This window comes from Cherax quadricarinatus, chromosome 31 (assembly GCF_038502225.1).
Source record: "Cherax quadricarinatus isolate ZL_2023a chromosome 31, ASM3850222v1, whole genome shotgun sequence".
Lineage (NCBI taxonomy): Eukaryota > Metazoa > Arthropoda > Malacostraca > Decapoda > Parastacidae > Cherax > Cherax quadricarinatus.
The window spans coordinates 21,302,654-21,446,832 of record NC_091322.1 but is presented as its reverse complement, the minus strand read 5'-3'; the positions used below and the strand labels follow the sequence as shown (position 1 = coordinate 21,446,832).

Here is a 144,179-nt window from a genome sequence, read left to right as displayed (position 1 = left end):
ACATTTCCTAACATACTCAGAAATATCAGTTGCCATACGAGGCCAAAAGTATTTCAATCTGGCTTGTTTTACTGAACGATCCATACCAGGGTGTGCAACACCTGGTACATCGTGAACTAGCTGTAAGGCTACATTCACTAGTGACTGTGGAATTACTAACTGGTATACTCTTCTGCTAGGAGTACCCAACTCGGCTGTTCGATACAGTAATTCTTGGTTCATGAGAAAGTCACTGATGGGTGCTGGTGGCTTCACAGTCAGAATAAGATCTTCCTGGAGCAGGAATCGAATCACACCAGACCACATGGGATCTGTTCGTTGAGCATTCTTTACATCTTCAGCACTAAATGGAGGGTCTGCAGTTACTACACTAACATGTCGCGATAAGGCATCTGCGACTACATTTGACTTGCCAGGTAAATGCTCAAAGGTGGGATTGAACTCTTGGATAGTCAAGGTCCATCTAGCTAACCTTCCAGTAGGTTGTTTGTTCTGGAATAAGGGTATCAGTGGAGCATGATCTGTCAAGACATGAACAGAGTACTGATAAATAATGTCTCGGAAGTGCTTTAAGGACCATACTATTGCTAAAGCTTCTTGCTCAGTTACTGTATAATTACGTTCAGCCTTTGTAAGGACTCGGCTAGCAAATGCAACTGCGTTGTACTTGCCATCGGTCTTCTGAGCTAGTACGGCACCTATGCCAATTGAACTAGCATCAGTTGTCAGATAGAAAGGCTTAGAAAAATCTGGAAATTTCAAAATTGGAGCAGAAGTTAGCTTTTCTTTTAGAGTTTGGAATGCTCTTTCTTGACGGAAGGTCCAAACAAAAGGAGCATCTTTCTTAAGCAACTCAGTTAGAGGAGCAGCTATGGAAGAAAAATTGGCAATGAAAGCTCTATAAAAACCTGCTAAGCCCACAAAGGATCTTACGGCATCAGCAGTTTTGGGAGTTGGAAAATTTAGTACTGCAGTTACTTTACTTTGGTCAGTCGTAACCCCTCTAGGAGTGACTACGTGACCAAGAAACTTAATTTCTGATCTGAAAAACTGACATTTTGACAGTTTGATCTTTAAATTGGCTTCTTCAAGCTTACCAAGTACTACATCAAGTCTTTTCAAGTGTGTATCCACGTCTTTAGACATGACGATTACGTCATCTAAGTACACCATAAGTGCATTACCTATGAGACCTCTAAAGATATTAGTCATGAGCCTTGAGAACGTGATAGGGGAAGATCGTAATCCAAATGCCATTCGGAGGTAGTGATAATGACCTGTAGGAGTGGAGAATGCAGTTAGTTCTTGGCTGTCCTCGTGAAGAGGGACTTGCCAAAACCCTTGTAACAAATCTAGGGTTGAAAAGACTTTGTTATCTCCAATATTACGTAAAAGATCACCCAGTACAGGGAGTGGAAAGCGATCTGGAATGGTTTTTGCGTTTAACTTCCTAAAGTCAATTACTGGACGCCAAGTACCATCCTTCTTAGGTACTAGTATCAATGGTGCATTCCAAGGGGAATTGCTAGGTGCAATAACTCCATCATCAAGCATTTGATTGATCAATTCTTCTGCGACAGCAACTTGTGAATGAGGCATTCTGTACGCAGGTATGTAGATAGGTCTAGTACCAGGTTCAAGTGGAATACGATGGGACAATAAGTTCGTTATACCCATCTTCTCACCTGGTAAAGCAATGGCTTTACGACGTTTGTTCAACAGAGTCAACAAACGCTTGACTTCATCTGGGAAGTCAGTGGGAGCTAAGTCTTTCTCTTCAACTGGTGGAATAGATTGATCCAGTGAAGTGGATGTGGTCTCCCCGGCAGAAATAGCACCGACCCACTGGTCAGGTGACAACTCATCCTCTACCTGAACAGGGTAAGGATAGTGAACAAGGTCAACAAGATTGGTATTTGCTCTAAGGCGAACACTGTGACCAGAAGTGTTGGCCAGGTAGAAATGGATCTTACTATCTCTTACAACATGTAAGGATGGTTCAACAAATAGACCTTTTACTTTGCAGGAATCACTGTCAACTAGGACGTTATCACCATCAGGAACACTAGGAACAACTACAGACACTCTAGTGAGAGCACTAGCCGCAACAGAAACGTCTTTCTGCAGACGGCATGTGACGTCAACAAGAGATGGCATTACTAGTTGCAAGTAATTGTTTTCCGACAAGGCGTCCCCTGTGGAGAAACTACTACTCGAACTAGCAGGCATTGCAAGGATAGGTTGAGCACTCAAGGCAATCTGAGCGTCCTCGGACACTTGAGGCATTGGACTATCCTGCAATTCTGAAGGTATAGGTGGAACACTGATGGGAGTGACAGAATTACCAGTGCTTGACCGCTTGGGTACGCTACTGGAGAATGCATTAGCTTGTAAGGACTTAATCCGTACATCATACTCTGCAGCAGTATAACAGATTTCGGATCCAAGCTGGTAACCCCAGAATGGAACGATCAAGTCGTCAATTTGTGCATGCCATCGATAAGGGTCGAGCACAATGCGTAAGTCTCGCATGGAAGCAAATCCCAGTAGAAGGTCACCAGGGAAAGTAATCTGGTCGACAACAAGGAAGGAAACAGTGAAGTCTCTACCTTGGATAGAAAAGGTTAGGGCAGTCGTACCTCGGACACGCAGGTGAGAACCAGATACTCCACTAAGGGAGGACACAGGAGTCGGTTCTACGAGAAGGACATGTCGTAACTTCTTATCCTTAAACAAACTAGACCTAATAATATTGATTTGCGCACCAGAGTCCATGAACAATTGAACGGGCGCATTATAAACAGATGCTTGCACTATAGGGCCTATGGTTGCATTGGAAGTTATGTGCAAACAAAAAGGTGGATTGTCATCAGAAAAGACTTGTTCTACTCCATCCCCAAAATCATCTGTGTCAGAGACATGTGAGCAAACCGCTGCCACCATTTATCATGTGAGAGTTCGATGCGTGGATTAGGGTAGAAATACTCACGTAGGCTGTTATACGTATATTGGCGATATGTGAAGAGAGACCTGCCAGCCGTTACCTATCTCCTTGCTACCACTCGATATACTGACTAGCCGGGCTGCCCAGTACCCCGTAGTGGGTCTTTGAATACTGCTGAGGTCAGCACAATATGAAGTCCGTGACTCAAGACGGTTGGTCGTGATTCAACGGACGGTTACTGGTAACTGGTTACTACTGAGACTGGTAACTGGTTACTACTACTGAGACACTGTTAATTCTACACTTTATCACTGGCTGGCACTATAGCCCTTATCGATACCTGCTGCTTTAGTATCGTACATATCGTAGAATCACTGAATCACTGCAGAAGGCACATTCTCCCCTCACTCTTCCTCCTCCACTTTGCTACTTTGCTACAAGTTTTTTCTTGAATTTTGTGTTTTTTTCCTTCTTTATCACAGGGCTGGCACTAGAAACTTTCTTTGGGCCCATGGTGGCTTGTTCAGTGGTTACAAGCACTAAAGACACTGGAATAATACAAAATATATCGCAGGTACATTTGGAACCAACCGAAACAGCTTGTAAACACTGGCACACTGGCTGTACATGGAGTCTTGGAGTGGCTGGGCCCACTCAGGCCATGCTCCAGCCCCTTGGACAAGTTCGGGACGAACATCGTTAGACGAGTTTTTCGCCATTGGTAGAGCCATTTTTTTATGCCAAAGAACGCCGTTAAACAAATTTGCCATTACTTGATGCCGCCATTATTTGAGGGTCCACTGTATATTTTATAAATGTATAACCTATTGTAGAATTAGTGCAACCTGATCAAACTATGTTTTGTATGTCTAGGGTTAGGTAATCAGTAATCTTTTAAGTTTAGATTTCTTGTAATGCCAAACCATGAGAGTGGATAATGCATAGCTTGAATTGTATGCAAGGTTTATTGAAAATTCTATATTCCGTGTATTATTACATATAATTTTATATTGCAGATGTCTCCAGTATTAGCTAAACTGAAAATACAGTGGTCCCTCAATAATCATCCATCCTAAAAGTTGTCCATTTCGGAAATAGTCCCGTTATTTCGTCTAAACATTGGCTCGCAAATGGTCCGTTAACTCACTAATCGTCTTTTGTCCTGAATGCGTACTCACACTCTGAGCCACCTCAGCCTCCCTTCCCAGCCAGTGTGCCACTGTTTACCAGTGAGCGACGGTCCCCTCACGTGTTCATACGAAATATTTCATAATACAGTGGACCCCCGGTTCGCGAAGTCATCGGTATCCGATAAATCAGGAATCCGAAGCATTATATCGCCAAAAATTTGCCTCGGTTCCCGTTACAAAACCCGGTATGCGATACGATTCGTACGAGACGTGTCCATGTGTGGCATGAATTGCCCCATGTGCACCAGTGTTTACAAGCCAGCCAGTGTGCGTGCATCTAAGAATACATTTGGTACATTCCATATTATCCATATTATCACTGTTTTTGGTGCTTTTTTCTGCAAAATAAGTCACCATGGGCCCCAAAAAAGCTTCTAGTGCCAACCCTGTGGTAAAAAGGGTGAGAATTAGTTTGGAAATTAAGAAGGATTTTGAAGGGTTAGGGGCTAACCCTGAGAAGCCTATGCCAGTTGTGGACCCCATTGTGCCTTCTTCAAAAATTAAGGAAATGTGTGCAAAGTGGGTTGAACTGCAAACCTTTATGGATGAAAATCACCCTAACACAGCTATTGCAAGCCGTGCTGGTGACTATTACAATGACAATGTTATGCCCCATTTTAGGAAAGTCATAAAGGAACGAGAGGTACAGGCCTCTATGGACAGATATGTTGTGCGACAGAAGTCCAGTGACTCCCAAGCTGGTCCTAGTGGCATTAAAAAAAGATGGGAAGTAACCCCGGAAAAGGACTTGCTACAGGTCCGCCATCACAAATCCGGCAATCAGTTATTCGGTTCCTTCAGTTATTTGGCACTAATTTTGGCTAGCATAATTTCAAAGTTCCAGGGTCGCCACACAAACCTGCTGGTACTGTTTGGTGGCGCTACTTGCTGAATAAGTCATTCCAATTTCTTTTCCTCCATTTATTGTTTTAACCTGCTTACTTTTAGCCCTAGCCATGGTTCCAATGAATAAAAGAAATGCTTCTCATTATGTAAAGCACCTACACAGTACATTATCCATAAAAGATAAGGTGGCTTTGAAGCCACTGTCAGATGCCATGAGCTCAGTCTCATGAAGCAGGAGAATATGCTTATTATTACACTAATATCAACACTACAGCTTATTTGCCTATCACAATTGATCTAATATGACATAAGAAACAATATAAATAACATAAAACATGTTAAATACTCCAGAATGAATAATATTTGGCATAACACCGAGCAGTTCGACAGAGTTATGAAGAGGATATGGTAAACAAATACCATTCTCCTATCCTTGTCTTGGTGGCTTATATTAGAGAAAACGGAGTATAGCACAGGGCTAAATATGATATACACTCGTACTCCACCATAAACATGAAACAAAAAAGTTATTTTCTCTCTATAGATTATCACACATAGCGGCATATGTGTAGAGAACCTAGGATAACCCCAAAAAAGTCAACGTGGCTTATTTTTAGTACCTGGCTTGGGTTAGCCATATATGATTTTTGGTAAATATTCGATTCCCAGCCAGGGTAGAAACATTAGGTGTGTTTCTTTACACCTGTTGTCTATGTTTACCCATCAGTAAATGGGTATCTGGGTGTTAGCCGACTAGTGTGGGTGTTATCCTGGGACACTGACCTAATTTTCTTGAAATACTCAGCATAACAAGTGCCTTTCTTTACAGTAGTATGTCACTGATGTCAGCTAGGCCTGTATACCTTGTACATGTACATGTAGTAAATAAAGATATTATTATTATTATTATTATTATTATTATTATATTATTATTATTTTCTCAGTTGTTTGTTGGGTTATCTTATTTAAACTTGGGCAATGTATGATGGAAAGATACTTCTTCACGTACAACAAAAATGAAAGAAATCAGACCATAAATAGCGGAGTTCACTTCTCAGCCATTAGCGGCCGCTTAGCGGTATATTTTTGTATGGTTATGATTATATTCTCATTTTTTCGGTCTCATTTGATAAAATGAAAGATATATTATAAAAATAGATATGATTTTGATTGCTTTCATGATGAAAGGTACCTTGAATTTGCGCTCACAGTAGCGAAAATGCTCTATTCTTTAGCGAAGCTCAAGAGTAAACAAATGACATCACCGTCCAATACCTGTCCGCCTGCCAGTCCAAATTCCAGTACGGAGTCAAGAATGGATTGACATTATTTATACAATTATTACAATAATGCAGTAGTCTGCATAACAGTAAATCTTCTATTTTTTTGTGAATAAAAATTCCAAATGGTAAGCAAGAGTAACATAAGAGGGGCCTGGAGACGTGACTAATGAACAGAGAAAATGTTATTTTAGTGCCAGGAATGTCTGCATTGTTTATTCTGGATCCTATTTTGAAATTGGCATCTGTTGAAATTTGTGTGAAATCGGCCAAATTGCCAATTTCTGACCACTTTATTGGGTAGTTGAAATAAGTGAATGGGCAGTTTCTTGTACTCAGCTGACAGACTAGAAGTAAGTAAGTTTATTCAGGTATACACAAATACAGTTACATAGATTATCATACATAGCAGTGTATGTATAGAGAACCTAGGATAACCCAGAAAAGTCAAACAAAGGTGACTTATTTCCAGTACCTGGCTTGGGCTTGCCATATATGATTTTTGGTAAATATTTTTTTTTTCTCAGTTGTTTGTTGGGCTATCTCATTGAAACTTGGGCAATGTATGATGGAAAGATGCTTCTTAACATACAACAAAAATAAAAAAGACGGACGATAAATAAGGGAGTTCAATTCTCAGCCATTTGCTGCCTCTTTGCAGTATATTTTCGTAAGGTTTTTATGGTTGTATTCTCATTTTTTGGACTCGTTTGATAGAATGGAAGATATATTACAGAGAGAGACATGATTTTGATTGCTTTCATAACGAAAAGTACCTTGAAATTGAGCTCGAAGTAGTGGAAATGTTCGATTTTTGCCGATGTTCAATGAACTGTGTAAGTCAAGTTGGTTAATTTTATCAAGTGTATTCTAACCTAACCACTCTATAATTTGGCAAACTCAGTAATCTGGCACACTACAGGTCCCAATGATGCCGGATTTGTGATGGAGGACCTGTACCTCAAGTCCTAATGGAAGGGGATTCCCCTTCTAAACATTAAAAACTTCCACACTCTCCCCTCCTCCCATCCCATCAATCATCACCAGATCTTCATTAAAGGTAAGTGTCAATTATTCTTTTGTGATTATTCTATTGTTATTACTGTTACTCTAATTATTCTATTGCATTAAACTTAATATTTCATGTGGTAAAAGTTTTTTTTTTCATACTTTTGGGTGTCTTGCATGGATTAATTTGATTTCCATTATTTCTTATGGGGAAAATTGATTCGCTTTCCGATAATTTTACTTTACAATGAGCTCTCAGGAACGGATTAATAACGTGAACCGGGGGTCCACTGTATTCCATTGATTTTAGTGCTTGCAAGTGCTAAATAAGCTACCATGGCTCCAAAGAAAGCTCCCAGTGCCAAGCCTTTGGTAAAGAAAGTGAGAAATATGATTGAATTTAAGAAAAACATCATTGAACAATATGAAAGTGGCGTACGTGTAGGCGAACTGGCCAGGATGTATAACAAATCCCGTATAACCATATCTTCCATCATAGCAAAGAAAAAGGAAATCAAGGAAGCTGTTGTTGCAAAGGGGGTAAATATGCTGACAAAAATGAGATCACCAGTACTTGAAGATGTTGAGAAGTTATTATTGGTGTGGATAAACGAGAAACAATTAGCAGGAGATAGTCTTATGACTTCGATTATTTGTGAAAAGGCTAGGCAGTTGCATGACGATTTGGTAAAGAAATTGCCTGGAACTAGTGGTGATGTGAGTGAATTTAAGGCCAGCAAAGGTTTGAGAGATTTAAGAAGTGTACTGGCATATACAGTGTGATAAGGCATGGTGAGGCTGCCAGTTCTGACAAAAAAGCAACTGAAAAATATGTGCAGGAATTCAAGGAGTACATAGAGGCTGAAGGACTGAAACCTGAACAAGTGTTCAATTGTGACGAAACAGACCTCTTTTGGAAGAAAATGGCAAAGAGGACCTGCATTACTCAGGAAGAAAAGGCACTGCCAGGGCACAAGCCTATGAAAGACAGGCTGACGCTCATGTTCTGTGCTAATGCTAGTGGGGATTTCAAAGTGAAGCCGTTACTAGTGTACCATTCTGAAAATCCCAGAGTGTTCAAGAAAAACATTGTTATGAAGAGTAAATTGTGTGTGTTTTGGAGATCTAATAGTAAGGCATGGGTCACAAGGGACATTTTTGTCGAGTGGTTCAATGAAGTGTTTGGCCCTAGTGTGAAGAATTACCTCCTGGAAAAGAAATTGGATCTCAAGTGCCTCCTAGTAATGGACAATGCACCTGCTCATCCTCCAAACTTGGATGACCTAATTCTGAAGGAGTTTGGGTTCATCACTGTAAAGTTCTTGCCCCCAAATACCACTCCTCTCCTCCAGCCCATGGACCAGCAAGTCATTTCAAACTTTAAAAAACTCTACACCAAAGCAATGTTTGAAAGGTGCTTTAATGTGACCTCAGACACTCACTTGACCCTAAGAGATTTTTGGAAAGAACACTTCAGTATTCTCCATTGCATAAGCCTTATAGGTAAGGCTTGGGAGGGAGTGACTACCAGGACTTTGAACTTTGCTTGGAGAAAATTGTGGCCAGATTGTGTCCACAAGAGGGAATTTGAAGGGTTTGTGGCTGACCCTGATGAGCCTATGTGGGTTGTGAACTCTATTGTGGCATTGGGGAGTTCCATGGGGTTTGATGTGGGTTTAGAGGATGTGGAAGAGTTGGTGGAGGACCACAATGAAGAGCTAACCGCTGAGGAGCTGCAAGAGCTTCAGCAGGAACAGCAACAGATTGCAGCTCAGAATCTTGCTGCACAGGAGGAGGAAGAGAGATGGAAGAAGGTGCCTTCTTCAGAAATTAAGGAGATTTTTGAAATGTGGGGTAGGATGGAAAGATTTATGGAGAAACATCACCCTGAGAAGGATGTTGCAAGCCATATCGGCAACTTGTAGAGTGACAGAGTCTTGGCCCATTTTAGGGAAGTTTTAAAGAGATGCCAGAAACAGAGCTCTCTGGACAGTTTTTTGCAAGACAGGACTCCAGTGACTCTCAAGCTGGTCCTAGTGGCATTAAGAAACAGAGAAGAGAAGTAACCCCAGAAAAGGACTTGGTACCTGAGGTGTTGATGGAAGGGGATTCCCCTTCCAAACAGTAAATAATCATATCTCTCTCCTTCTCCAGTCTTCCATACACTAAGAAGAATCGCCAATAAAGGTAAGTGTTATTCTGTTAATGTTTCAGTCATCATGTGCCATTGTATTGTTTATGTACTACATCTATATTTCATGTAAAAAAAATTTTTGTTTTAATACTTCTGGGTGTCAGGAACGGATTAATTGTATTTACATTATTTCTTATGTGGAAAATTGATTCGAAAATTGTCTATTTCGATAATAGTCCCACTTCCAGGAACGGATTATGGATGATAATTGAGGGGCCACTGTACAGTGGAACCTTGAAAATCGAACGTACCAAATATTGAACGTTTGGAAAATAAGACCATTTTTTCGGACAAACTGTGTACCAAAAATCGAACGCGCTTCAAATTTTGGACCGCTGGGTACGGGACCTGTCCTCTGGCCCACTCTGTCCACGTCCCTGCGCAGGCACCGTGAGCAGTCTAGCTTTGTTTATGCTTGAGTGAACACAAACCTGCGCTCTAATTCTCACATTTTACGATTATTTCGTTGTGTTTAGTGCTTGTCGGACTGTGAAATAAGCTGCCATGGGCCCAAAGAAACTTGCTAGTGGTACCCCTGTGGTAAAGAAAGTGAGAAACACCATAGATGTAAAGAAGGAAATAATACAGAAGTATGAGAGTGGTGTGAGACTTGTTGAGCTTGCCAGGATGTATGGGAAAAACAAGTCGACCATCGGTTCTATCCTGGCAAAGAAAGAACAAATCAAGGAAGCTGATGTTGCGAAAGGTGTTAATATGCTAACCAAAAAAAGACCACAAATAGTTGAAGAGGTTGAGAAGTTGTTGCTGGTGTGGATCAAGGATAAAGAGATTGCAGGTGATAGTGTTTCAGAGACAATTATTTGCGAAAAGGCAAGGAAGTTGCATGCCGATCTGGTACAGAAAACTCCTGGAACCAGTGCTGATAGTGAATTTAAAGCCAGCAGAGGCTGGTTTGAGAGATTTAAGAAGCGTAGTGGCATACACAATGTTGTAAAACATGGTGAGGCAGCCAGTTCAGACAAACGGGCAGCTGAGAAGTTTGTACAGGAGTTTAAGGGGTACATAGACAGTGAAGAATTCAAACCTGAACAAGTGTTTAATTGTGACGAAACAGGCTTGTTTTGGAAGAAAATGCCAAAAAGGACCTTCATCACACAGGAGGAAAAGGCACTGCCAGGACACAAGCCTATGAAAGACAGGCTTACTCTTTTGTTCTGTGCAAATGCTAGTGGTGATTTTAAAGTGAAGTCTTTACTTGTGTATCATTCAGAAAATCCCAAAGTGTTTAAGAAAAACAATGTCTTTAAGAACAAGTTATGTGTTTTGTGGAAAGCTAATCATAAGGCATGGGTCACAAGACAAATTTTCAAGGAATGGGTCCATGAAGTGTTTGGCCCCAGTGTGAAAAAATACCTCCAGGAAAAAAAATTGCCACTCAAGTGCCTCCTGTTAATGGACAATGCTCCTGCTTATCTTCCAAACTTATTAGACCCCTTGTCTAAGGACTTCAGTTTTATAAAAGTGAAGTCCTTCCCTCCTAATACCACTCCTCTCCTCCAGCCCATGGACCAGCAGGTCATTTCTAACTTCAAAAAACTCTACACAAAAGAAGTGTTTGAAAAGTGCTTTGAAGTGACCACAGACACTAAGTTGACCCTAAGAGAGTTCTGGAGGAATCACTTCAACATCTACAGCTCCATAAACCTTATAGGTAAGGCTTGGGAGGGAGTGACTTCCAGGACTTTGAACTCTGCTTAGAGACAATTGTGGCCAGATTGTGTCCAAAAGAGGGATTTTGAAGGGTTTGAGGTTGACCCTGACCCTGACCTAGCTCACCCTCTGCCTGTTGTGGACTCTATTGTGGCATTGGGGAACAACCTGGGGTTGGAGGTGAGTGGTGAGGATGTGGAAGAGTTGGTGAAGGACCACAGGGAAGAGCTAACCACTGAAGAGCTGCAAGAGCTTCATCTGGAGCAGTATCAGACCACAGCTGAGGAACTTGCTTCAGAGGAGGAGGAAGAGGGAGTGGATGAGGTGCCTTCTTCAAAGATTAAGGAGATTTGTGCCAAGTGGAATGATGTCCAAATGTTTGTGCAGAAGTACCACCCTGAGCAAGCTGAAACAAGCCATCTTTGCAACAAGTTCAGTGACAGAACCATGTCCCATTTTAGGGAAATGTTAAAGAGGAGCCAGAAACAGAGGATTGCGGACAGTTATTTTGTGAGACAGGGGTCCAGTGACTCTCAAGCTGGTCCTAGTGGCATTAAAAGACAGAGAAGGGAAGTAACCCCAGAGAGGGCTTTACCTGAAGTCCTCATGGAGGGGGATTCTCCTTCCAAACACTAACCCCAACTCCCTCTCTCCTCCTCCCTATCTTCCAGATGCCATCACCAATCTTCAATAAAGGTAAGTAAAAATTTTATTTTATATGTATTACTATACATAATTAAAAACTATAGTATTTGTTGTATGTAAAACTGTAATTAATCTCTATAAAATGTATTTTCTGTGTGAATATTTTTGGGTTTATGGAACGGATTAATTGTATTTCCATTATTTCTTATAGGAAATATTGCTTCGAATTTCAGGCTTTTCGAATTTAGAACTAGCTCCTGGAATGGATTAAGTTCAATATTTGAGGTTCCACTGTATATCATAGTGCCTATCTGTCCATTTAACTTTGTTTACCATTACTTAATTTAGTCCCTTATATATTTTCTCCTTTATTTTAGCTTTATATAACTACCTTAATTCATATATTCACAATTGTTAAAATAATCAAGGTGCTATTCTCAGGTGCTAAAGTGTAATAAGTTCACAATTTTGCCATTATATTCCCAAGTTCCTTTATTTGATTACCACTTTATTTGTTCACCACAACTTATATTAGTCCCCTTTATAATGTCTCCTTTATTTTAACTTTAAAGAACTACCTTTAAATAACTACTTACTATTATACTCCCAAGCTCCTTTATTTGATCATCACTTTATTTGTTCACCACAAATTATTTTAGTCCCTTTTATATTGTCTCCCTTATTTTAGCTTTAAAGAACAACCTTAGTTCATATACAGTGGATCCCCGCTTTACGATCAGCTCCCAATGCGACCAATTATGTAAGTGTATTTATGTAAGTGCGTTTGTACGTGTATGTTTGGGGGTCTGAAATGGACTAATCTAATTCACAATATTCCTTATGGGAACAAATTCGTTCAGTAATGGCACCTGAACATACTTCTGGAACATACTTCTGGAAGACCCACATGTTACTGAATTTACAAACACAATGAGTAACTGCATGTTGCTACCAACAGTTACAAACCTACAAGAGTTACAGAGACTGGTGTTTCCCTACTAGACCACATCTGGACCAACACCATATCTCACTTAAGATCAGGCATAATCACAGATAATACCACAGATCATTACCCTACCTTCCTCATAACAAACCTTGGCAAATTACCCCTAGACACTACTAAAGTCACTTTCAGACTTCACAATGAGGCAGCTATCAATAACTTCACAGCAGCAGTGACAAACACTGACTGGCACACTGAGCTAGAAATCTATACAGATATTGACGAATGTATTAATAATTTTCTAAAAAAGACCAATAACCTCTATAACAAGCACTGCCCTAAAAAAACTAAACAGATGACTGCCAAGAGACTGAACAGTTCCTGGCTAACACCCAGTATCCTCAAATCCATAAATACAAAGCACCTATATGAAAAACAGAACAGAACGGGCCACATAACCAGAGACCAAACAAAAAATTACTCGTCAATCCTAACCAGCCTAATAAGAAGGGCTAAAAAATTGTATTATGAGAACAGATTATCCAACTTACGAGGTGACATAAAAAAGACCTGGAAAACCCAATCAGAAATACTAAGAACAAAAAAGATAACACAAAATAGCGAAATTGAATTAAAAAACCAGATGAACCCCAATTCCCACCTACTGAAACAGCAAACAGACTCAATGATTTATTCTCCACTATAGGAAAAAATCTTTGCCAATAAAATCCCAAGCTCAGATACCCCACCCAATGAATATCTCACTGGCAACTACCCGAACACACTGTTCCTAGCTCCGACTAACCCATCTGAAGTCTCCCTTATTATCAACAAACTAATTATATACAAAAAAGTGTCACAGGTGCTATCACCAATCTTTGCAACACTCTTTAACAAATCCATTGAATTCTCTACCTTTCCTACAGTTCTCAAAATAGCAAGGGTCATCCCGATCCATAAAGGAGGAGACTACACAGACTTGAATAACTATAGGCCAATATCCAACCTACACCCTCTCTCTAAAATCTTTGAAAAATTAATCCACAAGCATATCTATTCCTACCTCATCTCCCACAACATACTCAACCCCTGTCAATGTGGGTTCAGGCCTAATAAAAATACTAATGATGCTATTATCCACATGCTAGAACATATTTATACAGCAATAGAGAAAAAAGAAGTCCCACTGGGGATCTTCATTGACTTATGTAAAGCTTTCGATACAGTTGACCACGACTTGCTCCACATAAAATTGTCGCACTATGCTATAAGAGGGCACTCCCTCAACTACCTAAAGTCATACCTCAGCAACAGAAGCCAATATGTGTACACAAATGGGGCAAACTCTTCAGCACAGCCAATTACAGTTGGTGTCCCACAGGGAAGTGTCCTAGGCCCTCTTCTCTTTCTCATATATATAAATGACCTACCAAATGCATCGCAACTACTCAAACCCACACTATTTGCAGATGACACCACATACGTCTACTCTCACCCGAGCCCAGTCATGCTAGCCAATACTGTAAATACCGAATTACAGAAAATATCAACCTGGATGAGGACCAACAAACTTACCCTAAACATTGACAAAACCTACTACATTCAGTTTGGTAACAGAGCTGCAGATGTGTCTCTTAACTTAATGATAAATGGATCACCTATCACAAAACTCACAGAGGGAAAATTCCTAGGAATCCAACTTGATAATAGACTCAAATTTCAAACACATATATAACAAATTTCCCAAAAACATTCCAAGACCGTAGGCATACTATAGAAGATACAGTACTATGTTCCACAGTCAGCCCTCCTGGCCCTATATCACTCACTTATTTACCCCTATCGCACCTATGGAATTTGTGCATGGGGATCAACAACAATAAACCATCTCAGACCACTAATCACCCAAAAAAAGGCTGCAGTCAGAATGATAACAAATTCCCACTACAGACAGCACACTCCACCAATATTCAAAACTCTAAACCTACCCCAAGGCCAGACTCATGGAACTCTGTGTTCATCAAGAACTGCAAGAAGCCTCTATCACGAGCCTTTTCCATCCTATGGAGAGGGAGCATGGACACGGGGGTCGTCCCACAGTTACTAAAAAGAACAGACATAGCCCCACTCCACAAAGGGGGCAGTAAAGCAACAGCAAAGAACTACAGACCATTAGCACTAACATCCCATATCATAAAAATCTTTGAAAGGGTCCTAAGAAGCAAGATCACCACCTATCTAGAAATCCATCAGTTACACAACCCAGGGCAATATGGGTTTAGAACAGGTTGCTCCTGTCTGTCTCAACTATTGGATCACTATGACAAGGTCCTAAATGCACTAGAAGACAAAAAGAATGCAGATGTAATATATACAGACTTTGCAAAAGCCTTCGACAAGTGTGACCATGGTGTAATAGCGCACAAAATGCGTGCTAAAGGAATAACAGGAAAAGTCGGTCGATGAATCTATAATTTCCTCACTAACAGAACACAGAGAGTAGTCATCAACAGAGTAAAGTCCGAGGCAGCTACGGTGAAAAGCTCTGTTCCACAAGGCACAGTACTCGCTCCCATCTTGTTCCTCATCCTCATATCCGACATAGACAAGGATGTCAGCCACAGCACCATGTCTTCCTCTGCAGATGACACCCGAATCTGCATGACAGTGTCTTCCATTGCAGACACTGCAAGGCTCCAGGCGGACATCAACCAAATCTTTTAGTGGGCTGCAGAAAACAAAATGAAGTTCAATGACGAGAAATTTCAATTACTCAGATATGGTAAACATGAGGAAATTAAATCTTCATCAGAGTACAAAACAAATTCTGGCCACAAAATAGAGCGAAACATCAACGTCAAAGACCTGGGAGTGATCATGTCGGAGGATCTCACCTTCAAGGACCATAACATTGTATCAATCGCATCTGCTAGAAAAATGACAGGATGGATAATGAGAACCTTCAAAACTAGGGAGGCCAAGCCCATGATGACACTCTTCAGGTCACTTGTTCTATCTAGGCTGCAATATTGCTGCACACTAACAGCACCTTTCAATGCAGGTGAAATTGCCGACCTAGAAAATGTACAGAGAACTTTCACGGCGCGCATAACGGAGATAAAACACCTCAATTACTGGGAGCGCTTGAGGTTCCTAAACCTGTATCCCCTGGAATGCAGGAGGGAGAGATACATGATTATATACACCTGGAAAATCCTAGAGGGACTAGTACCGAACTTGCACACGAAAATCACTCACTACGAAAGCAAAAGACTTGGCAGACGATGCACCATCCCCCCAATGAAAAGCAGGGGTGTCACTAGCACGTTAAGAGATCATACAGTAAGTGTCAGGGGCCCGAGACTGTTCAACTGCCTCCCAGCACACATAAGGGGGATTACCAACAGACCCCTGGCAGTCTTCAAGTTGGCACTGGACAAGCACCTAAAGTCAGTTCCTGATCAGTCGGGCTGTGGCTCGTACGTTGGTTTGCGTGCAGCCAGCAGCAACAGCCTGGTTGATCAGGCTCTGATCCACCAGGAGGCCTGGTCACAGACCGGGCCGCGGGGGCGTTGACCCCCAGAACTCTCTCCAGGTAAACTCCAGGTACTCACAATACAAAACATCCATACTTATTTCTGCACCTACTACATACATAGAACACTTAACTCTGACATAAACCCTCCCCTCAAACATCTCCTTACCAACCTCAACAGAACACATGACCATAACACAAGACACAGATCACTCTTTGATGTTCCTCGTGTCCATCGCACGCTATGCAAAAACTCAATGCACATAAAAGGCCCTAAAATCTGGTATTCATTACCTGTGAATATAAAAGAAACACTGTCTGTTTATAAATTCAAGTCTCTTCTCAAAAATCACTTACTCACCCACAACTAAATAAATACTGAACAATTGTATCTCATAAATTGTATCTCATATATGTATCTCATTATTGTATCTCATAAATGTCAATCTGTGACCCAATCAAACTTTGTTACTATTTAACTTCATTACCTAACAGAATACTCCATTCTACTGATTACACAGCAACACAGTAATGACCATATGACCTGTCTTTGTAATACTCATTTGTACTAAATTGTTATCTGTTTTACAATAATTTTTGTACCACTGAATATATCATTGCTTAGTTAATCTTAAGTTAATTTTAAGCCTGCCTGTAATGCTATGCATTCAAGTGGCTTTGGCATGCTGCATTTTACTGTATTCTTTTGCACTTCACTGTATCATGTTCAAATTAATAAATAAATAAATAAATAAATAAATGAAATATTATCATAAGCCGGGGGTCAACTGTATTTTCATTTGTTAAAATAATTCAAGTGCTATGTTTTAACTTTAGAATATTTACTTTATCTTATACTCAATTCTAACTATAGATTCACTATAAATCTTATGATTACAAGCATTGATCCTGATACCAACCTCTTATTGAAAGACTTAAATGAATCAAACAGTAACTGTAATTACTATACAGCAGAACAATCAAAGGCACTTCTCAGAGCCAACAACAACATAACTGTCTTTAACTACAATATCAGATCTTTAAGCAAACTTTACGATGACCTCATAGCATTACTAAATTCCCTGCGTGCCAGTAAGGCCAACCATTACTCTCACTGAAACCTGGCTAAAGCCTGATACTACAGATGTCTATGCCATTCCTGGTTACACAGCCATACACAACTGTAGGCCAGATCAACAAGGGGGTGGCACAGCTGTATACAGTGGAACCTCAAAAATCGAACATATCACATATCAAACCTTTCGAAAACTGGACCATTTTTTCGGACAAACTGTGTCCCTATTATCGAACGCGCCCCTATTTTCGGACCGCTGGGTACGAGGCCTGTCTGCCGCCCGTACTGTCTGCATCCCCGCGCAGGCGCCGTGAGCAGTCTAGCTTTGTTTATGCTTGAGTGAACACTAACCTGCGCTCTCAGTCATGCATTTTACGATTATTTCGTAGTGTTTAGTGCTTGTGGGACTGTGAAATAAGCTGCCATGGGCCCAAAGAAACTTGCTAGTGGCACCCCTGTGCTAAGAAAGTGAGAAACACCATAGATGTGAAGAAGGAAATAATACAGAAGTATGAGAATGGTGTGAGACTTGGTGAGCTTGCCAGGATGTAAGAGAAAAACAAGTCGACAATCGGTTCTATCCTGTCAAAGAAAGAACAAATCAAGGAAGATGATGTTGCAAAAGGTGTTAATATACAAAAAAGACCACAAATAGTTGAAGAGGTTGAGAAGTTGTTGCTGGTGTGGATCAAGGATAAAGAGATTGTAGGTGATAGTGTTTCAGAGACGATTATTTGCGAAAAGGCAAGGAAGTTGCATGCCGATCTGGTACAGAAAACTCCTGGAACCAGTGCTGATAGTGAATTTAAGGCCAGCAGAGGCTGGTTTGACAGATTTAAGAAGCGTAGTGGCATACACAATGTTGTAAGACATGGTGAGGCAGCTAGTTCAGACAAACGGGCGGCTTCATCTGGAGCAGTATCAGACCACAGCTGAGGAAATTGCTTCAGAGGAGGAAGAAGAGAGAGTGGATGAGGTGCCTTCTTCAAAGATTAAGGAGATTTGTGCCAAGTGGAATGATGTCCAAATGTTTGTGCAGAAGTACCACCCTGAGCAAGCTGAAACAAGCCATCTTTGCAACAAGTTCAGTGACAGAACCATGTCCCATTTTAGGGAAATGTTAAAGAGGCGCCAGAAACAGAGAACTGTGGAGAAGTTATTTTGCGAGACAGGGGTCCATTGACTCTCAAGCTGGTCCTAGTGGCATTAAAAGACAGAGAAGGGAGGTAACCCCAGAGAGGGCTTTACCTGAAGTCCTCATGGAGGGGGATTCTCCTTCCAAACACTAACCCCAACTCCCTCTCTCCTCCTCCCTATCTTCCAGATGCCATCACCAATCTTCAATAAAGGTAAGTAAAAATGTTATTTTATATGTATTACTATACATAATTAAAAACTATAGTATTTGTTGTATGAAAAACTGTAATTAATCTCTATAAAATGTATTTTTTGTGTGAATATTTTTGGGTTTCTGGAACGGATTAATTGTATTTTCATTATTTCTTATGGGAAATATTGCTTCGAATTTCAGACTTTTCGAATTTAGAACTAGCTCCTAGAATGGATTAAGTTCGATTTTTGAGGTTCCACTGTACTACTCAGACCAACAAGAATGTATCACTAATACTTGCACAAGGGATGAACATGGGGAATATATAATAGCTAAATTCAAATCCAAATACCTGCAAAAACCTCTCGCAGTGATAAACATATACAGAGTACCACAGTCAAACATTAGCCATTTTAGTGAAAACCTAGGAAGTATGATAACTGATGCATGCATGAATAAAGATCACTTACTACTCTCAGGTGACTTCAATATAAATCTCCTGCAAGATCACTGAATATATCATTGCTTAGTTAATCTTAAGTTAATTTTAAGCTTGCCCATAATGCTTTGCATACAAGGGGCTTTGGCATGCTGCACTTAACCACTGTATTTCTCTGTACTTCTATGTATCATGTTCAAATTAACAACTAAATAAATAAATATTATCATGTTTGGCTCTTGGCTGCCTTTTTATTTATTTATTTATTAATTTGAACATGATACATAAAAGTACAGAAAAATACAGTGGTTAAGTGTAACATGCCAAAGTCCCTCAAATGCAGAGCATTATGGGCAGGCTTAAAATTAACTTAAGATTAACTAAGCAATAATATATTCAGTGGTAAACATTATTGTAAACAAATAACAATTAAGCACAAATGAGTATTACAAAGACAGGTCATATGGTCATTTACTGTGTTGCTGTGCATTCAGTAGAATGGAGTATTCTGTTAGGTAATGTAATTAAAAATAACAAAGTTTGATTTGGTCACAGGTTACACATTTATGAGATACATCAAAGAGTGATCTGTGCCTTGTGTTATGGTCATGTGTTCTGGTGAGGTTGGTAAGGAGATGTTTGAGGGGGGGGTTTATGTCAGAGTTAAGTGTTCTATGTATGTAGTAGGTACAATAATAAGTATGGATATTTTGTATGGTAAGTAGGTTTAGAGTTTTGAATATTGGTGGAGTGTGCTGCATGTAGTGGGAATTTGTTATCATTCTGACTGCAGCCTTTTGTTGGGTAATTAACCCTTTCAGGGTCGACAGGACCTCTCAGAGACTTGTTCTCAGGATCGGCCAAATTTAAAAAAAAAAAAAAAAAAATTCTTATGAAAAGATAGAGAATCTCTTCCCGATCATAATGACACCAAAAGTATGAAATTTGATAGAAAACTTACGGAATTATGCTCTCACGAAGTTAGCGGTCTCGACGATGTTTACTCATCGGCGATTTTGCCCAATTTGAGCCCTATTTTCGGTCAATTCCAGTGTACTTGTCCACAAAAATCATAACTATTTTGCTAGAACTCTATTTTTCTATCGAATGAGTACAAAAAACCACCCATTTACCGATTTCAACTATCCAATACAGTGGTCAGAATTTAGCAATTTTGCCAATTTCACACAAATTTCAAAAGATGCCAATTTCCGAATAGGGTCCAGAATAAACAAGAAAGACATTCCTGGCACTAAAATAACATTTCCTCTGTTCATTAGCCACGTCCCCATGCCCCTCTTACATTCTTTTGCTTTCCACTTTGAATTTTTATTCTCACAAAAAAAATAGAAGATTTACTGTTATGCAGACTACTCCATTGGTGTAGAAATGGTATAAATAATATCAGCGCACTTGTGAAAGAATATTAGACTCACCAGTTGACGTGTACTGGATGCATAGCATGATTTGTTTACTTTCGAACTTTGGTAAAAATCGAACATTTCTGCTACTTTGAGCTCAATTTCAAGGTACTTTTCTTTGCAAAACCAGTCAAAATCATCTCAATTTCTGTAATATGTCTTCCATTCTATAAAATGAGACCAGGGAAACTAGCATACAACAATAAATACCATACAAAAATACAGTGCAAAGTCAATGTTTTAATCCAAAAACATGGTCAAAGTTTTTTTTTTTCTCATTACACACTGTGTGCTGCAGGATTTTTTTTATACCACACACACTGACCACATAGACCCATTCTTTCATATGTAGGCCTACCAGCTTTCTCTCGCTAGATATGAGGGCGCTAGAATTTAGGCGTACTAGTACGTCAAAAACCCTGGTGCGTAAGCCGTATTAGTACAGCTGAAACCCTGAAAGGGTTAATGGTCTGAAATGGTTCATTGTTGTTGAGCCCCTTGCACCAATTCCATAGGCGAGATAGGGGTAAATAAGTGAGTGATATAGGGCCAGGAGGGCTGACTGTGGAATATAGTACCGTACCATCGATATTATGCCTACGGTCTTGGAAATTTGTTGTACATGTGTTTGAAATTTGAGTCTATTATCAAGGTGGATTCCTAAGAATTTTCCCTTTGTGAGCTTTGTGATAGGTGATCCGTTTATCATTATGTTAAGAGGGACATCTGTAGCTCTGTTACCAAACTGAATGAAGTAGGTTTTGTCAGTGATGAGAGTAAGTTTGTTAGTCATCATCCAGGTAGATATTTTCCGTAATTCAGTATTCAGAGTATTGGCTAGCATGACTGGGCTCGGGTGAGAGAAGACGTATGTAGTGTCATCTGCAAATAGTGTGGGTTTGAGTAATTGCAATGCATTTGGTAGGTCATTTATGTAAACGAGAAAGAGAAGAGGGCCAAGAACACTTTCCTGTGGGACACCAACTGTAATTGGCTGTGCAGAAGAGTTTCCTTCATTTGTGTACACATATTGGCTTCTGTTGCTGAGGTATGACTTTAGGTAGTTGAGGGAGTGTCCACTTATACCACAGTGCGACAATTTTATGTGGAGCAAATCATGGTCAACTGTATCAAAAGCTTTATGTAAATCAATGAAGATCCCAGTGGGACTTCTTTTTTCTCTAGTGCAGGGATTGAGTATGTTGTGGGATATGAGGTAGGAATAGATTCTCTCATGAATTAATTTTTTGAAGATTTTAGAGAGAGGGTGTAAGTTGGATATTGGCCTATAGTTGTTCAAGTCTGTTTGGTCTCCTCCTTTATGGATCGGGCTGACCCTCGCTATTTTGAGAACTGAAGGGAAGGTAGAGGATTTGATGGATTTGTTAAAGAGTGTTGAAGTGATTGCTGACAGCACTTGCGAGGCTTTTTTGTATATAAAGGGTGGTAAGGTATTTAAATCTCCTGTCTTGTTTTTTAGTGTGTTGATAATATGAGAGACTTCTCTTGGGTTAGTCGGAGCTAGGAACAGTGTGTTCGGGTAGTTGCCAGTGAGGTAGTCATTGGGTGGGGTATCTGAGCTTGGGATTTTATAGGCAAGGTTTTTTCCTATGGTGGAGAAGAAATCATTGAGTCTGTTTGCTGTTTCAGTTGGTGGGAGATGGGATTCATCTGGTTTTGTTAGTTCAATTGCGCTATTTCGTGATATCTTTTTTGTTCCTAGAATTTCTAATAGGGTTTTCCAGGTCTTTTTTATATCACCATTTAAGTTGAATAATCTGTTCTTATAATACAATTTCTTAGCCCTTCTTAGCAGGCTGGTTAGGACTGACGAGTAACGTTTTGTTTGGTCTCTGGTTATGTGACCCATTCTGTACTGTTTTTCGTATAGGTGCTTAGTATTTATGGATTTGAGGATGCTGGGTGTTAGCCAGGGACTGTTCAGTCTCTTAGCTGTCGTCTGTTTAGTTTTTTTAGGGCAGGGCTTGTTATAGAGGTATTGGGTCTTTTTTAGAAAATTACTAATATATTCGTCAATACCTGTATAGATTTCTGTTGTGAAGTTATTAATGGCTGCCTCATTGTGAAGTCTGAAAGTGACTTTAGTAGTGTCTTCGGGTAATTTGCCGAGATTAGTTATGAGGAAGGTAGGGTAGTGGTCTGTGGTATTATCTGTGATTATGCCTGATTTTAAAGGGGATATGGTGTTGGTCCAGATGTGGTCTAGTAGGGAAACACTAGTCTCTGTAATTCTTGTAGGCTTTGTTACTGTTGGTAGCAACATGTAGTTACTCGTTGTGTTTGTGAATTCAGTAACATGTGGGTCCTGGTCATGCAGGAGATTTATATTGAAGTCACCTGAGAGTAGTAAGTGATCTTTATTCATGCGTGCATCAGTTATCATACTTCCTAGGTTTTCACTAAAACGGCTAATGTTTGACTGTGGTACTCTGTAAATGTTCATCACTGTGAGAGGTTTTTGTAGGTATTTGGATTTGAATTTAGCTATTATATATTGCCCATATAAAGGCAAAGGGGATAAAAGAGAGTGCAAAAATTATAGGGGGATAAGTCTGTTGAGTGTACCTGGTAAAGTGTATGGTAGAGTTATAATTGAAAGAATTAAGAGTAAGATGGAGAATAGGATAGCAGATGAACAAGGAGGCTTTAGGAAAGGTAGGGGGTGTGTGGACCAGGTGTTTACAGTGAAACATATAAGTGAACAGTATTTAGATAAGGCTAAAAAGGTCTTTGTGGCATTTATGGATTTGGAAAAGGCATATGACAGGGTGGATAGGGGGGCAATGTGGCAGATGTTGCAAGTGTATGGTGTAGGAGGTAGGCTACTGAAAGCAGTGAAGAGTTTTTACGAGGATAGTGAGGCTCAAGTTAGAGTATGTAGGAAAGAGGGAAATTTTTTCCCAGTAAAAGTAGGCCTTAGACAAGGATGTGTGATGTCACCGTGGTTGTTTAATATATTTATAGATGGGGTTGTAAGAGAAGTAAATGCGAGGGTCTTGACAAGAGGTGTGGAGTTAAAAGATAAAGAATCACACACAAAGTGGGAGTTGTCACAGCTGCTCTTTGCTGATGACACTGTGCTCTTGGGAGATTCTGAAGAGAAGTTGCAGAGATTGGTGGATGAATTTGGTAGGGTGTGCAAAAGAAGAAAATTAAAGGTGAATACAGGAAAGAGTAAGGTTATGAGGATAACAAAAAGATTAGATGATGAAAGATTGAATATCAGATTGGAGGGAGAGAGTATGGAGGAGGTGAACGTATTCAGATATTTGGGAGTGGACGTGTCAGCGGATGGGTCTATGAAAGATGAGGTGAATCATAGAATTGATGAGGGAAAAAGAGTGAGTGGTGCACTTAGGAGTCTGTGGAGACAAAGAACTTTGTCCTTGGAGGCAAAGAGGGGAATGTATGAGAGTATAGTTTTACCAACGCTCTTATATGGGTGTGAAGCGTGGGTGATGAATGTTGCAGCGAGGAGAAGGCTGGAGGCAGTGGAGATGTCATGTCTGAGGGCAATGTGTGGTGTGAATATAATGCAGAGAATTCGTAGTTTGGAAGTTAGGAGGAGGTGCGGGATTACCAAAACTGTTGTCCAGAGGGCTGAGGAAGGGTTGTTGAGGTGGTTCAGACATGTAGAGAGAATGGAGCGAAACAGAATGACTTCAAGAGTGTATCAGTCTGTAGTGGAAGGAAGGCGGGGTAGGGGTCGGCCTAGGAAAGGTTGGAGGGAGGGGACAAAGGAGGTTTTGTGTGCGAGGGGCTTGGACTTCCAGCAGGCATGCATGAGCGTGTTTGATAGGAGTGAATGGAGACAAATGGTTTTTAATACTTGACGTGCTGTTGGAGTGTGAGCAAAGTAACATTTATGAAGGGATTCAGGGAAACCGGCAGGCCGGACTTGAGTCCTGGAGATGGGAAGTACAGTGCCTGCACTCTGAAGGAGGGGTGTTAATGTTGCAGTTTAAAAACTGTAGTGTAAAGCACCCTTCTGGCAAGACAGTGATGGAGTGAATGATGGTGAAAGTTTTTCTTTTTCGGGCCACCCTGCCTTGGTGGGAATCGGCCAGTGTGATAATAAAAAAAAACATATTGCCCATGTTTATCCCTTGTGCAAGTATTAGTGATACATTCTAGTTGGTCTGAGTAGTATATGGCTGTGCCACCCCCTTGTTGATCTGGCCTACAGTTGTGTATGGCTGTGTAACCAGGAATGGCATAGACATCTGTAGTATCAGGCTTTAACCAGGTTTTGGTGAGAGTAATAATGGACATACTGGCATGCAGGGAATTTAGTAATGCTATGAGGTATCATAATGTTTGCTTAAAGATCTGATATTGTAGTTAAAGACAGTTATGTTGTTGTTGGCTCTGAGAAGTGTCTTTGATTGTTCTGCAGTGTAGTAATTACAGTTACTGTTTGATTCATTTAAGCCATTAGATAAGAGGTTGGTATCAGGATCAATGCTTGTTATCATAAGATTTATAGTGAACTATAGTTAGAATTAAGTATAAGACAAAGTAAATATTCTAAAGCTAAAAAATAGCACCTGAATTATTTTAACAAATGTGAATATATGAACTAAGGTAGTCTTTTAAAGCTAAAATAAAGGAGACAATATAAAAGGGACTAAAATAATTTGCGGTGAACAAATAAAGTGATGATCAAATAAAGGAACTTGGGAATATAATGGCAAAATAGTGAACTTATTACACTTTAGTACCTGAGAATAGCACCTTGATTATTTTAACAATTGTGAATATATGAACTAAGGTTGTTATATAAAGCTAAAATAAAGGAGAAAATATATAAGGGACTAAATTAAGTAATGGTGAACAAAGTTCAATGGACAGATAGTCACTATGATATAATATTGATTTGGGAGTAAGATCTAATTTGTAATGTATAATAAGTTGAGCAATTAATTGCACTATAAAAAGTAGAGAAATATGAGGTAGTTGGTACTAGCTAGCAAAAGATAGTTTTGGGACTTACACAATAATGTAATTGGAATATACACTAATTGCTCACACAATATAAAAGGGACTAAAAAAAGTAGTGGTAAACAGAATTAAATGGACAGGTAGCAACCATGAATAACATTAAGTTGGAGTAAGATTTGACTTGCAACACAAAATTATGAGCAATTAATAGCAATTAAAAAGAAGTAAAACGTATTTGAGGTAGCTGGTATTAGCGAGCAAAAAAAAATAATAATACACAATAATATAATAGTAACGTACACTATATGCACCACACATATATATATGTGTTAAGGGCACTTATCTAATCTGTTACAGAAATGTCAGCTTTTCTAAGGAAGGTAGAGAAATCACGTTCATTTGAGATGGTATATTGTTGTCCTGTTGATGTTTCCTTACTAGTATTTTCCCATCTCGCGTGAAACACTGATGTATTTTGTTTTCCTGTTTAAGTTTTCTCAACCTGAACAGAAGGTTTTGATGTTTTCTCGTTAAACACTCGTTGATGTACACTCCATTTTTCATTGTAATTGCTGATTTAATTAAGTCCTTTCTTTTATCTTATGAATGAAGTCTTGATCATAATACAGTGTTCACTACCTTGTTCCCTAACAAAGGTGTCTCTTTGATTTCATTGTTTTGCAGGATAACGATAACACTATATTTGATGGGTCAAAACACTGTGTATATACCATGTATCAGTTGAATGTTGTAATAAAGGTGTGACTCACCTGTGTTAGAGAAACAACAAGTGGTTACCAGAGTCAACTTCTTGTTTGTTGTTGTTAAGGTCAGTCACAGATGGAGCCGTATGTTGTTGTTGCTGTTGTTGTTAAGGTCAGTGAGAGGAAGAGCCGTATGTTGTTGTTGTGGGGTTTATAGGGTAAGTAAGTAAGTAAGTTTATTCAGGTATACACAAATACAGTTACATAGAATTATCATACATAGCAGCATATGTGTAGAGAACCTGGGATAACCCAAAAAAGTCAGACAGAGTGACTTATTTCCATTGTGGTCCTTTTACCTTATTATTATAATATAAAGGTTATAATATTTTCTTATTATTCTATAATGAAGATAACATCTTATTATCATACTAAAAAGACTATCTACTACACGAGGGTCATTAAGACTATCTACAATACGAGGGTCATTACTAGGAATAAGGTAAAATTTACACGTATGTTAGATAAAAAATAGAAAATCATTCCCCTCCCTTTCTGTAGCTACATTCATCAGACACCTTTTGGCACTCTTCTTGAACTGGTTCATGCTATGACTGGCTTTGACATGTGCGGGTAGTCTGTTCCATTCCTTTATTGCTGTACAATAAAAGGTGTTTGAAGCCTGGCCAATGACTGTGGGTACTACAAAGTTGTGCTCTCTCCCCCTAGTACTATGATTGCTTTGGTTCCCAACCTTGACAAAATTGACAGCAAGATATTCTGGACACTGTTTGTGAGCAATTTTATAAACATGATTTAGCTTCAGTTGTTTTACTCTGTCTTCAACATTCAGCATATCCAACTGCTGTAATTCATCTTGGCCTACGTGTTCTCTTGGTCCCAGCCCCAGGATGAATCTTACGATTTTGTTCTGGGTGATTTGCAGTCTATCTTTCAGTTTTTTTTGTCAAGGCAGAGTACCAAGAAGAGCAAGCGTAATCCATATGGCATTGTATAAGGGCTAGATGTAGGGTCCTGCGAGCCTCAGTAGGTAGACACTGTGCTTGTCTATACAGGAACTTCAGTCTGGCATTCGCTTTCTTTACTACACTGTTCCCTATCAATTCTCCTGACATGCATGGGTCAAAGGGGATTCCCAAATATTTTACTGATGAAACCAAAGTGATGGGCTCCCCATTACATTGAACATTAAAGTTATTTACCCTTCTCAGTTTATGTTTCGTGCCAAAGAGAATGGCTTCAGTTTTCCCTAGGTGTAATGATAGTTTGTTGTCTACTAACCATTTGCTGCAGGACTCCAGTTCCAGTGTTAAAACATTAGCAATATCTTGTGGGTCTTTACCTGACACTAACAGAGCACTGTCATCTGCATACAGTAGGAGTTTGCACTTGACACTGATAGGCATATCATTGACATAACATAAGAATAATAAGGGACCCAGAATACTACCTTGGGGAACTCCACATGTTATCGGCAGGGGTTCTGATTCTGTTTTGTTGATTTTGACTATTTGTCTCCTGTTGCTAAGGTAGGACTTAAACCAGTCTACAGAACCTATACCGATAGCTTGAAGTTTATTACATAATATATTGTGGTTGACAGTATCGAAGGCCTTTTGCAGGTCTAAGGTTACTGTGGAAAATTTTTTGATTTTCCGAAACTATAGTGCCTAATAGGTGTTTAATGTGTCTATATGGGTCAAAAATGTATTTGAAAATAAGAGTAGAACCAAGAGTTCCCTTTGCGCATGCGCGGATGTGCGGGGAGGAGGGCGCGTATTGTTTTGAATGGTGGTGAGGAAGCTGAGAAAACATGGAACCACGAAATTGACGTTCACGGTGGCCTAAGGATTAATATAGGCCTCATTTCATAATAAGAAGTGTCGTAATTGTTCCTGGTGGAGAGTGAGGGAACGGGATTTACGGGACCACAGTAATAGAGTGGTAAAAGTGTGATAAGAGAAGGAGCGGGTGACTGACGCGCCACAATGGACTGTGTCCTGGGGAAAATTACCCTTGGATTAATCATCACTCATCGGTCTCAGATCTTAATGGAGTGACCTCTAGTTTGTATAATAGTTATGAGACGTTAAATCGGCTTGTGAATTGTAATGTAATTAATGATAATAACGCTAAGTTAAGAGAATATGTGAAGTGAAATAAGTCGTTTGCTCCGAGTGAACACGCTAGACCTCGTTGTTAACGAGACGAGGAAAGGGAAACTCCTCGAGTCACGACGTCTAAAGCAGGACAAACCAGCGGATACCTCGTCCTGCTGGAATGAGAATCGTGTCGGTGTAGCAGGACATCGAAAATGAGATGGTGAATCAAGAAATGAGGAATATCAATCACCCACAGTTAAGTAACCCTTCTAGTTATAGCAACCTTAGACTGGCCAGTAGTGGTATGTTATAATTAGATAGGTTACGAGTGATCCAGCTACATCAAGTGACCACCAGAGAACATCTGGTAAGTAGTGGGATTATGTACAAATGTTTTCCTTGACGGATGTATCCATGTGTGTCCTACCCCCCCCCCTTCATTCAGTTAAACTAATATAATCTATACAGTCCACAATTAATTAGTAGCACCGTACTTGTGGGTGCTACCCAATCCATACTGGTCTCGGATAGATATGGATAAGATTGTGAGGTCGAGGGGACCACTTGGTGCGACCAGGGGTGGTTAAGTTTTCTCACATGTCTACACGGGGTGACTACGGTAAACAATATGATTGTCTCCCAATGAGATTACTGGTATGTATATAATGTTGAGGTACATACAGGTAAGCACCCTAGAAAATTTTCCATATCTGCCCGTTGGTCCTTCGAGAACCGGGTGCAATCAGTGAAAAAATTAATTGAATTAATTACTTAATAATTAAGTGACTGATTGAAGGAAGTGGGTGTAGGGTGCACAAGTTTAATCGATCGTGTGATGGATGACAATTAGCCCAATTAATTGCTAGCACATGTGTGGCTAGGATTTATACAAGAGTAAAGTGCAAGAATTACTCTTATAAGGCGCCTACTTAAGTTGTATAATCAGTGATTAATAATTCTCTAACCATGACTGGATCTAATGGAGTTAATGTGGCTGACAAGTCCGTGAATTTTAGAGTAATGAAAGCATCATTACAGGCTATTAAAAGCCATGTGACGAAGGCATTTGATTTAGTGAATCAAAGAACCGTGAACCCTAATGAATTAAAGTTATATTTAGATGCTTTAGAGAGTAGATTTGATTGGTACAAATTGTGGTTTAAAGACTGTGAAAGAGATCTGCTGGAGAATTGTGCAGATAGAATGGAAATGAATGTTTTAATTAATCAACATTACGAATTGGAAGAAAAACTGTCTTGTAAAAGTAAGGCTTTGAATAAATTAAAGGGTGTAAGCCAGGCAGTTGATCAACCTATTAATGCAAAGGGTGGGTTTGCCAAAACCTCCATAGTACGGTCTGGAGGAAATCAGACTAGGTCGGCAGGAATTAATTGTTCAATTGCAGACCAGCCAGCCAAACAGTTCTAAGGATATAACACATAATGACGCTGAAGTATCTGTCAAGTCTCAAAAGGGAAAATTAATCCCAGTGGTAATAATCATAGTTAAGAGTTAAATAGGCACATATCAAGTCAGGAATCAGTAATAGTGGTTCCTCACATCAAGGTAAGAGGAATAAGTACCTCGGTAAGTGTAACCCGGTTAATAAGAGGTCAGGCAAGGAAAAGAGAGACTGCCTCTTCTGCCAGGGTACTCATTTCACTAAAAATTGTAATGCCTGTAATTCATGGGACATTAAAGTGGAAAGAATGAAAGAACTTGACAGATTTATCAGATGTCTAGACAATCATAATGTAAAGGATTGTCATACCAAATTGAACAGTTGCTATCAATGCAACAAGGGAAAGCACCATACAGTTATGTGCAGGGTTGTATGTGATTCTTATAATAATGGTGACAATAATGATAATGTTAATAACCCTGACACTACAGTGACTGATGTAAAGGTTGCAGCTAATGGCAATAATGATGGCCTAGCTGAGGTAGCCTTGCCGGTGTTGGATGTAAAAATTCAGGATAAAGGGCATAAACCCAAAACCATACGGTGTCACTCTCCTCAACACTGGTACGGGCCATGTAATATATGGCAGACTACCGCCTAGTAATAATGACTAGAGGAAGTAGTGAATACGGTCACGGTGTCTTACTCATGAAAGGTCAACCCAGTACAAGTATTCTTCTATCGAGAATGATGTTGAACCAGTCTAATTTGTGGGAGCTGGACAGCATAGGGATTAATGTAAATGAGGAAAGTCCAAATGATTCCTTTACTCAGGAACAATACCTGAAGGATGTTAAATGTGAATCTGGAAATTACTGGGTGCGACTTCCGTGGAAGCTTGACCGTCCAGAATTACCTACTAATTATAGGATGGCGTATGGACAGTTAAAGGGCCCAGCTCTGCGAACTGAGCAAGACACCAAAATTGTTGACTGCTTATAATGATATAATTAATAAGCAGTTAAATAATAAATTGTTCTTACTTCAGGCGACGATAAATGCACACCTTAAATGCACAGGCGGTCCACTGAGCGAAGTAATTGGGTAAATAATCTTATGTGGACAATTTCCGGGTGTGACGTCAACTGAAGAGGAACTAATGAGGATATGTGAAGGGGTTAATGAAATAATGAAGAAATGTGCTGGGACTGACTTGGGATACTGAGAGACTTGTTATTGTTAAAGTCTCAAAATTCCAGTATGCCCAATAAATTAATCCAGGGAGCATAGGCTTATGCCCCTGAGAGAATGGAACACTAATTAGTCCATTTTGAGGGTTCAATAAATATGGATGGCCATGGAGTTGGTGCCTATATGCAGTAATGTGCTGGGGCTGACTTGGGATACTGAGAGACTTGTTATTGTTAAAGTCTCAAAATTCCAGTATGCCCAATAAATTAATCCAGGGAGCATAGGCTTATGCCCCTGAGAGAATGGAACACTAATTAGTCCATTTTGAGGGTTCAATAAATATGGGTGGCCAGTGAAGATGGGAAAATTGTACTCCACATTATGTAAGTCGTCTAGCAACGACCTCCGCCCGGCCGCAGTGTGGAAATTTTTTTGATTTTCCGAAACTATAGTGCCTAATAGGTGTTTAATGTGTCTATATGGGTCAAAAATGTATTTGAAAATAAGAGTAGAACCAAGAGTTCCCTTTGCGCATGCGCGGATGTGCGGGGAGGAGGGCGCGTATTGTTTTGAATGGTGGTGAGGAAGCTGAGAAAACATGGAACCACGAAATTGACGTTCACGGTGGCCTAAGGATTAATATAGGCCTCATTTCATAATAAGAAGTGTCGTAATTGTTCCTGGTGGAGAGTGAGGGAACGGGATTTACGGGACCACAGTAATAGAGTGGTAAAAGTGTGATAAGAGAAGGAGCGGGTGACTGACGCGCCACAATGGACTGTGTCCTGGGGAAAATTACCCTTGGATTAATCATCACTCATCGGTCTCAGATCTTAATGGAGTGACCTCTAGTTTGTATAATAGTTATGAGACGTTAAATCGGCTTGTGAATTGTAATGTAATTAATGATAATAACGCTAAGTTAAGAGAATATGTGAAGTGAAATAAGTCGTTTGCTCCGAGTGAACACGCTAGACCTCGTTGTTAACGAGACGAGGAAAGGGAAACTCCTCGAGTCACGACGTCTAAAGCAGGACAAACCAGCGGATACCTCGTCCTGCTGGAATGAGAATCGTGTCGGTGTAGCAGGACATCGAAAATGAGATGGTGAATCAAGAAATGAGGAATATCAATCACCCACAGTTAAGTAACCCTTCTAGTTATAGCAACCTTAGACTGGCCAGTAGTGGTATGTTATAATTAGATAGGTTACGAGTGATCCAGCTACATCAAGTGACCACCAGAGAACATCTGGTAAGTAGTGGGATTATGTACAAATGTTTTCCTTGACGGATGTATCCATGTGTGTCCTACCCCCCCCCCTTCATTCAGTTAAACTAATATAATCTATACAGTCCACAATTAATTAGTAGCACCGTACTTGTGGGTGCTACCCAATCCATACTGGTCTCGGATAGATATGGATAAGATTGTGAGGTCGAGGGGACCACTTGGTGCAACCAGGGGTGGTTAAGTTTTCTCACATGTCTACACGGGGTGACTACGGTAAACAATATGATTGTCTCCCAATGAGATTACTGGTATGTATATAATGTTGAGGTACATACAGGTAAGCACCCTAGAAAATTTTCCATAGTTACCATACCTATGAGGTTCCCCTTTGACATTTCAGTTCTCAGGTAATCCATCAGATTAATAAGGGAGGTGTCGGTTGAGTAAGATCTTCTAAAGCCCGATTGATAGCTATGGAGAATGTTGTTGTCATTAAGGTACTTAACTACTTGAGAATACACCGCCCTCTCTAGAATTTTAGATATTATACTGAGTATACTAACAGGCCTATAGTTGCTTACATCAGACCTACTATTTTTCTTGAAGATAGGAGTAACTCTGGCCTCCTTGAACCCCTCCGGTACGGTATTAGTGGTGATTGATAGATTTATTATGTGAGCAATAGGGATTGACAGTTCAGAAGCACCATCTTTTAGGAACTTAGACGGGATGTTATCAGGGCCTGTGCTCTTAGATGGGTTTAACCTGCTTAGTTCTTTTTGAATAAAGTCATGAGATACACTTACTAGTTGACAACTGTTTGGGGTTACCCCTTTATTGGTATAGTATGTTTGAAACTTATCAGAGTCTGTGTTAAAGGTATTTGATGCAGCTGGTAGTTTACTTACCAGTGTTGATGCAACAAATGTGTAGTATGAATTAAAGCAATTTGCCACCTTAGATGTTTCATGGCATACCTCATTATCGATAGTGAGTACTATGTTAGACCTATCTACTGGCTTATGGCTATACCCCAAATGTTTTAGTTGTTGCCAGAGCTTTCTGGGGTTATGCTTATACTCTTCAATTTTTGAGCAGTAGTGCTTTGCCTTTGCTCCTTTTATAAGTCTCTGTACTCTGTTCCTCACCCTTTGGAATTCATTTAGTGCTGCAATATCCTGTCTGTTTGCTTTAAATCTTTTTAGCAGCTGGTCTCTGAATTTCATATTATCTAATATCTCAGTATTCATCCAGGGTTCAGTTCTTCGTTTAATCCTAACCTCTTTAACTGGTGCAACATTATCAAGGATGGTAGTGAACATTGTTTTGAATTTTTCCCAGGCATCGTTTACGTCCGTGCAACTTGTTATCTCTGTCCAGTCACAATTGTGTAGCCTATTTACCAGTGTTTCTTTACTGTAGTTTCTAGTTGACCTCATTTTTATTGTCCTGTGTAGGCCTATCCTATCCCTAGTGATTTTCCTGGTGCAGTAAATGATGAAATGATCACTAAGACCTGTGGTAATGACGCCTGACTGACTAATGTTCTCAGAGCGGTTACAAAGTATGTGGTCAATTAGGGTGGCTGAGAACTGTGTGATCCGGGTTGGAGTATTAATTAGTTGAGTGTAACTATTTAATCCTAGAATTTGCTTATACCTTTTGCATAGCCCGTTATTTTGCTGCTGAAAACAGATATTGAAGTCTCCCAGTATTATTGTATCGCAGTTGTTTTCATGTCCGGACAAGACTCTGGAAAAGTCTTCTAAGAACTGGTCCAGGGTAGGAGGGCGGTAACTAGTTCCTACTAAGATGGGTTTAGTCTTGGGAAGCAGCACTTCAAACCATGGAATCTCCAGTTTATTGTTATTCAAATCAGGTCTTGGTCAATTTTGTCCCAGGATGCGACCCACACCAGTCGACTAACACCCAGGTACCCATTTTATTGATGGATGAACATAGATAAGCGGTGTAAGGAAACCACGTCCGATGTTTCCACCCCTTCACCGGGAATCGAACCCGGACTCCTCACTGTGTGAAGCGAAAGCTTTTTCCACCAGGCCACGGGGCGGCCACGGTGTAAGCATTAGTATTAGTCTGGCTGAACTGCCTCGGCATTTCTTTGTACTTAACAACACGATAAAATGTAAATCACACACTGTAACCTTTGCAGCGCTTTTTATTCTCAGTGATTTCTTTAAGGCCTAATGAAAGCCTGTTGCTATCAGTTGAGTGTGGTAGTCTGGCTCTGCAAGTGTTTATTAAGAGTGTGTCCACCTGACTGCACTGAAGATTTTTTTCTGTTCTCGAGGGGACCTTCTGTGCCCGGTGGCACCGGTGGCTAAAACTCCCGCTTCACACACGGAGGGCCCGGGTTCGATTCCCGGCGGGTGGAAACATTTCGACACGTTTCCTTACACCTGTTGTCCTGTTCACCTAGCAGCAAATAGGTACCTGGGTGTTAGTCGACTGGTGTGGGTCGCATCCTGGGGGACAAGATTAAGGACCCCAATGGAAATAAGTTAGACAGTCCTCGATGACGCACTGACTTTCTTGGGTTATCCTGGGTGGCTAACCCTCCGGGGTTAAAAATCCGAACGAAATCTTATCTTATCTTATCTTACCACCCAGTTTTGACCATTATTTTTCTCCTAGCAACATGGCAGCAGGGCTCATTATGCTGTAAGCTTAATCTTGTCCCCAGGATGCGACCTACACCAGTCGACTAACACCCAGGTACCTATTTGCTGCTTGGTGAACAGAACAACAGGTGTAAGGAAACGTGTCGAAATGTTTTCACCCGCCGGGAATCGAACCCGGGCCCTGCGTGTGTGAAGCGGGAGCTTTAGCCACCGGTCCTAGTGGGAGTCTCTCTCTGCTGGGGCTTAGCAAAGTGGTCCACTTGATATAATTGGGAACTTCTAGTTCATGTTTCTATTTACAAAGGAATTCTTGTTAATTTTTCTTTCATGGTCCAACTTTGAGAAACAAATCTTGCCGGAACATCGGGAAGTCGGGTTCACTACTACGTAAGCTGTCAGTGGCCCTGATAAACCCAACAACAACAAGTTCTCTCAGTGCTCGTAGTGACTTACTAATAAGAATGAACCGATATGTCAACTTGATATTGATAATATCCATAGGTGTGGGTATGTTAGGTGTGGGTATGATGGTGTGGCCGGAGTGGGTGACGGGGGTGATGAGCCACACCAGTCAGGCTGCCACAGCCATTCATAACCTGGTCACCAGCCTCTACCTGGCTACCACTACCACGTACCAGGGCACCAACAGTGCCCACCAGGGCACCAGCAGTGCCCACCAGGGCACCAGCAGCAACAAACAAAAGAGCAGCAGCAGACATCGGGAGAGAATCTTCACAGCCCAGGAGCTGCAGCAGTATGGCAGTCAGGGTGGGACCAAGGGGCCATACTTGGCCATTCTTGGCCGGGTTTACAATGTCAAGAAGGGCAAGGAACACTATGGCCCTGGTGGAGGGTACGAATTTTTCTCAGGTGTGGAAATTGTTGCTTTCTCGAAGTTGTATATACTCTTGCATGTATGTGGTTATACAATGACCCATACGGGTTTTGTGTTTGTAAATGTAATAGTATTTAATTTGCTTAATAAAGTATTGAGATCAGAGAAATCAAGTTTATTATTGTTGTAGTTCTGGTCACTGTATTACAGAATGGATATAAATGCTCTGGAAAACATACAGAGGAAGATGACAAAGATGATCCCATGTATCAGAAATCTTCCCTATGAGGATAGACTGAGGACCCTGAATCTGCACTCTCTCGAAAGACGGAGAATTAGGGGTAATATGATCAAGGTGTATAAATGGAAAACAAGAATAAATAAAGGGGATGTAAATAACGTGCTGAAAATTTCCAGCCAAGACAGGACTCGCAGCAATGGTTTTAAGTTGGAAAAATTCAGATTCAGGAAGGATATAGGAAAGTACTGGTTTGGTAATAGAGTTGTGGATGAATGGAACAAACTCCCAAGTACAGTTATAGAAGCTAAAACGTTGTGTAGTTTTAAAAATAGGTTAGATAAATACATGAGTGGGTGTGGGTGGGTGTGAGTTGGACCTGACTAGCTTGTGCTACTAGGTCTGATGCCGTGCTTCTTCCTTAAGTGAATGTGACCTGACCTGACTAGGTTGGGTCATTGGCTTTAGGCGGTAGGAACATAAGAACATAAGAACATAAGAAAGGAGGAACACTGCAGGAGGCCTGTTGGCCCATACTAGGCAGGTCCTTTACAATTCATCCCACTAACAAAACATTTGCCCAACCCAATTTTCAATGCTACCCAAGAAATAAGCTCTGATGTGTAAGTCCCACTCAAATCCAACCCCTCCCATTCATGTACTTATCCAACCTAAATTTGAAACTACCCAAAGTCCCAGCCTCAATAACCCAACTAGGTAGACTGTTCCACTCATCAACTACCCTATTTCCAAACCAATACTTTCCTATGTCCTTTCTAAATCTAAACTTATCTAATTTAAATCCATTACTGTGGGTTCTCTCTTGGAGAGACATCCTCAAGACCTTATTAATATCCCCTTTATTAATACCTATCTTCCACTTATACACTTCGATCAGGTCTCCCCTCATTCTTCGTCTAACAAGTGAATGTAACTTAAGAGTCTTCAATCTTTCTTCATAAGGATGATTTCTAATGCTATGTATTAATTTAGTCATCCTACGCTGAATGTTTTCTAACGAATTTATGTCCATTCTGTAATATGGAGACCAGAACTGAGCTGCATAATCTAGGTGAGGCCTTACTAATGATGTATAAAGCTGCAGTATGACCTCTGGACTTCTGTTGCTTACACTTCTTGATATAAATCCCAGTAATCTATTTGCCTTATTACGTACGCTTAGGCATTGCTGTCTTGGTTTAAGGTTGCTGCTCACCATAACCCCCAAGTCCTTTTCGCAATCTGTATGGCTAAGTTCTACATCATTTAACTTATAAGTACTAGGGTTATGGGCACTCCCAAGCTTCAGAACCTTGCATTTATCTACATTGAACTGCATCTGCCACTTTTCTGACCAAGAATAGAGTTTGTTTAAATCCTCCTGAAGTTCCATAACATCTACGTTTGAATCAGTTATCCTACCTATCTTTGTGTCATCGGCGAATTTGCTCATATCACTAGTAATTCCCTCATCAAGATCATTGATATATATTATAAACAACAACGGGCCCAAGACTGATCCCTGTGGAATGCCACTTGTTACAGATCCCCACTCGGATTTAACCTCATTTATGGACACTCTCTGCTTCCTGTCAGTGAGCCATGACTCGATCCACGAGAGCACTTTTCCCCCAATGCCATGAGCTGCCACTTTCTTTAACAGTCTATGGTGCAGAACTCTATCAAAAGCCTTACTAAAATCTAAGTAAATAATATCAAATTCTTTATCGTGGTCAACAGCCTCAAAAGCTTTACTGAAGAAAGTTAATAAATTAGTTAGACAAGACTGGCCTCTTGTGAATCCATGCTGAGTATCATTAATCAAGCTATGCTTATCGAGATGGCTTCTTATAATCTCAGCTATAATTGACTCTAGTAATTTGCCTACAATTGAGGTCAGGCTTATTGGGCGGTAATTTGACGGTAACGACTTGTCCCCTGTTTTAAAAATAGGAATTACATTAGCCATCTTCCACATATCAGACACTACACCTGTTTGAAGAGAAAAATTAAAAATATTAGTTAATGGTTCACAGAGTTCCATTTTGCATTCCTTAAGAACCCTTGAAAAAACCCCATCAGGACCCGGCGACTTATTTTGCTTCAGTCTGTCTATCTGCTTCACAACCATTTCTCTAGTGACTGTGATGTTACATAATTTATCTTCTTCTAGCCCACTATAAAAATTAATTACTGGAATATTGTTAGTGTCTTCCTGTGTAAAAACTGAGAGAAAATAATTATTTAAAATCGAGCACATTTCATTCTCTTTGTCAGTAAGGTGCCCATAGTTATTTTTAAGGGGACCTATCTTATCTCTAACTTTTGTTCTATAGACCTGGAAAAAACTTTTTGGGTTAGTTTTAGAATCCCTAGCAACTTTAATTTCATAGTCCCTTTTAGCTTTTCTTATCCCCTTTTTAATGTCCCTCTTAATGTCAATATACTGATTCATAAGATGACCCTCACCTCTTTTGATACGCCTATAAATTCCTTTCTTATGTCCTAGTAGATATTTGAGCCTATTATTCATCCATTTTGGGTCATTTCTATTTGATCTAATTTCTTTATATGGGATAAACGTTCTTTGACCTGCCTCGCATGGGCCAGTAGACCTGCTGCAGTGTTCCTTCTTTCTTAAGTTCTTATATAAATATAGATACATAGATTATCATACGTAGCAGCATATGTGTAGATTACCTAGGATAGCACAAAAAAAGTCGAATTGATTTATTTCCATTGGGGTCCTTGTAAACTAATTCCCATGCCAAGAATTGAACCCAGGCCACATACACGTAAGCACGTTTATCATGCATAGTGTAAATCACCTAGCATAACCCCAAAAAATCAAAGTGACTTATTCTCATTTGGGGTAACTTATGCCTTGTTTATTTAATATAAATAAATTCATTTAGGTACATGTACAATTAAACATAAGTACAGTTACACAAGTTTTAAGTGATTACAATTATCTTACATAGTAATATCTGTGTAAATTACCTAGGAAAACCCTAATAAGTTTGATACAGTGACTCTTTCCTTTGGGTTATTGCAATTTCCTTTGGGTCTTGTATTTCCATTGGAGTCTTGCAGACAACACAGTAAGTGTCAGGGGGCCAAGATTGTTTACCTGCCTCCCAACATACATAAGGGGGACTACCAATAAACCCCTGGCTGTCTTCAAGAAGGCACTGGACAAGTGCCTAAATTCAGTGCCTGACCAGCCTGGCTGTAGTTTGTATGTTGGTTTGCATGTAGCCAGCAGTAACAGCCAGATTGATAAGACCCTGATCCACCATGAGGCCTGGGCACAGACTGGGCTGTGGGGGTGCTGACCCCCTGAAACCCTTTCCAGGTACTGTATTTCCATTGGGGTCCATAACAACAACAGAACAGTAGATCTGTGTCAACCCTGTGGAAATATAAACACATATGCAGTATAATGCGATCCTGTATTGACAACGTTTCACCCACACAGTGGGCTTTATCAAGTCACAAACAGTATAAATAACTTTTTGATTCTATTCTGTTGAATTACATTCACTTTTTAATACCCAACATTCCTTCCCTATAAATTGTGTTAACTGTAATACAAAATTTGGTTATAATATCAAGCACAAACTTGGTAATGAAACCATAACCTTCATGATTGCAAGTCAAGCCTATCTGGTGGCTTTACTACCTTACCTGAATGTCTGAAAGGTGAGAATTGGGACTCTGCACTGCTGGAAGAATCTCACCTTCCACCTCTGTCCCTACTACCCCACATTTACATTCAGTACTGGCTCCAAATTATACTACACCAGTTAATTATTTTCTTCAACCCCAGTAGCTACTACTACTGAGCTAGAAGGGGTGCATCTATTTGGGCTCATTTTAATCCTCATAGCACATTAGGATTAGATGGTGTTTCAAGACTATCCTGGTCACAGACCGGGCCATGGAGGCGTTGACCCCCAAATCCCTCCCCAGGTATATTCCAGGTAAATCTTTGCAAAAGTAGGTCTGCATACCTCTCTCACACCATGTTTCCAAACCTTTGAGCTAAAACCTTCTAGTTCCTAAAACCTGAAACCTGAAGAATTTTATCCTTTAACCATGTCTTACCCTCTCCATTTTTTTTTTTTTTTTTTGCATATACAGCATCACCATCCTGAAACTTCTGTTGATTTTTCTTAAGCATGATATCAGACAATGTAGTGAATGAATTATCTCTGTGAGACATAAGTCTGACTTCTGCCAAGATAACTCTAAACTTCCTATACATTAATTTAGCTGAGGACATGCTCATAGAGGAATGATTACTTTTTCTGTGATTATAATAAAACCTACACAACCTGGTTTTTAGAGACCCATCTCAAAAACGTTTTAATCATTCTTTCAAAGTTCTCACTGTCGTTTCGGTCAGACCATTGGAAGAAAGGTGACTGTTGGGCTGGAGTAGCCTTCTTAATACTATTCTTATTAAAAAATACTCCATTTCCTGTAACACACAATAATTCATTCATTTCTGAAACAACTGTCTGGCAAACCAAAATTACAAAAATATTTTCTTAATGACTCAACCATAACAGTAGAAGCAATAAAGTTGGTTATACAAACATCCAAAAACTTGGAATGTGAATCCACAGTAACATGAAAATACTTGTTATCAATAGGATAAGCATAGTTATGCATAATCTAGACCATGGTTCTCCTGTACTTGGGCAAGACATGAGAAAGAAGGAACACTGCAGCAGGCCTACTGGCCCATGCAAGGCAGGTCCAAGTTACTTCTTGGCTTAAACCAGTGACCCACCTAGTCAGGTCAGATCACATCCACTTTAGAAGCACGGCATCAGATCTATTAGCACAAGCTAGTCAGACCATACCATGGGTGGAGTTAGAACCCGCGATCAGAGAGTCATAAAACTCCAGACTGATGTGCTAGCCAGCTGGCCCAGTGGCTAGTGCATCAGTCTGGAGTGTTTTGACTCTCTGATCACAAGCTAGTCAGGTCCAACTCACATCCACCCACACCCACTCTTGTATTTATCCAACGTATTTTTAAAACTACACAACATCTTAGCTTCTATGACAGTACTCAGGAGTTTGTTCTACTCATCCACAACTCTGTTACCAAACCAGTGCTTTCCTATATCCTTCCTGAATCTGAATTTTTCCAACTTGAAACCATTGCTTCGAGTCCCGTCTTGGCTAGATATTTTTAGCATGCTATTTACATTCCCTTTATTTACTCCTGCTTTCCATTTATACACCTCAATCATTATCCCCCCTAATTCTATGCCTTTCTAGAGAGTGCAGATTTAGGGCCCTCAGTCTATCCTCATAGGGAAGAGTTCTGATACATGGATCATCTTTGTCATCCTTTTTTACACGTTTTCCAGTGCATTAACCCTCTGGGGGTCGCCAGGCCCTCTCAGAGACTTGTTCTCAGGGTCGCCAAAATTTAAAAAAAAAATTTATTTTTTCTTATCAAAAGATAGAGAATCTTTTCCCGATCATAATAACACCAAAAGTATGAAATTTGATGGAAAACTTACGGAATTATGCTCTCGCGAAGTTAGCGGTCTCGACGATGTTTACGCATTGGCAATTTTGCCCACTTTGAGCCCTATTTTCGGCCAATTCCAGTGTACTAGTTGACAAAAATCATAACTATTTCGCTAGAACTTCATTTTTTCTATCGAATGAGTACAAGAAACCACCCATTTACCGATTTCAACTATCCAATAAAGTGGTCAAAATTTAGCAATTTTGCCAAATTCACACAAATTTCAGAAGATGCCAATTTCTGAATAGGGTCCAGAATAAACAAGAAAGACATTCCTGGCACTAAAATAACAAGTTCTCTGTTTGTTAGTCACATCCCCATGTCCCTCTTATATTTCTTTGGCTTTCCACTTTGAATTTTTATTCTTACAAAAAATAGAGGATTTACTGTTATGCAGACTACTGCATTAGTGTAGAAATGGCATAAATAATATCAGCACACTTGTGAAAGAATATTAGACTCACCAGTTTACGTTTATTGGACGCTTGGCATGATTTGTTTACTTTTGAACTTTGGTAAAAATTGAACATTTCTGCTACTTTGAGCTCAATTTCAAGATACTTTCAATTGTAAAAGCAGTCAAAATCATCTCAATTTCTGTAATATGTCTTCCATTCAATAAAATGAGAACAAGAAAACTAGAATACAACAATAAATACCATACGAAAATACAGTGCAAAGTCGCTGTTTTAATCCCAAAACATGGTCAAAGTTTTGTTTTTCTCATTACGCATTGTGCTGCAGGATTTTTTTTATACTGTGCACACTGACCACATAGACCCATTCTTTCATATGTAGGCCTACCAGCTTTCTCTCACTAGATTTGAGGGTGCTAGAATTTAGGTGTACTAGTACGTCAAAAACCCTGGGGCGTAAGCCGTGCTAGTACGGCTGAAACCCCCAAAGGGGTAATATCCATTCTGTAATACGATGACCAGAACTGTGCAACATAATCTAAATGAGGCCTAACCAAAGATATATAAAGTTTAAGAACAACCTGAGGACTCCTAATATTTATGCTTCTTGTTATGAAGTCAATTATTCTGTTCGCTTTATTGTGAACACTTATGCACTATTGGCTTAGTTTTAGATTACGTACTACTAACCAGAACTCCCAAATTCTTTTCACCATCAGTAATATTAAGATCTATGTTATTTAGTTTATATATGGCATGGTTATTTTCTTGTCCAATGTTTAGAATTTTGCATTTGTCTATACAATGGACCCTCGACTAACGCTATTAATCCGTTCCTGAGAGCTCATCGTTAGTCAAAATTATCGTTAGTCAAGTTAATTTTCCCCATAAGAAATAATGGAAATCAAATTAATCCGTGTAGGACACCCCAAAGTATGAAAAAAAATTGTTTTTACCACATGAAATATTAATTTTAATTCACACAAACTGAAGAAGACATGCACAGTTACATGACACTTACCTTTATTGAAGATCTGGTGATGATTGCTGGGATGGGAGGAGGGGAGAGTGTTGATGGTCTTAGTGTTTAGAAGGGGAATCCCCTTGCATTAGGACTTGAGGTGGCAAGTCCTTTTCCGGGGTTACTTCCCTTCTCTTTAAATCTCTCAAACCAACCTTTGCTGGCCTTAACCCTTCGACTGTCGCAACCCCCAATCCTGAGGTGTCTCCTGGTGTCGCAAAATTAAAAAAAAAAAAATTATTTTTTCTTATGAAATGATAGAGAATCTTTTCCCGATTGTAATGACACCAAAAAAAACGAAATTTGATGGAAAACTGACGGAATTATGCTCTCGCGAAGTTAGCGACCTCGGCGCTGTTTACAAATCGGCGATTTCGCCCACTTTGAGCCCTATTTTCGGCTAATTCCGTTGTTCCAGTCGCCCAAACTCATAGCTACTTCTTTAGAACTCCATTTTTTCTATCGATTGAGTATAAGAAACTGCCCATTTACCGATTTCAACTACCTAATAATGTGGTCAGAAATTTGCAATTTGGCCAATTTCACGAAAACTAAAAAATATGACAATTTCAAAATAAGGTCCAGAATGAACAATGCAGACATTCCTGGCTCTAAAATAACATTTTCTTTGCTCATCAGTCATGTTTCCAGGCCCCTCTGATATTACTCTTGCTTTCTATTTTGAATTTTTATTCAAACAAAAAATAGAAGACTTACTATTATGCAGACTACTGCAATACTGTAATAATTGTATAAATAACATCAACCCATTCATGACTGCATATTAGAATGGCTAGTTGGACATTTATTGGACAATGGCATCATTTGTTTACTTTTGAACATTGGCAAAAATCAAACATTTCCCCTACTTTGAGCTCTATTTCTGGGTTCTTTTTATAGTAAAATCAATCAAAATCACCTCTATTTATATAATATGTTTTCCATTCTATCAAATGAGACCAAGAAAACGAGAATACAGCCATAAATACTATACGAAAATAGACCACAAAGTCGGCATTTTAATTAAAAAAAACGGTCTGAGTTTTTTTTTTCTCACTATGCACTGCGTGCTCCAGGATTTTTTTTATATGGTGCACACTGACCACACAGACCCATTCTCTCACATGTGGGCCTACCAGCTTTCTCCTGCTTGATTTGAAGCCGCTAGAATTTATGAGTATTTATACGTCAAACATGGTACCTCGTAAGATGTATATATACGGCCGCGACAGTCAAAGGGTTAAATTCACTCACATCACCACTAGTTTACCTGGAGAGAGTTCCGGGGGTCAACGCCCCCGCGGCCCGGTCTGTGACCAGGCCTGTTGCTTGCATTTTTTTTAATTAAATCGTCATGCAACTTCCTAGCATTTTCACATATGATCGCTTGAGAGATGCTATCTCCTGCTATCTGTTTTTCGTTTATCCCCACCAGTAACAGTCTCTCAACATCTTTGAGTACTTGTGATCTCAGTTTCGAAAACATAGTTGCACGTTTGGCAACAACAGCTTCGTTGATTGCCGTTTTCTTGCCCTCAATATTAGCGATGGTTGATTGGGGTTTTGTGTACAATCTGGCCAGCTCAGAGACACGCACTCCTCTTTCATACTTAGCAATGATCTCTTTCTTCATATCCATAGTAATTCTCACCCTTTTTGCTGTAGGGTTGGCACTTGAACCTTTCTTGGGGCCCATGGCGACTTATTTTGCAGGTGCAATTACTAAAAAGGCTGTGATAATATGAAATGTTCCAATTGTATGCTTGGAAGCGACCACGGTGGCTGGCTGGCTTGTAAACACTGGCCAGAAGTGGACGCGTCTCAGACGAAACGAATAGTGTTGGTCGAGTTTTTTAGCGCTAGTCGAGGCAAAATTTTTGCGTTAAAATGTATCGCTAGTCGGATTTATCGTTAATTGATGCCATCGTTGGTCGAGGGTCCACTGTATTAACCCTTTCAGGGTCCGTGCTGTAGATCTATGGCTTTACGTTGAGAGTCCAAACTGTAGATCTACACCAAAATTCTAGTAGCATCAAATTTAGCGCAAGAAGGCTGGTAGGCCTACATCTGACAGAATGGGTCTGGGTGGTCAGTGTACACACTATAGAAATAATCTGGATCCCCGCATGGCATTGTGGGAATGCTGCCAAAGTAGCTTTGTTCATCGTGCCTGGTGGCAAGGAAGCTCTCACTCCCCACTCGCTTTCTGGGCAAATTCTGACTCTCCTCTTCACAACTTACAGTTGTAAGACTGATGGAAGTGGAGCTGAAGAGGAATTCTATGGTTTTGAACCATATGGTACCATTGTACCATATAGTACCATATGGTACATTGGTGCTATGTCATACAGTGGTATCATATGGTACAATGTGCCATATGGTACATTGTACCATATGGTACATTGTGCCATATAGTACAGGGTACAGGGACCCTAATGCAAATAAGTCTGACTTTTTTGGGTTATCCTAGGTTCTCCAAACATATGGTGCTAAGTATGATATTCCATGTAACTTTATTTGTGTGTACCTAAATAAACTTACTTACGATGCCTCATGCGCTTGAGCAAGTTTATTCTGGTGTACAGAAATACAATTACATGGATTATTATACATAGCAGCATATGTATAAAATCCTAGGATAACCCAAAAAAGTCAGGGTGACTTATTTCCATAGGGATCCTTGTATCTGTACCATATGGTGTCCTGTACTGTGTGGTACCCTGTACCTAATACCTTCCCCAGAAAGTAGATAGCCAAGATAGTCAGTTGCATGAGTCTTAGCTTATTTTTATTGATTATCACATTATGATCTTTTAAAATTTGTGAAACATGTCTATTCCTTTTGATAAATGGTATAGTGATACCAACAAGATGTAAAAAAAAAAAAAGACACTTACGTACAGTTCAGGACATTTATTAAAGGAAACATTTTGCCACGTGCAGCTTCTTCAGTCCTAATACAGAGATAACTAAGAAAACAAGTATATATAATGGCAGGAGTCAGGTGAAGTGTTGAGTGGGTGGTAGTGGTAGTAGTAGTAGTAGTAGTAGTAGTGGTAGTAGTAGAAGTAGTGGTGGTAGTAGTGGTGGTAATTATGGTGAGACGGGTTGGGTTAGAGAAGGACATGTTAACATCTTATTTTAGTGGTCTTCTTTGTTGTCCTCTCCACCCTTGGTTCTCCTTTAACCCTTTCACTGCCGGGACCCCTGATTCTAAACTCTAGTTCTGTGTCGAAAAATATTCGAAAAAAAAAATGATTTTTTCTTACCAAAATTTTAAGAATATTTTTGTAAGCATTTTAACCCTTTGACTGTCGCGGCCGTATATATACGTCTTACGAGGTACCGTGTTTGACGTATTTACCTGGAACCTGGAGAGAGTTCCGGGGGTCAACGCCCCCGCGGCCCGGTCTGTGACCAGGCCTCCTGGTGGATCAGAGCCTGATCAACCAGGCTGTTGCTGCTGGCTGCACGCAAACCAACATACGAGCCACAGCCCGGCTGATCAGGAACTGACTTTAGGTGCTTGTCCAGTGCCAGCTTGAAGACTGCCAGGGGTCTGTTGGTAATCCCCCTTATGTGTGCTGGGAGGCAGTTGAACAGTCTCGGGCCCCTGACACTTATTGTATGGTCTCTTAACGTGCTAGTGATACCCCTGCTTTTCATTGGGGGGATGGTGCATCGTCTGCCAAGTCTTTTGTAGTGAGTGATTTTCGTGTGCAAGTTCGGTACTAGTCCCTCTAGGATTTTCCAGGTGTATATAATCATGTATCTCTCCCTCCTGCGTTCCAAGGAATACAGGTTTAGGAACCTCAAGCGCTCCCAATAATTGAGGTGTTTTATCTCCGTTATGAGCGCCGTGAAAGTTCTCTGTACATTTTCTAGGTCGGCAATTTCACCTGCCTTGAAAGGTGCTGTTAGTGTGCAGCAATATTCCAGCCTAGATAGAACAAGTGACCTGAAGAGTGTCATCATGGGCTTGGCCTCCCTAGTTTTGAAGGTTCTCATTATCCATCCTGTCATTTTTCTAGCAGATGCGATTGATACAATGTTATGGTCCTTGAAGGTGAGATCCTCCGACATGATCACTCCCAGGTCTTTGATGTTGGTGTTTCGCTCTATTTTGTGGCCAGAATTTGTTTTGTACTCTGATGAAGATTTAATTTCCTCATGTTTACCATATCTGAGTAATTGATATGGTAAAGGTGAGTGTAATATTATTTTACATATTTATGTACTTGACTTCTCATTGTTTTCTGTATGTAAATCTTTATTTAATTTGAATTTTTTTTTTTTTTTATATTTTTGGGTTTCTGGAACGGATTAATTGTATTTCCATTATTTCTTATGGGGAAAATGGTTTTGCCATTCATGAATTTTGACTTTCAGCAGACTCTCTGGATCAGATTAATCACAAAAAATGAGGGTCCACTGTATGCCAGAAATGTTATAAATGGTGCAAAAGTGACATTAAAACAATATCGAAGATGGTTGACACACTCACTACCATTATAGTATGCTCCTCACTAAGCGACGAATTTGGTTAACAGCATGGTCCTAGGAACGAAACTCCGTTGTTAAGTGAGGACAGGCTGTACTTTAACAAACAAGCTCTGAATCATATATAATATACACTAGTTACTTTTTGTGGCATTTAGTTCCTTTGGTTTCAAAATCAAATAAATTATATTAACAAGTAATAACTTTACTTTTTAATTTACAAATGACATCAAATTGTTTGCAACATGTGATACAAATGCGAGAAAATTACTTTAAAATCAAGGTAGCGAATACAAGAGAATTTTTTTTTAAGTTTTGAAGAATCTAGGTTGACGAAGCTTAAGACATAATGAGGACTGACTTATTTCTTGTCCAGACTGATACTTCGAGGTTCAGAAAATGGTCCTAACCGACTTTTGATATCCACTGCTCTTACTGCAAAGTGATACACATGGCCAGGCATAAACTGTGTTAGTGTACAAGCCATAGGTAATTCCAAGGCTTTTACACTTCCCACTCTCTTCCACAAGTTGGCACTTGGGGGTGCAGCACCTTCCTGATAAGCATATAGCTGGTAACTAGCAATAGCCTCATGGTCTTCAGTTTTTGACATGGTCCATGAAAGAACAATACTGCTGTCCTTGTGTGAGAGTTTCAAGGTGGGCTGAGGAGGGAGTTTTTTAGATAAGCCACCCACCTGCTGGAATGGTGTTCTTGGCAGAGGGGCAGGATGCCGCATCTGAGTAACTTGGGGCAAGGTAGATGTTGTGGTTCTAGGTGCAGTGTTTACAACGGACCCCATAACACGAGAGTTATTAGTTGTATGGCTTCCTAGTGAACCTATACGAGCCTGAGCTACGGTTGGGTTTGTCATGCTGTCCAGCGTCGTCATTCCAGTTGACACTTGACTAACAATAAGAGCCGCAGTGGGTTGCCCACCGGACATTTGTGGAAGCAGGACAACTTGCCCAACACCTCCTGCCTGTTGTAAAGGAAGAAGTTGAGCGGTGCCTGACGTTGGTACTTTGACAAGCGTACCAGGCTTAGGAACAATGCCTGCGGGTCTTCTGTTGCCTTCATCTTCATCAGTGAGGTCAATAACTCCACTGCCTCTGCTACTCAGTGGCGTCTGCAGGACTGATGTAGTGCCTCTGATAGCCTTGTCATTTTGTAACAACACTGGTCTCTGAGTGCTTAATAAGGTTCCTGTTGATGGGACTACCGAGGTCAATCCACCTATGGGAGCTCGGACAACTCTTCCTTGAGCAACAGGAAGAACACTTGTAGCAGAGCTGACCACACCTGCATTAGAAGCTCTGGGCAATGCTTGCATGGCACCTGTGGGTGTCATCATGAGCATCTGACCTGCAGTCGGTCGGACAGTACTCAATCCGGACGTGGAGGTGGCCACAGCAGCAAGACTCGCAGCACTGGCTATGTTGGTTATTGTCTGTTGCCGACCAACACCAGATTGAGGGGGAGTAAAAATTCCTACACTCTGTGCAACAAGCAGGAGAAAGCTGGTAGGCCCACATGTGAGAGAATGGGTCTGTGTGGTCAGTGTGCACCATATAAAAAAAATCCTGGAGCACGCAGTGCATAGTGAGAAAAAAAAAACTCAGACCGTTTTTTTTAATTAAAATGCCGACTTTGTGGTCCATTTTCGTATAGTATTTATGGCTGTATTCTCGTTTTCTTGGTCTCATTTGATAGAATGGAAAACATATTATAGAAATAGAGGTGATTTTGATTGATTTTACTATAAAAAGAACCCAGAAATGGAGCTCAAAGTAGGGGAAATGTTTGATTTTTGCCAATGTTCAAAAGTAAACAAATGATGCCATTGTCCAATAAATGTCCAACTAGCCATTCTAATATGCAGTCATGAATGGGTTGATGTTATTTATACAATTATTACAGTATTGCAGTAGTCTGCATAATAGTAAGTCTTCTATTTTTTTTTTGAATAAAAATTCAAAATAGAAAGCAAGAGTAATATCAGAGGGGCCTGGAGACATGACTGATGAGCAAAGAAAATGTTATTTTAGAGCCAGGAATGTCTGCATTGTTCATTCTGGAACTTATTTTGAAATTGTCATATTTTTTAGTTTTCGTGAAATTGGCCAAATTGCAAATTTCTGACCACATTATTAGGTAGTTGAAATCAGTAAATGGGCAGTTTCTTGTACTCAATCGATGGAAAAAATGGAGTTCTAAAGAAGTAGCTATGAGTTTGGGCGACTGGAACAATGGAATTAGCCGAAAATAGGGCTCAAAGTGGGCGAAATCGCCGATTTGTAAACAGCTCTGAGGTCGCTAACTTCGCAAGAGCATAATTCCATCAGTTTTCCATCAAATTTCGTTTTTTTGGTGTCATTACAATCGGGAAAAGATTCTCTATCATTTCATAAGAAAAAATAATTTTTTTTTTAATTTTGTGACACCAGGAGACACCTCAGGATTGGGGGTTGCAACAGTCAAAGGGTTAAAAGAAAAAAAATTGTAATCAATACTTACTGAGATATAAAGGCATGAAGTCGACAGAAAGTGAACCACTTATGGCAACATCAGCGACTGCTGCTCACTCGGTAATACAGTAAACCATCATTTAACACAGTAGTTACGTTCCTGAAAATGCTGTGTTAGGTAAAACTGTGTTAGATGAACTGATGAACTTACCGGAAAAATAGTGTTACATTCCTGGGAGCCCCAAAAAAGCCAAACAACTCTTTTTTAGGCCTCCACATCTTACAAAAATAAAAGTGAATATGTAATTGTTGTTCTTTGTCATGATGTATTGTGTTGTTTTTACTGCATAAAATTACAAATTCAACAGAAATAATAGTATTTCTTACCTTAAATTGTGGGTGCTGGTGTTTGTGGATGATTGTGGAGAGAGTGGAGAGTTATGCTATGGCGCTACTGGGCTGAGGTGGATGGTAGAGGTTCTGGTACTGAAGTCGATGGTTGTACTAGAGTGTGCATAAATTATGTAATGAATTTCTGTTCTGTTATACCTTACAGTTCATTATGCAGTTGACAGTAAGGCATCAGCTGTTCTAGACACTGTTTCAGGGTCCTCTTCAATGAAAAAGTCTAACTTTAAGTCATTCATTCAGTCAAGTCATTCAGTCAGTCAAGTCATTCAGTCAGTCAAGTCATTCAGTCAGTCAAGTCATCCAGTCAGTCAAGTCAGTAAGTCAGTCAAGTCAGTAAGTCATTCAGTTATTCAGTAAGTCAGTCAAGTCAGTCTGTCAAGTCAGTAAGTCAGTCATTCAATCAAGTCATTCAGTCAGTCAAGTCAGTCAGTCAGTAAGCCAGTCAGTCAAGTCAGTAAGTCATTCAGTCAAGTCAGTAAGTCATTCAGTCAAGTCAGTAAGTCAGTCAAGTCATTCAGTAAGTCAGTCAAGTCATTCAGTCAGTCAAGTCATTCAGTCAGTCAAGTCATCCAATCAGTCAAGTCATTCAGTAAGTCAGTCAAGTCAGTAAGTCACTCATGTCATTAAGTCAGTAAGTCAGTCAGTCAAGTCAGTAAGTCATTCAGTAAGTTAATAAGTCATTCAGTCATTCAGTAAGTCATTCAGTCATTCAGTAACCCAGTCAAGTCATTTAGTATGTCAGTCATTCAGTCAGTCAAGTCATTCAGTCAAGTCATTCAGTCAGTCAGTCAAACAAACTCATGTTCGCCTCATTTTATGTGCACAAAGCGAGCTTCATTATGTCCACAGGTTATCTCTTGTCTAATATCTCTGTTTCCTTCGTTAATTCTAAGACTTAACCCTTTCAGGGTCCATGCCATAGTTCTACGGCTTTGATTGATTGTACATAAAACATGTGTTTGGTTGACAAATGTGACATGCAGGTTGGCTTTGTCGATTGTGTTTGTAAGAGTTACAAGTGGTACATGAAACTTTTCTTCCATCTCATGGACATTTCAATGCTCACTGCATGTAATATGTACCCAATAAAGACCGGCAACAGACCACTGTATGGTGAATTTTGTTTGTCTGTCGTCAGACAACTAATAATGAAATACCAGGTAACAACACCTGCTGTACAAAACTGTCCTCGAACTGCTCAGGAAATACCCAAGCATTTGAGGAGAGAAGGTGATCACTTCCTAATACAGCTTCCTGTAACTAAGAAGAAATGGGCTCAGAAGAGATGTGGTGTCTGTGCACAAACAAAACGATGGGAACAAATATGCAAAGACACTCAGTTTATGTGCGAGGAATATAAGATACCATTGTGCATGATACCTTGTTTCAAGGACTTCCACAGACTGCAGCAGTTCTAGAAACATGTCCAGTGACTGTACATATGAGAATATAATAGAACATTAGTAATGTACATTTGTGCATGCTTATTGTTGTAAACAATACTGGTAAGCAATATTATAATTTATTTTTTTATTATTATTTGGACATGATACATAGTTGTACAAAAGAAATACAGTGGTTCATTGTACATGCCAAAAGCCTTTTGTATGCAGAACATTATGGGCAGGCTTAAAATTAACTTAGGATTAATTAAGCAATGATATATTCAGTGGTAAAAATACAGTAAACAAATTACAACATGAAGTACAAATGAGTATTTCAAATAAGAGGCTTTATAGTTGTACTTTAGTTGTACTTTAGTGCAGTTATTGTGTTCAATACAGTGAGTGTATATATACACATTATATACAGTATTGGTCTCACAGGCCACAAATGTTACTAGAAAAAGAAAAAAATTAGAAAAGAAAAGAAAAAAATACGAAAAACGTAAAATAAACAAATGTGACTTTGTGGAAGTCACGGATGTTGCCATCACCTGGTCATTTTGGGTCAGCTTCACGCCTCTATATGTCAGTAAGTACTGATCAGATTTTTTTTTTGTTTCATTACCTTCACAAAATTATTATTTTTAATTCTGTAAGAAAATATAATTTTCTGATTTTTCAAAATTTCTTGGACACTGGCACACCCATTGAAATTTGGCCTCTTGACCCTGAAAGAGTTAAATGTTTATACCTTTTCTTGCCACTTTCATCAACACTTGCTTGGCAGATGCAAGATATGGTAATTAAAAGATGGAAACACAATTCATAAACACAGCTGGCTTGTAGCAGAGAAGAGGAACTGGACACGTATGTAGTATGAATGCTGGGATGGTGTGTCGGGAGTGTCGGGGGGGGGGGGGGTGGCAGGGGATGTTGGGAGGTCTTCCCTGCTGATCCACAACAAGGCGGAGATTTGAGGAAAAGGGATTTTTTACCCTCCTGCAAACTGAATCGTGTTGAATTAATTTTACAGAGTGTTGTATAAAATTGTGCCACAATTCTTCAGCCGTGCTATACCCAAGTCATGCCAAATAAACTCTTGTTAAATGATGATCTACTGTATTGTTATTACTTTCCACCCATTCCAGGGATCATTGTGTGAGCTGAGTGTGCTACTAACCATAGTACAGTATTACCAGTGGTGGCACTAAAGGAATGAAAGGGAGCTGAAGCACCCTGTAACAGCCATTAACCCAAAAATTAAAATAATTTTGAAGACAAGCCTTCTAGCTACCCCCTCCTTTCCCCTTCAAGCTAGATTGCCATCCCTAAACTCTTATATATAAATTCTAGATTCACCCCTGAGTACAGCCTCTCCACACTTAGTGACGTACTCGTTTACTGATGCCTCGGACTTGCGATGGGCTGTCTGACCAGTATTCATACCTAAATAATGTATATCAGAGCTGATTTCCTCTATTCTGTTTATTTCAGTATACAGTATACTACTATATAAACATTTAAAAATACACCTACCATCCGACTTACAACCAAGCTTGGTTCCGACCAACCGGTCGTAAGTTAAAATGGACGTAAGTCGGACCTTTGAAAATTGCCGACATACTGGGTAGGGCATAGTGTCAAACCTTTCCTATATAAACTACCTACATAGTACTGTAATGTAATGTACAATCATTATTTCATAATTTTTACCATAATTTACCTCTATTGTTATATTTTAATTATTTATGTACTGTATATAATGTATACATGGTAGTGAACTGTATTGTAAATTTTACATCGCATACAGTATCGTATGTTACTGTTATCTTTATGTATTGTCGACACAGTGGAATGGGAGAGTACCACTGGCCAGGTGGGTGGGTGGCCGGGTGGGTAGCCAGGTGGGTGGCCGAGTGAGTGGTTGGCTGACTGAATGTGGCTGTCTCTCTTTCTGTATCTCTCTCTCTCTCTCTGCATCTCTCTCTGTGTCTCTATCTCTCTCTCTCTCTCTCTCTCTCACAGGTACACCTAAGTAAAGTTATCATACATAGTATAAATTACCTAGGATAACCTTAAAAATCCAGACAAAGTGCTATACAGTGGATCTGTGCTCCAGTGCCCTAAATTAATAATACACCTACCATCTGACTTACGACCGAGTTCGGTTCCGAGAAACCGGTCGTAAGTCAAAATGGTCGTAAGTCGAACTTTACTACTGAATATCGACATAACATTTTTGTAATGACTTTATTTTATTGTTTTATTTTGGTATTTCATGTTTTACTTTACTTTTTATGCTGTTAGTACTGTATTTTATACTGCAAGGTTTAGGATAAACACTGTGTGCAACACAAATAGTTGTTTATTTCCCAGAAATTTGGCATAAAAAACACGGTCGTAAGTCGAGTGGTCGTAAGTCGAGCAGGTCGTAAGTTGGATGGTAGGTGTATTAATAATTATTATTATTATTATTACAATAATACATATGTACTAATATTAATAATAATAATATTAACCCTTAAACGGTCCAAACAGATCGACGTTCAAATTCGTAGTGCTACAAAAGTAGATCTACTTTTTTTTACATATTTTCAAATACTGTATAACAAAAAAAAAAAAATGTAGATAAAAGTTTTTTTACACATTTTCAAATGTAAAACAAAAAAAAAAATCTTAATTTTTTTACATACTTTCAGATGTTGAAAAAGCGTATATATACGTTTGGACCATTTAAGGGTTAAACTATAATATAATAATCGTGTCCACTCATTACTTACCTTAAAATAACTGTAGTCTTAATGTAGAGTGAGAGGTGAGTAAACAAGATTAAATGAATAAACGAGAGAGAGAATGAGAGTGTAGAAATTTCACGAGTTATGTAAACAAACGTTGTTGTTGTTGTTCTGTTCACTCTGTCAAGCTGACCAGAAAAAAAAATCATAGATGGATTAAGCAAAATGTCTATATTAACGTTTTATACATATTTAATGTGCCTCAGTGATTATTATTGTGTTATTATCATTATTAATATGGCATCTTCAAGACCAATTATACTCTTAATGAGTGGCTCTGAGACAGACAAGCAGACAGAAAGACAGACACAGGTAGACAGAAAGACAGACACACAGGTAGACAGAAAGACACACACAGGTAGACAGACACACACACAAGTAGACAGAAAGACAGACACACAGGTAGACAGACACACACACAGGTAGACATAAAGACAGACACACAGGTAGACAGAAAGACAGGAACACAGGTAGACAAAAAGACAGACACACAGGTAGACAGAAAGACAGGAACACAGGTAGACAAAAAGACAGACACACAGGTAGACAGAAAGACAGACATACAGGTAGACAGAAAGACAGACACACAGGTAGACAGACACACAGAGATACAGACAGACACAGATATACAGGCAGACAGATACAGACAGGTTTATGTGCAACACTGAAAACAAATCTCCAGTGCAAGATTCAGACTTCATCTTAGGGACCATGGTGAAATTTACTGTCCAGTTAGTAGAGTTAACCCTTTGACTGTCGAAAGGCCTAATCCTGAAGTGTCTCCTGGTGTCGCAAAATATTCGAAAAAAAAAAAATTATTTTTTCTTATGAAAATGTTAAGATTATTTTTCTGATTGTTTTAGTCAAAAAAAAAAAAAAATTCCCATCAGTACTTACCGAGATATAGAGGTGTGAAGTTTGCTGAAAATGATCTGTGAACAGCAACAGCGGCGACTGCCGCTCACCTGGTAAACTTTGATTTACTTGTATTCGATGATTTCTTGTTTTTTCACTATTTTATTTTTCACATAACTTTTGTGGCTTGTGAGACCAAATTATTGTGCAATGTTCAAATATACACTCGTTGAATGTAACACAATTACAGTGGACCCCCGCATAGCGATATTAATCCGTGCAAGAGAGCTCATTGTTATGCGAAATTATCGTTATGCGAATGAATTTTCCCCATAAGAAATAATGCAAATCAAATTAATCCGTGCAAGACACCCCAAAGTATGAAACAAAAATTTTACCACATGAAATATTAATTTTAATACACACAAACTGAAAAAGGCATGCACAATTACATGACACTTACTTTTAGTGAAGATCTGGTGATGATTGATGGGATGGGAGGAGGAGAGAGTGTTAGTGTTTAGAAGGGGAATCCCCTTCCATTAAGACTTGAGGTGTCAAGTCCTTTTCTGGGGTTACTTCCCTTCTTCTTTTAATGCCACTAGGACCAGCTTCAGAGTCACTGGAGTTCTGTCGCACAACACATCTGTCCATAGTGGCCTGTACCTCTCGTTCCTTTATGACTTCCCTAAAGTGTTTCACAACATTGTCAGTGTAATAGTCACCAGCACGGCTTGCAATAGCTGTGTGAGGGTGATTTTCATCCATGAAGGTTTGCACTTCAAGCCACTTTGCACAGATTTCCTTAATCTTTGTAGTAGGCAATTTCTTCAATTTTTCTCTCCCCTCCTTCGAACCAGTTTCCTCAGGTCTGGCCTCTTGCTGTTGAAGTTGATCTATCAGCTCATCAGTGGTTAGTTCTTCATTGTCCTCCTCCACCAACTCTTCCACATCATCCCCACTAACCTCCAACCCCAAGGACTTTCCCAATGCCATAATGGATTCCTCAACTTGCATAGGATTCTCAGGGTTAGCCTGAAACCCTTCAAAATCCCTTTGGTCTACACATTCTGGCCACAGTTTCTTCCAAGCAGAGTTCAAGGTCCTCTTAGTCACTCCCTCCCAAGCCTTACCTATAAGGTTTACACAATTGAGGATATTAAAGTGATCTCTCCAAAAGTCTCTTAGAGTCAGTTGAGTTTCTGAGGTCACTACAAAGCACCTTTCAAACAGAGCTTTTGTGTACAGTTTTTTTGAAGTTTGCAATAACCTGCTGGTCCATGGGCTGCAGGAGAGGAGTGGTATTAGGAGGCAAAAACTTCACCTTAATGAATTTCATGTCCCCATAAAGTCGCTCTGCCACGTCTGTAGGATGACCAGGGGCATTGTCTAACACCAGGAGGCACTTAAGTTCTAATTTCTTTTCTGTTAGGTAATCTTTCACATTGGGGGCAAATGCATGATGTAACCAGTCATAGAAAAAGTCCCTAGTGACCCATGCCTTACTGTTTGCCCTCCACAGCACACAAATTTTCCTTGAGGACATTCTTTTGCCTGAACGGTCTGGGAGTTTCAGAGTGATACACTAATAAAGGCTTCACTTTGCAATCACCAGTAGCATTGGAACACATCAACAGAGTAAGCCTGTCTTTCATAGGCTTATGTCCTGGGAGTGCCTTTTCCTCCTGAGTAATGTAGGTCCTGCTTGGCATTTTCTTCCAAAACAGGCCTGTTTCATCACAATTAAACACTTGTTCAGGTTTCAGTCCTTCAGTTTCTATGTACTCATTGAATTCCTGCACATATTTTTCAGCTGCTTTTTGGTCCGAACTGGCAGCCTCACCATGCCTTATCACACTATGTATGCCACTACGCTTCTTAAATCTCTCAAACCAACCTTTGTTGGCCTTAAATTCACTCACATCACTAGTTGCAGGCATTTTTCTAATTAAATCGTCATGCAACTTCCTAGCCTTTTCACTTATGATCACTTGAGAGATGCTATCTCCTGCTAACTGTTTTTCATTTATCCACACCAATAAGAGTCTCTCAACATCTTCCATCACTTGCGATCTCTGTTTCGAAAACACAGTTAAACCTTTGGCAAGAACAGCTTCCTTGATTGTTTTTTTGTTGCCCTCAATAGTAGCGATGGTTGATTGGGGTTTACTATACAACCTGGCCAGCTCGGAGACACGCACTCCACTTTCATGCGTATCAATGATCACTTTCTTCATCTCTATAGTAATTCTCACCCTTATTGCTGTAGGGTTGGCACTAGAAGCTTTCTTGGGGCCCATGGTCACTTATTTTGCAGATAAAATCACCAAAAACACTGTAATAATACGAAATGTTCTGATTGTATGCTTGGATGTTACCGCGGAGGCTCGCTGGTAAACAATGCCACCGGCGGAACATGTGAGGCTGGCTAAGGGCGCACATTAGACGCGTCTCGGATGAACAGCGTTGAGCGGGCTTTTTAGCAGTATGCGAGGCAAAATCTTGGCGATAAAATGTAGCGGTATGCGGATTTAACGTTATGTGATGCCAACGGTATGCGGGGGTCCACTGTATAGCAAAAACACTCGTATCATTATAATGTTGCTAAAACTTGTTTACACAAACAAACAATATAAAAAATTGTTTATTACAATTGTTCTATAATATATATATCTATGTACAATCACTGGACACTTTTCTAGAACTGCTGCAGCTTGTGGAATTCTTTGAAACATGGGTATAAGCACAATGGTGTTTTACACTCCTCACACATAAAACGAGTGTCTCTGCATTTTTGTGAGCATTTTGTGGTATGTCCACAGACAAAACACCTCTTCTGAGCATTTTTCTTGAAAGCAGTAGCAGGCAGTAGTATGGGGTAGTGATCACCAGGCCTCAGACGAGAGGACATGTGTTGATAATTTCGTGGGCGCTGGTCTATTCCAGGTGTTGTTCCTTGGTACTTGAATATTATTTGTCTGATGACTGACAAACAAAATTCACCATATTTGGGTTTCTTCTTGGTCTTCAACTTATACATATTATAAGCATTCAGCATGGAAATGTCAAGAAGATGGAAAAACAGTTTTATGTGCCACTTATAACTCTTGCGAACACAGTCAGCAAACCCAATCTGCATGTCACATTTGTCCACTAAGTGCATATTGAGGTTGTAATCCATCACAGCTGCAGGTTTTACAGTGGGTTCATTGGTCTCTCTATTCTGCTTGCCAGTGTCTACCATTTCGTGTCGGTGAACTGATGTCAGCAGTGTCATGCCACCGAAATGCCATGATGTCATTGGCAGCAAACACCTGCACTTCACCTCTACGACTGCCAGCATCGAACCTAGGCATATGTTTATGATTTCCACGCACTGTGCCACACACATCTGTCATGTTCACTCGCAAGAAATCACTGAGTATAGGGCTTGTGTACCAGTACCTATTTTCAAAGCAGGTGACAGGTCCTTAGCTTCGAACTATAGACCAATAAGCCTAACTTCCATAGTGGGAAAATTTATGGAATCAATAATTGCCGAGGCAGTTCATAGCCACCTTGAAAAGCATAAATTAATCAACGAATCTCAGCATGGTTTTACAAAGGGGCGTTCCTGCCTTACTAATTTATTAACTTTTTTCACTAAGGTATTTGAGGAGGTAGATCATGGTAATGAATATGATATTGTGTATATGGACTTCAGTAAGGCTTTTGACAGGGTCCCACATCAGAGACCATTGAGGAAAATTAAGGCACATGGAATAGGAGGAGAAATTTTTTCCTGGATAGAGGCATGGTTGACAAATAGGCAGCAGAGAGTTTGCATAAATGGGGAGAAATCAGAGTGGGGAAGTGTCACGAGCAGTGTTCCACAGGGTTGGGCCCCCTGCTGTTCACAATATACATAAACGACATAGATGAGGGCATAAAGAGCGACATCAGCAAGTTTGCCGATGACACCAAAATAGGCCGTCGAATTGATTCTGAAGAGGACATTAGAGCACTCCATGAAGATTTGAGTAGACTGATGCAGTGGTCGGAGAGGTGGCAGATGCAGTTTAATATAGACAAATGCAAAGTTCTAAATGTTGGACAGGACAATAACCATGCCACATGTAAACTAAATAATGTAGATCTTAATATTACAGATTGCGAAAAAGATTTAGGAGTTCTGGTTAGCAGTAATCTGAAACCAAGACAACAGTGCATAAGTGTTCGAAATAAAGCTAATAGAATCCTTGGCTTCATATGAAGAAGCATAAATAATAGGAGTCCTCAGGTTGTTCTTCAACTCTATACATCCTTGGTTAGGCCTCATTTAGATTATGCTGCACAGTTTTGGTCACCGTATTACAGAATGGATATAAATGCTCTGGAAAATGTACAAAGGAGGATGACAAAGTTGATCCCATGTATCAGAAACCTTCCCTATGAGGATAGACTAAGGGCCCTGAATCTGCACTCTCTAGAAAGACGTAGAATTAGGGGGGATATGATTGAGGTGTATAAATGGAAGATGAATAAATAAAGGGGATGTAAATAGTGTGCTGAAAATATCTAGCCTAGACAGGACTCGCAGCAATGGTTTTAAGTTAGAAAAATTCAGATTCAGGAAGGATATAGGAAAGTACTGGTTTGGTAATAGAGTTGTGGATGAGTGGAACAAACTCCCAAGTACAGTCATAGAGGCCAGAACATTGTGTAGCTTTAAAAATAGGGTGGATAAATACATGAGTGGGTGTGGGTGGGTGTGAGTTGGACCTGATTAGCTTGTGCTACCAGGACGGTTGCTGTGTTCCTCCCTTAAGTCAAGGTGACCTGACATGACTAGGTTGGGTGCATTGGCTTAAGCCGGTAGGAGACTTGGACCTGCCTCGCATGGGCCAGTAGGCCTTCTGCAGTGTTCCTTCGTTCTTATGTTCTTATAAAATATGCCCCTTACCAAGATATGGCTCCATCATTGTTCTAACCACATCACCAGAGATACCCAGTAACTTTCTGGTATCTTCCAATGTTTTACCGCCAGTGTACACAATTATATCCAAAACCAGACCAGTTTTGCAATCACACAGAACAAATAACTGTATACCAAAGTGTTTCCTCTTGCTTGGTATATACTGTTTGAATGAGAGTCTTCCTTTGTATAAAATCAAAGACTCATCAATAACAAGCTTCCTGAAGGGATAAAAATACATACAGCACTTTGTTTCAGGTACATAAACACACGTCTGATCTTATATAACCTGTCGCTTGTCAGGCCTTGTTTTGTCTGAAAAGTGTAACATACGTAACAGTAACACAAATCTAATCACTGGTATAATGTCGCTGAAAGCAGGGGTTGAAATCAGGCAGTCTGTCGTCCAGTATGTGTTGACACTGTGCTTATACACATGTGGCATAAGCATTATTGTGGCAAAGAACAGATACATCTCTGCCACAGTTGTGTCCTTCCACTGGTGTAGGCGTGATCTTGGTGACAGAATAGTGTTTTCCATGGTGTACTCAAAGTATGCATTGCTTTCCCTGACAATAATGTCCATCAGGGGTTCATCGAAGAACAACTGAAAGCATTTCAGTTCAGTGGGATTGTTCCCAAGTGTACATGATGGCCGTATTCCACTTTGTCCTCCATCAAAGTCATGGGGACTGGGAACAAACTCGTCATCTTGCTGCCAATCCCAGATGCGGTCAGCTGGTGGGTTCTGGATATTGTAATGTGGTTGTGCAGGTTGTGGTTGTGGTTGTTGTGGGAGTGTGGGGTCGGGTGAGGCTGGCTGTAGTTGTGCAGAGTCAGCAGCATGGGTAGTAACGTGGCCCGCTGCTGGTGTCACATGACTCGTACCACCATCACTATCACCACCACCGCCTGCTGCCTCACTTACATCATTGATACCCATCATAACAATATCGTCATCTTCACTATCAGGTCATGGTGTAGGGCCATGGGATGTGCTCCGAGATGTACTCCTTCCTCTTGGAAGAGCATATGGCACACTAGCAGACTACATGCGATGTCGTATATACTGCCACTTCACTGGGGAATATTCACCCTCACTGTCACAACTAGAACTACTTTCAATAACCTTGAAATCACTATCACTATTACTTACACTGCTCACATCTGAGTCTTGTACATGGGCAAATAGTTTCCTCTTTCGTCCTGGTACAGGTGAACATGAACGAGCCGGCCCAGATGTGGAAGGTTGTGGGTCATCTGGGTTTTCATCACTAATTACGTTATCCTGGGCACTTTTTTCGGTCACACCCGCTTCAAAACCAGGGAATTCACTTTCACTGACACTTTCATCGCTGTTTGAGCTATCACTTGGGAACAAAAGACCTCCAATCCGCCGAGGAGTGAGGAACTTCTTACCGCGAGGCATGGTGACTACCAAGATGGCCTTCCCAGAATGCACTGCTGAGTCCCAGATTTTTTTCACAGGGTGCACACCCACCACTGAGACCCATTCTCTCTCTCATGTAGGCCTACCAGCCCTCTCCCGCTTGATTTGAAGCCGCTAGAATTTATGCGTATGGATACGTCAAACACGGTATTTCCCATGATGTATATATACGACCAAGACAGTCAAGGGGTTAATACAGTATGATGCTGCAGATAGGGCAGGGTTACTCAAACTGATGCTGCCTGCATGATGCATTACCGCCGCGAGTATAGTCAAATATTGTACAATGGTGTGCATCAGCTGGCCCAGCCCAGCTGCCAGATGCACGGACGTATGTCGAGCAGGTTGTAAGTCGGATGGTAGGTGTATACCAGAAATGTTATAAATGGTGCAAAGGTGATTAAAACCATATCAAAGATGGATGACACAAACTCACTACCAACAATATCTAAACCTACAAGAATCACCGAGACAAGTATCTCCTTAATAGACCACATCTGGACTAACACCATATCCCCTTTAAAATCAGGCATAATGCATAATCACAGACAGTGCTACAGACTACTACCCAACTTTTCTCATAACTAATCTAGGTAAATTGCCCCAAGACATTACTAAAGTTACCTTCAGATTACATAACGAGACAGCTGTTAAGAACTTTATAGCAGCTATGAATAACATCGACTGGCAAAAATGAGCTCGAAACATATACAGATGTGAATGAATGTATAAATAATTTTCTAAAAAAAAGCCCATTACCTCTACAACAAACATTGCCCCCCAAAAAACTGAACAGATAACAGCAAAGAGACTGAATAGTCCCCGGCTAACACCCAGCATCCTCAAATCCATTAACACGAAGCACAAATATGAAAAACAGTATAGAATGGGGCAAATAACTAGAGACCAGTCTAAACATTACTCATCAGCTCTTACCAGCCTGATAAGAAGATCTAAAAAATTCTATTATGAAAATAGATTACATAACATCAAAGGTGATATGAAAAAGACCTGGAAAACTCTATCTGAAATTCTTGGAGCTAAAAAGTTATCCAAAACCAAAACAATCAAATTAACAAATCAGATGAACCCCTACTCACACCAACTGAAAAAGCAAACAGACTCAATGTTTTCTTCTCCACCACTGTGAGGGAAAAGTTCAATAGATAGGAGTAGAGAGGGAGTATATAGTAACAATAGTTTCATTGCCGGCTACTTGTTAAGGTAGGGTAAGTCAAGCTCCCGCTATTCCCGCCTTTCTTCCCCTCCCCAAAAGTGATAGTTTCATTGCCGGCTACTTGTTAAGGTAGGGTAAATCAAGCTCCCGCTATTCCCGCCTTTTTTCCCCCACCCCGAAAGTGATAGTTTGACTGCCGGCTGCTTGTTAAGGTAGGGTCAGTCTAGCTCCCGCTATCCCTTCCCCTCCTTCTTCCCCCCCCCTCCCGAAAGGTGACGTGTGGGGCTCCGGTCCAAACAGTAATCACTAGACTCACAGCTCCCAGCACTACTGTAAGTACATGCCTGCCTTGTATTCTAGTGGATTTATTGGTTGAAAGCTTCACTTTTGACCAATAATAAACTTAGTCCTTTCAGTCTTGCTCTAGGTTGACTGTTGTAATAATCACCACATCTTTTAGGTATTGTACTTATCATGGAGAGTGATTTCTTAAGCAGTGGGTAACCTGTCTATCTTTCCAGCTTGGATAACAGAGAGGGTCACCTGCCAATCAACGAGCAGAACTGATGGAGATGGACTAACGTCCTGAGACTTCCCCTTTTTGGATTTAATTACCTGTGCACCTGTAAGAAATTGCAGGATGTAACCCCTCATCATTGCGGTGGTAAAGGACCTGCTTTCCTGTCATCGGGATATAATACTAGCAGGACGCCAGTGTATCATCAACCCCCCTCACCGCCGCCACCCAAGGAACAACAACAACAACAACAAACATGGCTGACTCCCCCTCCAACTCCACTCCCTTCAAAGGATTCACCCATGATAACTCAGGTATGATTATTCCTGACAATATCAAGGACTACATCGTTGCTCTAGAAAATGAAATCAAAGATATCAAAGCAACACTCGAGTGACGAGAATCCAAGATAATCAACCTCGAGAATAAGATCCAAAACCTTGAAGAGAAGATTACATCGGGAAGTGTTGACACAGAAAATACTCTAAAAGCAGCTATAGCCAGTCACACTGAGCAAATAACAACAATAAATATGAAGGTTGAAGAAGCAATCAAGGACTGGAATCAGAACATGCACACTCGACTAAATGAATACCTTGATTTCCAAGACGACAAAACTGAACAAGATAAGTTGTCTGATGCAGTAATAATCAGCAATTACAATGAAAAATGGAGTGTACATAAATGAGTGTCTAACAAAAAAACGTCAAAACCTTCTGTTCAGGCTGAGAAAACTTAAACAGGAAAACAAAATACACCAGTGTTTCACGCGAGATGGGAAAATACTAGTAAGGAAAACATCAACAGGACAACAATATACCATCTCAAATGAACACGATTTCTCTACCTTCCTTAGAAAAGCTGACATTTCTTTAACAGATTAGATAAGTGCCCTTAATACATATATACGTGTGGTACATATAGTGTACGTTACTATTATATTGTGCATAATTATTTTTATTATTTTTCATCACTAGCTAATGCCAACTACCTCCAATACTCTATACTTCTTTCTTACTGCTATTAATTGCTCATAATTTTAAACTACAAGTCAAATCTTACTCCAAATTAATAATATTCATTATTCTTACCTGTCCATTTAATTTTGTTTATCACTACTTGTTTTTTTAGTCACTTTTCATTGTGTATGCAATTAGTGTATATTCCAATTACTTTTTTGCAAGTACCAAAACTATCTTTTGCTAGCTAGTACCAACTACCTCATTTTTTTTTACTTTTATTATGCAATAAACTGCTCAATTTATTTAATATTACAAATCAGATCTTACTCCTAAACCAATATTATTTCATAGTGACCACCTGTCCATTTAACTTTGTTTACCATTACTTAATTTTAGTCCCTTATATATTTTCTCCTTTATTTTAGCTTTATATAACTACCCTAGTTTATATATTCACAATTGTTAAAATAATCAAGGTGCTATTCTCAGGTGCTAAAGTAGAATAAGTTCACAATTTTGCCATTATATTCCAAAGCTCATTATTTGATTACCACTTTATTCTTCACCACAACTTATATTAGTCCCTTTTATATTATTATTTTATACTATAATTCTAACTTTAAAGAATTACCTTTATAGTTCTACCTACTATCATATTCCCAAGCTCCATTATTTGATCATCACAATATTTGTATTAGTCCCTTTTATATTGTCTCCTTTATTTTAGCTTAAAAAAAAAAAAAAAAAAAAAAACTACCTTAGCTCATTATTTTACATTTGTTAAATAATTCAGGTGCTATTTTTTAGCTTAAGACTATTTACTTTGTTTTATACTTAATTCTAACTATAGATTCACTACAAATCTTATGATTACAAGCATTGATCCTGATACCAACCTCTTATTTAATGACTTAAATGAATCAAACAGTTACTGTAATTACTACACTGCAGAACAATCAAAGGCACTTCTCAGTGCCAACAACAACATAACTATCTTTAACTACAATATCAGATCTTTAAGCAAGCATTACGATGACCTCATAGCATTACTAAATTCTTTACATGCCAATATGTCCATCATTACACTAACTGAAACCTGGCTAAAGCCTGATAGTACAGATGTCTATGCCATTCCTGGTTACACAGCCATACACAACTGTAGGCCAGACCAACAAGGGGGTGGCACAGCCATATACTACTCAGACCAACTAGAATGTATCACTAATACTTGCACAAGGGATGAACATGGGGAATATATAATAGCCAAATTCAAATCCAAATACCTACAAAAACCTCTCACATTGATAAACATCTACAGAGTTCCACAGTCAAACATTAGCCAATTTAGTCAAAACCTAGGAAGTATGATAACTGATGCACGCATGAACAAAGATCACTTACTACTCTCAGGTGACTTCAATATAAATCTCCTGCAAGACCAGGACCCACACGTTACTGAATTCACAAACACAATGAGTAACTGTATGTTGCTACCAACAGTAACAAAACCTACAAGAGTTACAGAGACTAGTGTTTCCCTACTTGACCACATCTGGACCAACACCATATCCCCTTTAAAATCAGGCATAATTACAGATAATACCACAGACCACTACCCGACTTTCCTCATAACAACTCTTGGTAAATTACCCCAAGACACTACTAAAGTCACCTTCAGACTTCACAATGAGGCAGCCATTAATAACTTCACAACAGCAGTAGCAAACATTGACTGGCACACTGAGCTAGAAATCTATACAGATATTGACGAATGTATTAATAATTTTCTAAAAAAGACCCAATACCTCTATAACAAGCACTGCCCTAAAAAAACTAAACAGATGACAGCTAAGAGACTGAACAGTCCCTGGCTAACACCCAGCATTCTCAAATCCATAAATACAAAACACCAATATGAAAAACAGTACAGAATGGGTCACATAACCAGAGACCAAACAAAACGTTACTCGTCAGTCCTAACCAGCCTGATAAGAAGGACAAAAAAATTGTATTATGAGAACAGATTATCCAACTTACGAGGTGATATAAAAAAGACCTGGAAAACCCTATCAGAAATTCTAGGAACAAAAAAGATATCACGAAATAGCGAAATAAAATTAGCAAAATCAGATGAACCCCAACTCCCACCAACAGAAACAGCAAACAGACTCAATGATTTCTTCTCCACTATAGGACAAAACCTTGCCAATAAAATCCCAAGCTCAGATACCCCACCAAATGACTACCTCACCGGCAACTACCCGAACACACTGTTCCTAGCTCCGACTAACCCATACGAAGTCTCCCTTATTATCAACACACTAAAAAACAAGGCAGGAGATTTAAATACCTTACCACCCTTTATATACAAAAAAGTGTCACAAGTGCTATCACCAATCATTGCAACACTCTTTAACAAATCCATTGAATCCTCCACCTTCCCTACAGTACTCAAAATAGCTAGGGTCACCCCGATCCACAAAGGAGGAGACCAAACAGAGTTGAATAACTATAGGCCAATATCCAACTTACACCCTCTCTCAAAAATCTTCGAAAAATTAATTCATAAACGAATCTACTCCTACCTTATCTCCCAAAACATACTCAACCCCTGCCAATTTGGATTCAGGCCTAATAAAAATACTAATGATGCTATTATACACATGCTAGAACATATATACACTGCAATAGAGAAAAAAGAAGTCCCACTGGGGATCTTCATTGACTTACGTAAAGCTTTTGATACAGTTGACCATGACTTGCACCACGTAAAATTGTCACACTATGGTATAAGAGGGCACTCCCTCAACTACCTCAAGTCATACCTCAGCAACAGAAGCCAATATGTGTATGCAAATGGGGCAAACTCCTCTGCACAACCAATTACAGTTGGTGTCCCACAGGGAAGTGTCCTTGGCCCTCTTCTCTTTCTCCTATACATAAATGACCTACCAAATGCTTCGCAACTACTCAAACCCACACTATTTGCAGATGACACTACATACGTCTTCTCCCACCCGAGCCCAGTCACGCTAGCCAATACTGTAAATACCGAATTACAGAAAATATCTACCTGGATGAGAACTAACAAACTTACACTAAACATTTACAAAACCTACTTCATTCAGTTTGGTAACAGAGCTACAGATATCCCTCTTAACATAATGATAAACGGATCACCTATCACAAAGCTAACAGAGGGAAAATTCTTAGGAATCCACCTTGATAATAGACTCAAATTTCATACACATATACAACAAATTTCTAAGAAAATTTCCAAGACTGTAGGCATACTATCGAAGATACGGTACTATGCTCCACAGTCAGCCCTCCTGGCCCTATATCACTCTCTTATTTACCCCTATCTCACCTATGGAATTTGTGCATGGGGCTCAACAACAAGTAACCATCTCAGACCACTAATTACCCAACAAAAGGCTGCAGTTAGAATGATAACAAATTCTCACTATAGGCAGCACACTCCACCAATATTCAATACACTAAACCTCCTCACCATACAAAACATCCATACTTACTACTGCACCTATTACATACATAGAACACTTAACTCTGATATTAACCCTCCCCTCAAACATCTCCTTGCCAACCTCAACAGAACACATGACCATAATACAAGGCACAGATCACTCTTTGATGTTCCTCGTGTCCATCTCACACTATGTAAAAACTCAATGCACATAAAAGGCCCTAAAATCTGGAATTCATTACCTGTAAATATAAAAGAAACACTACCTGTTTATAAATTCAAGTCTCTTCTCAAAGATCACTTACTCACCCAAAACAAAATAAATACTGAATAACTGAACCTTATAAATTGTATATCTTAAATGTTTCTCACAATTATATCACATAAATGTTAAACCTAAAACCCAATCTAACTTTATTATTTTTTAAATACACTACCTAACAGAATACTCCATTCTACTGAATGTACAACAATGCATACAACCATATGACCTGTCTTTGTAATACTCACTTGTGCTTTATAGTAACCTGTTTACATTAATGTTTTATCACTGATTTCATCATTGCTTAGTTAATCTTAAGTTAATTTTAAGCCAGCCCGTAATGCTATGCATAGTATAAGTGGCTTTGGCATACTGCTCTTACCTGTATTTGTTGTACCTCTGTATGTGTGCTCAAATTTTTAAATAAAATAAAGCCAGCCTTGGTAATACTGATTGAAGTTGTTACAGGGCTGAGTAAGCACAAATTGAAAATAAAAATAAAAATAAATAAAATAAAAGCCTTCACAAGTGGCGACCTTGCCAGGATCAACTCGACTGAATCAAGATTCAACTCCATCTCGAATCTACCATTGGAACTTCAACGCCTCATACCACAGACAGTTACCACCAGCCATGAGTAATCATTCTCTATGGTAGGACTACAGTACAGGTATTTAAAAGATTTGGTGATTGTTAGTCTCAATTTATTGTAAGTCAAGTCAAGGCAGGAATACTAGTTAATTCTGCCATCTATTTTTGTGTGAACTTGAAACACTTTGGAGGATTAGACTCTAGGGACCCGAGATTTTCCAGTGACAATTTGTTTCATTGAGCTCTTTATTATATCAAGGGAACTGTCATAGGGCACTCTTGATTTGTTGGTGAGAAGATTGGATGGTCAAGTAACCCCATTCTACTTACTGTTTGCTCGGAGCCGGCATAGAACCCTTCGTTTTAATTAATACATATTGTTTAATTGAAGTAGGGATCGAGCCCTCTGGTTTATTTACAGTTTGAGCGGAGCAGGAATTGAACCCTCCGTTTTCTTTAATACCCGTTTCATTTCCCCTGATAATTTAAGTTATTCTTGCAAGTATGGATGAATACCAGTTTTGGATGAATGCTGGAAGTAAGTTAGGAATAACAGGGAAAAATTTAGAATCTTTCATTTGTGCTAAGATCCAGGAAAGACTTGAAAGAGAGAGAATTGAGAGAGAAGAAAGACAGTTAGAAAGGGAAAGAGAAGAAGAAAAAGAGAGAGAATTGAGAGAGAAATCCAAGAAAGACAGTTAGAAAGAGAGAGAGAAGACAAAAAGGAGCGTGATAGACTTGATCGTGAGGAGAGAGCTAGAGCACGTGAAGAACAAGTTAAATTAAGAGAACTTGAGGAAAGAGCAAAGGATAGGGAACGTGAGGAACAAGCTAAAATACGTGAGGAACAAGCTAAGATATGTGAGGAACAGGTTAAATTAAGAGAACTTGAGGAAAGAGCAAAGGATGGAGAAGTTGAGGAAAAAGCTAGAGAACGTGAGGAAAAAGCTAGAGAACTTGAGTTAATAGAGAGAGAAAAGGATCACGAGCTCGAAAAATCTCGCCTTGAATTAGAGAATAGAAAGCTAACTTTTACACAACAACAATTAGAGGAAGGAGTAATGGAACAACGTGCAGTCAGTGCACATATTCCAACACCTAATTTACCTCCCTTCACAGAGGGGGAAGACATAACTTCATACATTATCAGGTTTGAAAATACCACTACCCTCTGTGAATGACCTGCTGACACTTGGGCTACCAGGTTAGGAATGTTATTTTCTAGTACAGCCTTGAATATCTATGCAACTTTGTCGCAGGATATCATATGTAATTATAACCTACTGAAGAAGGCAATCCTTAAAGCATATCAAAAAAACCACAAATTCTTACATGAAAGATTTCAGGTATGCCACCTTACAGCCTGGCCAGAACTTTCAGCAGTTACAGGTAACACTTTCGTTTGTCCGACTTTTGGATAGAGAGTTCAGGAATTGATCACAGTTATGAATCTCTTAGAGACTTCATGGTTGCTGACCAGTTCCTGACAGCTCTTCCTCACCAGATACGAACATTCATTAGAGAACGTAACCTGATTAAAACTGAGGAAGTTGCTGAGGCTGCTGACCTGTATGCTGAGGCTCACAATTCCTATAAAGACCTAAAGGGATCGAACCCTAAGGGCAAGGGTTCATCAGACCTTAAGAAATCAAAGCCTCTAGTGGAAAGTAAAATGACTTCTTTTATTCCTGTTTGTCATTTGTGTGGTGTTAAGGGACATAAACGTCCAGATTGTCCTTCTAAGAAGGTCCAAAAAGTTGGAAGATGTTTTAAAGACTGTAATGACCAAGCACCCTTCTGTTCAGGAACAGTTAATGGACTTAATGTATCTACCATTTTACGAGACATTGGATGCGCATGTACAGTCATTTCTGATAAGCTGTTCCCTAACCTTAAAGAAACTCATTCCTATGCTATACTTTCAGACTACTTGGGCCGTACGGACACTTTTCCTACCATCCGTTGTTACATTAGGTCTAAATGGTTCACAGGTTGGTCTGAAGCCGTACTAGCTCCCATCACTTCTTGCTCCATACTAATAGGTAATGTAAAAGGTGCCATTCTTCCTTCTGAGGTTGACCTTTCATCACCAAAGGTGGACATAAGTGTTTCAGATCCTCTTCCTGTAGAGTCAGAGAAGCCCCTCGAAAGTTCAGATGAGACAACGTCTCGTGAGATTCATGTGGGATTAAAAACCAGTGATGCTACTCTCGAAAGCGAGGTAGTAGGATCACCGGTTCACTTGTTAGATGAAAGTGAAGATATCACCTCCGATACCATAAATGTGTTGACTAGGGCTCAGACCAAAGCCCAGGTTTCTCCTACTGTCCATCCTTTGATTTTCCCTGACTTTAAGCCTTTAGATATATCGAAGGACTCCTTTGTCAATTTCCAACGTAATTGCCCTTCTCTTCAGAATTGCCATAATGCCGCTAAACAAAATCAAGTTATCCAAAGGAAAAACTTTTCATATAAATTTGAATATATAAAAGGTATCTTGTACAAGTCAGTATTCAAATTAAATTCAGATGAGATAGACTATTCCATCTTAGTTGTTCCAAGTCAATGCAGAGAGACTGTTCTTAAAATGGCTCATGACCTGCCAGTGGCCGGACATTTCTCTCATCGTAAAGCCTTAAATAAAATTAGGGAAACCTATTTTTGGCCAAAAATGTCCTCAGATATCACTACCTATTGTTGATCGTGTAAAGTTTGCCAACTGTCATCCTCCCGAGGTACCAGGCGAGTACCTATGGTCAAAATGCCAGTCTTTACAGTACCTTTTGAAAGAGTAGCTATTGACATCGTTGGTCCTTTATCTCCATTGTCATCTTGGGGACATAGATATATATTAACATTAGTTGATTATGCTTCGAGTTTCCCTGAAGCCATACCCTTAAAGACCATAACTACTACAGAGGTGGCTGAAGCCCTTTTGTCCATCTTCTCCAGAGTGGGTATCCCTTGAGAAATTTTGTCTGACCGTGGGACACAATTCACATCTGACTTAATGCAACATCTATACCAACTTCTGGGAGTGAAGCCTCTCTTCACCACACCCTATCATCCCAGCTGTAATGGGAGGATTGAGCGCCAGCATTCGATTCTCAAGTCCATTTTAAGGAAACTTTGCTCCCTTAAACCTAAGGAGTGGCATTGTTACCTACCCTGTGCTTTGTTTGCCATGAGGGAAGTTCCCAGTGACTCTTTGGGGTTTTCACCTTTTGAACTTCTCTATGGTAGACAGGCCAGAGGCCCATTGTCCATCCTTCATGACTTATGGACTAATGAGGAGATGAGTGCTGAGGTTCAGTCTTTTTACCAGTTTCTCCTTGACCTTAGATCCAAACTTGAGGAGACCTCTGACATAGTTTCAAAAAACCTAAGCTTGTCAATGGACCAGTACAAAACCTATTTTGATTCCAAAAGTCAGAGGAGAAGTTTTAAAGTAGGAGATGAAGTTCTTGTACTTTTGGCTATCAAGTCAAATAAATTATTAGTAGCATGGAAAGGTCCGTATAAAGTATTAAAAATTTGTGGGAAAGTTGACTACCTCATAGAAGTCAAGGGGAAACATAAACTTTATCATATCAACATCCTTAAGAAATATTACCGAAGAAATTCCGTTAACTGCCTTAATAACTTTGACTTAGTTTTTCCACAGGAACTTGATACGACAACTGAAGAATGTAAGGTGTGCGTAATTGACACCTCTAACTTAGACTATGATGAAGAACTACATGACTTGGTGACTTTTGACCACTCGGACGCAACCAACATTAATATTAATGAATCTTTGGATGACCATAAGAGACATGAACTACTTCAATGTGTGAGTAAGTTTACAGACGTTTTTACTGATATTCCAGGTGTTACCTCAACGGTAGTCCATAAGATTGACTTAGTGACGGACAATCCTATCAAACGAAAATTATACCCAGTTCCAGTTCATCTTAGGGATGCATTTGACCGAGAGGTAGACAAATTATTAAAACTAAAGATCATTGAACCTTCAGTATCTTCATATTGTTCACCAGTAGTCATGGTTAAGAAGGAGGATAATTCATATAGACTTGCTATTGACTTCAGAGGCCTTAATGCTATAACCCGGTGGGATGCTGAGCCTATGCCCTTAATAGATAGCGATCTACACAAATTTTATGACACTTCCTTCTTTTCACAGATTGATATTGCGCAGGCATATCATCAAGTAATATTAGATCCTTCTTCTAAGCAGTACACCGCTTTTCCTACACACCAAGGACTGATGCAATATAGAACTATGCCCTTCGGTTTGGTAACTGCCTGTGCTACCTACGTGAGACTGATGAGAAAGGTCTTGGGTAATATGCCAAACGTTTCAGTTTATTTTGATAACATTTACGTAATGACATCCACGTGGGGCGAACATATCCAAACATTAACATCAGTTTTGCGTAGGTTACGCTCACATGGCCTCACTGCCAAGCCGAAGAAATGCTTCCTTGGGTATAACAAGATTAGATATCTTGGACTGATACTTTCTAATAACTCTCTGCAGCCTCTCCCCAGTAAGATCAAAGCTTTATTAGAATTTAAATTCCCCAAAACCAAGAAGCTCATGCGTAGCTTTCTTGGTTCTGTAAATTTTTATGCACGGTTTATCCCGAACCTTACTGATCTTACAGGTATCTTATCCAACTTCCTTAAAAAGTCTGTGAAGGAACCTCTTGAACTTTCCGACGTAGCTCGGGAAAAGTTTAATGAGATTAAAAGTATCTTTTCGAAAGACCCTATACTTAAGATTCCAGATATTAATAAAACATTTTGTTTAACCCTTTGAGGGTTTTGGTCGTACTAGTACGTCTTACGCGTAGGGGTTTTTGTCGTACTAGTACGCATAAATTCTAGCGGCCTCAAATCTCGCAGGAAAAGGCTGATAAGCCTAGATGTGAGAGAATGGGTCTGTGTGGTGGGTGTGCGCAGTAGGAAAAAATCTGGGACCCAGTGGTGCATTGTGGGAATGCCATCATAGTACACAATTTCCACCGTGCCCTGAGGTAAGAAGTTCCTCACTCCTCGGCGAATTGGGACACTTTTGTTCCCCAGTGACAGTTCTAATACAGATGGAAGTGACAGTGAAGATGAGTTTCAAGGTTCTGGTGAGGTTTTGACCGAAACTAATGACCATAATATGGGTAATAGTGAGGAAAACCCAGACAACCCACAGCCTTCCACCTCTGGTGCTGGGCCGTCGTTCAATTGTACCAGAATCAAAGAGGAAACTCCTATTTTCCAAAATCCCAGACTCAGATGTGAGCATTGGTGATGATAATGATAGTGATTATGAACTACAAGCTCTTCAAACTTGTTCCAAGAATGGAGGAGGAGGAGGAGGAGGCAGAGGAGGAGGAGGCAGAGGAGGAGGAGGCAGAGGAGGAGGAGGCAAGAGGAGGAGGAGGCAGAGGAGGAGGAGGAGGAGGAGGAAGAAGAAGAGGAGGAGGAGGAGGAAGAAGAGGAGGAGGAGGAGGAGGAGGAAGAGGAGGAGGAGGAGGAGGAAGAAGAAGAATACGTAATGATAACAATAATACATAATAATAATACATAATAATACATAATAATAATAATACATAATAATAATAATACATAATAATAATAATACATAATAATAATAATAGGTAATAATAATAATATGTAATAATAAATGTTCACCCATGACAGTAACAAGATAAGGGGAGATAACATCTGATAAGTGCTGACGTTTGATGAGGGTAAATGAGGGTAGAGCTGATGCCAAAAGATGAGATGAACATCGCCCTCCCTTTGTTTTTGCTGGTATACTAACATTTCTGTCTGTCTATTTGCCTGTCTGTCAAGCTCCCTGTCTATCCATCTAGCTCTCTGTCTCAGAGAGCCACAAGACTGCGTCATCACTTTTACTCACATCTTCAAGCAGAGTATAGCACTTTGTCTGGGTTTCTTGGGTTATCCTAGGTAATTTATACTATGTATACTTGTATTTATGTGTACCTGTGAGACAGAGATAGACAGACAGATAGAATGAGGGAGAAAGATAATTAGATAAAATGGAGGAGGGGAAGCAGCATCCGACCCCATTGTTTTGACAGGCCGGAGGGGGAAAGAGTAATGAGCCAATATGTCACTTTGACAGCTGCCGACTCCTTGTAATTTACACTATGGATGAGGAGGAGGAAGAGTAGGGGTAAGAGGAAGAAGAGGAGGAGGAGGAAGAGGAAGAGTAGGAGGAAGAGGAATAAGAGGAAGAGGAGGAGGAAGAGGAATAGTAGGAGGAAGATTAGGGGGAAGAGGAGGAGGAGGAAGAAGAGGAGGAGGAGGAAGAGGAAGAAGAGGAGGAGGAGGAAGAGGAGGAGGAGGAAGAGGAAGAGTAGGAGGAAGAGGAAGAGTAGGAGGAAGAGGAAGAGGAGGAAGAGGAAGAGTATGAGGAAGAGTAGGGGGAAGAGGAGGAGGAGGGTGGAACACTAGTACACTGGTACTGGTACACTAACATTTCTGTCTGTCTATTTGTCTGTCTGTCAAGCTCCCTGTCTATCTGTCTATCCGTCTAGCTCTCTGTCTCAGAGAGCCACAAGACTGTGTCATCACTTTTACTCACATCTTCAAGCAGATTATAGCACTTTGTCTGGATTTCTTGGGTTATCCTAGGTAATTTATACTATGTATACTTGTATTTATGTGTACCTGTGAGACAGAGATAGACAGACAGATAGAAAGAGAGAGACAGATTGAAAGAGATAGAATGAGGGAGAAAGATAAAACACCATTGTGTATGACACCATGTTTCAGAGTTCCACAAGCTGCAGAACTAATAGGAATATGTTCAGTGACTGTATATTGGTATAATATATTATAGAACAATAATAATAAACAATGTTTTGTATTGTTTGTTTTTGTAAACAAGTTTTGTAAACAATATATTGATAATTATGTTTGTGTGCTTATTGTGTTGTATACAACGAGTGTATATATGTACATTGCACCTTACTTTGGTCTCATAGGCCACATAAGTTATGTGAAAAAATAAAATAGTGAAAAAAACAACAAACCTTCAAATACAAGTAAACTAAAGTTTACCGGGTGAGCGGCAGTCGCCGCTGTTGCCATACGCGGCTCATTTTCTGCAAACTTCATGCATCCATATCTCCGTAAGTATTGATGTTAAATTTTTTTTGTTTATCCTATAATGTTTAGAAAAAAAAAAACTATTTTTTCATAAGAAAAAATAATTTTTTTTTTTGAAATTTGGCCGACCCTGAGAACGAGTTTCGGAGAGGGCCTGTCGACCCTCAAAGGGTTAAGAACTGATGCCTCCAATACTGGCTTAGGTGCAGTGCTACTACAATACCATGATGGTACTCCCTTCCCTGTATGCTTCCTAAGCCGGAAACTCCTTCCCGCAGAAACGAGATACTCTACCATAGAAAAGGAATGTTTGGCCTTTGTGTGGGGTATCTCCAAACTTAAATTTTATTTGCTGGGAAAAGAATTCATTTTAGAAACGGACCACAAACCTTTGATATATCTAGAAACTTTTAAGGGAACCAACAGTTGCCTCTTGAGGTGGACATTGGCACTCCAGGCTTTTAAGTTCCATATTGTGTATATCAATGGTTCATCCAATTATTTCTCTCACTGGTTAAGTCGTGACAGTCAGTAGAAGATTTCTTGCCTTACGCGACTTCCACATGTTAGAATTTTTTCCTCGCCTATTCTTATACTCCTTGACTATAAGTCTTGGTATGGGGGAGTGTAAGGGAAAAGTTCAATAGATAGGAGTAAAGAGGGAGTACATACTAGTAACAATAGTTTCATTGCCGGCTACTTGTTAAGGTAGGGTAAGTCAAGCTCCCGCTATTCCCGCCTTTTTTCCCCTCCCCAAAAGTGAAAGTTTCATTGCTGGCTACTTGTTAAGGTAGGGTAAGTCAAGCTCCCGCTATTCCCGCCTTTTTTTCCCCCACCCTGAAAGTGATAGTTTGACTGCCGGCTGCTTGTTAAGGTAGGGTCAGTCTAGCTCCCGCTATCCCTTCCCCTCCTTCTTCCCCCCCTCCCCCCCCCGAAAGGTGACGTGTGGGGCTCCGGTCCAAACAGTAATCACTAGACTCACAGCTCCCAGCACTACTGTAAGTACATGCCTGCCTTGTATTCTAGTGGATTTATTGGTTGAAAGCTTCAATTTTGACCAGTAATAAACTTAGTCCTTTCAGTCTTGCCCTAGGTTGACTGTTGTATAATCACCACATCTTTTAGGTATTGTACTTATCATGGAGAGTGATTTCTTAAGCAGTGGGTAACCTGTTTATCTTTCCAGCTTGGATGACAGAGAGGGTCACCTGCCAATCAACGAGCAGAACTGATGGAGATGGACTAACGTCCTGAGACTTTCCCTTTTTGGATTTAATTACCTGTGCACCTGTAAGAAATTGCAGGACGTAACCCCTCATCATTGCAGTGGTAAAGGACCTGCTTTCCTGTCTTTGGGATATAATACTCAAGGCTATTCTGTGAAGAACTAGCCAGTGGGTTGTAACCAACACCTGCGAATCCCCCCCATCATCGGCAACGGCTACGATTTCAACACTCAAGTGTCACCAACACCAGACACCCCTATATATATTAGCGTTGAATTCAGTTATCATTTATATTTTTCATTTTTCATTTTCTTTAATGTAGGATTAATTTATTTTTTTTATTATTATCACACTGGCTGATTCCCACCAAGGCAGGGTGGCCCGAAAAAGAAAAACTTTCACCATCATTCACTCCATCACTGTCTTGCCAGAAGGGTGCTTTACACTACAGTTTTTAAACTGCAACATTAACACCCCTCCTTCAGAGTGCAGGCACTGTACTTCCCATCTCCAGGATTCAAGTCCGGCCTGCCGGTTTCCCTGAACCCCTTCATAAATGTTACTTTGCTCACACTCCAACAGCACGTCAAGTATTAAAAACCATTTGTCTCCATTCACTCCTATCAAACACGCTCATGCATACCTGCTGGAAGTCCAAGCCCCTCGCACACAAAACCTCCTTTACCCCCTCTCTCCAACCTTTCCTAGGCCGACCCCTACCCCGCCTTCCTTCCACTACAGACTGATACACTCTTGAAGTCATTCTGTTTCGCTCCATTCTCTCTACATGTCCGAACCACCTCAACAACCCTTCCTCAGCCATCTGGACAAGATAAGATAAGATAAGATAAGATTTCGTTCGGATTTTTAACCCCGGAGGGTTAGCCACCCAGGATAACCCAAGAAAGTCAGTGCGTCATCGAGGACTGTCTAACTTATTTCCATTGGGGTCCTTAATCTTGTCCCCCAGGATGCGACCCACACCAGTCGACTAACACCCAGGTACCTATTTGCTGCTAGGTGAACAGGACAACAGGTGTAAGGAAACGTGTCGAAATGTTTCCACCCGCCGGGAATCGAACCCGGGCCCTCCGTGTGTGAAGCGGGAGCTTTAGCCACCAGGCCACCGGGCCACTTCAACAGTTTTGGTAATCCCGCACCTCCTCCTAACTTCCAAACTACGAATTCTCTGCATTATATTCACACCACACATTGCCCTCAGACATGACATCTCCACTGCCTCCAGCCTTCTCCTCGCTGCAACATTCATCACCCATGCTTCACACCCATATAAGAGCGTTGGTAAAACTATACTCTCATACATTCCCCTCTTTGCCTCCAAGGACAAAGTTCTTTGTCTCCACAGACTCCTAAGTGCACCACTCACTCTTTTTCCCTCATCAATTCTATGATTCACCTCATCTTTCATAGACCCATCCGCTGACACGTCCACTCCCAAATATCTGAATACATTCACCTCCTCCATACTCTCTCCCTCCAATCTGATATTCAATCTTTCATCACCTAATCTTTTTGTTATCCTCATAACCTTACTTTTTCCTGTATTCACCTTTAATTTTCTTCTTTTGCACACCCTACCAAATTCATCCACCAATCTCTGCAACTTCTCTTCAGAATCTCCCAAGAGCACAGTGTCATATTTAAGTGTTTTATATTTTCTATATAATAAAGTGTTTATGTTTGTCTGTTATTATTTCTTTTTCTATTCACTAATTTTCCTGAGGAGGAGCCAGCCTTGGTAATACTGTCTGAAGTTGTTACAGGGCTGAGTAAGCCTTCACAACCATAGGAAAAAATCTAGCGAACAAAATACCAAGCTCAAACACCCGTCCATTAGACTGCCTCATAGGTACCTACCCAAATAGGCTATTCCTAGCTCCAACGAACCCTCCAGAAGTCTCGCTCATCAACACCCTTAAAAACACAGCAGGAGACATAAACAACTTGCCTGCTTTTATGTACAAAAAAATCTTCTCAAGTATTGTCACCAATTATTGCAACACTAACAAATCCATTGAATCATCTACCTTTCCAACAATCCTCAAAATAGTGAGGGGTCACTCCGATCCATAAAGGTGACCAAGCTGACTTGAATAACTATAGACCAATATCTAACTTACCACTGCTCTCTAAAATCTTTGAAAAATTAATTCATAGACGGATCTATTCCTACCTCGTCTCACACAACATATTAAACCCTTGTCAGTTTGAATTCAGGAATAATAAAAGCACAAATGATGCTATCATACACATCCTAAAACTAATATATACCGCACTCGAAAAGAAAGGAGTCCCGCTGGGCATTTACGTAAAGCTTCTGATACAGTCGACCATGAACTGCTGTACTCCAAATTAACGCACTATGGTATCAGAGGCCACTCCCTCAACTACCTAAAGTCATACCTTAGTAGCAGAATTCAATATGTGTGTGCAAATGGTTCAAACTCTTCCACCCAACCAATCACAGTAGGAGTCCCACAGGGAAATGTCCTTGGACCACTCCTCTTTCTCATCAATGTCAATGATCTACCAAATGTATCACAGCTACTCAAATCCATATTATTTGCAGATGACACTCCATACGTCTTCTCCCTCCCAAACCCTGTCATATTCGCCAACACTGTCAATGCCGAATTGCAGAAAATATCTGCCTTGATGATGACTAATAAACTTACCCTGAATACTGATAAAACCTATTTCATTCAATTTGGAAACAAAGCTGCAAATGTTCCACTTAACTTAATGCTAAACGGATCACCAGTCACAAGACTCGCAGAGGGAAAATTCCTAGGTATCCACCTTGACAGTAGCCTTAAGTTCCAGACACATATACAACAAATCACCAAGGAAATCTCTAAGACTATAGGCATACTATCCAAGATATGGTACTACGTTTCACAATCAGCTCTCCTGGCACTACCATTCACTCATATACCCTTTCTCACATATGGAATTTGTGCATGGGGATCAACAACATTAAATCACCTAAGACCTCTAATAACCCAGCAAAGGCAGCAGTCAGAATAACAAATTCCCACTCCCGCCAGCATACTCCACCAATTTTCAGAAGTCTTAATCTGCTCACCATTAATAACATCCATACTTATTCATGTGCCTACTACATACACAGAACAATACACGCAAATATAAACCCTCCACTCAAACTTCTCCTCACCAACCTTAACAGGACACATGACCATAACACGAGACACAGATCTCTTTTTGATATACCTCATGTCCATATCACACTGTGTAAAAACTCTATGCACATAAAGGGCCCCAAAATATGGAATTCATTACCAGAAGATACTAAAGTAACCCGGTCTGAAAATCAATTTAAGACTCTTCTCAAAAGCCACTTAATCACCCTAGACTAAATGCTCAATATTCAGTACTCCTATACTCAATACGTATTCCCATATCATAATTTCAATAATTACTTTTGAACGTTTTATCCATTGTCGACAGGAATGTAATTGAATCGTTGTTTCACAAAAAACATTTTTGAATATATGAATATATCTTTTGTCTTACATAAATTAGATTCACTTATAATTAACAATCTACTGTACAACTATGATATAATTAATAATCTACTGTACAACTATGATATAATTAATAATCTACTGTACAACTATGATATAATTCTTAGTGTTAAGTAGTCAGTAAGCCAATCATGTTAAGTCGGCCCATAATGCCTAGGCATCATAGAGGCTCTCTTTGCATTGAAACCCATTATTGTAAATACATAATCTCAATGTACCATTTGCAAAGACATAAATAAATAAATAACAATAGTATGCTCCTCACTTTGCGACAAATTCGTTTACTGATGTGGTCTTAGGAATGGAAATCTGTCGTTAAGTGAGGAGAGGCTGTATTATACTTCATTGTTTCTTTGTGTGTTTACAGGTCGTGATGGAAGTCGAGCATTTGTAACTGGAGACTTTACCGAGGAGGGTCTTACTGATGATATCTCTGGGCTGTCAAGTTCAGATTATATTGGTCTTGATGAATGGGTCAAATTCTATGAAAGTGACTACAAGTATGTAGGTAAGTATTGCATCTGGAAAAATTTTCCTGTCTTGATTAAAGTATGCACTAATGATTAGTGTTTTATTAGTTAATGTTGTAGTGTTTCATTCATTGTAAGTTTTACATTAATTTTTTTTATTAGACACCAGATACATGTAATCCTTATTATACAGTTATAAGAACATAAGAACATAAGAATGTAGGAACACTGCAGAAGGCCTACTGGCCCATACGAGGCAGGTCCTTATCAAAACGACATCTACCTAAAGCTACTCAAGAAATAACTCCCGTACCCCTTGACACCAATCAAACCCAGCCCCTCCCACTCATAAGAACATAATAAGAATGTAGGAACACTGCAGAAGGCCTACTGGCCCATACGAGGCAGGTCCTTATCAAAACGACATCTACCTAAAGCTACTCAAGAAATAACTCCCGTACCCCTTAACACCAATCAAACCCAGCCCCTCCCACTCATATATTTGTCCAGTCTCTTCTTAAAGCTACCCAAGGTCCTAGCCTCTATCACCCCATAAGAACATAAGAACATAAGAATGTAGGAACACTGCAGAAGGCCTACTGGCCCATACGAGGCAGGTCCTTATCAAAACGACATCTACCTAAAGCTACTCAAGAAATAACTCCCGTACCCCTTGACACCAATCAAACCCAGCCCCTCCCACTCATATATTTGTCCAGTCTCTTCTTAAAGCTACCCAAGGTCCTAACCTCTATCAGCCCACTGGGAAGACTGTTCCACGCATCTACAACTCTGTTAGAAAACCAGTACTTACCTATGTCCTTTCTAAATCTAAATTTATCCAACTTAAATCCATTATTCCTGGTTCTTACCTGGTTCGACACCCTCAGTACTTTATTAATGTCTCCCTTGTTTATGCCCGTCATCCACTTGTACACTTCAATGATATCTCCCCTCTAATTTATCATTTGTAAGATTTTTCTTTATGTATAATCACTGATGTATTAGTGAACAATTCTGCCATATAACTTGTTATTCAGATATACATCTCATAGTGCAGTCTATTAACCCTTTCAGGGTTGAGAGGTTCTTTCCTAAACTTGTTCTCGGGGTTGAAAATTTTTCGGAAATTTTTTTATGAAAAGATGGAGAATCTTTTCCCGATCATAATGACACCCTAAGTAAGAAATTTGATGGAAAACTTACAGAATTATGCTCTCACGAAGTTAGCGATCTCGACAATGTTTACGCATCGGTGATTTTGCCCACTTTGAGCCCTATTTTCAGCCAATTCCAGTGCACTAGTTGACAAAAATCATAACTAATTCGCTAGAACTCCATTTTTTCTATCGAATGAGTACAGAAAACCACCCATTTACCGATTTCAACTGTCCAATAAAGTGGTCAGAAATTAGCAATTTTGCCAATTTCACACAAATTTCAAAAGATGCCAATTTCCAAATAGGGTCCAGAATAAACAAGACAGACATTCCTGGCACTAAAATAGCATTTCCTCTGTTCATTAGTCACGTCCCCAGGCCCCTCTTACATTTCTGTTGCTTTCCACTTTGAATTTTTATTCTCACAAAAAATAGATCTACTGTTATGCAGACTACTGCATTAGTGTAGAAATGGTATAAATAATATCAGTGCACTTGTGAAAGAATATTAGACTCACCAGTTGACGTGTATTGGACGCATGGCATGATTTGTTTATTTTTTAACTTTGGCAAAAATCGAACGTTTTTGCTACTTTGAGCTCAATTTCAAGGTACTTTTCATTGTGAAACCAATCAAAATCATCTCAATTTCTGTAATATGTCTTCCATTCTATAAAATGAGACCAGGAAAACTAGAATACAGCCATAAATACCATACGAAAATACAGTGCAAAGTTGCTGTTTTAAACCAAAAACACGGTCAAATTTTTTTTTCTCATTATGCACTGTGTGCTGCAGGATTTTTTTATACTGCGCACTCTGACCTCATAGACCCATTCTTTCATATGTAGGCCTACCAGCTTTCTCTTGCTAGATTTGAAGGCGCTAGAATTTAGGCGTACTAAAAAAAACCATACCACGGACGGGATTTGAACCCGTGGTCTGAGAGTCTCAAAACTCCAGACCATCGCGTTAGCCACTGGACCAGCTAGCCACAATAAGATTCGTCCAACTAGGTATATTTCTACACCATAGGAAGGTTAGCATAGGCACCACTGTGACCACAAATGCAAGTTTTTACAGACGAATCTCCAGCTAGCGTGGCCGTGACGAACTCTAGCTCAAGTCCCTTCAAAGCCGTTAACATGACTCACGAAATTATAATGACATGATTGCAAACAAACCATACCACGGGCGGGATTTGAACCCGCGGTCAGAGAGTCTCAAAACTCCAGACCGTCGCGTTAGCCACTGGATCAGCTAGCCACAATAAGGCTAGCTGGTCCAGTGGCTAAAGCGACGGTCCGGAGTTTTGAGACTCTCTGACCGCGGGTTCAAATCCCGCCCATGGTATGGTTTGTTTGCAATCGTGTCATTATGATTTCGTGAGTCATGTTAGGCGTACTAGTACCCTGGTGCATAAGCCGTACTAGTACATCGGAAACTCTGAAAGGGTTAAGCAGTCCTGGTGAATGTTGTGTGTATTCCCACGACAAACTAACACATGTCTTAACTTTCCAACTAGGGAGTTGAGGGAGCCAGGATAGATTTTCTTCATTATTAAGTTTTGCAGGAATAGTAAGCCTTGTGGTACATGTTTCTTCCCTGCTTCTGTCTTACTCATTCCTTGTATTGCAGTTATTTTCCAGAATAGCATTGAATCCTTAATCTGTGGGAAACTTGAAAAGAACCCCATTACGGCAAAGTTTTGAAAATAATTTTTTTCTAACAGATTTAAAGTCAGTTTTTCTAATTGAACTTGATAAGGAAAACTGAAATCAATGGACAACCTTTAGTTTTGTGGTGTGTTGAAGTTGGCAGAAAATGATCACATGTCAATTCCACTGGCAAAAATGCTCATTTAAATTTTCCTATTATTTACGCCAGATTTTTATCATTTTTTTTATGTCTAAAGCTATGTATATTACAGACCCCTCACCTAGCAACGTACTTGTTTACCGACACCTTGCACTTACGGCAGGAATTTCTGACCAATATGCATACCTATGCAATGTATATTAGAGCTGATTTTCTCTATTCTGTTTATTACATTACTAGTACACTGGAACTAAAGTTGAAACGTCCTAAAGTCGAAGCAGTATTTCCCATAAGAAATAATGTAAATCCAATTAATCCGTTCCTGCTGTCAGGAGGCATGACACTGTTATCATCTCTATGGCTTATTTATCTATAACAATTCATCTAATATGACACAATAAACAATATAAATAACATAAAAACCTGATATACGTACACTCTAGTATGAATGAAATATGTATGTCATTATGTATGTGGTGGCGGGGGAGGACGATGATCAGGGGCATTCTTGCTCCTGCTATATATTCTTCCTCCTTCAGATGTGTTAGTATAAGAGAGAACGGAGTTTGTGAGGCAAACTGCATTAGATTACTTATTTCGTAAGAAAACCATAATGTACAAATAAACTGGTGTACGTACATCATTTACAGTGGACCTCCGGTTATCGTAATTAATCTGTTCCAGAGAGAGTGACTAAACCCGAATCTGATGATATCTGAATTCATTTTCCCCATTAGAAATAATGTAAATCCAATTATTCCATTCCAGACACCTGAAAGTATTAAACCTTTGACTGTCAAAGGGCCCAATCCTGAAGTGTCTCCTGGTGTCGCAAAATATTCTAAAAAAAAAAATTATTTTTTCTTATGAAAATGTTAAGATTATTTTTCTGATTGTTTTAGTCCCCACAATTTTTTTTTCCCATCAGTACTTACCGAGATATAGAGTCCTGAAGTTTGCTGAAATTGATCTGCGAGCAGCAACAGCGGCGACTGCCGGTCACCCGGTAAACTTTGATTTACTTGTATTCGATGGTTTCTTGTTTTTTTCACTATTTTATTTTTTGTGGCCTGTGAGACCAAATTATTGTGCAATGTTCAAATATACACTCGTTGAATATAACACAATTATAACAAAAACACTCGTATCATTATAATGTTGCTAAAACTTGTTTACACAAACAAACAATATAAAAAATTGTTTATTACAATTGTTCTATAATATATATACCTATGTACAATCACTGGACACTTTTCTAGAACTGCTGCAGCTTGTGGAATTCTTTGAAACATGGGTATAAGCACAAGGGTGTTTTACACTCCTCACACATAAAACGAGTGTCTCTGCGTTTTTGTGGGCGTTTTGTGGTATGTCCACAGACAAAACACCTCTTCTGAGCATTTTTCTTGGCAGTAGTAGCAGGCAGTGGTATGGGGTAGTGATCACCAGGCCTCAGACGAGAGGACATGTGTTGATAATTTCGTGGGCGCTGGTCTATTGCAGGTGTTGTTTCTTGGTACTTGAATATTATTTGTCTGATGACTGACAAACAAAATTCACCGTATTTGGGTTTCTTCTTGGTCTTCAACTTATACATATTATAAGCATTCAGCATGGAAATGTCAAGAAGATGGAAAAACAGTTTTATGTACCACTTATAACTCTTGCGAACACAGTCAGCAAACCCAATCTGCATGTCACATTTGTCCACTAAGTGCATATTGAGGTTGTAATCCATCACAGCTGCAGGTTTTACAGTGGGTTCATTGGTCTCTCTATTCTGCTTGCCAGTGTCTACCATTTCGTGTCGGTGAACTGATGTCAGCAGTGTGACATCACGTTTGTCATGCCACTGAAATGCCATGATGTCATTGGCAGCAAACACCTGCACTTCACCTCTACGACTGCCAGCATCGAACCTAGGCATATGTTTACGATTTCTATGCACTGTGCCACACACATCTGTCATGTTCACTCACAAGAAATCACTGAGTATAGGGCTTGTGTACCAGTTGTCAGTATATGAAATATGCCCCTTACCAAGATATGGCTCCATCATTGTTCTAACCACATCACCAGAGATACCCAGTAACTTCCTGGTATCTTCCATTGTTTTACCGCCAGTGTACACAATTATATCCAAAACCAGACCAGTTTTGCAATCACACAGAACAAATAACTTTATGCCAAAGCGTTTCCTCTTGCTTGGTATATACTGCTTGAATGAGAGTCTTCCTTTGAACAAAATCAAAGACTCGTCAATAACAAGCTTCCTGAAGGGATAAAAATACATACAGCACTTTTGTTTCAGGTACATAAACACACGTCTGATCTTATATAACCTGTCGCTTCTGTCAGGCCTGGTTTTGTCTGAAAAGTGTAACATACGTAACAGTAACACAAATCTATTCACTGGTATAATGTCACTGAAAGCAGGGGTTGAAATCAGGCGGTCTGTCGCCCAGTATGTGTTGACACTATGCTTATACACATGTGGCATAAGCATTATTGTGGCAAAGAATAGATACATCTCTGCCACAGTTGTGTCCTTTCACTGGTGTAGGCGTGATCTTGGTGAAAGAATAGTGTTTGCCATGGTGTACTCATAGTATGTATTGGTTTCCCTGACAATAATGTCCATCAGGGGTTCATCGAAGAACAACTGAAAGCATTTCAGTTCAGTGGGATTGTTCCCAAGTGTACATGATGGCCGTATTCCACTTTGTCCTCCATCAAAGTCATGGGGATTGGGAACAAACTCGTCATCTTGCTGCCAATCCCAGATGCGGTCAGCTGGTGCGTTCTGGATATTGTAATGTGGTTGTGGTTGTAGGAGTGTGGGGTCGGGCAAGGCTGGTTGTAGTTGTGCAGAGTCAGCAGCGCGGGTAGTAGCGTGGCCCGCTGCTGGTGTCACATGACTCATGCCACCATCACTATCACCACCACCGCCTGCTGCCTCACTCACATCATTTATACCCATCGTAACAATATTGTCATCTTCACTATCAGGACGTGGTGTAGGGCCACAGGATTTGCTCCGAGATGTACTCCTTCCTCTTGGAAGAGCATATGGCACACTACCAGACTGCATGCGACGTCGTATATACTGCCGCCTCACTGGGGAATATTCACCCTCACTGTCACAACTAGAACTGCTTTCAATAACCTTGAAAACACTATCACTTACACTGCTCACATCTGAGCCTTGTACACGGGCAAATAGTTTCCTCTTTCGTCCTGGTACAGGTGAACATGAATGAGCCGGCCCAGATGTGGAAGGTTGTGGGTCATCTGGGTTTTCATCACTAATTATGTTATCCTGGGTAATTTTCTCGGTCACACCCGCTTCAAAACCAGGGAATTCACTTTCACTGACACTATCATCACTGTTTGAGCTATCACTTGGGAACAAAAGACCTCCAATCCGCCGAGGAGTGAGGAACTTCTTACCGCGAGGCATGGTGAAAATGGACTACCAAGATGGTGTTCCCACAATGCACCGCTGAGTCCCAGATTTTTTTCACAGGGTGCACACCGACCACTGAGACCCATTCTCTCTCGTGTAGGCCTACCAGCCCTCTCCCGCTTGATTTGAAGCCGCTAGAATTTATGCGTATAGATACGTCAAACACAGTATCTCCCATGACGTATATATACGACCGCGACAGTCAAAGGGTTAAAATTTTTTTTTTTTTCATGAAATATACATTTACCTTCACAAAACACAATGAGACATGCAGAATAAAACATTAATAAAGTGACACCTTTATGGGGAGGAGGGGAGTGGATGGAGGTGTACTATTGTTTGGAAAGGGAATCCCCCTCTATAATGTCTTCAGGTACCAAGTCCTTTTCCAGGGCTACTGCCCTTCTTTGTTTTTTAATGCCACTAGGACCAGCTTGAGAGTCACTGGACACCTGCCATTCAAAAAAGTGTTCCAGAGAGGTCTGTATCTGGCGTTTGTCATTGTACATGTTGCCAACACGGTCTGCAACAGCTTTGTCAGGGTGATGTTCATCCATAAATGTTTGCACCTCACTTCACTTTGCACAAATGTCCTTAACCCTTTGACTGTTTACGCCATATTAATACGTCTTACGCGCCACTGTTTCTGACGTATCTATACGCTTAAATTCTAGCGGCCTCAAATCAAGCGGGAAAGGCCTGGTAGGCCTACATGAGAGAGAATGGGTCTCAGTGGTGGGTGTGCACCCTGTGAAAAAAATCTGGGACTCAGTGGTGCATTGTGGGAACGCCATCCTTTTAGTCCATTTTCACCATGCCTCGCGGTCAGAAGTACCTCACTCCTCGGCTGATTAGAGGTCTTTTGTTCCCAAGTGATAGCTCTAACAGTGATGAGAGTGTCAGTGATAGTGAATTCCATGGTTTTCAAGTGAGTGTGACCGAAAAATGTGCCCGGGATAGCGTAATTAGTGATGAAAACCCAGATGACCCACAACCTTCCACCTCTGGTGCTGGGCTGGCTTGTTCACGTTCACGTTCACCTGTACCAGGGCGAAAGAGGAAACTATTTGGCCGTGTACAAGACCCAGATGTTAGCAGTGAATGTGATAGTGATTTCAAGGTTATTGACAGCAGTTCTAGTTGTGACAGTGAAGGTGAATATTCCCCAGTGAAACGGCAGTATGTACGTCGTAGCATGTGGTCTGGTAGTGTTTCATATGCTGTTCCAAGGGGAAGGAGTAACTCTGGGAGCACATCCCGTTGCCCAACACCACGACCTGATAGTGAAGATGACGATACTGTTACGATGGGTATCAATGATGTGAGTGAGGCAGCAGGCAGTGGTGGTGATAGTGATGGTGGCACGACCCATGTGGCACCAGCAGCGGGCCACGATACTACCCACGCTGCTGACTCTGCACAACAACAACCAGTCTCACCCATCCCCACACTCCCACAACTTACACAACCACAACCTGCACAACCACATTACAATATCCAGAACCCACCAGCAGAACGCATCTGGGATTGGCAGGAAGGTGATGCGTTTGTTCCCAGTCCCCATGACTTTGATGAAACACAAAGTGGAATAAAGCCATCATGTCCACTTGGGAGCAATACTAGTGAACTGGAATTCTTTGAGTTATTCTTTGATGAACCCCTGATGGACATCATTGTCAGGGAAACCAACACATACTGTGAGTACACCATGGCAAATACAACTCTCTCACCAAGATCATGGCTACACCAGTGGAAGGACACAACTGTGGCTGAGATGTACCTGTTTTTTGCCACAATAATGCTTATGCCACATGTTTATAAGCACACTGTCACCACATACTGGAGAACAGAACACCTGATTTCAATGCCAGGTTTTAGTAACATAGGTGTCAATCGTTTCTTGATACTGTTACGTATGTTACACTTTTCAGACAAAACCAGGCCTGACAGAAGCGACAGGTTATATAAGATCAGAAATGTGTTTATGTACATGAAAGTGCTGCATGTATTTTTATCCCTTCAGGAAGCTTGTTATTGATGAGTCTTTGATTTTATTCAAAGGAAGACTCGCATTCGAGCAATATATACCAAGCAAGAGGAAACGCTTTGGTATAAAGTTATTTGTACTGTGTGATTGCAGAAGTGGTCTAGTTTTGGATATCATTGTGTACACTGGCAGTACTACTTTGAGAGATACCATGAAGTTATTGGGTATCTCTGGTGATGTGGTTAGAACAATGATGGAACCATATCTTGGTAAGGGGCATATGTTATTTACTGATAACTGGTACACAAGCCCCTTACTCAGTGATTTCTTGCAAGTGAACTTGACAGACGTGTGTGGCACAGTGCGTGGTAATCGTAAACATATGCCAAGGTTCAACGCTGGCACTCGCAGAGGCGAGGTGCAAGTCTTTGCTGCCAATGACTTCATGGCATTTCGGTGGCATGACAAACGTGATGTCACATTGTTGACATCAGTTCACCGAAACGAAATGGCACACACTGGCAGGCAGAACAGAGAGACCAATGAACCCATTCTAAAGCCTGCAGCTGTCATGGACTATAACATCAATATGCGCTTAGTGGACAAATTTGACATGCAGATTGGGTTTGCAGATTGTGTACGCAAGAGTTATAAGTGGTATATAAAACTTTTTTTCCATCTTGTTGATATCTCCATGCTAAATACTTATAACATATACAAGTTGAGGACCAACAAAACACCAAAATATGGTGATTTTTGTTTGTCAGTCATCAGACAAATAATCGCCAAGTACCAAGTAGCAACACCTGCAATAGACCAGCGCCCACGAAATTACCAACATCTCGTTTCAGGCCTGGTGATCACTACCCCATACTACTGCCTCCTACTGCTTCCAAGAAAAATGCTCCGAAGAGGTGTTTTGTAGTGGACATACCACAAAATGCCCACAAACATGCAGAGACACTCGTTTTATGTGTGAGGAGTGTCAAGTGCCACTCTGCTCATACTCATGTTTCAAAGAGTTCCACAAGCTGCAGCAGTTCTAGGAACGTGTTCAGTGACTGTACATATGTATATATATTATGGAACAATAGTAATAAACAATGTTTTGTATTGTTTGTTTGTGTAAACAACTTTTATAAACAAACTAATAGTGATGAAGTTTGTTCAATGATTGTGTTGTAAACAATGAGTGTATATTTGAGCAATGTACCTTACATTGGTCTCACAGGCCACATAAGTTACTTGGAAAAGAAAAATATTGGAGAATGCAAGAAACTTTTGAATTAGAGTAAATAAAAGAATACCGGGTGGGCGGCAGTCGCCGCTGTTGCCGTACGCAGCTCACTTTTGGCGAACTTTGTGCCTCTATATCTCGGTAAGTACTGATGACAAAAAAATTTTTTAAGGCTTAAAACACTGAGTAAAATAATCCTAACATTTTCATAAGAAAAAATAATTTTTTTTTTTCGAAAATTTTGCGACATAGAATGACAGTTTCAGAAAGGGGCCTGCGACAGTCAAAGGGTTAATCTTTGAAGATGGCATGTTCTTCCATTTCTCTTCCTCCTCCTCTGAAGCAGTTTAATGAGCTATGGTCTGTTGCTGTTGCAAATGAAGGCCTTGCAGCTCTTCAGTGGTTAGCTCTTCATTGTGGTCCTTCAACTCTTCCACGTCCTCGCCACTCACATCCAACCCCATGTAAGTCCCGAATGCCACAATACTTTCTACAACTGCCATAGGTTCATCAGGGTCAGCCCTAAACCCTTCAAAATCCCTCTCTTGGACACATTCTGGCCACAATTTTCTCCAAGCAGATTTCAAAGTCCTGGAAGTCACTCCCTCCGAAGCCTTACCTATAAGGTTTATGCAATAGAGGATACTGAAGTGATCTTTCCAAAACTCTCTTAGGGTCAAGTGAGTGTCTGAGGTCACATCAAAGCACCTTTGAAACATTGCTTTGGTGTAGAGTTTTTTGAAGTTTGAAATGACCTGCTGGTCCATGGGCTAGAGGAGAGGAGTGGTATTAGGGGGCAAGAACTTCACTGTGATGAAACGAAAATCCTTCACCACTTGCTCTTCTAAGTCTGGAGGATGAGCAGAGCATTGCCCATTAGCAGGAGGCACTTGAGTTCCAGTTTATTTTCCAGGAGGTATTTCTTCACACTGGGGCCCAAACACTTCACTGAACCAATCAAGGAAAATGTTCCTCATGACCCATCCTTCACTGTTTGCCTTCCACATCACACAAAATTTACCTTTGGCAACACTGTTTTTCTTGAACACTCTGGGATTTTCAGAGTGATGCACCAGTAAAGGCTTCACTTTGAAATCTCCACTAGCATTACTACAGAACATGAGAGTTAGCCTCTCTTTCAATGGCTTGTGTCCTGGGAGTGCCTTTTCCTCCTGCACGATGTAGGTCCTCTTTGGCATTTTCTTCCAAAAGAGGCCTGTTTCGTCACAATTGAACACTTATTGGGGTTTGAATTGTTCAGCCTCTATGTACCCCTTGAATTCCTTAACATATTTTTCAGCCCCATGTTTGTCAGAACTTGCAGCCTCGCCATACCTTACCACACTGTGTATGCCACTACGCTTCTGAAATCTCTCAAACCAGCCTTTGTTGGCCTTAAAATCACAAATATCAGCACTTGTTGCAGGCATTTTCTTTACAAGATCGTCATGCAACTGCCTTACCTTTTCACAAATTATCGACTTCATAAAACTATCTCCTGCTAACTGTTTTTGGATAATCCACACCAACAATAACCTCTCCACTTCTTCGAGGATTTGCGATCTCTTTTTTTGTCAGCACATCTACCCCTTTTGTAACAACAGCTCCTTTCCCTTTGCCACAGTTGAAGTGATGGTTGAATGGGGTTTGCCATTCATCCTGGCAAGCTCTGAAACATGCACTCCACTTTCGTATTTTTCAATGATTTCTTTCTTTAATTCGATCGTGTTTATCCCTTTCTTTACCAAAGGGCTGGCACTAACTTTCTTTGGGCCCATGGTGACTTATTTAGCAGTTTGAAGCACAAAAAAGAATGGCATGTTACAAAATGTATCGTATGAATGCATGTCATGATGGTCACTCACTGATAAACAATGCAGATGATGCCGAATCACGAGGCCAATCACGAACCGTGAGGCTGTATTTTGCCGAGAAAAGTTGCTGAAAGTCGGATTTCATGAGTTGCAGCCGCTGAAATGAGGGGTTCACTGTACGTATATACAGTACAGTACAGTTTAATACGTATGATGCTGCTGATAGGGCAGGGTAACTCAAAGTGATGCTGCCTGAGTGATGTGAGAGCTCTCCCAAGATGGCATGTGGCCGCGAGTAGTGGTCAACAGTCATATGGTGGTATGCATCGGCCTGCCCAGCCCTGCTGTCAGACATACAGTCGTAAGTATGAGTGGTCGTACGTCAAGCAGGTAGTAAGTCAGATGGTACTAGTATAAAGTATACTACTGTATATACATTTAAAAATATACCAGAAATATTATAAATGGTGCAAAGGTGACATTAACCCCTAAACTGTCCAAACGTATATATGCATTCTCTCGCCCAGTGCCCCGAATATGTATTTTGAAAAATAAAAAAATAGTTTTTTCATTGAAATAAAGAGAAAATTTTTCTAAGTGTTATAGGATTAAAATGAAAAAAATAGGGTCAGTACTTACTGAGATATGAGGCTGCAAAGTTGGCACTTAATGCTCACCTGACGGCAACATCGAGTCCTGCCGCTTGCAGAAGTGTTGCCGATATACCATTTTTTTCTCATTTTTATATTATTTTGTATAATTTTTATGTTCTGATAATTAAAATTTATTGTCGTTCTTGTCATTTCATAACCAATCTTTGTTCTGACACTAATATTAGGTACTGAAATTGTACACAAATTATCACAAACACGTTGACAGGTGGACATTTACACCTGCCTTGGTCATTTATTATTGTCTAGGAATATAAACTGAAGGAGGGGTGTTAATGTTGCAGTTTAAAAACTGTAGTGTAAAGCACCCTTCTGGCAAGACAGTGATGGAGTGAATGATGGTGAAAGTTTTTCACCCTGCCTTGGTGGGAATCGGCCGGTGTGATAATTAAACAAAGTATTTATAGGTCCCAGTAATGTTTAGGAGTGTAGAAGAAGAAGAAGGAAGGAGGATGAGGAGGAGGAGGAGGAGGAAGAAGGAAGAAGGAAGACGAAGGAAGAAGCTCCGTTGAAGCAGTGTGTAAGACAAGTGTCAGTGACAAGCATCCGGGAGGGCAGTGATAAGATGAGATAAGGGATGACATTTGATGGGCGCCAGCGAGGGTGCAGAGATAAGATGAGATAGTGCGGAGATAAGATGAGATAAAGGATGACATTTGATGGGTGCCAGCAAGGGTGTATTGGAGGATAGATGGGCTAATGAGAGCATAGGCAATGGGGTCGAAGAGGTATGGGGTAGGTTTAAAAATGTAGTGTTAGAGTGTTCAGCAGAAGTTTGTGGTTACAGGAAAGTGGGTGCAGGAGGGAAGAGGAGCGATTGGTGGAATGATGATGTAAAGAGAGTAGTAAGGGAGAAAAAGTTAGCATATGAGAAGTTTTTACAAAGTAGAAGTGATGCAAGGAGGGAAGAGTATATGGAGAAAAAGAGAGAGGTTAAGAGAGTGGTGAAGCAATGTAAAAAGAGAGCAAATGAGAGAGTGGGTGAGATGTTATCAACAAATTTTGTTGAAAATAAGAAAAAGTTTTGGAGTGAGATTAACAAGTTAAGAAAGCCTAGAGAACAAATGGATTTGTCAGTTAAAAATAGGAGAGGAGAGTTATTAAATGGAGAGTTAGAGGTATTGGGAAGATGGAGGGAATATTTTGAGGAATTGTTAAATGTTGATGAAGATAGGGAAGCTGTGATTTCGTGTATAGGGCAAGGAGGAATAACATCTTGTAGGAGTGAGGAAGAGCCAGTTGTGAGTGTGGGGGAAGTTTGTGAGGCAGTAGGTAAAATGAAAGGGGGTAAGGCAGCCGGGATTGATGGGATAAAGATAGAAATGTTAAAAGCAGGTGGGGATATAGTTTTGGAGTGGTTGGTGCAATTATTTAATAAATGTATGGAAGAGGGTAAGGTACCTAGGGATTGGCAGAGAGCATGCATAGTTCCTTTGTATAAAGGCAAAGGGGATAAAAGAGAGTGCAAAAATTATAGGGGGATAAGTCTGTTGAGTGTACCTGGTAAAGTGTATGGTAGAGTTATAATTGAAAGAATTAAGAGTAAGACAGAGAATAGGATAGCAGATGAACAAGGAGGCTTTAGGAAAGGTAGGGGGTGTGTGGACCAGGTGTTTACAGTGAAACATATAAGTGAACAGTATTTAGATAAGGCTAAAGAGGTCTTTGTGGCATTTATGGATTTGGAAAAGGCGTATGACAGGGTGGATAGGGGGGCAATGTGGCAGATGTTGCAAGTGTATGGTGTAGGAGGTAGGTTACTGAAAGCAGTGAAGAGTTTTTACGAGGACAGTGAGGCTCAAGTTAGAGTATGTAGGAAAGAGGGAAATTTTTTCCCAGTAAAAGTAGGCCTTAGACAAGGATGTGTGATGTCACTGTGGTTGTTTAATATATTTATAGATGGGGTTGTAAGAGAAGTAAATGCGAGGGTCTTGGCAAGAGGCGTGGAGTTAAAAGATAAAGAATCACACACAAAGTGGGAGTTGTCACAGCTGCTCTTTGCTGATGACACTGTGCTCTTGGGTGATTCTGAAGAGAAGCTGCAGAGATTGGTGGATGAATTTGGTAGGGTGTGCAAAAGAAGAAAATTAAAGGTGAATACAGGAAAGAGTAAGGTTATGAGGATAACAAAAAGATTAGGTGATGAAAGATTGAATATCAGATTGGAGGGAGAGAGTATGGAGGAGGTGAACGTATTCAGATATTTGGGAGTGGACGTGTCAGCGGATGGGTCTATGAAAGATGAGGTGAATCATAGAATTGATGAGGGAAAAAGAGTGAGTGGTGCACTTAGGAGTCTGTGGAGACAAAGAACTTTGTCCTTGGAGGCAAAGAGGGGAATGTATGAGAGTATAGTTTTACCAACGCTCTTATATGGGTGTGAAGCGTGGGTGATGAATGTTGCAGCGAGGAGAAGGCTGGAGGCAGTGGAGATGTCCTGTCTGAGGGCAATGTGTGGTGTGAATATAATGCAGAGAATTCGTAGTTTGGAAGTTAGGAGGAGGTGCGGGATTACCAAAACTGTTGTCCAGAGGGCTGAGGAAGGGTTGTTGAGGTGGTTCGGACATGTAGAGAGAATGGAGCGAAACAGAATGACTTCAAGAGTGTATCAGTCTGTAGTGGAAGGAAGGCGGGGTAGGGGTCGGCCTAGGAAGGGTTGGAGGGAGGGGGTAAAGGAGGTTTTGTGTGCGAGGGGCTTGGACTTCCAGCAGGCATGCGTGAGCGTGTTTGATAGGAGTGAATGGAGACAAATGGTTTTTAATACTTGACGTGCTGTTGGAGTGTGAGGAAAGTAACATTTATGAAGGGATTCAGGGAAACCGGCAGGCCGGACTTGAGTCCTGGAGATGGGAAGTACAGTGCCTGCACTCTGAAGGAGGGGTGTTAATGTTGCAGTTTAAAAACTGTAGTGTAAAGCACCCTTCTGGCAAGACAGTGATGGAGTGAATGATGGTGAAAGTTTTTCTTTTTCGGGCCACCCTGCCTTGGTGGGAATCGGCCAGTGTGATAATAAAAAAAAAAAAAAAAAAAAAAAAAAAAAAAAAATTTAATGAGCTCGTATCTCTGTCTTTGATTATCTGTCTGTGTTGTCTCTCTGTCTGCTTGTCTCTTTCCGTCTTTCTGCTTGTCTTTCTCTCTGTCTTAGTGAGAGCCACTGTGAACCAACAGGTATTCTTATGTATTATATCTACAAGCACAGTATAGCACTTCGGATTTTTTAGGTTATCCTAGGTAATTTACACTATGTATAATTTTATTTGTGTGTGCATGTGAGACAGATAAAAAGAGATAAGAGACAGATAGACAGAGACAGGTTTGCTGTGTTTTTCAGTGTAATTTTATAACCTCTAGTCAGCAGTGTGAGCAGCCTTTAGGAACCATTAACATTTTATATAAGTTACGACATCAAAGTCGTAACACTAGTTAGTACCAACTACCTCATATCCTACTTATACTTTTATTTTTTTTAGTGCTATTACTTGCTTAAATTTTGTGCCACAAGTCAAATCTTACTGTCTAAATTTGTTTAATTCCATATTTACTATCTGTCCATTTTTTATTTTTGTATTACAGTGGACTCCTGGTTATCGGTCGTAATCCGTTCCAGAAGGTCGGCCGATAACTGAAATGGCCGACGTAAGAATGGCCCATAAGAATTAATGAAAATACAGTTAATCTGTTCCAGACAAAAATATTCACAAAGTAATATTTTTTTTAACAATTATGTAAGTATTACATACCTTTGTTGAATGCTAATGTTGGCTTCTGGAAGATAGAGAAGAGGAAAGAGGGAGGAGTTAGTGTTTGGAAGGGTAATCCCCCTCCATAAAGACTTTAGGTAGTAAAGATTTCTCTGAGGTTACTTCCCTTTCTTTTAATGCCACTAGGACCAGCTTGAGAGTCACTGGACCCCTGTCTCACAAAATAACTGTCCAGAGTGCTCTGTTTCTGGCATCTCTAAGATTTCCCTGAAGTGGGACAGGGTTTTGTCACTAAACATGTTGCAGATATGGCTTGTTTCAGCTTTGTCAGGGCGGTGTTTCTCTACAAAAGCTTGCACCCTAGTCCACATTGCACACACCTCTTTAATCTCTGAAGAAGGCACCTCTGTCACTCTCTCTTCCTCCTCCTCTGAAGCAAGTTCCTCAGCTGCAGTCTGTTGCTGTTCAAGTTGAAACTCTTGCAGCTCTTCAGTGGTTAGCTCTTCCCTGTGATCTTCCACCAACTCTTCCACATCCTCACCACTCATCTCCAACCCCAGGGACTTCTCCAGTGCCACAATAGAGTCCACAGGGTCGGTAGGGTCAGGGTCAGTCTCAAACCCTTCAAAATCCCTCTCTTGGACACAATCTGGCCACAGTTTTCTCCAAGCAGAGTTCAAAGTCTGGAAGTCACTCCCTCCTAAGTCTTACCTATAAGGCTTATGCAATGGAGGATGGTGAAGTGATTCCTCCAGAACTCTCTTAGAGTCAACTGAGTGTCCAATGTCACTTCAAAGCACTTTTGAAACACTGCTTTTGTGTAGAGTTTTTTGAAGTTAGAAATGACCTGCTGGTCCATGGGCTGGAGGAGAGGAGTGGTGTTAGGAGGCAAGAACTTCACTTTTATAAAATTGAAATCCCTAAACACTTGGTCTTCCAAGTCTGGAGGATGTGCAGGAGCACTTGAGTGGCAATTTCTTTTCCAGGAGGTATTTTTTCACACTTGGGCCAAACACATCATTGACTCACTCTGAAAATTTGCCTTGTGACCCATGCCTTATGATTAGCTTTCCACATCACACACAATCTATTCTTCATGATATTGTTTTTCCAGAACACACTGGGATTTTCTGAGTGATACATGAGTAAAGGCTTCACTTTGAAATCCCCACTAGCATTACCACACAACAAAGGAGTAAGCCTGTCTTTCATAGGCTTGTGTCTTGGCAGAGCCTTTTCCTCCTGGGTAATGTAGGTCCTGTTTGGCATTTTCTTCCAAAAGAGGCCTGTTTCATCACAGTTGAACACTTCTTGGGGTTTGAATCCTTCAGCCTCTATATACCCCTGAAATTTCTGCATGAATTTTTCAGTCTTATATTTGTCAGAATTTGCAGCCTCACCATGCCTTACAACACTGTGTATGCCACTACACTTCTTAAATCTATCAAACCATCCTTTGCTGGCCATAAATTCACAAACTGCAGCACTTGTTCCAGGCATTTTCTTTGCAAGATCCTCATGCAACTGTCTTGCCTTCTCACAAATAATAGACTCCACAACACTCTCCCACTAATTCTTTTTCCTTAATCCACAACAATAATAACTTTTCCATCTCTTCCATTATTGGTGGTCTTTGTTTAGTTAGAAAAGTTACTCCTTTTGCAACATTAGCATCTTTGATTTGTTCTTTCTTTGCCAGGATGGATGTAATTGCTGATTTATTTTTGCTGTACATCCTGGCAAGTTCCATCACCTTCATACGACTCTCAAACTTTTCTATCACTTCATGCTTAAATTCCATGGTGTTTTTCACTTTCTTTACCACAGGAACTTTCTTTGGAGCCATGGTTACTTATTTCACAGTTGCACTGCAAAAAAAAAAAAAATACTAAAAACAATGGAAACAAGCAAAATGTTTGGATGTATGAGCAGAAGCTTCCTCAGCCACCGAGAGACAAAGCCAAACTGACACACAAGCGGCCCCAGCCAGCGGATGGACGTGTCCCAAACGGCCGATCACCGAATTAACGGCCGATAACAATTAGCTGAAAAACCGGCCGATAACATAACCGGCCGATAACCGGGGATCCACTGTATTATTCATTTTAGTCTCTATATATTCTCTTAGACCTAGGTAGTAGGTTGGTAGACAGCAGCCGCCCAGGGAGGTACTACCGTCCTGCCAAGTGAGTGTAAAACGAAAGCCTGTAATTGTTTTACATGATGGTAGGATTGCTGGTGTCTTTTTTTTCTGTCTCATGAACATGCAAGATTTCAGGTACATCTTGCTACTTCTGCTTACACTTAGGTCACACTACACATACATGTACAAGCATATATACACCTACCATCTGACTTATGACCTGCTCGACTTACGACGACTCGACTTACGACTGTGTTTTTTATGCCAAATTTCTGGGAAATAAACAAGTGTTTGTGTTGTTTGTGTTTATCCTAAACCTTACAGTATAAAATACAGTACTAACAGCATAAAAAGTAAAGTAAAATATGAGATACCTAAATAAAACAATAAAATAAAGTCAGTAGTAAAGTTCGACTTACGACCATTTCGACTTACGACCGGTTTCTCAGAACTGAACTCGGTCGTAAGTCGGATGGTAGGTGTATTCTTCTAGTTCTTGTTCTTGTTTAGGGGAAGTGGAACAGAATTCTTCCTCCGTAAGGCGTGTTTTAAGAGGCGACTAAAATGCCAGGAGCAAGGGGCTAGTAACCCCTTCTCCTGTATATATTACTAAATGTAAAAGGAGAAACTTTCGTTTTTCCTTTTGGCCCCCCCCCCCCTTGGTGGGATATGGCCGGTGTGTTGAAAGAAAGAATATTCTCTTAGAATAGTTCTTTAGATACCAGTACTTTGTACTGCCTTTTATAAGTTTTCATATTACCTCCAGTGCAATACTGAATCCCAAAAGTTTCTGTTCTGTTAGTTATACATCCTTAGCCCTGCTTTAGTCATATGGTTGCAAACATTGATCCTGATATTAACCTCTTATTAAATGACTTAACAATCCTAATAACAATTGCCTTTATTACACTGCTAGTGAGGCTAAGACACTACTCAGTGCCAACAACAACATAACAGTATTTAATTATAATGTCAGATCATTAAGCAAACACTATAATGACCTCCGGGCACTACTCAATTCTCTAAATGTCAGTATGTCTACCATTACTCTCACTGAAACATGGCTAAAACATGATGTTAAAAACATCTATTCCATACCAGGCTAAATAGCCATATACAATTGTAGGTCAGACCATTTAGGAGGGGGAACAGCTATATACTACTCTGATGAACTTGAATGTATAAATTCTACTTGCACAAGGATGAATATGGTGAATATACATTTGCTAAATTTAAATCCAAAGACCTTAAAAAACCTTTAACAGTTGGAGCAGTCTTTAGAGTACCTTACTTCAATATTTACTCATTTTGTGAAAAACTAAGAAACATGATTACTAATGCAAAGATGAATAAACACCACTTGATACTTACAGGGGACTTCAATATAAACCTCATCCATGACCATGACCCTCAAGTAACTGAATTTACAAACAGTATGAGCAGCTGCTTACTTCTGCCAACAATAACAAAACCCACAATAATTTCCAAGACAAATGCCTCCTTACTAGACCATATCTGGAGAAACACTATATCTCCATTAAAAGCAGGCATAATCACAGATAACATCACTGACCACTGTCCCACCTTTCTCATAATCAGCTTCCGTAAATTGCCCCAGGATGCAAGTAAGATCACCTTCTGACTACATGATGAGTCATCTGTTAATATCTAAATTTCAGCATTAAGTAACACTGACTGGCAAAATGAGCTAGCAGTCAATCTTGATATTGATAAATGTGTTAATATTTTTCTTTTTACAAAAAATGAAACCTCTATAACATACATTGCCCAGTAAAAACTAAGCAGATCACAGCAAAGAGACTAAACAGCCCCTGGCTTACAAACAGCATCCTCAAATCTATTGACAAAAACATCTGTATGAAAAACAGTACAGAATGGGTCTAATAACAAAGAATCTTGCAAAATGTTACTCGTCATAAGGAAGTCAAAAAAACTGCAGTGGAACCCCGAGTTTCGAACGCATTGACTATCGAATTCTTCGAGTTTCGACCGCTTTTTTCGCATCAATTTTGTCCTGAGTATCGAACATGCCTCGTGTTTCAAACCACATACCTGACTTGTTCGCCTGCCCGTGTCCCCCTCGCAGGCGTTGTGAGCCAATCTGGCTTTGTTTATGCTTGAGTGAACACTTACCTGCGTGCTCATTTAAACATTTCACAATTAATTCATTGTGTTTGGTGCTTGTTTATTAAGTGCAACTGTGAAATAAGCTGCCATGGTGGTAATGGTGGGTGGTGGTGGTGGTGGTGGTGGATGGTGGTGGTGGTGGTGGTGGTGGTGGTGGTGGTGGTGGTGGTGGTGGATGGTGGTGGTGGATGGGGGTGGTGGTGGTAGATGGTATTGGTGGATGGTAGTGGTGGTGGATGGTGAATGGTGCCTTCTTCAGAGATTGAGGAGATTTGTGCAATGTGGAATAGGGTGCATTCATTTGCTGAAAAATATCACTCTGAGCAAGCTGAAACAAGCCATCTCTGCAACAAGATCAGTGACAGAACCATGTCCCATTTTAGGGAAATCTTAAAGAAAGGGAAGGAACCCCAGATAAGGATTTGTTACCTAAAGTCTTTATGGAAGGGGATTCCCCTTCCAAACACTAAGTGTTCCCTCACTCCTCCTTCCTGTCTTCCAGATGCCATCAACAATCTTCAATAAAGGTAAGTAAAAATCTTGTTTTATATGTTTATTTAAATGTTTATCTATCTGTTACTAAATGTACTATGTATATTTGTTGTGTGTATGTAAAACTATAATTAATCTCTGTAAAATATATTTTTTTGTGAATATTTTTGGGTTTCTGGAATGGATTAATTGTATTTACATTATTTCTGATGGGAAATATTGCTTCGGGTTTCGAATGTTTCGACTTTAGAACTAGCTCCTAGAATGGATTAAGTTCGAAACTCGGGGTACCACTGTATTATGAAAACAGATTTCATGACATAAAAGATGATATGAAAAAGACCTGGATAACCTTATCTGAAATTCTAGGATCTAAAAAGCTGTCACAAAGCAGAATGATTAACTTAACAAAACCAGAAGAACCTCTCCTCCAGCCATCAGATACTTCCAACATACTTAGTCTTTTTCTCGACCATAGGAACAAAGCTAGCACACAAAATCCCAAATTCAAACATTCAACCAAAAGACTACCTCACTGATAACTTCCCAAATACTCTATTTCTAGCCCCAACAAACCCTACTGAAATCTCGCTCATCATGAAAACACTAAAGAACAAGGCAGGAGACCTAAATAACTTATCACCACTCTTGTATAAAAAAGCTTCTCATGTGTTGTCACCAATTATTGTAACTCTCTTGAACAAATCCATTGAATCTTCCACCTTCCCATCCATACTCAAGACGGCAAGGGTCATCCTGATCCTCAAAGGAGGTGATCCAACTGAAATGAACAACAGTAGGCCTGCATATATCAAACTTGCCCTTACTATCTAAAATCTTTGAAAAATTAATTCACAAACAAATCTACTCCTACTTAGTATCCCACAACATACTCAACCCCTATCAGTTTGGATTCAGACCGAAAAAAAGTACTGATGATGCAGTTATACATTTGCTTGAACTAATTTATTCAGCACTCGAAAAAATGAATTTCTCCTGGGACGTTTCATAGACTTACGAAAAGCTTTTGATACAGTTGACCATGACTTAATTAGGCGAAAAAGTATGATATTGTGTTTTGTTTACAGAAAAATAGTGTAAGTATTTGGCAACATTTTGGTGAAAACCCCATCATAATACGATGTTTCTAAAGCAAATTATAGCTACTTGAAACATGTCAGGTGATGACCTGCCAGGTAAATGTATGCATTAGTGCAAGGTGAATTTTTTATATATTTTTTGTTTGTTTTTTAATTTCTGTCTATTTTTCTTTCTAATACACTAAATTTATCACTTATATCATTACAATGTGGTAGGAGCTTATATCAGAGGTAGGAGGAGCTTGCATGATGATGCAACAACCAGTTGCTGTGACAGCAGTCTGATCACCACTCACAAGATGTCTTATACTGATGCTATTATTACTAATATCCTTTTTCTGCTTATATCATTTATTCAATAATGATAGTATGCATAATATAACTTGGATACATGCATAAGAAAGCCAGCCAAAATAATATTATTTGTATATTATACCTGGAGGTAGTGGCTGACCTTGATAAAATGATTATGCTAGATCCTCCCTATAAGAGAAGGGTTTTCTATGTTACCTCTGGTAGAACTACAGAAAATGGTGTACTATACATGGGAAACAATAAGAAATCACTTATAATGCATAAAAAAGCCCAAAGTAGCACGATTTTCATGATTTTTTTTTTTAAATTTTGACGTAATTAGCTAGTCTGGGCGTTACCTGAATATCTCGAAAGTAAGATTTTGGCCTATTGCTTGAAAGTGCGCCATTATTAATGATTGTATTGAAATGATTTTCATAGACAATATAAAACAAAGTGTGTTTGAATTTCTGATGTTAAAGTTTTTGGAATATCTCAAATATATTTTATTTTATGGGGGGGAGGGGTAAAAGGCAGATATTTTGGTGAATGTCAAAAAGCGTACCAAATGTATTTTTTCACCATGATAATAAGGTATATTAGATGAATTGCATACACCAAAAATTCGTCTTAGATGTATTCTAACAGTTGGGATTGTCGGAAGTGCCACTTGTAGTGCCAATTTGTCAATTTGTCAGGGGAGTGTCCTTGGCCCACTTCTTTTTCTCATTTACATCAATTCAATGACAGATTTAGGTGGTGGGGGCCTGGGGCTCAGTTTGGTGGAGGGCTCCTTGCATTAAAAAGGTCAAACTCTAATGGTTAGAAGACTTTTAAGTTTCTCCTTGAATAACTTTTGCCCGGTGGCCTGGTGGCTAAAGCTCCCGCTTCACACACGGAGGGCCCGGGTTCGATTCTCGGTGGGTGGAAACATTTTGACACGTTTCCTTACACCTGTTGTCCTGTTCACCTAGCAGCAAATAGGTACCTGGGTGTTAGTCGACTGGTGTGGGTCGCATCCTGGGGGACAAGATTAAGGACCCCAATGGAAATAAGTTAGACAGTCCTCGATGACGCACTGACTTTCTTGGGTTATCCTGGGTGGCTAACCCTCCGGGGTTAAAAATCCGAACGAAATCTTATCTTATCTTATCTTCTCAATATTTATTTATTTATTTATTTATTTATTTAATAATTTGAACATACAGCAGAGGTACAAAAAAATACAGGTAAGAGTAGCATGCCAAAGCCACTTGTATGCATAGCATTACGGGCAGGCTTAAAATTAACTTAAGATTAACTAAGCAATGATGTAATCAGTGATAAAACATTATTGTAAACAGATAACAATAAAGCACAAATGAGTATTACAAAGACAGGTCATATGGTTGCATGCATTGCTGTACATTCAGTAGAATGGAGTATTCTGTTAGGTAGTGTATTTAAAAAATAATAAAGTTAGATTGGGTCTTAGGTTTAACATTTATGTGATATAATTGTGAGAAACATTTAAGATATACAATTTATAAGGTTCAGTTATTCAGTATTTATTTGGTTTTGGGTGAGTAAGTGATCTTTGAGAAGAGACTTGAATTTATAAACAGGTAGTGTTTCTTTTATATTTACAGGTAATGAATTCCAGATTTTAGGGCCTTTTATGTGCACTGAGTTTTTGCATAGCGTGAGATGGACACGAGGAACATCAAAGAGTGATCTGTGCCTTGTGTTATGGTCATGTGTTCTGTTGAGGTTGACAAGTAGTTGTTGAGGGGAGGGTTAATATCAGAGTTAAGTGTTCTATGTATGTAATAGGTGCAGTAATAAGTATGGATGTTTTGTATGGTGAGTAGGTTTAGTGTTTTGAATATTGATGGAGTGTGCTGCCTGTAGTGGGAATTTGTTATCATTCTGACTGCATACCATCCTCTTAAGATGAAGAAATGAAAAAATAAATTGAATTTATTGTTCACTTGCAAATGTAACTCAAAAGTAATCTACAGACTTATGAGGAGTTATCTTCAGTCAGATAAAACATTATAAGCCAGGTACATTCCATGCATTTCTGATGGAAAAGTCTCTGATGACTCCATCAAAATCCAACGATTGCATGATGTCAAGTTCTATGCTCATGATCGTCAGGTTCACAAGCCACCCTTGCTTCGTGCTCATTTGTAGCCGGTTCTCACTACCACACTGTTGTTCACATACCACGATCAAGCAGTCATACTGCAGCGCCCTGCACACCCAGGTCGATGAAGTGCTGTGAGTCGTCCCTGCATCATGCAGCTGACGACGAGCTCGCACCGATGATGTAACACCAATGATCAGATAACTCAACATGACAATCCCACCACAATTCAAACTCTTGCATACATTTTCTCTTTTTGCAATCTATTCATTTCTCAATATAATGTGTGACATAATATTTTTCATCATTTGGTGGGGGGGCCCCTTCTGGTGGGGGTTCGGGGGCCAGGAACCGGGGCCCCTCCCCTGAGGTGAGGGGTGTCGAACCATACTGAGAGTGTCGAATCAGGTAAGAACCAGGAATAATGGATTTAAGTTAGATAAATTTAGATTTAGAAAGGACATAGGTAAGTACAGTGGACCCTTAGCTAACGATGGCATCACCTAACGTTAAATTCAGCTAACGATACATTTTAACGCAAACATTTTGTCTCAGCTAACGCTAAAAACTCGCCTAACGATATTCCTTCTCAGGTACCAATTAATATCGTTAGGTGAGGGTCCACTGTACTAGTTTTCTAACAGAGTTGTGGATGCATGAAACTGTAGGATGATCAAGGCTATGACTTTGGGCAGCTTTAAAAAGAGATTGGACAGATATATGAGTGGGCAGGGCTGGGTTTGATATGTGTCATTGGATATGGGAGTACATTTTTAGGTAGCTTTGGGTAGAGGTCATTTTGATAAGGACCTGCCTTGTATGGGCCAGTAGGCCTTCTGCAGTGTTCCTCCATTCTTACGTTCTTATATCCGGCCCTGCATCAATGACCTCCCAAACACATCTAATCTCCTTAAACCCATTTTATTTGCAGCTGACACTACTTATGTCTTCTCTCACTCAAACTCAACCATACTAACAGATGCCGTAAATGATTAACTGCTAAAAATATCTACTTGGATGACTAGCAACAAACTTACTCTCAATGTAGACTAAACCTACTTCATGCTATTTGGAAGCAGAGCTTCAAATGTACAGCTAAACATATTGATAAATGGTTCACCCATTTCAAGACAGACAGAGGGCAAATTTCTAGGTCTCCACCTTGACTGCAGTCTCAAACTTCAGACACACATACAACAAATATCCAAGAAAGCCTCCAAAACAGTAGGTATCCTTTCAAAGATATGGTACTATGTACCCCAATCAGCTCTTCTTGCTCTGTACCACTCTCTCCTTTACCCTTACCTCACCTATGGTATTTATGAATGGGGCTCAACCACAGAAAAATCACCTTAAACCTGTAATAGCCCAACATAAAGCTGCAGTGCAATTGATTCCTATCTCCTGCACTAGACAGCACACTCCACTGCTTTTCAAGAGTCTTAACTTGCTCAATATACAAAACATCCACACTTATTATTGTGCCTACTACATACACACAACACTACACTCAAATATAAACCCTCATCTCAAACTCCTCCTTGATAACTATACCAGAACACACAGCCATAATATGAGACACAGATCTCTCTTTGATATCCCTCGTGTCCATCTCTCCCTGTGTAAGAATGGTATACACAGTAAGGGCCCGAAGATCTGGAATTCATTGTCAGAACACATTAAAGGACCCCTGCCCTCAAATCAGTTTAAGGCTCTGCTTAGAAATCACCTCATCACCCAAAATTAACCAGACAAACTGTACTTAATACCTTCCAGATAGTCAAAAGCTACTCAAAAAACTTCTAAATAATTTAGGACTGCTCAACTGAAAATTGTTTCAGTTTCATTACTGCATATTGTGCTGAGGATTGCTCAACCATTTACTTATTACTTCAAAATTAGGATGTTAAATTTCATTGTTTTAAATAGTACTAAATTGTAATACATCATATTGTAAATTGTTTTAAACTGTTCTATTGTAATACTGTAATTTTTATAAACTACAGGTACCATCCGACTTACGACCAAGCCTGGTTCCGACCAACCAGTTATAAGTCAAAATGGGCGTAAATCAGACCTTACTACTAAATATCAGCATCACATTTTTGTAATGATTTTGTTTTATTGTTTTATTTTGGTATTTCATTTTTTACTTTACTTTTTATGCTGTTAATACTGTATTTTATACTGTAAGGTTTAGGATAAACACTGTACAACACAAACAGTTGTTTATTTCCCAGAAATTTGGCATACAAAACATGGTCGTAAGTTGAGTGGTCGTATGTCGAGCAGGTTGTAAGTCGGATGGTAGGTGTAATTTTTTTTATTTTTTTTTATTAACACATCGGCCGATTCCCACCAAGGCAGGGTGGCCCGAAAAAGAAAAACTTTCATCATCATTCATTCCATCACTGTCTTGCCAGAGGGGTGCTTTACACTACAGATTATAAAACTGCAACATTAACACCCCTCCTTTAGAGCACAGACAATGTACTTCCCATCTCCAGGACTCAAGTCTGGCCTGCCGGTTTCCCTGAATCTCTTCATAAATGTTACTTTGCTCACACTCCAACAGCACATCAAGTATTAAAATCCATATGTCTCCATTCACTCCTATCAAATATGCTCATGCGTGCTTGCTGGAAGTCCAAGCCCCTTGCACACAAAACCTCCTTTACCTCCTCCCTCCAATCTTTCCAAGGCTGACCCCTGCCCCACCTTCTCTCCACTACAAGTGTAATTCAATACTGTAATTATTCTCTACTGAACTTCTCTATTAGACTTATTAAAGCCATATAGTATTACCTAATAATACTCAATTCTCTTGTACTCACTGTAACTCATCTAATGACCATATGGGCTGTTATTGCCTTATTAATCTTAAGTTAATTTTAAGTTTGCCCGATATGCTCTGCATACAAAGGTGCTTTTGGCATGTACACTAAACTATTATATTCATTTGTACAGCCATGTGTCATGTCAAAATAAACTTATTAATTTTATTTATAACATTTTTAGTATGTTAAAAATAGAACTAGGCATTAAAACAATAAAAAAGTAAAATATACATACAGTACACTCATTACTTACCTTAAAATATTTGTAGTCCTAATGTAGGGTGAGAGGTGAGTATTTATTGTAGAAAGAGGAAGAAGAAGAAGAGTAAAGAATGGAAGAAATACAAAAGAAGTTCATTGTAAAGGGGTTAGTGATGAATTTCATCATCAAACAATCTCCAAGACTACATGTTTTGTCTATAAACTTGTATCTTATTGTGTACCCCATAGTACAAGATAGAAGTGCAGCAGCACTCAGAACAGGAAAACCAAGAAGAAAATGGATGAAACACAAAAGGAATTCACTGTAAAGGGGTTAGCTTGTAACAACAACAACAACAACAACAGTGATATATATATATATTTACTACAAGTACATGTACAAGGTATACAGACCTAGCTGACATCAATGACATACTAATAGTATATAGAAAGCCCCTTGTTATGCAGAGCATTTTGGGCAAATTAGGTCAGTTTTGTCCCAGGATGCGACGCACACCAGTCGACTAACACCCAGGTGCCCATCTTACTTATGGGGGAACATAGAGAACCGGTGTAAGGAAACACGTCCAATGTTTCCACCCCTTTGCCGTGAATTGAACCTGGACCCGTACTGTGTGCAACGACAACTCTTGCCACCAGGCCATGGCGCCAACTGTATGCGTACAGGAATTAATACACAATAATGAGCGTTCATCTGTGTTTACATTCTCGGAACATCTCTCATTTACTTGTTCTCTCTATGATTAAACTCAATGAACAAAGTAAGTCGATGGTAATAATAATATTATTATTATTAATCACTCTGGGATGCTTTTTGTGCCCATTATTTGTATGTTTACTTGAATAAACTGGCTGACTGGCTGACTGACTGACTGTGACTGACTGTGACTGACTGTGACTGACTGACTGTGACTGACTGTGACTGACTGACTGTGACTGGCTGACTGAGACTGACTGACTGTGACTGACTGGCTGTGACTGACTGTTTGACTGTGACTGGCTGACTGACTGACTGACTGTCTGACTGTGACTGGCTGACTGACTGACTGACTGTGACTAACTGACTGTGACTGACTGGCTGTGACTGATTGACTGACGGACTGATTGTGACTGACTGACTGACTATGACTGACTGACCGACTGTGACTGACTGACCGACTGTGACTGACTGACTGACTGACTGACTGACTGACTGACTGACTGACTGTGACCGACTGGCTGTGACTGGCTGACTCTGACTGACTGACTCTGACTGACTGACTCTGACTGAATGGCTGTGACTGGCTGACTGACTGTGACTGACTGACTGTGACTGGCTGACTGACTGACTGACTGACTGTGACTGATTGTGACTGGCTGTGAATGACTGACTGTGACCAACTGTGACTGACTGAATGGCTGTGACTGGCTGACTGACTGACTGACTGTGACTGACTGTGACTGACTGACTGACTGTGACTGGCTGTGACTGACTGTGACTGACTGACTGTGACTGGCTGACTGACTGTCTGACTGACTGACTGACTGACTGGCTGTGACTGACTGACTCTGACTGACTGACTCTGACTGACTGAATGGCTGTGACTGACTGACTGACTGACTGACTGTGACTGACTGTGACTGACTGACTCTGACTGACTGACTGTGACTGACTGTGACTGACTCTGACTGGCTGTGACTGACTGTGACTGATTGTGACTGACTGACTATGACTGACTGTGACTGGATGACTGACTGTGACTGACTGTAAGTGGCTGGCTGGCTGGCTGGCTGCCCGACCGACCGACCAGCCGACCGACCGACTGACCGACTGATCGACCTACCGACCGACCTACCTACCGACCGACCTACCTACCGACCGACCGACCGACCGACCAACTGACCGGCCTGGCTTGACCTGACCTGACCTGATCTGATCTGACCTGATCTGATCTGATCTGACCTACTTACTTACTTACTTACTTACCTTAGTTATTGGATACCAACTGACTGATGGAGCGAGACTGAGAAAGGGTGATGTGAGATGAGATGCTTGATGCTGAGATGCGCTGCCGTTTCCATGACCAAAGTTCTCGTACAGCTTACAAAACCTACTGGTTGGAGAGCTGGTCGTAAATCTGAGCAGTTGTTGAACAGGTAGGTCGGTAAGTGAGGAGTATGTGTATGCAGTCCTAGCTGTAGCCACATCCACTTGCACACATTGTGACAGTGAGTAGAAAGAGAACACGGCCAGTCAGGTCCAGATCACGTATTGTACACGACTCATACGAATGTTGAGTTGCAGCTAAACTGAGTGACATTTAATCCTTAAAGTGTCCAAACATAGATCTACATTGATGTGCGTAGTGCTCTGAACATAGATCTATGTATGTCCGATTTTGCATGCTTTCAGATGGAGAAAATCAAGGTTGGAGCGCTATGCACGTCAACGTAGATCTGCGTTTGGACAGTTTAAGGGTTAAAGACAAAAATACTGCCAAGCACAAGAAAACTGAGGAAATATTCAGTAACAGAGACAAACAATGCAAATCAAGAACCCCCATTGAAATAAGGCACTTCGACTTTTTTGGGGTTATCCTAGTTAATTTACACACATTTTACTATCTGTGATAATTTGTGGAGCTATATTTATGTTGACCTGTACCTAAATAAACTTACTAATTTCAAATCATAAGAGATGATGTAAGAAGAACAGAGGTAAACAGTCTTATTCACCATAAAATATATGCAGTAGAACCCCCTTGTCCACTGATTCAGTATCTGTGGTTCCAGTTATCCACGATTTATGGTGGCCTAAAAATACCTGTTAATTTTGCATAATAATGGCCCCAAAGAACAAAAATATTAAAGGTGGAAGCTCTTCAGGGCCAAAGAGAAGTCGTGAAGTGCTTCCCCATCGGTTTAATTAATAAATTTTGCACTTATTTTGCATAATTTATCAATTAAACTTTATAATAAATATGCATAGAACTTATATGTAAGGTTTGCTGCTATCCATGGCTTCGGTATCCATGGCAGGTCCTTGGAACATATTCCCTGTGGATGCAGTGGTCCTACTGTATACAGCCTCTCCTCACTTAGCGATGTACTTGTTTACTGATGACTTGAACTTACAACGGGTTGTCTCACTAATATGCATACCTAAATAATGTAGTATATTAGAGCTGATTTCCTCTCTTCTGTTTATTACAATATACAGTGCACTACTGTATAAACATTTAAAAAATATACTAAAAATGTTATAAATGGTGCAAAGGTGGCATTAAAACAATATCAAAGATGTTGACACTAACCCATAACCATTACAGTATGCTTCTTGCTTAGTGATGAATTCATTTACCAACATGGTCTTAGGACCGGAACTCTGTCATTAAGTTAGGAGAGGCTGTATATGTAAATATATACAGTGGACCCTCAACCAACGCTGGCATTGTTTAATGATAAAGTTGCCTAACGATGTGGTTCTGCGTAAAAGTATTGGCTCGACCAATGGTGAAAAACTTGGGTAACAACGTTCGTCCCAGATGCGTCCGCCTGTCCATCCAGGCTGAGCGCGCCTCAGCTACCCTGCCTTCAGCTAGTGTGCCATTGTTTACAAGCCACTGTGGTCAATTCCACGTGTACCTGCAATACATTTTGTATTCCAGTGGGCCCCAAGAAAGCTTTTACCAATCCTGTGGTAAAAAGGGTGAGGATTACAATGATATTGAAGAACCAGATAATCACAAAGTATGAGAGCGGAGTGCGTGCCTCTGAGCTGGTCAGGTTGTATAACAAATCCCAATCAACCATCGCTACTATCTTGGCCAACAGAAAGGCAATCAAGAAAGCTGTTGTTGCAAAAGGTGCAAGTATGTTTTCAAAACAAAGATCACAAATGCTCTAAGATGTGGAGAGACTGTTGTTGGTGTGGATAAATGAAAACAATCAGGAGATAGTATTTCTTAGTCAATAATATGTGAAAAGGCAAGGCAGTTGCATGATGATTTAATTAAAAAAAGCCTGCAGCTAGTGGTGATGTTAGTGAATTTAGGGCCAGCAAAGGTTGATTTGAGAGATTTAGGAATCATAGTGACATACACAGTGTAATAAGGCATGGTGAGGCTGCCAGTTCTGACAAAAAAGCGGCTGAAAAATACGTGCAGGAATTCAAGGAGTACACAGACACTGAAAAATTAAGACCCCAACAAGTGTTTAATTGTGACAAAACAGGTCTGTTTTGGAAGAAAATGCCAAACAGGACCTATATTACACAGGAGGAAAAAGCACTGCCAGGACACAAGCCTGTGAAAGACAGGGTAGCTCTCATGTTTTGTAGTAATGCTAGTGGGAATTGTAAAGTGAAGCCTCTACTTGTGTATCACTCTGACTGATGGAGTGTTCAAGAAAAACAATGTCATCAAGGTTAATTTGTGTGTGATGTGAAAGGCAAACAGTAAGGCATGGGTCACTAGGGGCATTTTCTATGGTTCGGTTCTATCATGTGTTTGGCCTCACTGTGAAAAATTACCCTCTGGAAAATAAATTGGACCTCAAGTACCTCCTGGTATTAGACAATGCTCCTGTTCATCCTTCAGACTTGCCAGAGCGAATTGCAGGGGACTTGAGTTTTATAAAAGTGAAGTTTTTGCCTCCTAATACCACTCCTCTCCTCCAGCCCATGGACCACCGGGTCATTTCAAATTTAAAAAACCTGTACACCAAAACAGTGTTTCAAAAGTGCTTTGAAGTGACCTCAGACACTCAGTTGACCCTAAGAGAGTTTTGGAAAGATCACTTTAGTATCCTTAATTGCATAAACCTTATAGGTAAGGCTTGGGAGGGAGTGACTAACAGGACCTTGAACTCTGCTTGGAGGAAATTGTGGCCAGAATGTGTACAAGAGAGGGATTTTGAAGGGTTTGGGGGTAATGCTGAGAAGCCTATGCCAGTTGTGGAATCTATTGTGTCATTGGGGAAGTCCATGGGGTTGGAGGTTAGTGGGGACGATGATGAAGAACTAACCACTGATGAGCTGCAAGAGCATCTGCAACAGCAAGAGACCACAACTAAGGAAATTGCTTCAGAGGAGGGAAGAGAGAGATGGAGGAAGTTGCCTTCTTCAACGATTGAGGAAATTTGTGCAAAGTGGATTGACATGCAAACCTTTATGGATGAAAATCACCCTGACACAGCTATTGCAAGCCATGCTGGTGACTTTTACAATGACAATGTTGTGGCCCATTTTAGGAAAATCTTAAAGGAACACCACGTACAGAGCTCTATGGACAGATTTTTGGTGCGACTTAGGTCCAGTGACTGTCGAGTTGTTCGCAGTGGCATTAAAAAAAGAAGGGTAGTAACCCCGGAAAAGGACTTGGTACCTAAAGTCCTAATGGAAGGGGATTCCCCTTCTAAAAAATAATACACCTCCATGTCTCCTGCTCCCATCTGATCGCTCACCTGTAAATCTTCAATAAAGGTAAGTGTCATTTATTTTTCATGTATTTATTGTGCATGTATCTTTGTTTTTCTGTGTAGAAAAATGTATATTTCATGTTAATTTTTTTTTTTCAGACTTTTGGGTGTCTGGAACGGATTAATTGGATTTCCATTATTTCTTATGGGGAAAATTACTTCAGCTAATGATAAATTCAACTAAGGACAAGCTCTTTGGAGCAGATTAATATCGTTGGTCTTGGGTCCACTGTACATATATTCAGCACAGTAATATGAATGCATATTCTGTATATTAAATAAGTTCAGGATTTTGAAGAGTAGGGAGTGTGGTGTCTGGCACTAGAATGGGTAATTATCTGCACAGTGGCTTTTGTTGAGTTATTAATTGATTTAGGTGATTTAACATAGTAGACCCCTAGGCACAAATAACATAGGTAAGGTAAGGATGAATTAGAGAGTAGTACAGGAGGCCCTCCACATTTATTTATTATTTATTTATTTATTAATTTGAATATGATACAGAGAAGTACAAGGAATACAATTTTTAAAGTGCAGCATGCCAAAGCCCCTTGTATGCAGAGCATTATGGACAGGCTTAAAATTAACTTGCGATTAACTAAGCAATGATATATTCAGTGGTACAAAAATTATTGTAAAACAGATAACAATTTAGTACAAATGAGTATTACAAAGACAGGTCATATGGTCATTTACTGTGTTGCTGTGTAATCAGTAGAATGGAGTATTCTGTTAGGTAATGAAGTTAAATAGTAACAAAGTTTGATTGGGTCACAGGTTGACATTTATGAGATACAATAATGAGATACATATATGAGATACAATTTATGAGATACAATTATTCAGTATTTATTTAGTTGTGGGTGAGTAAGTGATTTTTGAGAAGAGACTTGAATTTATAAACAGACAGTGTTTCTTTTATATTCACAGGTAATGAATTCCAGATTTTAGGGCCTTTTATGTGCATTGAGTTTTTACATAGCGTGAGATGGACACGAGGAACATCAAAGAGTGATCTGTGCCTTGTGTTATGGTCATGTGTTCTGTTGAGGTTGGTAAGGAGATGTTTGAGGGGAGGGTTTATGTCAGAGTTAAGTGTTCTATGTATGTAGTAGGTACAGTAATAAGTATGGATGTTTTGTATTGTGAGTAGGTTTAGAGTTTTGAATATTGGTTGAGTGTGCTGTCTGTTGTTGGAATTTGTTATCATTCTGACTGATTTAAGTCATTAGATAAGAGGATGGTATCAGGATCAATGCTTGTTATCATAAGATTTATAGTGAATCTATAGTTAGAATTAAGTATAAGACAAAGTAAATATTCTAAAGCTATAAAATAGCACCTGAATTATTTTAACAAATGTAAAAAATATGAGCTAAGGTAGCTCTTTAAAGCTAAAATAAAGGAGACAATATAAAAGGGACTAAAATAATTTGTGGTGAACAAAAAAGTGGTAATCAAATAAATGAATATAATGGCAAAATAATGAGCTTATTATACTTTAGCACCTGAGAATAGCACCTTGATTATTTTAACAATTGTGAATATATGAACTAAGGTTGTTATATAAAGCTAAAATAAATGAGAAAAAAAATATAAGAGACTAAATTAAGTAATGGTAAACAAAGTTAAAATGACAGATAGTCACTATGATATAATATTGATTTGGGAGTAAGATCTGATTTGTTATATATAATAAGTTGAGCAATATATTGTACTATAAAAAGTAAAAAAGATAATATGAGGTAGTTGGTACTAGTTAGCAAAAGATAGTTAATGGCCTTGAACAATGATATAATTGAAATATACACTAATTGCACACACAATATAGTTACTAAGATATGAAAATAATCTTAGAGTAGGATTTGCCTTATAGCATAAAGGCATAAAGTTTGAGCTGTTAATATCACTATAGGAATATTTTTTGAGGTAGTTGGTACTAGCTAGTGAGGGATGGTAAAGGAATTGCACAGTAGTGTAGTAGGAACATACACTAGTTAGTTATTTGTAGTTAGGGAGAAAAGGGAAAATTTGGTAAGATTATTAGAGAATTTAAACAGGGCTTAAGTAGGAAAGAAAAAGGTAATACAGATATTAATAAAGAGTAGGTATCCTATTAACAAATAATAATTTGTGAATAGGGAATCTGGGAAAATAACACAAATAGGGTCACACAAAGAACTGTGTGGGACACATAGGATAATGAGGTAGTAAAATACTATCTTGGAGGTGATAGTACAGGGATTAGTTCAATAATGACATAGTAACATACACTAATGTAGTAAGAAATTGGTCACTAATATCAGTCAGACTCTGTAATGTTTGCATCATGAAGGAAGATTGCTAGATCATTTTCATTTGTAATATAGTACACACGGCCTACATTTGTTTTTCTTACTAGAATTTGTCCATCACGTACAAAGCACTGATGAATTTTATCATTATTCTCACGTTTTAGTTTTCTCACTCTGTACAGGAGGTTCTGTCGTTTTCTTGTGAGACTCATTTATGTATATATCTTTTTTTGCTTTGATAGATGAAATTATTAGATCTTTTTTCCTGTCTTGTGTGTGAAATCTAAGCATAACACTTTTTCTACTTTGGTTCCCTAGTAACCGCGATTCTTTTATTTCCGACACTGGTACATTAACATGTAGGTGGTCACGTATGATCTGGAGAGTTGTATCTTTGCAGTTGGAATGGTTTAATTTGTTGGGAAAGAGTGGAGTGTTAATTACTACTGCATCAGATAACTTGTCTTGCTCTGCCTTATCATCTTGGTTAGCAAAATAATTGTTCAATTGTGTATCCATGTTTATTTTCCAGTCCTTGACGGCATTATCAATCTTCGTGTTCAGGGAAGTTATTTGGTCTGAGTGACTGGCAATGACTGATGTTAGCTGTTGTTCAAGGTTGTCGAGCTTATTCTCAAGGTGAAGTAACTTAGATTCATGGTTTGATATTGTTGCACAGAGAGACATATTTTCAGCACGAAGATTCAGGGTATCCGCCGTTAGGGTGGTGATGTAGTGCTTTAGAATGTCAGCATCATTAGTCATACCTGGGAGCATATCAGATGGGTTAAATCCTATGAAGGTAGTAGAGGTAGAGAGGGAGTCAGTCACGGTCGGTGTTGTTGTTGTAGCGTCAGCTTGGTTGGGTGTTGAGGGTGAGTCGGCCATGTTTGTTGTTGGTGATGCATCGCTCTGGGTTGTAAGGGAGGTGGATGATGCACCGGCGTCCTGCTGGGTCATCGTATGGAATAGTCGATTTCTAGGTGCTGCTTTGCTGGTCTTAGTGCTGTTTCTTCTATTAGTTGGTCTCATAGTAGTACAGGAGTTGCTGTGGTTAGATGAAGAAACTAAGATAGTTAAGAGCTTGGAGTTGGTAGTCGTCTGGCAGCGGGGTTGTGCTCGGAGATGGAGGGGCAGTCTTCACTTCAATCCGTAGTTTATTGATTTGTAGGTATCACTGTTGATTGTCTTGGGTCATGCTGGGTTCTACGTACGTTAGTGCAGTTAAGAGTGCAATTAGGCCATCATAGAAGCGTTGGTGGGCTCTGCAGGTGAGAAAAATAACAGAGCTTGCTGCCTCTGCTGCCACTGCCGCTTGCACATTCACGAGGGTTAGGGGATCAAGAACCTCGTGAATCTTGAAAATTCATGAATGTTTTGTACGCAAATGTGTTGTAGGGAAATACAGTGGACCCCCGCACAGCGACTTTAATCCGTGCAAGAGGGCTCATTGTTATGCGAAATGATCGGTATGCGAATGAATTTTCCCCATAAGAAATAATGGAAATCAAATTAATCCGTGCAAGACACCCAAAAGTATGAAAAAAAAAAAAATTTACCACATGAAATGTTAATTTTAATACACACAAACTGAAAAAGGCATGCACAATTACATGACACTTACTTTTATTGAAGATCTGGTGATGATTGATGGGATGGGAGGAGGGGAGAGAGAGTGTTAGTGTTAAGAAGGGGAATCCCCTTCCATTAAGACTTGAGGTGTCGAGTCCTTTTCTGGGGTTACTTCCCTTCTTCTTTTAATGCCACTAGGACCAGCTTCAGAGTCACTGGACTTCTTTTGCACAACATATCTGTCCATAGTGGCCTGTACCTCTCGTTCCTTTATGACTTCCCTAAAGTGTTTCACAACATTGTCAGTGTAATAATCACCAGCACGGCTTGCAATAGCTGTGTGAGGGTGATTTTCATCCATGAAGGTTTGCACTTCAAGCCACTTTGCACAGATTTCCTTAATCTTTGTAGTAGGCAATTTCTTCAATTTCTCTCTCCCCTCCTTCGAACCAGTTTCCTCAGGTCTGGCCTCTTGCTGTTGAAGTTGATCTATCAGCTCATCAGTGGTTAGTTCTTCATTGTCCTCCTCCACCAACTCTTCCACATCATCCCCACTAACCTCCAACCCCAAGGACTTTCCCAATGCCACAATGGATTCCTCAACTGGCATAATCCTCTCAGGGTTAGCCTCAAACATTTCAAAATCCCTTTTGTCTACACATTCTGGCCACAGTTTCTTCCAAGCAGAGTTCAAGGTCTTCTTAGTCACTCCCTCCCAAGCCTTACCTATAAGGTTTACACAATTGAGGATATTAAAGTGCTCTCTCCAAAACTCTCTTAGAGTCAGTTGAGTTTCTGAGGTCACTACAAAGCACCTTTCAAACAGAGCTTTTGTGTACAGTTTTTTGAAGTTTGCAATAACCTGCTGGTCCATGGGCTGCAGGAGAGGAGTGGTATTAGGAGGCAAAAACTTCACCTTAATGAAGCTCATGTCCCCATAAAGTTGCTCTGCCATGTCTGTAGGATGACCAAGGGCATTGTCTAACACCAGGAGGCACTTAAGTTCTAATTTCTTTTCAGTTAGGTAATCTTTCACATTGGGGGCAAACGCATGGTGTAACCAGTCATAGAAAAAGTCCCTAGTGACCCATGCCTTACTGTTTGCCCTCCACAGCACACACAAATTCTCCTTGAGGACATTCTTTTGCCTGAACGGTCTGGGAGTTTCAGAGTGATACACTAATAAAGGCTTCACTTTGCAATCACCAGTAGCATTGGAACACATCAACAAAGTAAGCCTGTCTTTCATAGGCTTATGTCCTGGGAGTGCCTTTTCCTCCTGAGTAATGTAGGTCCTGCTTGGCATTTTCTTCCAAAACAGGCCTGTTTCATCACAATTAAACACTTGTTCAGGTTTCAGTCCTTCACTGTCTATGTACTCCTTGAATTCCTGCACATATTTTTCAGCTGCTTTGTGGTCCGAACTGGTAGCCTCACCATGCCTTATCACACTATGTATGCCACTACGCTTCTTAAATCTCTCAAACCAACCTTTGCTGGCCTTAAATTCACTCACATCATCACTAGTTGCAGGCATTTTTTTAATTAAATCCTCATGCAACTTCCTAGCCTTTTCGCTTATGATCGCTTGAGAGACGTTATCTCCTGCTAGCTGTTTTTCATTTATCCACACCAATAAGAGTCTCTCAACATCTTCCATCACTTGCGATATCTGTTTCGAAAACACAGTTAAACCTTTGGCAAGAACAGCTTCCTTGATTGCCTTTCTGTTGCCCACAATAGTAGTGATGGTTGATTTGGGTTTCTTGTACAACCTGGCCAGGTCGGCGACACGCACTCCACTTTTATACTTATCAATGATCTCTTTCTTCATCTCTATAGTAATTCTCACCCTTATTGCTGTAGGGTTGGCACTAGAAGCTTTCTTGGGGCCCATGGTCACTTATTTTGCAGATAAAATCACCAAAAACACTGTAATAATACGAAATGTTTTGATTGTATGCTTGGATGTTACCGCGGAGGCTGGCTGGTAAACAATGCCACCGGCGGCACATGTGAGGCTGGCTAAGGGCGCACATTGGACGCGTCTCGGACGAAGAGTGGTGAGCGGGTTTTTGAGCGGTATGCGAGGCAAAATTTTTGCGATAAAAGCGAGCGGTATGCGGATTGTACGTTATGTGATGCCGACGGTATGCGGGGGTCCACTGTATAATTATACTGTACTGTAGCATTCACAAATGTTTTGATGCTCAAATATATTGTAGGGAAATATAATAATAGCATTTACTTAGCCTAACAATACTGTTCCTTAACCTACTGAACCACAAACAATCATAAAACACATGAAAACACCATAAAATATTGTATATACATGTTATGGTTTAATAAACAATGAACAAACAAAACACTCACCACTCGTAAGGTTGGGCAGATGCACTCTGACAACTTGTGATGACAATGACGATGATGATGGTGATGATAGTTAACCATGCAGTTACTGATGACAGTTGAATGGAGGTGATTATATGGAATGTAACTGCATGGCATGATGAGTCTAGTGTGTAGATTCTAACTCTTCACTGCCAGCGTCACTGCTGACATCGCTAGAGTCAGAGTTAGCAACGGAGTCAGATTCTGCCATGGGTTAAGGTTCAGGTGTGGCAGTAGGGGTAGCAGCAGGGGTAGGGGTAGCAGCAGAGGTAGGGGTGGCAGCAGGGGTAGTGGCAGACTTCCTTGTGAAGAACATTGTGATGGGCAACTGAGACCATTTCCTCTTCATATCTACAAACAGATTTTTGTTGGGAATTATGCTCCTATCAATGTCGCTCATCACCTTCAAAGCTCTCAACATCGATGGGTCTGTGTTGTAAAAAAATTGTTTGAGCTGTGGTGTCATTCTTGTCACTTGCCCTAGTTTTTCAAGGGTGAGGGCTTGATGTTGATTGGCCTCAGCAGCACTCTCCTCTTCTTCATCATCACTCTGCCTGCACAATCTCCAACAATTCTTCATCATTTAGGCGCAGTGCATGTTCTTAACCAGTTCTCTCACCTCACACTCCCATATCCTTGAGCCTTTCACCACCAACTAGCCTTGCTAACTCCACAGTCATCCTCACGGCTTTGTTAACTTCATCCTGAGGACCAAATCCAAATAATTTTCCAATGACAGAATTTCTCAAATAACCTGCCCTACACTTGTCTAACAATTTCACCTTCTCCTCCAGATTCATGACTTTCTTTGAGCGCTTAGGGGTTGGCTCATCACTAGCGGTTGCTGTTCACTTGGGGGCCTTACTTGCACCACCACACAAACACACGTGTATGGTAGGATGTGAACAGTAACTGGACACGACCGATGCGAACAGTAACTTGACAATGACTGAGTGATTGGCAGACTGGTGGGCTGCCGGTTGAGGGGGTAAGAGGGAGGGTAGTAGGGACTCGGCGGGAAGTGTTTTCCCATACTTTTCTCCTGCATTTGTTTGGTAAATATGATTGGGCGGCTGGCCATTCATGAATGTTTGAAGCTCATGAAAGTGGAACTTGCAAAAGTTGAGGGCTAGCTGTACAGTGTAAGTAGTGCAGTTTGAGGAGGGTAGTACTTCTCTGGATGGATTTCCATAGAGCTTTGATTCGATGGTTTAGTTTTTTATAAGTTTTATAGTAACTTGACTGTGTAAGTACAGTGGACCCCCAACTAACAATATTATTTCAATCCAGAAGTCTGTTCAGGTGCTGTTATAGACCGAATTTGTTCCCATAAGGAATATTGTGAATTAGATTAGTCTGTTTCACACCCCCAAAAATACACCTACAAAAGCACTTACAAAAATACACTTACATAATTGGTCGAGTTGGGAGCTGATCATTAGTCGGGGGTCCACTGTATATGGTAAACTTAATATTAAGTTAAACTAAAATCTCATGTGCTTTTAACAGGAAAATTAATTGGCCGATTCTATGACGAAAAGGGTGAACCAACATCACAGTACTATGATGCCCAGCGATGGATTTCCGAAGCCTACCGTCAAAGAGAAAGTGAGAATAAAGAGAAAAAGATGTTTCCACCGTGTAACTCAGAGTGGACTCCCGAGTCAGGAGCAAGACTCTGGTGCACCAACAGAAGGTATGAAGTATCATTCCCTGTGTGGTAACATTTTTAAATTGATGCCTAAAGGCATTATAAGAAGTACAGTATGGTTCTGTCATTCCTTGCTGAACAAAAGAGATGAATTTCACCTAAACAGGTTGCTGAGTGACATTATGTTAAACTGACTTTCCAATAAACCCATGAAATTGCTAGAACAAACTTCAGTAGACTGTTGTTTAACATGGTTTTGTTAGGCATGTTTTGATTATAGCACTACTGAAGAATTGTGGCATATTTTTGTATAACACTTTGTAAAACTAACTTAGCACGGTTCAGTTTGTGGGAGGGGAAAAAATTTGGAGCGTTGCCCGCCTGGATACACTCTGTCTGGCTTTGGGTTAGACCATTGAGCCAACGGGGGAGATGTACCACCATCCCTCGGCACTCTCCGCCACCCACACCACCCTCCACCACTCCCATCACCCTTGTCCAAGCTTTGGGTTCATAAGTGTGTAGGACCATCCTCTGCTCGGTAAATATGAGTTTGTTTGATGACTGACTAACAGATTTACTGACTTACTGACTTACTTGACTGACTGACTTGCTGACTGATTGACTTACTGACTTGACTGACTTACTGACTGATTTACATAAGAACATAAGAAAGGAGGAACACTGCAGGAGGCCTGCTGGCCCATACTAGGCAGGTCCTTTACAATTCATCCCACTAACAAAACATTTGCCCAACCCAATTTTCAATGCCACCCAAGAAATAAGCTCTGATGTGAAAGTCCCACTCAAATCCAACCCCTCCCACTCATGTACTTATCCAACCTAGATTTGAAACTACCCAAAGTCCCAGCCTCAATAACCCAACTAGGTAGACTGTTCCACTCATCAACTACCCTATTTCCAAACCAATACTTTCCTATGTCCTTTCTAAATCTAAACTTATCTAATTTAAATCCATTACTGCGGGTTCTCTCTTGGAGAGACATCCTCAAGACCTTATTAATATCCCCTTTATTAATACCTATCTTCCACTTATACACTTCGATCAGGTCTCCCCTCATTCTTCGTCTAACAAGTGAATGTAACTTAAGAGTCTTCAATCTTTCTCCATAAGGAAGATTTCTAATGCTATGTATTAATTTAGTCATCCTACGCTGAATGTTTTCTAACGAATTTATGTCCATTTTGTAATACGGAGACCAGAACTGAGCTGCATAATCTAGGTGAGGCCTTACTAATGATGTATAAAGCTGCAGTATGACCTCTGGACTTCTGTTGCTTACACTTCTTGATATAAATCCCAGTAATCTATTTGCCTTGTTACGTACGCTTAGGCATTGCTGTCTTGGTTTAAGGTTGCTGCTCACCATAACCCCCAAGTCCTTTTCGCAATCTGTATGGCTAAGTTCTACATCATTTAACTTATAAGTACTAGGGTTATGGGCACTCCCAAGCTTCAGAACCTTGCATTTATCTACATTGAACTGCATCTGCCACTTTTCTGACCAAGAATAGAGTTTGTTTAAATCCTCCTGAAGTTCCATAACATCTACGTTTGAATCAATTATCCTACCTATTTTTGTGTTATTTTCATATAGTCGGACTTGAGTCCTGGAAATGGGAAGTACAATGCCTGCACTTTAAAGGAGGGGTTTGGGATATTGGCAGTTTGGAGGGATATGTTGTGTATCTCTATACGTATATGCTTCTAAACTGTTGTATTCTGAGCACCTCTGCAAAAGCAGTGATAATGTGTGTGTGTGTGGTGAAAGTGTTGAATGATGATGAAAGTATTTTCTTTTTGGGGATTTTCTTTCTTTTTTTTTGGGTCACCCTGCCTCGGTGGGAGACGGCCGACTTGTTAAAAAAAAAAAAAAAAAAAAAATTTTGTGTCATCGGCAAATTTGCTCATATCACTAGTAATTCCCTCATCAAGATCATTGATATATATTATAAACAACAACGGGCCCAAGACTGATCCCTGTGGAACGCCACTTGTTACAGATCCCCACTCAGATTTAACCCCATTTATGGACACACTCTGCTTCCTGTCAGTGAGCCATGACTCGATCCACGAGAGCACTTTTCCCCCAATGCCATGAGCTGCCACTTTCTTTAACAGTCTATGGTGCGGAACTCTATCAAAAGCCTTACTAAAATCTAAGTAAATAATATCAAATTCTTTATTGTGGTCAACAGCCTCAAAAGCTTTACTGAAGAAAGTTAATAAATTAGTTAGACAAGACCGGCCTCTTGTGAATCCATGCTGAGTATCATTAATCAAGCTATGCTTATCGAGATGGCTTCTTATAATCTCAACTATAATTGACTCTAGCAATTTGCCTACAATTGAGGTCAGGCTTATTGGGCGGTAATTTGACGGTAACGACTTGTCCCCTGTTTTAAAAATAGGAATTACATTAGCCATCTTCCACATATCAGACACTACACCTGTTTGAAGAGATAAATTAAAAATATTAGTTAATGGTTCACAGAGTTCCATTTTGCATTCCTTAAGAACCCTTGAAAAAACCTCATCAGGACCCGGTGACTTATTTTGCTTCAGTCGGTCTATCTGCTTCACAACCATCTCACTAGTGACTGTGATGTTACATAATTTATCTTCTTCTGGCCTGCTGTAAAAATTAATTACTGGAATATTGTTAATGTCTTCCTGTGTAAAAACTGAGAGAAAATAATTATTTAAAGTCAAGCACATTTCATTCTCTTTGTCAGTAAGGTGCCCATAGTTATTTTTAAGGGGACCTATCTTATCTCTAACTTTTGTTCTATAGACCTGGAAAAAACTTTTTGGGTTAGTTTTAGAATTCCTAGCAACTTTAATTTCATAGTCCCTTTTAGCTTTTCTTATCCCCTTTTTAATGTCCCTCTTAATGTCAATATACTGATTCATAAGATGACCCTCACCTCTTTTGATATGCCTATAAATTCCTTTCTTATGCCCTAGTAGATATTTGAGCCTATTATTCATCCATTTTGGATCATTTCTATTTGATCTAATTTCCTTATAAGGGATAAACGTTCTTTGAGCAGCATGTATTGTGTTCAGAAAACTGTCATATTGATAGCTCTCTTCGTTACCCCAGTCAACAGATGATAAGTGTTCTCTAAGCCCATCGTAATCTGCTATGCGAAAATCTGGGACTGTTACTGAGTTATCGCTACTATCATACTTCCATTCAATGCTAAATGTAATTGATTTGTGGTCGCTAGCACCCAGTTTTTAAAACCCTGAATATGACATTTTTTTTTTTTTCAGTTAAGGCAACAAGTCGGCCGTCTCCATTTCTACCGAGGCAGGGTCGTAATATTACTACACTGGGACTTCACTGTTTTCCTACCAAAACCCATTTTTTTTTTTTTTTTTTTTCAACAAGTCGGCCGTCTCCCACCGAGGCAGGGTGACCCAAAAAAAAAAAGAAAGAAAATCCCCAAAAAGAAAATACTTTCATCATCATTCAACACTTTCACCACACTCACACATTATCACTGCTTTTGCAGAGGTGCTCAGAATACAACAGTTTAGAAGCATATACGTATAGAGATACACAACATATCCCTCCAAACTGCCAATATCCCAAACCCCTCCTTTAAAGTGCAGGCATTGTACTTCCCATTTCCAGGACTCAAGTCCGACTATATGAAAATAACCGGTTTCCCTGAATCCCTTCACTAAATATTACCCTGCTCACACTCCAACAGATCGTCAGGTCCCAAGTATCATTCGTCTCCATTCACTCCTATCTAACACGCTCATGCACGCTTGCTGGAAGTCCAAGCCCCTCACCCACAAAACCTCCTTTACCCCCTCTTTCCAACCCTTTCGAGGACGACCCCTACCCCTCTTTCCTTCCCCTATAGATTTATATGCTTTCCATGTCATTCTACTTTGATCCATTCTCTCTAAATGACCAAACCACCTCAACAACCCCTCTTCTGCCCTCTGACTAATGCTTTTATTAACTCCACACCTTCTCCTAATTTCCACACTCCGAATTTTCTGCATAATATTTACACCACACATTGCCCTTAGACAGGACATCTCCACTGCCTCCAACCGTCTCCTCGCTGCTGCATTTACCACCCAAGCTTCACATCCATATAAGAGTGTTGGTACTACTATACTTTCATACATTCCCTTCTTTGCCTCCATAGATAACGTTTTTTGACTCCACATATACCTCAACGCACCACCCACCTTTTTTCCCTCATCAATTCTATGATTAACCTCATCCTTCATAAATCCATCCGCCGACACGTCAACTCCCAAGTATCTGAAAACATTCACTTCTTCCATACTCCTCCTCCCCAATTTGATATCCAATTTTTCTTTATCTAAATCATTTGATACCCTCATCACCTTACTCTTTTCTATGTTCACTTTCAACTTTCTACCTTTACACACATTCTCAAACTCATCCACTAACCTTTGTAATTTTTCTTTAGAATCTCCCATAAGCACAGTATCATCAGCAAAAAGTAACTGTGTCAATTCCCATTTTGAATTTGATTCCCCATAATTTAATCCCACCCCTCTCCCGAACACCCTAGCATTTACTTCTTTTACAACCCCATCTATAAATATATTAAACAACCATGGTGACATTACACATCCCTGTCTAAGACCTACTTTTACTGGGAAGTATTCTCCCTCTCTTCTACACACCCTAACCTGAGCCTCACTATCCTCATAAAAGCTCTTTACAGCATTTAGTAACTTACCACCTATTCCATATACTTGCAACATCTGCCACATTGCTCCTCTATCCACTCTATCATATGCCTTTTCTAAATCCATAAATGCAATAAAAACTTCCCTACCTTTATCTAAATACTGTTCACATATATGCTTCAATGTAAACACTTGATCTACACATCCCCTACCCACTCTGAAGCCTCCTTGCTCGTCCGCAATTCTACATTCTGTCTTACCTCTAATTCTTTCAATTATAACCCTACCGTATACTTTTCCTGGTATACTCAGTAAACTTATTCCTCTATAATTTTTACAATCTCTTTTGTCCCCTTTCCCTTTATATAAAGGGACTATACATGCTCTCCGCCAATCCCTAGGTACCTTCCCCTCTTTCATACATTTATTAAACAAAAGTACCAACCACTCCAACACTATATCCCCCCCTGCTTTTAACATTTCTGTCATGATCCCATCAGTTTCAGCTGCTTTACCCCCTTTCATTCTACGTAATGCCTCACGTACCTCCACCACACTTACATTCCGCTCTTCTTCACTCCTAAAAGATGGTATACCTCCCTGGCCAATGCATGAAATTACCGCCTCCCTTTCTTCCTTAACATTTAAAAGTTCCTCAAAATATTCTCGCCATCTACCTAATACCTCCCTCTCCCCATCTACTAACTCCCCTACTCTGTTTTTAACTGACAAATCCATACTTTCCCTAGGCTTTCTTAACTTGTTTAACTCACTCCAAAATTTTTTCTTATTTTCATTAAAATTTCTTGACAGTGCCTCTCCCACTCTTTCATCTGCTCTCCTTTTGCACTCTCTCACCACTCTCTTCACCTTTCTTTTACTCTCCATATACTCTGCTCTTCTTATAACACTTCTGCTTTGTAAAAACCTCTCGTAAGCTACCTTTTTCTCTTTTATCACACCCTTTACTTCATCATTCCACCAATCACTCCTCTTTCCTCCTGCCCCCACCCTCCTATAACCACAAACTTCTGCCCCACATTCTAATACTGCATTTTTAAAACTATTCCAACCCTCTTCAACCCCCCCACTACTCATCTTTGCACTAGCCCACCTTTCTGCCAATAGTCGCTTATATCTCGCCCGAACTTCCTCCTCCCTTAGTTTATACACTTTCACCTCCCTCTTACTTGTTGTTTCCACCTTCCTCTTTTCCCATCTACCTCTTACTCTAACTGTAGCTACAACTAAATAATGATCCGATATATCAGTTGCCCCTCTATAAACATGTACATCCTGGAGCCTACCCATCAACCTTTTATCCACCAATACATAATCTAACAAACTACTTTCATTACGTGCTACATCATACCTTGTATATTTATTTATCCTCTTTTTCATAAAATATGTATTACTTATTACCAAATTTCTTTCTACACATAGCTCAATTAAAGGCTCCCTATTTACATTTACCCCTGGCACCCCAAAATTACCTACTACTCCCTCCATAACATTTTTACCCACTTTAGCATTGAAATCCCCAACCACCATTACTCTCACACTTGATTCAAAACTCCCCACGCATTCACTCAACATTTCCCAGAATCTCTCTCTCTCCTCTACACTTCTCTCTTCTCCAGGTGCATACACGCTTACTATAACCCACTTTTCACATCCAATCTTTACTTTACTCCACATAATCCTTGAATTTATACATTTGTAGTCCCTCTTTTCCTGCCATAGCTTATCCTTCAACATTATTGCTACTCCTTCTTTAGCTCTAACTCTATTTGAAACCCCTGACCTAATCCCATTTATTCCTCTCCATTGAAACTCTCCCACCCCCTTCAGCTTTGTTTCACTTAAAGCCAGGACATCCAGTTTCTTCTCATTCATAACATCCACAATCATCTCTTTCTTATCAATTGCACAACATCCACGCACATTCAGACTTCCCACTTTGACAATTTTCTTCTTCTTATTCTTTTTAGTAATCTTTACAGGAAAAGGGGTTACTAGCCCATTGTTCCCGGCATTTTAGTTGACTTTTACAACACGCATGGCTTACGGAGGAAAGATTCTTATTCCACTTCCCCATGGATATAAGAGGAAAAGTAATAAGACCAAGAACTATTAAGATAAAATCAAAGAAAACTCAGATGAGTGTGTATAAATAAACGTGTACATGTATGTGTAGTGTGACCTAATTGTAAGTAGAAGTAGCAAGACGTACCTGTAATCTTGCATATTTATGAGACAGACAAAAGACACCAGCAATCCTACCATCATGTAAAACAATTACAGGCTTTCGTTTTACACTCACTTGGCAGGACGGTAGTACCTCCCTGGGTGGTTGCTGTCTACCAACCTACTACCTATAACCAAAACCCATACCACTAACTATTCCTAGTTTAAAGTCCTAACTGCCTCCAGCACTGAGACAGATAATAGGAATACTCCCATTACCTCTCATGATGTCATCCAGATGGCTAACAATATCCTCCATCCCAGCCCCAGGAAAGCAAACTCTCTGTCTCCTACTCCTGTCCTTCAAGCAGAACGCCCTATCCATATACCTAACTTGGCTATCCCCAACAACAACAATATTCTTACCTTCCTTAATGTCTTTCGTCGTGTCGTTCCCAGTAGTCAACTCACATTCGTCGGGTAGCACTGAGAATGTATTTGATGTTTCCACAACAGTTTCCACGGCAGTCTCTTTCTTCTTCATCGTTTCTACCTTTCCATTCGTCTTCTTGATCGTCAACTTCTTTCCCTGCTGTCCAGCCACTGACCAGTTTCCCTTCTTGACCTGAGGACTCAAAACAGGAGGACTACTCCGAATCTTTTTGTTTTCCTCGGTCAGTCGCCGAATTTCCATATTCGCCAACCTCAATTCTTCCTGACTGACTTACTTGACTGAATTACTTGACTGACTGATTGACTAACTGACTGACTGTATTACTGACTTTTTGGGGTTACTTCCCTTTCAGGGTTTCTGACGTACTAGTACAGCTTTCACACCAGGGTTATTGATGTACTAGTACGCCTAAATTGTAGCGCCTTCAAATCTAGCGAGAGAAAGCTGGTACACCTACGTATGAAAGAATGGGTCTATGTTCTCAGTGTGCACAGTATAAAAAAAATCCTGCAGCACACAGTGCATAATGAGAAAAAAAATACTTTGACCGTGTTTTTGGTTTAACCCTTAAATTGTCCAAACGTACATCTACTTTCACATGCGTGGCGCTCCAGATATTTTGAAAAATAAGAACAAAATTTTTCTTTTGAAATGAAGAGCACATTTTTCTACATGTTATAGAATTAAAAAAAAAAATTAGGGTCAGTACTTACCGAGATATAAGACTGTGAAGTTGGTACTGGATGCTCAGCTGTCGGCAACATTGACTTCTGCCGCTTGCAGAAGTGTTGCTGGTATACCTTTTTTTCTCCTTTTATTTTAATTTATATATTTATGTTCTGATAATTACAATTTATAATAGTTCTTGTAATTTCATAGCCAGTCTTTGTTCTGACACTAATATTAGGTACTGAAATAGTGCTCAAATAGTCAAAATCACATTGACAGGTGAACATTTACACCTGCCTAGGTTATGTACTATTGTCTAGAAATATATACAAAATATTTATAGGTGCCAGCAATGTTTTAGATACCCTGGCATATACCTTTAAGCATGTTGTTATGAAAGGCATCCCTATACTGCTGACAGCCCAGTGACATTTGATAAATGCCCACTGCTCCAGCTAACCTTCACTGTATTTATCACTGTTACACACAAACATGTCTTGTCTCTCTGCCTATTTATCTGTCTGTCTGTCTATATGTCTATGCCTGTCTATCTGTGTCTGTCTGTCTGTCTGTCTGTCTATCTATCTATCTATCTATCTATCTGTCTGTCTATCTTTGCTTGGAATTTTTGATTATCCTAGGTAATTTACAATATGTATAATAACTGTACTTGTGTGTACATGTGAGACAGATATAGATAGAGAGAAACAAATAGATAGAGATATAGATAGACAGATATATAGATAGACAGATATAGACAGAGAGAAAGCCAGAGACAGCCAAAGCAAGCCAGCCGGCCAGCCTGCCGAATACATAAGAACTTAAGAAATAAGGAACACTGCAGCAGGACTACTGGCCCATGCAAGGCAGGTACATGTCACACTCCCCCCCCAGCTTAGACAAATCACCCACCTAGTCAGGTCACATTCATTGACTAGCACAAGCTAGTCAGGTCAAACTCACACCTACCCACACTCACTCATGTATTTATCTAACCTATTTATACTTTCCTCTTAAAATGTGACATGGCATCAGTGAATCCTTGGTGTTTGCCACACTATTTGCTCTAGCTGGCACTCAGTTGAACTGGTGCTCCCACAAGGAACTAAGTGCTCCTAGATTTTTTTAATAGTTCGCACACTGAGTGCACAGACCCATTCTTTCATGTCTAGGCGACTCAAGCCTATTGTGCCAAATTTGAAAGAATGATGTATTTCTTCACACTGGGGCCAAACACTTCATTGAACCAATCAAGGAAAATTTCCTTTGTGACTCATGCCTTACTGTTTGCCTTCCACATCACACACAATTTACTCTTGGCAACACTGTTTTTCTTGAACACTCTTGGATTTTCAGAGTGATACACTAGTAAAGGCTTCACTTTGAAATCCCCACTATCATTAAAGATAAAGATATTTATTTTGACAAATTACATGGTTATACAGAGGAATATAATAGTTGGGCGTACATGCCAAAAGCCCCTTTATATGCAGAGCATTTCGGGCAAACTCAAAATTAACTTAAGGTTAGTAAGGCAATAATACAGTTTATATGGCCACTAGATGAGTTACAGACAGTACAGGAGAATTACATATTCTATTAGGTAATGCTACATGGTTTTCGTAAGTCTAGTAAAGAATTATTACACTATTAAATTAGTTAATGAAGATTACAGTATTACAATATAACAATTTAAAACAATTTATAATATGATGTATTACAGTTTAGCACTATTTAACCCTTAAACTGTCCAAACATAGATCTATGTTCACGTGCATAGCCCTCCGACCATGATTTTCCTCATTTGAAAGCATGTAAAAAAAACATAGATCTATGTTCGGAGCCTCCTGCATGTGGACATAGATCTGCATTTGGACAGTTTAAGGGTTAAAACAATGAAATTTGGTATTACAATGGAACAATTTACGTTATGATGTATTGTATTACAATCTACTACTATTTAAACAATGAAAAAATAGACATCCTAATTTAGAAGTAGTAAGTGGATGAGCATTGATCAGCACAATATGAGTAGCTTTTGAGAAACTGGTAGTGATTTGGTACAGTTTGTCTGGTTAAGTTTAGGTGATGAGGTGATTTCTTATTAGGGCCTTAACCCTTTCAGGGTCCAGAGGCCAAATTTCAAAGGGTGCACCAGTGTCCAAGAATTTTCAAAAAATAATTTTGTTATTTTTTCTTATGAAATGGTAGAGAATCTTTTCTTAAGGTAATAAAACTAAAAGTACGAAATTTGATGGAAAATCGACAAAATTATGCTGTCGCGAATTTTAATGTGTCAGCGATATTTACGCGTTGGCGATGTGGAAATTATTTAATTTCCGAAGCTATAGTGCCTAATAAGTGTTTAATGTGTTGATTTGGGTCAAAATGTATTTGTATTTTGAATGGAACCAACTGGGTTCCCGCTGCGCCTGCGCAGATGTGCGGGGGTATAGGTCGAGCTGGGGCACGAGGTGGCGGCAGTGTTTTGAATGTAGTGAGGAGGCTGTGAAAACCTGGGATCAGGAAATTGGCGTTCACGGCGGCCTAAGGATTAATATGGGTCTCACTTCATAATAGGAAGTGTCATAACTGTTCCTGGTGAAGAGTGAGGGAACGTGATTTACGGGACCACCGTAAAAAGGTGGTAAAATTAGTGAATAATGGTTCAACCGGGTGTGACTGGTGCACGGCCATGGTGTGTGTCCAGGGGAAATACCCGTGAGTTAATCCTTACTCATCGGCCTCAGATCTTAATGGAGTGACCTCTAATGTGTATAATGATTATGAGACGTTAAATCGTCTTGTGAATGGTAATGTAATCAGTGATAATAACATTAAGTTAAGAGAATGCGGGATGTGAAATAGATCGCCCTGCTCCGAGTGAACGCGTGATTATCATATCGAGGATAGTGAAGTTTTATGGTATCACGACTTCTAAACCGGGACAAACCAACGGATACCTCGTCCTGCTGGAATAAGAACCGTGTCGGTGTGGCGGGATGTCGAAATGAGATGGTGAATGGAGGAAATAAGGAGCATCAATCACCCCCAGTTAAGTAACCCTTCTAGTTATAACAGACTGATACTGGCCAGTTAGGTATGTTTTAATTGGATAGGTTAAGGGTGATCCAGCCACCTGTAGTGACCAGAGGTGGTTAAGTTTTCTCACATGTCTACACGGGGTGACTACGGTAAACAATATGGTTGTCTCCCAATGAGATTACTTGTATGTATATAATGTTGAGGTACATACAGGTAAGCACCCTATAAAATTTTCCACAGGCGATATTGCGGACTTTGACTCCCATTTTAGGCCAATTACATTATTCCAATTGACCAAATTCTTAGCTGTTTCACTAGTATTACTTCTATTCTATCGATTGAGCACAAAAATTCACCAAGTCAACTGTTTCAACTACAAAATAAAGTGATCGGAAACTGGTAATTTGGCCAATTTAGTGTCAAGTTCAAAATACTCCAGTTTCAAAATAGGGTCCAGAATAAACAATGCAGGCATTCCTGGCACTAAACTAACATTCCCTCTGTTCATTAGTTATGTTTTAAGGCTTTACTAATGAATTCCAGTTTGATTTTTTATTCACATAATGAATTTTTACTCAAACCAAAAAATAGAAGATTTACTGTTATTCAATATTGTAATAATTGTATAAATAATATCAGTACATTTGTGAATGTATATTAGACTGACCAGCAGGCGGGTATTATACGTGTGAGGTCATTTGTTTACTCTTGAACATCGGCAAAAATTTAACATTTCCGCTAATTTGAGCTCAGTTTCAAGCCATTTCCAGTACTAAAACCAATCAAAATCATCTCTATTTCTGTAATATATCTTCCATTCTATCAAATGAGACCAAGAAATTGCAAATACAACTATAAAAAACATACGAAAAAAACTGCAAATTTACTGTTTTAATAAAAAATTACGGTCTCAGTTTTTTTCTCTCATTATGTACTGTGTGCTGCAGTAGTTGTTTTATGTGGTGCACACATACCACATAGATGTATTCTCTCATATCTAGGCCAAAATTTACCGCTCACAGCTTATCAGAGTGAGCTGAGCTCATGACGTAGATCTACGGTTTGGACCCTCAATGTAAAGCTGTAGATCTATGGAACGGACCCTCAAGGATCTGTGCCATAGATCTATGTTTGGACAGTTTAAGGGTTGAAACAGCGACTTTGCACTGTATTTTCGTATGGTATTTATGGTTGTATTCTAGTTTTCCTGGTCTCATTTTATAGAATGGAAGACATATTACAAAAATTGAGATGATTTTGATTGGTTTCATAATGAAAAGTACCTTGAAATTGAGCTCAAAGTAGCAGAAATGTTTGATATTTGCCAAAGTTCAAAAGTAAACAAATCATGCCAAGCGTCCAATACACGTCAACTGGTGAGTCTAATATTCTTTCACAAGCATGCTGATATTATTATACCATTTCTACACTAATGCAGTAGTCTGCATAACAGTAAATCTTCTATTTTTTGTGAGAATAAAAATTCAAAGTGGAAAGCAAAAGAAATGTAAGAGAGGCCTGGGGACATGACTAATGAACATAGGAAATGTTATTTTAGTGCCAGGAATGTCTGTCTTTTTTATTCTGGACCCTATTTGGAAATTGGTATCTTTTTGAAATTTGCGTGAAATTGGCAAAATTGCTAATTTCTGACCACTTTATTGGATAGTTGAAATCGGTAAATGGGTGGTTTCCTGTACTCATTCGATAGAAAAAATGGAGTTCTAGCGAAATAGTTATGATTTTTATCAACTAGTACACTGGAATTGACTGAAAATAGGGTTCAATGTTGGGGAAATCACTGATGCGTAAACATCGTCGAACCGCAAACTTTGCGAGAGCATAATCCCATAAGTTTTCCATCAAATTTCATACTTAGGGTGTCATTATCATCGGGAAAAGATTCTCTATCTTTTCACAATGCCTAGTGACATTAACCCTGAAAGGGTTAATGCCACTAGGACCAGCTTGAGGGTCACTGCACACCTGTGGCACTAAATATCTGTCCAGAGAGCTCTGTTTCTGGCATCTCTTTAAAATTTCCCTAAAATGGGACAAGACAGTGTCATTGTACATGTTGCTGACACAGCTTGCAAGAGCTTTGTCAAGGTGATGTTCCTCCACAAATCTTTCCATCTTACTCCACGTTGCACAAATCTCCTTAATCTCTGAAGAAGGCACCTTCTTCCATCTCTCTCTCTCCTCCTCTGAAGCAATTTCCTGAGCTGTGGTCTGTTGCTGTTCCAGATGAAGCACTTGCAGCTCTTCAGTGGTTAGCTCTTCATTGTGGTCCTCCACAAACTCTTCCACATCCTGGCCACTCACATTGAAGAGTGATCTGTGTCTCATATTATGGTTGTGTGTTCTGTTATAGTTATCAAGGAGGAGTTTGAGAGAAGGGTTTACATTAAAGTATAATGTTCTGTGTATGTAGTAGGCACAATAATAAGTGTGGATGTTTTGTTTATTTAGTAAGTTAAGACTTTTGAAAAGAAGTGGAGCGTGTTTTCTAATGCAGGAGTTAGTAATCAGTCACACTATGGCTTTTTGCTGGGTTATTAAAGGCTTAAGGTGATTTACTGTTGTTGAGCCCCATGCACAAATACCATAGGTGAGGTAAGGGTAAATGAGAGAGTGGTACAGAGCTAGAAGAGCTGATTGGGGGTACACAGTACCGTATCTTTGAAAGGATGCCTCTCTTTCATAGGCTTGTGTCCTGGTAGTGCCTTGCCTCCTGTGTGATGTAGGTCCTCCTTGGCATTTTCTTCCAAAAGAGGCCTGTTTCATCACAATTCAAATTCAATTCAAATTCAAATTCAAATTCAAATTCAAAGTTTATTCTCTATAAGGATTACGATGCTGAGTTTACAGAATTTGGTTATTGTGTGGTTTACATGTAGTAAAATACTTATTACAGAGGGGGCCACTAGAACACCTAGCATGGCTAGGCATTTTGGGCAGACTTAGATTAATTCTTAACTTTAAAATATTACAAATTATGAGGTAAGTTGGTATTATGGCTAAGTGACTAAATACTAGTTTGTGAGTTTAGCAATGTGAATGCTTTTGTTTTGGCACAATACATAGTTTCAGTATTGGAGTATCACTGGCCAACTTATGACTAGTTAGGATTCATTATTTTAAGATTGAGATTGATATTTCTGTTTATGGTCAAATGGGTGAGTGAGTGTAAGTGTGAACCACCAGGTGGTATTCGTGTAATTAGTTGACGGGGTGTATCAGGGAGATAAGATGTTTTCTAATGGTAGTTTTGAAGGTGATGAATGTGTCTGTAGTTCTAGAGTTTTCAGGTAGGGTGTTCCAAATTTTAGGGCCTTTGACATACATTGAATTTTTGTAAAGGTTTAGTCGGACACGGGGAATGTCATAGAGATGTTTGTGTCTGGTGTTATGCCTGTGGGTTCTGTCACAACTATCAAGAAAGCGTTTTAGGTCAAGGTTAATATTGGAATTTAAGGTCCTGTAGATGTAGATTGCACAGTAGTAAGTGTGGATGTACTGAACAGGGAGTAAGTTTAGATCTATGAAGAGTGGGGGGAGGGGTGTTGCCAGGGATGGGTTTTAGTGATTATTCTTACTGCAGCTTTTTGTTGGGTTATTATTGGCTTTAGGTGTGTTGCTGCAGTTGATCCCCAAGCACAAATAGCATAGGTGAGGTATGGATAAATAAGTGAGTGGTATAGTGTGAGAAGGGCATTTTGCGGCATGTAGTATCGTATCTTGGAGAGGATTCCAACCGTTTTGGATACTTTTTTGGTTATGTGTTGGATATGGGTGCTGAAATTCAGGTTGTTGTCGAGGTATAGGCCTAGGAATTTGCCCTCATTATGTCTGGCAATTAGAGTGTTGTCGATCTTAATGTTAATTTGCGCAACTCCTGCTCTGCTACCAAACATAATATAGTAGGTTTTGTCAGTGTTAAGCGTAAGTTTATTGGCTGTCATCCAAGTCGATATTTTGATCAACTCCTCATTAACAATGGTGTTGAGGGTGGCAAGATTAGGGTGAGAGATGACATAAGTCGTGTCGTCAGCAAAGAGAATGGGGTTCAGGTGTTGGGATATGTTTAGAAGATCATTGATGTATATGAGGAAGAGCAGGGGACCAAGGACACTTCCCTGCAGAACTCCAGTGTCAAGTGGCCGTGTTGTTGATGCTGTGTCTTTAATGGTGACATACTGATACCTATTAGTAAGGTAAGATTTGAAATATGCAAGCGCATGGCCTCTTATACCATAATGGTCAAGTTTGTGGAGTAGGATGCCGTGATCTACTGTTTCAGTAAAAATTCTTAGTGGATATTCCTTAATTTCCAATGCTGTGTAAAGCAGATCTAGCATTTTTATAATTGCATCATTAGTGCTTTTATTTTTTCTGAATCCAAATTGGCATGGGTTGAGTATGTTTTGTGCCGTTATAAATGAATATAGTAGTCTCCTGTGCACGAGTTTCTCAAAGATTTTGGATAGCAATGGTAAGTTTGATATTGGCCTATAGTTGTTTAAATCTGTAGGGTCACTACCTTTATGTATTGGTATAACCTTTGCTGTCTTGAGTAGTTTCAGGAAGGTGCTAGTTTCTAGTGACTTGTTAAAAAGTAATGAAATAGCATGCGAAAGGACATGGGCCGCTTGCTTGTACAATAATGGTGGGACATGAGACAGATTCCCCGAGTTATTTTTAAGTGACTTTATAATCTCGGTGACTTCCGTGGGCTCAGTTGGTACAAGATAGAAGGAATTTGGGAAATTCCCATCTAGGTAGTCCCTGGCATGGGCATTGGTACGTGGGATTTTATTGGCGAGATTATTGAGAAGAAGTCGTTTATCTTGTTACCTGTGTCAGTGGGATGCAGTGGTGTTTCATTAGGCTTAGTTAGGACAATATTCTTGTTTTTTTTCAGTTTGTGGGTCCCTAGAATCTGAGAGAGTGTTTTCCAAGTCTTTTTTATATCTCCTCTTGTGTCAGTGAATCTGCTGGAGTAGTATAGTTGTTTGGCTTTCTTTATTAATTTGGTGAGAACTGATGAACAGTGTTTAAGAATATCTTTGTGTATTAATGAGGAGAATTAAATCAGACGTGGACCAGACAGGTCTACAAAGAGACCTGGACAGGCTGGATGTGCGGTCCAGAAACTGGCCCCTAGAATTTAACCCTGCCAATTGCATAGTCATGAAGATCGGAGGAGGGCAAAGAAGACCGCAGACAGAGTATAGGCTAGGAGGCCAAAGGCTGCAAACCTCAGTCAAGGAGAAAGACCTAGGAGTGAGTATAATACTGAGTACATCGCCAGAAGCACACATTAACCAGATAACTGCTGCGGCATATGGGCACTTGGCAAACCTGAGAATAGTGTTCCGTTACCTCAGTAAGGAATCGTTCAAGACTTTATACACTGTGTGCGTCAGGCCCATACTGGAGTACGCAGCACCAGTTTGGAACCCACACCTGGTCAAACATGTCAAGAAATTAGAGAAAGTGCAAAGGTTTGCAACAAGGCAAGTTCCAGAGCTAAGGGGAATGTCCTATGAAGAAAGGTTAAGGGAAATCGGTCTGGCAACACTGGAGGACAGGAGGGTCAGGGGAGACATGATGACGACATACAAAATACTGCGTGGAATAGACAAGGTGGACAGAGACAGGATGTTCCAGAGATGGGACACAGAAACAAGGGGTCACAAATGGAAGCTGAAGATGCAACTGAATCAAAGGGATGTTAGGAAGTATTTCTTCAGTCATAGAGTAGTTAGGAAGTGGAATAGTCTGGCAAGCGATGTAGTGGATGCAGGTACTATACATAGTTTTAAGACGAGGTATGATAAAGCTCGTGGAGCAGGGGGGGAGAGGACCTAGTAGCGGTCGGTGAAGAGGTGGGGACAGGAGCTGAGTCTCAACCCCTGCAACCACAATTAGGTGAGTAAAATTAGGTGAGTACACACACACAGATGCACATGCACACGTACACAGGGAAATCCTGTGTCACAAACCTGCTGGGTTCTATGACAGGGTGACAGCAGTAAGACAAGAGATAGAGGGAAGGGTGGGTAGATTGCATTTTCATGGACTGTAAAAAGGCATTTGACACAGTTCCACAGGAGATCGGTGCAAAAACTGGAGGACTAGGCAAGGATAACAGGGAAGGCACTGGAATGGATCAGGGAATACCTGTCAGGAAGACAACAGCGAGTATTTGTACGTGGCGAGGTGTCAGAGTGGGTGCCTGTGATGAGCGGGGTTCCACAGGGGTCAGCCCTAGGACCGGTGCTGTTGTATTTGTGAACGATATAATGGAAGGAATAGACTCCGAAGTGTCCCTGTTTGCAGACGATGTGAAGTTGATGAGAAGAATTCAGTCGAATGAGGACCATGCAGAACTACAAATGGATCTGGACAGACTGCAGGCCTGGTCCAGCAACTGGCTTCTGGAGTTCAACCCCACCAAGTGCAAAGTCATGAAGATTGGGAAGAGCAAAGAACACTGGATATGGAGTACAGCCTAGGGGACCAGAGACTACAAACCTCACTCAAGGAAAAGGATCTTGGGGTGAGTATAACACTGGGCACATCTGAGGTGCACATCAGCCAAGTAACTGCTGCAGTATGTGGGTGCCTAGCAAACCTAAGAACAGCATTCCAACATCTTAATAAGGAATCATTCAAGACTCTGTACACTGTGTATGTTAGGCCCATATTGGGGTATGCAGCACCAGTTTGGAACCCAGACCTAACCAAGCACATAAGGAAACTAGAGAAAGTGCAAAGGTTTGCAACAAGACTAATCCCGGAGCTAAGGGGTATGTTCTACGAGGAGAGGTTAAGGGAAATCAACATGAGAGGTAAGGGGGATGTTTGCCTGGAGTTTACCTGGAGAGAGTTCCGTGGGTCAACGCCCCCACGGCCCGGTCTGTGACCAGGCCTCCTGGTGGATCAGAGCCTGATCAACCAGGCTGTTACTGCTGGCTGCACGCAAACCAACGTACAAGCCACAGCCCGGCTGGTCAGGAACCGACTTTAGGTGCTTGTCCAGTGCCAGCTTGAAGACTGTCAGGGGTCTGTTGGTAATCCCCCTTATGTATGCTGGGAGGCAGTTGAACAGTCTCGGGCCCCTGACACTTATTGTATGGTCTCTTAACGTGCTAGTGACACCCCTGCTTTTCATTGGGGGATGTTGCATCGTCTGCCAAGTCTTTTGCTTTCATAGTGAGTGATTTTTGTATGCAAGTTCGGTACTAGTCCCTCTAGGATTTTCCAGGTGTATATAATCATGTATCTCTCCTGCCTGCATTCCAGGGAATACAGGTTCAGGAACCTCAAGCGCTCCCAGTAATTTAGGTGTTTTATCTCCGTTATGCGCGCCGTGAAGGTTCTCTGTACATTTTCTAGGTCAGCAATTTCACCTGCCTTGAAAGGTGCTGTTAGTGTGCAGCAATATTCCAGCCTAGATAAAACAAGTGACCTGAAGAGTGTCATCATGGGCTTGGCATCCCTAGTTTTGAAGGTTCTCATTATCCATCCTGTCATTTTTCTAGCAGATACGATTGATACAATGTTATGGTCCTTGAAGGTGAGATCCTCCGACATGATCACTCCCAGGTCTTTGACATTGGTGTTTCGCTCTATTTTGTGGCCAGAATTTGTTTTGTACTCTGATGAAGATTTAATTTCCTCGTGTTTACCATATCTGAGTAATTGAAATTTCTCATCGTTGAACTTCATATTGTTTTCTGCAGCCCACTGAAAGATTTGGTTGATGTCCGCCTGGAGCCTTGCAGTGTCTGAAATGGAAGACACTGTCATGCAGATTCGGGTGTCATCTGCAAAGGAAGACACGGTGCTGTGGCTGACATCCTTGTCTATGTCGGATATGAGGATGAGGAACAAGATGGGAGCGAGTACTGTGCCTTGTGGAAAAGAGCTGTTCACCGTAGCTGCCTCGGACTTTACTCTGTTGACTACTACTCTCTGTGTTCTGTTAGTGAGGAAATTATAGATCCATCGACCGACTTTTCCTGTTATTCCTTTAGCACGCATTTTGTGCGCTATTACGCCATGGTCACACTTGTCGAAGGCTTTTGCAAAGTCTGTATATATTACATCTGCATTCTTTTTGTCTTCTAGTGCATCTAGGATAACAACATATAAAATATTGAGAGGAATTGAGAAGGTGGACAGAGACAGGATGTTCCAGAGATGAGACACAGCAACAAGGGGTCACAGTTGGATGTTAGGAAATATTTCTTCAGTCATAGATTTGTCAGGAAGTGGAATAGTCTGGGAAGTGATGTAGTGGAGGCAGGATCCATGCACATACCTGGAGTTTACCAGGAGAGAGTTCCGGGGGTCAATGCCCCCGTGGCCCAATCTGTGACCAGGCCTCATGGTGGATCAGGGCCTGATGAACCAGGCTGTTACTGCTGGCTGCACGCAATCCAACATATGAACCACAACCTGGCTGGTCAGGTACCGACTTTAGGTGCTTGTCCAGTGCCTGCTTGAAGACAGCCAGGGATCTATTGGTAATCCCCCTTATAAGAACATAAGAAAGGAGGAACACTGAAACAGGCCTACTGACCCATGTGAAGCAGGTCCATGCCACCCCCCAGCCTAGAACAATGACAACCTAGTCAGGTCACTTCCACTTAAGGAAGGAGAACGGCACCAGACCTGGTAGCTCAAGCTAGTCAGGTCCAACCCACACCCACTCATGTATTTATCTAACCTATTTTTAAAACTACACAACGTTTTAGCCTCAATAACTGTACACGGGGGTTTGTTCCACTCATCTACAACTCTATTACCAAACCAGTGCTTGCCTATATCCTTCCTGAATCTGAATTTTTCCAACTTGAAACCATTGCTGCAAGTCCTGTCTTGGCTGGATATTTTCAGCATGCTATTTACATCCTCTATATTTATTCCTGTTGTCCATTTATACACCTCAGTCATATCCTCCTAATTCTATGCCTTTCTAGAGAGTGCAGATTCAGGGCCCTCAGTCTATCCTCATAGGGAAGATTTCTGATACATGGGATCAACTTTGTCATCCTTCTCTACGTTTTCCAGTGCATTTATATCCATTCTGTTATATGGTGACCAGAACTGTGCAGCATTATCTAAATGAGGCCTAACCAAGGATATATAGAATCGAAGAACAACCTAAGGACTTCTATTATTTATACTTCTTGATATGAAGCCAAGGATTCTGTTAGCTTTATTGCGAACACTTATGCACTGTTGTCTTGGTTTCAGATTTCTGCTAACTAGAACTCCCAAATCCTTTTCGCAATCAGTAGTATTAAGATCTACACTATTCAGTTTATAAGTGGCATGGTTATTGTCCTGTCCAACATTTAGAACTTTGCATTTGTCTATATTAAACTGCATCTGCCACTTCTCCAACCACTGCATCAGTCTATTCAAATCATTCCGGAGTGCACTAATGTCCTCAGTAGAATGAATTGGATGGCCTATTTTGGTGTCATCAGCAAATTTGCTTATGTCGCTATTTATTCCCTCATCTATATCGTTTATGTAAATTGTGAACAACAAGGGGCCCAACACTGACCCCTGTGGAACACCGCTTGTGACATGCCCCTATTCTGATTTCTCCCCATTTATGCAAACTCTTTGCTGCCTATTTGTCAACCACGCCTCTACCCAGGAAAAAATTTCTCCTCCTATTCCTTATGTCTTAAGTTTCCTCAACAGCCTCTGATGTGGAACTCTATCAAAAGCCTTACTGAAGTCCATATACACAACATCATATTCATTACCACGATCTACCTCCTCAAACACCTTAGTGAAAAAAGTTAGTAAATTCGTAAGACAGGAACGCCCCTTTGTAAAACCGTGTTGAGAATCATTAATCAATCTGTGCCTGTCAAGACGGCTACGAATTGCCTCGGCAATTATTGATTCCACAAATTTTCCCACTATGGAGGTAAGGCTTATTGGTCTCTAGTTCGAAACCAAGGACCTCTCACCTGCATTGTAAATAGGTATTACATTTGCCGTTTTTCACTTATCAGGCACTATGCCAGTTTGTAGTGATATGTTGAAAAGATTAGTCAAAGGTTTGCAAAGTTCCTCTTCACATTCCTTTGAAACCCTTGCAAACAGTTCATCAGGGCCTGGGGATTTGTTAGGTTTTCATTTCTCTATTTGTCTAAGGACCATATCACTAGTTACTGCAATCGTGCATAGTTTATTATCGTCCTGTTCTACATAATTTATTATTTCTTGAATTTCGCTGGTATCTTCCTGAGTAAAGACTGAGAGGAAGCAAGAATTGAAAATTTCACACATATCCTTATCACTGTCAGTGATCTGACCAGAGTTACTCTTAAGTGGGCCAATCTTGTCTCTAATCTTACTTCTGTATACCTGAAAGAACTCTTTTGGGTTAGTCTTTGAATCCCTTGCGACCTTAGCCTCATAATCCCTTTTTGCTATTCTTATTCCTCTTTTTTATTTCTCTCTTTAACTGAATATATTGATTCCTTAACTGCCCATTCCCTCTTTTGATATGCCTATATATGCCTCTCTTTTGACCTATGAGACGTTTTAATCTATTGTTCATCCATTTGGGATCATTTTTGTTAGATCTTATTTCCCTACTCGGAACAAAAGTTGACTGAGCAGCTAGAACTATACTCTGAAAAATGTCATATTGGCACCAGCACCAGATACCTGACCCATAGTCAGATCATTCCAATTTAGCCCACCCAGGGAATTTTTCAATCCCAGGAAATCAGCCAATCGAAAGTCAGGGACAGAGACTTGATTGCAGTTTATTGGGTAAATCCATAATATATTGAAACTAAGTGATTTGTGATCAGTTTCCCCAAGCTCATCATTAACCTCAAGATTATTAATTAGTGAATCTTTGTTGGCAAGAAGCAAGTCAAGCAGATTGTTTCCTCTAATTGGTTCTGTCACAAACTGTTTTGAAAAGCAATCCTGAACTGTATCAAGAAAGTCACTAGACTCAAGATTTCCTGTCAAATTGTTCCAATCAATTTGTGTGAAGTTAAAATCCCCCGTTAACACAACATTTTCATATCTAGACACCTTATGAATTTCGTCCCATAGCAACTTACTGCACTCCCTATCAATCAATCAATCAATCAATCAGTCAATCAGTCATGTTTATTCTCTATAAAGATTACAATGCAGGGTTTACAGATTTTGGATATTGTGTGGTTTACATGTTATAAAATACTAATTACAGAGGGGGCCACTATGACACCTAGCATGGCTAGGCATTCCGGGCAGACTCTAATTAATTCTTAACTCTAAATTATTACAGATTATGGAGTAAGTTGGTATTAAGGCTAAGTGACTTCATTATAGTTTGTGAATTTAGCAATGTGAATGTTTTTGTTTTGGTACGATACATAGTTTCTATATCAGAGTATCACAGGCAAACTTATGACTAGTTATGATTCA

At 40.0% G+C, this 144,179-nt stretch overlaps 2 protein-coding genes across 2 annotated transcripts; one reads left to right on the top strand and one right to left on the bottom strand.

The window, feature by feature from the left end:
* The first annotated feature begins 35,161 nt into the window (after positions 1-35,161).
* On the top strand, positions 35,162-121,723 carry LOC138853474 (neuferricin). The gene is made up of 3 exons (XM_070090246.1): positions 35,162-35,648; positions 80,956-81,096; positions 121,500-121,723. The coding sequence occupies exons 1-3, from the start codon at positions 35,240-35,242 to the stop codon at positions 121,712-121,714; spliced, it is 765 nt and encodes a 254-aa protein (XP_069946347.1). The 5' UTR covers positions 35,162-35,239; the 3' UTR covers positions 121,715-121,723.
* On the bottom strand, positions 47,527-57,556 carry LOC128699069 (activating transcription factor 7-interacting protein 1-like). Its single transcript, XM_070090417.1, has 2 exons — positions 57,323-57,556; positions 47,527-48,891 (listed from the first exon to the last, which is right to left on the bottom strand). Exons 1-2 carry the CDS (start codon positions 57,554-57,556, stop codon positions 47,704-47,706), a joined length of 1,422 nt encoding a protein of 473 aa, XP_069946518.1. The 3' UTR covers positions 47,527-47,703.
* Positions 121,724-144,179: the final 22,456 nt, after the last annotated feature.

Bases quoted from the DNA above. Each gene is read 5' to 3' on its own strand.
- LOC128699069 (XM_070090417.1), bottom strand. From the start codon at position 57,556: ATGGGCCCCAAGAAAGCTTCTAGTGCCAACCCTACAGCAATAAGGGTG. The intron at 48,892-57,322 runs GTGATGGAAGAT...CTGACCACACAG, and splicing joins TTTCGAAACAGAGATCGCAA to ACCCATTCTCTCACATGTGG.
- LOC138853474 (XM_070090246.1), top strand. From the start codon at position 35,240: ATGAACCGATATGTCAACTTGATATTGATAATATCCATAGGTGTGGGT. The intron at 35,649-80,955 runs GTGTGGAAATTG...GTGTGTTTACAG, and splicing joins AGGGTACGAATTTTTCTCAG to GTCGTGATGGAAGTCGAGCA. The intron at 81,097-121,499 runs GTAAGTATTGCA...TGCTTTTAACAG, and splicing joins AAGTGACTACAAGTATGTAG to GAAAATTAATTGGCCGATTC.